General features: G+C 31.3%; 3 protein-coding genes and 1 long non-coding RNA gene across 4 annotated transcripts; 2 read left to right on the forward strand and 2 right to left on the reverse strand.

Annotated features, from left to right (window-relative positions):
* Positions 1-3,201: 3,201 nt before the first annotated feature.
* On the forward strand, positions 3,202-102,550 carry LOC143067291 (inactive tyrosine-protein kinase 7-like). The gene is made up of 17 exons (XM_076240428.1): positions 3,202-3,722; positions 8,362-8,661; positions 38,123-38,258; positions 61,161-61,315; positions 65,608-65,755; positions 66,403-66,539; positions 75,611-75,740; positions 80,786-80,952; positions 84,662-84,804; positions 85,045-85,192; positions 87,256-87,522; positions 89,560-89,711; positions 90,959-91,079; positions 96,215-96,388; positions 96,739-96,990; positions 97,807-98,039; positions 99,152-102,550. Exons 1-17 carry the CDS (start codon positions 3,671-3,673, stop codon positions 99,740-99,742), a joined length of 3,306 nt encoding a protein of 1,101 aa, XP_076096543.1. The 5' UTR covers positions 3,202-3,670; the 3' UTR covers positions 99,743-102,550.
* LOC143067294 (uncharacterized) lies at positions 63,981-90,456 on the reverse strand. Its single transcript, XR_012975912.1, has 3 exons — positions 90,340-90,456; positions 68,365-68,447; positions 63,981-64,067 (listed from the first exon to the last, which is right to left on the reverse strand). It is a non-coding gene; the product is annotated as an uncharacterized LOC143067294 (long non-coding RNA).
* Positions 102,551-111,102: 8,552 nt separating the features above from the next.
* On the forward strand, positions 111,103-120,963 carry LOC143067295 (dynein regulatory complex protein 8-like). The gene is made up of 6 exons (XM_076240431.1): positions 111,103-111,183; positions 116,303-116,387; positions 118,608-118,680; positions 119,242-119,321; positions 120,162-120,271; positions 120,796-120,963. Exons 1-6 carry the CDS (start codon positions 111,153-111,155, stop codon positions 120,909-120,911), a joined length of 495 nt encoding a protein of 164 aa, XP_076096546.1. The 5' UTR covers positions 111,103-111,152; the 3' UTR covers positions 120,912-120,963.
* Positions 120,964-132,050: 11,087 nt separating this feature from the next.
* On the reverse strand, positions 132,051-142,716 carry LOC143067296 (uncharacterized). Its single transcript, XM_076240432.1, has 5 exons — positions 142,627-142,716; positions 136,449-136,614; positions 134,765-134,953; positions 133,637-133,787; positions 132,051-133,070 (listed from the first exon to the last, which is right to left on the reverse strand). The coding sequence occupies exons 2-5, from the start codon at positions 136,605-136,607 to the stop codon at positions 132,751-132,753; spliced, it is 819 nt and encodes a 272-aa protein (XP_076096547.1). The 5' UTR covers positions 136,608-136,614; positions 142,627-142,716; the 3' UTR covers positions 132,051-132,750.
* Between the last annotated feature and the right edge of the window lie 1,463 nt (positions 142,717-144,179).

Genomic DNA, 144,179 nt, shown 5'->3' on the forward strand with positions numbered 1-144,179 from the left:
CCAAATGTTTTCACACTTAGTCAATATCCAACTGTTACTACACATTGTCAAATATCGAAATGTTGATACAAATTGTCAATATCTAACTGTTGCCACACATTGTCAATTATCCATATGTTGCTACACATTGGCAAGTATTTATCTAATGCCACATATTGTCAAATATTACGTGTTGCCACACATTATCAAATATCCACATTATGCTACATGTTGTCAATTAACCAAATGTTTTCACTCTTTGTCAAGTATCCAAATGTTGACATGCATTGACGATTAACCAAATGTTTTCACACTTAGTCAATATCTAACTGTTGCCAAACATTGGCAATTATCCATATGTTGCTACACATTGTCAAGTATCCAAATATTGCCACACATTGTCAAATATCACCATGTTTACTCACATTTTCAAATATCACTATTGTGCCAATCATTGTCAAATATCAAAATGTTGCCACACATTATCAAGTATCTAAATATTGATACACATTGTTAAATATTCAAATGTTGCCACATTTTGTCAACTATCCACATGTTGCTACACATTGTCAAATATCATTATGTTGCCACACATTTTTAAATAGCCACATTTTGCCGCTCCTTGTCAAATATCATAATTTTACTACACATTGCCAAGTATTTAAATGTTGCCACACATTGTCAAATATCCAAATGTTGCCACATATTGTCAAGTATCCACATGTTGTCGCACATTGTCAAATATCCAAATTTTGCTACACATTGTCAAGTATTTAAATGTTGCCACACATTGTCAAATGTCCAAATGTTGCCACATATTGCCAAAAATCCAAAAGTTGCCACACATTGTCAAATGTCCAAATGTTGCCACACAGTGTCAAATATTGCCACACATTTTCAATTATCCAAATATTGATACACATTTTCAAATATATCCACATGTTGCCACTCATTTTCAAATATCAAAATGTTGCGACATTGTCAAATATCTATGGCAAATTTTGTCACATATTGTCAACTTTCAAAGGAGTAGGTCTGGTAAGGGTCGATTTTGGCCTCAGATTTCAGGTTCATCTGACGAAAGATTTTGGACACTTTTTAAACACTTAAGTGTCTATTCTAGTTGATTCAATTGGTGTATGTGAAAGATTTTAACTGATTTTATCATTAAAAACGCTCAGATTAAGGCTAAAATATGAAAAATTTATCAAATATGCCAAAAATTGTCACTTTTCAGATGGTTTTTGTCAAAAATAAAAGTGGCCGCATCCGTGTTCATCCTCAACCTTCATATATGTTATGTATTATCAACAAATACAACTTACAATATTAAGAATGCCACTTTCATTTAAGACGGAAACCGACTGAAATGTAACCAAAATGCTAAAATTGTGAAGATTTCAGTAATTAAGCATGACTTAATGATGCTAGTACCCGATATATGTGCCATGTATGGTCAAAAACAGCCCATATTTAAGTAGCAGGGGCATTCTACTTTCCAATAAATAACTAAAAGTTTACATTTTAACAATTTTGTAAAACTGCTATATATATTTTGGGGCCAAAAAGGGGTCTTACTGAACCTACTCCTTTGCTTCACATGGTAGTTCGTCCAAAAATGACAAATATGTTACTGTCCCCTTAAATGCCACACAGACCATCCCTAAATCAATATCGTTTCAATGTGACCAACATGACATGAATTGTTTAATGAAGTCCACTGTATTACATAGACAAAAAAGAACCAACGTAGGTCTTGTTTTAGGAAGATAAACCATTTTTTTTGCATATAAAAAACACACTAGTTTTAAAAAAGTTTAGCTGCAATTAACTTCATTGAAATGCTTGATCTGTTAATTTTTTATTGACATATTTTCACAAGAAGGTAGGCATTTTATTTGGGGGAAAATTCAAATCAGCTTAGCCCTCTTTCCAAACACTTTTTGTAAATTCGTCAGCGACAAAACTGCTTTTGCAATATCGCTCAACCTTTACTCCGCGTCTCTTCTTTTACTGAATAACTCAAAGCGCAATGACTATGCTGTTCACATCTGTCCCATTGCACATGAAGTTGAAACCACATATATATTATACAGTTTGATTTGCACCATATGTTTTCATACATTTAAAATTTGACAGTTACTGTTGGTTTAAAACTGGTTCCCATGTATGACTTCAATACCACCATTTATCCAATGCAAACGTTCTATTTTACATGTTCCCATTACAATAGTAATGGGTCTGCAGCATCACTGAAGAGGTATTTATTGTCGAAATGTGCATCTGGTGCAGTATATTTCATACCTTGAATGGTGTTAAAATATTTAGTGATTTGTTTAGTGTGTATTTGTTCTAAAAAATTGGCTCAATTGCAGATCGTCATGGTGTCCTGAGTTTGTCTACATTACTTTACTGAATTTCGTCCATATTAAGTTTTATTGAAAACGTGTATCTTTCTCTGTTTGCCACTGTGTTTGTCACTCAGATTTTATTGTGTTGTTGGGTTAATACTGACTGTCACATGATAAGCTCTCATTGATGTATGCTCCACGTCTCAATTATTCGATTTTGAAATAAAAAAACATAAATGTTTCTCATACATTTTTTAAATTTCGATAAATGCAGCCTTTTGTGTCTTTTCAGATACATGTTCAACTACGGTCCTGACGTCAGTCACGGGAAGTATCCTCCTGTAGCCACTGAAACTTTTTTTTACCACTTTTGGTCTCCTACTCTAACAAAAAAAAAAAAAAAAAAAACAACATCAACTAAGCTATTTTTCATTTGTCATGTAGGATCTGGATGGGGTCCTTAATTGCTATACTGGATTCTTTAAGAAGATGTTTCACAAGTTATCTTTAAAAATACCGTGTATCCCGGCTGTTAAATTCTCATCATGAAAAGGATTTTGTCTTGTTATTTTAAGATTTTTTCAGTTCTGAACAAAAATTGCAATAGTAATTTATTGTGCATAAAAATCCTTGTTTTGTACATCACTAATTCTGTAAACTCCATGCGGACCCTTTCTTAGTGTTTGTGTTTGCTAAAATACAACAGTCTTTAATATGAGTGAACAGTATTATTGTACTTTGATTGAATCCAGTAGGCGTGGTTAGAAGAAGACATCTTTCTGATTGGTCGAAGGAATTAAAAAATACTGTAAACAAAAGCACATGGCAAGCGTTACTCTTCAGCTGTTAAAAAAACAACCGGGTATTCAGGCTTTTAATCCTATAAATAATAGATTATTAAGGGAAAAGGCAAAATGCAAACAGATTTCTGATACCTTTGTGGACTTGAAGACAATGATTTAGAAGAATATTGACTACAAACAAAATATATACAGTTATAAATGTCTTTGTGTCGGTTTGATGTAATAATACACATTTAATACGAACGTGTTTAAACCTATTATTAATTCTCTGGTTTATATGTTATCACATAAATACTCATCCACTGGAATGTATATTGAATAACGTATGTCACTCTGAGCGAAAAGCTATATAATCACCGCCCAACTCCTGGATTATATTTCGCGAATGCGCAGCTGCTGAAATTTGTGGAGTGAGTCGGTCGATCAGAGGCTAAGATAACAAATATTTTGACAGTTATTTAAAGTTTGTGCTAATGTTAAAATAGCACATAAAATTGTGCGATGTGTATCTCATAAACGTGACTTTTTTTGTTAACTATGGATTACAAATTCATCTTAAGGATATGTTTTATCACTTTGTGTTTTATTGGTAAGTCTTAAGAAGCTTTTGAATACAACCCTTTATTCATTGAACACTTTAATGGTTATAAATATTCAGGTAAATTTATCAAATCATGTAGTTTTACAATGATACTACCAAAATTAACTATGATACAACTTTATTTTATTTGTGAGTTTTAAAGATCCCATGCACATGTTGTAATAACAAGAGGTGTCAGGCCTTACTCTCGGCAGGGTGTTTTCTGTTAGTCCCCAAAATTAATAGCATTTAGTTTATCGCTTTGAAAGGGGTGTGAAATATCCCTAATTTATAACAAAATAGATAATCACAATAATTACCCTTCACAGCTATGCCACTTGCCTAAGGTCGTATTTTGGAGTTATTAATGTCATGTTATTAAATGTCAAACTAAGATTTTTACACTTCCTAAATCCACATTTAACACACTATAAAATTCGTTTTTCCACTTATTTCACCAAGAAACAAAAAGAAAATAAGCTTCGCTGGCAACACTGTATGGGATTTTTATGTTGTTGAATCTGGGACTCTTATACTAGATATGTATTATGTCCTATGTTATTTATTCATTTCAAGAATAATTGCTTTTTATCAGTTTCACTGATATTCTAATAAAATTAAAGTAGCTAAGCCTGACAATGTATTTATATCTCAAGAAAATTATATTTAAATATACAATTCCTTGATATCATAAAGCATTATCCAACACATGTTATTTGCATATTTACAAATTAAGATAACTTTGATTAAACATGGTATTTGCATAAAACCTGTACTGTGAAAAAGACGTAAATTAATTAACAGTGTCTATTACATTTTTAAGAAATTATTGAATGATTTATGGATAGATATACCATACGTTTTTAGATAATCTTTGATTGAACGCAGATGCGAGCTGTTTTAAAAGATCCTGAAGAACAATATTTTATTGGTTTTCTTAATAGCTTTGCAAAGATTTTTAAAAATAAGAATAACATATGAAGAACATTTGTATGTTTTAAAAATATGTTCTGTGAGCTTATACTATGAGGTATATTATAACCAGTTAACTGTGTGTATTTTTAAACCATGTCAAGAAAAATATGTGCTGCATTTACGAGATAAACATTTAAAAATATTTTCTGGTATTCTGATTATTACAGTTAGGAAATATTGTTAATAGTATTTCTTTCTTTCAATTCAGTAGTTTTTCTAGAAATATTTGTGAAAAAATATTAGTTTATCTGAGATCATAAAAGTTATGATAGTGTTCTATGCAAAAAAATTAAAAAAATGTTCGATTTAATACAGTAAAACGCTTAATTATAGTATTACAAGACATAATACTACATAGCTTAGCCTGGTAACCCAAGTCAATTGTTGACATATGCCTTTATCAAAAATGTGTGGTATTTAGACTTATCCATTGAGACTTAATCTTTATTTAAAGAAATAAAGCTGCAATGTGACTCATTCCAGACTTGCATCTGGAAATATTTTGTCAAGAATGAAAAATGGGACAGAAATAAATTTCTTTGTGAAATACATCACCTGCTTTATTCCTTAAACAAATATTGGTTGGTCCACACACATACAATAATAAAGTATTAAAACTAATTGTATTCCGTCTAGTATTAAATAAATTCATTGAGGGCTGATGTGACAACCAGGTACATGTATAATTGTTTTAATTATGCTTTATGTAAACACTGCCAGTCATTTACTGTCTCTTTGATTTGATTGAATTATTGGTCTGCCTATTGAAATTGGTTTGCCCTGAATTTTTCCTTTTAAGTTTGACCATAATATATTGTAAAATTGATATCTTGTATCATTAATAATACAGTTTTTGGTCTTCTTATATAAACCTGCTACTGAGGGTTACTTGGCATGAAGAGGAACCTCCTTCGATGACCAAAAACTGTGTGTATATATATGTAACTTTTCACTTTATTTCACAACATAAAGTTACAGAAGTTCAGAAAAAATACTTCTGAGTACTGAAATCGTGTCACAAATGGCTGTAGAATTATTTAAGTAGTGCTTTATATTCTTTTCAACTAACACCTCCTCCTCCCCTCTTAAAAATGAAAAAAAAAAAATGAAGTAAGGAGTTTTATGAGATAAAAAAGAATGAAAGAAAGATAGACTTGTTGGTAGCTATAGTGTTGTACATAAGAAAGAAAAAAAGAAAGAGTGGTTGGTGGCTAGTGTTGTACATAAGAATGAAAGAGAGAAAGAATGGTTGGTGGCCATATAGCCTTGTACATAAGAATGAAAGAAAGAAAGAATGATTGGTGGCTATAGTGTTGTACATAAGGAAGAAAGAAAGAAAGAATGGTCAGTAGCTATAGTGTTGTACATAAGAAAGAAAGAAAGAAAGAAAGAAAGAAAGAAAGAAAGAATGGTTGGTGTGTTGTGCATAATAAGAATTGATATAATTATTGTATCTTATAGATCAGAATGTCAGAACATTGTTAGATACACTGAGAAAGTAATAAAACCAACAGTGTAACTGTCAAGTATGACTAGGATAGACAAATAGTACTCTAAAGTGATAATAACAGGGATATCAAGCAGGGCTTGCTGACAGGGCAAGTTATTATAGGGTAGAATTCATACAGGAAGATAAACTTTGTAAACAAGAGTGTCACACACTGTAGGGGTATAAATCCAGCAACTTAGTGACCTCTGATAGCACACACAACAAACTGATATATCTGGAGATAAAATGGATAACCATATTGGTCTTCAGAGTATTAATTTGATTTTACTGATTATAAGTTGTGCCTGCGTTTGTTATGGTTATGTAGGGAGACAATTTAAATCATATTATGCTTACCTAAATTATGAAATTTAAAAGCAACCCAATCCCTTTAAAAAAAAAAAAAAAAAATCCAAAAGTTAAACTTTGATGTATATTACCATTGAAAGAACTAAGTCAGTTTGGTGTGTTTAAAATTTTGGCTTCACAGTACCTCATTTGTTCGAAATAAAAAATCTTCTCTAAAATTACATCATTGAAAACTTAATTGTGCTGTTTCATTACGATTGTAATGATTCATTGATATCTGAAGACAGTTTAGAAAGCATGCTTAGAATAAATAAAGACTTTTTCGAATATTTTCTGGCAAAATAAAATAAAGTCACATTCAACTTTTTGAAACCTTTTTGGTTTAATTTGTAACTCATCTTTCCTTTAATTTTGAATGCATTTGTAAAGTATGTTAAAGGAATGATTGTTAGATTTCATGTGGTGTTCCTATTGTCCAAAATTTGCAAGAGATGAGTATAATTACTTTTCAAAATTTAGAAAAATCTTTGGTCCAGGTATATTTTTATGTATATTTTGTAAGCATGTACCTTTCTCAAAACCAAGATTGCTACTTTGTATACTTTGGTAAGTGTACAAGTACTATCACTTCCTCAGATACCTTCAAGTAGCTTCAACAAAAAGATGTTTTTTTACAAAAAAAAATGGTTGTCAGTCACTTTTTATTGATACTTTTGATTACCCAGTGGCCTTTTATATGCTATTAACATGATGGACAAACTTTCGAATAATACTTAACAATTTATGTTCAATTTTCTTTTGATAGTTATATACTGATATGTTATCTAAGTAATGAGAAATTGATTTGTTGCATATTTTTTTACTCTCATCCTAATGGCCATTAGCTCTTTGATAAAATGTTTTTTTCTTTGCACAAGTTGCTTCAACCTAGGATTATAGGGCCTATGAGAATATAAGATTGTTTATTTTTTTTATCTCTGATATCCAAGGTTGCTATTGAAGGTGATCCTGATTTATTTTACAAATGCCCTAATGATTTTATTTTGTACTTTGTAAGATCCTATTAACATACTAATAGAATGCACCTTTTCACTTGCTTTTTTTCGAGTTGCACTTAAAGCACATTTCCAATTTATAAGTAACAAAATCATTTATTTAGAGGCTTAAATTAATAGATTTTAGGCTTGCAAGCCAAAAAAACTAGCATGTAACAAATATATCTGCTCAACAGCTTTCAAACCATGTCAATTCAAGTGGGAATAGAAGTTGAAAAAAATTGAACAGAATCAAAAGTTCATTCAATTGTTAAGGTGGAAAGAGTTACTAATTAACAACTGTCTCAATGGTCTTGTGGTAGAGTGATCCCATCGAGTACAGGAGGTCAACCTATCAATGGTTTAAACATAGACTTGAAAATTAATATTTACTGAATCTCTGTCCTATCATGCACTCAGCATTAAGGAATAAAAGGAAAATTGGGTATGCTTAGATGAAGTCAAGTGAGTTGTATTTTAAAGTGTCCAGCTACAGATTCTTACTGTCTGGTCTGGTCAACATTAGCACTTTAAAACCTCAGCCTATTGGTCTAAAACCAGGTTTGATATATAACATGTACTAATCTTGATAAGCATGTAGTAATTGTCACTAGATGTTAGACGATTTATCCTACTTATTAACAAATAATAATAAAATGTCAAAAAGTAGATTACAGATTATTAAAAGTATAATGAGAGCACAAAAATAAGCTAACATGTGGACCCATTATTTTTTCTGTGAAATAATTCACAGAATTTGATATTTTATAAATGAACTCTTACTTCTTTCAACGAACTCTTACTTCATTTTAATTTTAAACAAATCTTGTTCTCGTTTCAGGATTAGTTTGTTATGCACAAGACACTTTTTACTTTAGTCAAACTCCAAAGGACAAGTCTGTGGTAGAAGGAACAGAAACCGTTCTTTTATGTGATGTTAATAATCGTAGACACATAATATTTGACTGGATACAAAGTGGGAAACCAGTCACTAATACGAGTAGACGATTTCAGGAAGGCAGTTATCTTCGTATTTTACGTGTTACCAGAGATGAAGATGCTGGACCATTTCAGTGTATCGCTACAAACATTACTTCTGGATTTTCACTACAGAGCCGAGAAGCTACACTTAATATTCAATGTAAGTGATATTTATTCGTTAAGTTGCTGGGAAATAATTCGCCTGCTTTTGGTTTTTTTTGTCATCGAAATAACTTTTTATGGTGTTGAAATTCTATTTTGGGGGAATTGTGGGGTTTTAGTTTGCTCATAATATCAAAATCAGTTAACCTTTAACCTTGACCTCTCAACTGGGGAAGATTGTTGAGGATTATGCCACTGACATGACTGATTGCAAAAAATGATATTTCATTGGACTTAAAAATAATGAATGCTTATTTGGCCTCCCTTTCCAAAATTTAAACAGTGATATTATTTAATTTTCATGAAAGGAGTAGGTTTGAATATAGTTATGACAATGAATAGCATCATTTCATATAATGTATCTGATAATTCTGATTCCTGCTAAAATCTCAGACTAACATGTCTAGAACTAAACTTAATGTGACACTCCTTTTGTACTTTATATATTTCATCAATAATTACCATTGATGAATTCTTTCATAATCTGAGATTAAGCATAAAAGTTGGTAAACAGGAATGAAACTTTAATGGAGGCTTTGAACATGTAAGAACATATGTTATACTGCAGTGGAGATTATACCAATAATTGCACTCGGAAGTATATTGGTTTGATCTTGTGGATTAATAGTTCAATTGTTTCAGAATTCTGTAATATAAATGATTTAGTTTGTATATGAACTCTGATACTTTCTTGGTGATTATGTTATTTTCTTTTATTATCCAGTAATCAAAACTGTGTTGGTTGTCATTATAAAACCTTCTATAAGAATAATGGCTGGATTTGTCTCTTAGCAAAGAAAATTTAGGTCTGACATGTTTTGTGTAGGTTGTGGCTGAGTCAGGATTGTAAACTATGTGAAAGGAAGTTTGAATTGGAAACAATACATAATCCTCCATCTTTAACACAATAGTTTTAACAACATATGATTTGAATTTCAAAACTGCTATCACAAGTAACAATTTTGGTATTGTAAAAGGGAGGTCTTTTGCATACTGGAGGCAGATACAGGGTGTACCCCTCCTTTGATCACAAAACAAAAAAATCATCTCTTGTTTCTGATGAATTTTATGATTTTTGGCATTAATTTGTCTTTAACTTTTCACCTCGCTCCAATCAGCAGTATATATTCTTTTTTCAAGAACTACACCCCCTTTAAAACATTCTTGATCTACCCCTAAATATGGTGCATACATTTTACTTGTTCAGCAACTAGAAATTTCTGGTTCAGATTTTTCAGTTTTTACAGAAGATTGAAATAGAAGGTTTTGTTTTAAATAAGAATAGATAAAAGGCTTGGTATATATATGTCAGTAAAACAAGAACCAAAAAACATGAAGAAAAAAAATCTGAATGCTTGTTTTAGTGAATTAAATGTATATATATATATATATATATATATATATATATATATAGTCGTTTATAAATAAGGGGTCAACATTAATATTAGCATCAAATGATAAGTTACGAGAAATGATTTGGAAAAGAAACTTGTTTGGTTGCTTCAAATTAGCTGATAGCAACATTAATTGGTTTTTACCCCTCCAGTAATGTTTATCTGTATAAATGACTATGCATGTCACACATACATACATAGTTGTAGTAACTTGTAGATCCCATATGTTTTTACATGTTACAGATAAACGTTTCAAAGGTTTCTCTTTGTGTAGGCAAACAAGTAGTACCTCTAGCTATATGAATGTATGTACAAATGAAAATAAACAATTCCATTGTTTACACTTACAGACAAAGTGTAGGATATATATAATGAAATAGATTTGGTGTTTGTTTCTCTCTGATGTAACAGTTCCTTTGTGTAACTATAAACAGTAGATAATCACTTATCTTTGTTAATTTACAGGGGCCATGGGATTACTCAATACTATGTACTATCAAAACAAATACAATTAATACTCAAAGCATTTTTTAGGCTGCTATTTGTTTTTAGAAATACAATTTGACTTTGATTTTATTTTTCTAAAGTTAAACAGTAAATCAGAAATGAAATTGTCTGTTTCATTGATTATTTAGGAGGAGTTTAATAAATGACCTGTATTTTGGACAGCTTTAGTAGGAGGTTAGCTGCATCTCATCATAGATGTAATACCCATTACATCAATGATCACATTAATGAAAATTTCAGATAGTAATTGTACATCAAAATCTCCCAGTTAAATGTTAAAGGAAAGTTATCAGAAATGAAGAAATAGCATTTTCACACATCAATAGTCTTTCAATATACTGATAAGAGATAATAGAACTTGATGGTCATTTTGACCTTAACTGCCTGGAGGTCAGACATTGATGGATGTGCCTAATTTAACCACTGCTTTTCAACAATGGACCCCAAATTCATTACTTAATGTAAAGTAAAGAAATTTGGCAGGTGCCCTCTTTCAAGTTTCAACTTTGATGGTAGTTTCATAAATAAATTTAAATTAGTTACAGTTCACTTCTGTCAGCAGTGTGGAAAAGGTTAATCACCCAAAATTGATTGATGAATTATCCTTGTGGATTTCAAAAACAGATTTTGTTTATGTAAGAAGGTGGTTTAATGAAATGTCTAAAATTACACTTAATTTTGTAATTCCTCAGATTTTTATCTGAGCATCTATTAAATCCATATATTTCCAATCAGTGTATAATCTACAAGGTAAACATGAGTTAGTGAGATGGTGTATATACTAGTATGTAATCAATGGTCCCAGGATACTAACAGTTGAACTAAAATGTGTTAGGATCATTTGTATTTTGAGGAAAATGCAAAAGTAATGTAATTAGTTAAAACAATTAAGTGGCAGTGACAAAATTATTGAAAAGAAATGCTTTTGTATCTTTTCATATATAGATTGATTTTGATACATATTTTTATAATTTTATGTAAAAATTAGAGACCTTTGGTAACTTGTAACCTTACACTTATGACACCCATTACAAAGAATTCCAAACACTTTGTGTCTGTCCTCTAATTGATAAATCTAGTTTACTATTCAGTAATGTAATTGTTTTCATCTCAGATAATTAAATGCTGCAAACTTGATAATATTGTCTAGTTTGAAAATCTAGTGACCCCAGAAGTTATCAGCAGTATTTGGGTGGGCTTTTGTTGTTTTTATCCATTTATCTAGGATGTTTGGATAATTTATGGCTATTTAGAAATAGAGGGATTTATTATCCAATTTTAGCTCAATGGTGACTTATGTATGGCTTAAACTTGAATAGGTGATTTATGTATTAAAGGGATTTTATGTAAATTTCTCTTTACTATTGAAACAATCTGTCCTGCATAGAACCTAGGATAAAAATATATGTTCTATTCCACTTTTAACAGCGAGCAAACCAAGGGGAAAAAGCTTTAGATTTTTTTCTGCTGGGATTTTGAAAATGGTTATTTCAGCCTATTAAAAGCTGAAAGTAAATAATCTTTGACAAGACAGGATAAAATGAATATTCTGCATCCATAAATGCAGGAAACAATTGTGTGCACAAATGATAGAAAAAAATAAAATAATAGTAATAAAGAAATAGCATGTGTTCATGTACATGTATCAACAGTCGTAAATGAATATTTAATCTGTAAAAAATTCTGCTGGCTCTGCCAGAATATCAAATGGTTGTCTCCTAAATATTTGCATTGCTAATTTTCAGCTGAAGTGTAAATGTATTTAAAGAAAATAAAGACTTTAATCTAGATTCAGAACATGTCACTCGGTTTAGAAAGAAAAGCAAGGGAAAGATCGATCTCGCTAAAAAAAATTGCCATCTTGATAACAAAAAATCTAAATCTGCATCAGAAGACAAAGGTGCATAAAAAAGTTTAAAAAAACAAAACAAATTTTTTTAAGTTAAACACAATAGTACCATTGTTATGGGGATAAAACATACAGGTTTACCATGCAACTCTTTCCTAGTCTTTTGATCTTTACATATTGTATAGAACAGATTTTGATACAAAAAATGCACCGACTGACAAGAATGGTGTTATCTTGATCCTATCTTATTACTTATTGGATTATTTTTCTTTTGTCTCCATTGCATAATCTTGTCTGTCCTCATCAAATGCAATAAAAAAATGTGCTGTTTTATATTATCTTAGTGATCTTATCAAATGCACCATTTTGCAAGTTTTTTACGATTTTTAGAATGTTTCATTGTTAAGATGACATTTTTAATATATTACTACCAGTTGGACATAAAATTGACACAATAACATCAAAATGAAACTCTTCAATTTACTATTTTCTTTTCATAAGCTACATCTCTGAGATATTTTGAAGATCTTAATTCAAACTGATGAATTATTGTAAAAGATGAAAAAGATACGGTTCAAATTTCAGTGCTGGTAATCGCCCATGATGGGTGCTTACACATGATTAAGGTTTAAATTTATACCTAACAAATATGATACTAAGACAAATTATCAGACTATTAAAAGTCACACAGTTTATAGTTCATTTGAAGTTTGAAGACTGAGTGGTCAAATTTTCTGCTGATTTACGAGCAATAATTGAGTGAGATATGATTTCCTATAAGTGGAAAATGGCAGCAATATTTCAAAATTTTGTTCAGAATTTCCAAGTGTTGTAAAACTAAAATTAAGATTATTTATTGCAAAGTTGAAAGTTATAGATGATATTTTACTGTAAACATTATAACAATTAAAGAAATTAAACAGACCTTAAGTATTTTCAAGGTGACATTGAAAGGAAAGATCATAAATATTTAATCCTTTCATTAGAATCCAGTGAACAGATCATTATATTTTTACTGGTCCAATCCAGCAAGTAAGTTTTCATTAAAGTGATGCTGTTGACTGATGTGACACATAATTAACATAAACATGTCTCCCTAAATTAGTTCTCCTAACATTGATAAGAATTAAAAATCAAATGTTGGAAATAGAAAAAAAAGTGTAAGTCCTATGTAAAAGAAAACACTTTGCTTTTTATTATAAAGTGGATATTAAGAAGTAAAAAAGGAAGTCCTTAAAACCACATATAAAAGGAAAGGGCTTTCAAAGGGAACCAATTTTGATAAAAGGTTGACAATTGTGATCTTACATGTTGGTAAAAGTGTGAGTAAGTTTAACATGAGAATCAAATATCTCTTCAGCTTATTAGACCTCACGTGGGCAATTTTCACATGAGAATATAATGTCTACTCAGCTTATGAGATTTACTCATGGGCATAATTTTCACATGAAAACATAATGGCTCATCAGTTTATGAGAGCCCATGGGCATTATACTTTCACATGAAAATGTAATGGCTCACCAGCTTTTGACAGCTCATGTGTGTAACTCACATGAGAATGTAATGTCTCCTCAGCTTATGATGTGTGCAAATTTCAAATGAGAATCTAATGTCTTCTCACTTTATGAGAGCTCATGTGTGTAACTTTGACATGGAAATATTTTATCTCATCAGCTTATGACAGCTCATGTGTGTAGCTCACATGAGAATGTAATGTCTCCTCAGCAATTGAAAGCTCATGTGTGCAACTTTCACATGAGAAAGCAATGTGTTCTCAGCTTATGAGAGCTCATGTGTGTAACTTTCACATGAGAATGTAATATGTCTTCGAGAGCCTATGTGTCTGTCTTTTACAAAACCTAATGATTTGGTTCTATGTTAAAATATGGTAATTACATGGTAGACCATGACAAATTTTAAATGATATAAAAATAATGATAATTTTGATTAGCTCTGGGCATGTCTCTGTTGGAATTTACAGAGAAATTAGATACTTTTCTATTCATTGGGTTGTCACAATTGAAACAGTTGATTCATTGAAGTCTATTAATTTCTTTCAAGGTTGAATAGTAAGGTAGCGCAGGTGGTTGAAAATAGAAATTGTAAAGTTTTCATAGGATAGCATATGACAGATATGGTCCAATGACGTCAGTTAGTAGTATCTCAGATACCACCAAAACATGAATGTACAGCTTTATTAGGAATGCACAGAGGAAGTGAACTTTGGCACTTTAAGTACTTAATATTTATTAAGTATACATCTTACTTCTTAAAATGTATATTGGTGTATGATTATCCTTTCATATCAAATAATAATTCTTCAAAAATTATCTCAACTTTATAATTTTACAAAAAATCGACAAAAATAAAAAAAAATTGAATAATAACGGGGTGATTATGTTTTTGATGGCAGCGTTTTATAGACATGTGGACAGGTGCCAGATAGGAAGTTAAACAGTCTCATGTTTTATTTGCTGTTTGAGGGACAATGAAATAAGATTATTACCCAATATTATAAATTATTGATTGCAATTTATGGGAATTTAATGTTTTGATTGCATAAATCTATGCTTGCTTAAATAGCTTCCAACTGCAATGTTTCCATGGTACAATGATAGTGCGGAAAAGAATGCAGCAATTGTCATTATTTTTACTTTGAATAGGTGTTATGACGAATTAAAAGATCTTTCTATAAACATTTTGATGTAATTTAATTGAAATTATTGAAATAAAGTGTATTTCAAGTAGATTTTATTGAAAGTACAGGCTAAATATTGAAAAGTTTAAAATTTGTATTTCAAATAAAACATCAATGTTTATTAAGATGAAATAAACAGTATCAAGGTTAGTAACATTCAAAAAACAGTTTTATAACGGATGCTTTTGACTTTATTATCTAGAAATATAAAATCTTGGAATATAGATTTGATATATATTATGTTTCTTTAAAATGTTTCTTGTGAACCAAAAAAATGTTTCATTAACAAAAATATTTTTATCTTACAAAATACAAATTCTATAAGTTTGTTTTGAAAGAATCAGAATGTTTTGAAAGAATCAGAAGTTGCCAATTTCCAGAATACCGGGGTACTCTGATTTGCTTTGCTCCAGTCTTTTTACTAAGTAGCAGATTTCAATTTTAATTATAAGAATAAGAATAAGAATATTTTATTATTCCAATCAATTATACATGGTACCTACCATTGATATCAATGTTTCAGATAAGAAGTGTGGTGATTATAGGTTTTATGGGAAATGTTTAGTCCTGACTTGTGGATTTGCTGAGAGAACATTAAGATTAACAGACATGGTTGAATTATATTTGCTCAATTGGAGTCTAAAAAAGTTGACAGACCATTTTTAAGTTTCCTACAAGATTAAATTATTTCTCAGTCATAAATCCAATTATCTAGTAAATCAAATTTTTATAGAACTTCCTATGATCTAACCCTCTCAAATAAAAGTGTCAGACTTTTTATGTTTTTAGTGTATTTAATATTGTAAATCTTACTTGAAAGTTTAGAAATAATTTGTCTGAGTATCCCTAAGAAAGTTTCACTTTAACCCTATGTTGACATAACGTCAGATTGTCAGTATTAACTAGAGCTAATATCTGATTATAGAGTACAATTTGTGACCTAAACTTAATTGAAAACATAAATATTTCTAATATGTCACTTCAAAAAAACTTCAACTGATTTAAAAAGCTTTGAAGTAACAGTGTATTCCTATTTTGGCTGAATATGTTTTACTGATTCTTAATTTGGTAAGATTATGTTGTATCATTGTATGTTTTCTCAAGTGTCTTTCTTTGATGACAAGTTCTGTTAACTGCTGTCAAGAAATAGTCTACTTTGAGACTTGTCAAACCAGACTATGACTTTCCTGCAGTAACCTTCAAATCCATGTAGCATAAACCGCCAGATATAACTAGTATTAAAACATCGGTTGTGCCTATTAGTCTAAGAAAAACTCTTTGGATTGCCAGGATTTTGAAAGAGATGTATATGGAATATTTCTGTCTTATTAGCACCTCACAAACTTGGCCCATACCATAATTAAGTCAAAAGTAGGTCAGGTAACGTCAGTTTAGAATAAAAATGATAAAAGTTAGGCTACAATTAATTATGTATGATTTGAAAAAAATAAGCAAATACGAGATGACATTTAAAGGCAAATAGCTCACACTGGTCCAAAGAGCCATTCATAGATAGAGGATAAAACAAACCTGATCCAGTAATTCAACATAAAGATATAAACAACTTGATAAATAGAGAGATAAGGGTGGGGAAACATGCACCAGGGATTTTTATGAGGCTTATGCTGGGCTTTGTAAAGTGCAAACTCTGTATTTACCTATTATGCAGGCTTTGAAGATTTTTTCCAGACCTCTATTTATCTTTGAATTTCAATTGAGTATAAAAATTATCCTTGTGTGTTGATCATTGTCTGTTGGAATCCAAAGGGATCAGTGAAAATCAACGCTAAATCGAATTAAACTTGGTAACCGAGCAACAGCAGATAGGTAAATTATTATTCAGCGACATGTATAATCTTTACTTTGATCTATCTAAAACCCAATGAAACCTACAGATACTTAAGACTTTAAAATTAGTAGGTACAAAGAGAAGGGTGTTTGGTGGCCATCTATATGATATTTAAGGGATTTTAACTCGGTAGGTAAATTGCTCTTGGAAGGATTATAAGAAATTGCCAGTTTGTCCTTTTGACACCAGATGTTTCAAAGTTAATGAACCTACGGGTGGGTGAAAGAAAGTATTACAAAAATGGAAATTCATAAAATTCTTCAGTATTTTTACAAAGTCATACTTTCCAAAAGGAAATGATAACTTTATAACATTGATAAACATGCTGGTATATGACATAGAATGAAAGTGCATGGGGTGTGTCCTGATTGATTATAGTCTATTAGCCAGCTGCATTAGCAGCAGCAAAATGTGAACAAAGTTACAGCTAGATTGTTCATTAATGGAGATTTCAAATCACTGAACAATATGACAAACATTTTATATTTAGGGAAGATTAAACATTTATATTTAGGGAGGATTAGAAGTTGAAATAAATGGCCCTTCAAAACTTTTTTTGTTTGTCCCCTATTTAAAAACATGAAATTTTTTGAAGATTTATTATCACAAAACACACATAAACAAAATGAATGAAATGTTTACATTTGTGTTTAGAATTTTAGAAAAGACTCTTGAACATGAAGCTTGATTTATAGAAGGCACAAGATGGATTGTTTATGCCAGAAAGATGATAAGGAACTGTTTCCAACGTATGAAAAGCTTCAGGTTTGAAAAATGAATGTAGCACTTGACTCTGACAAGCCTGTTAATTCTTACAGGTTTTAATGAGGCTTGGGTTGGTATGATCTTGGTCTGAAGAATGCTTAGGCAATGTTCCTCGGCAGTTATAAGTCATTTCCGCTGACAGGTTAACCAAAGAATACATTTATTTTTCTTTCAACCATGAAACAAGAAAAAAGATTCTGTGTACAGTTGCTATGTTACTTTTGAACATCAGTTTAAACAAGTTCATATGAGAATTTGATTGTAAGTTGTTTCATTACTGGATGGTTCTGTTTTGTCTCTGGCTTTAGTTTGTCATATTGGTTATACATTTTTGTACCTTTAATATCAGCATTTGCTGAAAATAATTTAATGTGATATCCCACATGAATATCATAATGTCACTAATGACTGTCTTATTAACTATTGAAAAAGTTTATTATTACATTTTTAATCAAAGTTGCAATAATGTGCATATATATGTTGTGGCATGTTGTTGGAAAATATGTATATTTGAAAATTTAATAATTGATAGTTTTTTTAATTTATTAAAATTGATGATAGATTATCTATTCCTGCTTTTAGTTTTGATTGATTTTGCATCCTTTTTATCAAAATGAATTGTATAACATAACTTGTAAAATTTTGCCAACAATCAGCATAATTATATGCAGATTGCTACAAATGAGTTTGTCGGTTTACTCTGTCCCTTGTTGCCCTCCCTTCCTGGACTACTCTACAAAAAACAAATGAGTTAAAAACTAATCAGAAAAATGTAATTTCATTCAGTTTTAATGTTGATTTCGATATGCAAACATTGAGTTCGATATGCGAACATTGAGTTTTTATTAGTTTAATTGGCAAAAATTCTGTCATTGTATCATATTATGACAAAAGAATAATGAAGGGATCCATTGGATTGGAATGATTAGGCTATGGATCTGCATTAATTAAATTGTTTTGTACCCAAAAATCTCCAGCTGGTTTCCCCTTAAGTAACAACCTCTGACTGACCAATTATGTTACAATTCCAAAGGGATGATTCGTTTTATTGGCTGCTCAAAGGCTGTGGTAATTGAAAATGAATTTCTGTGTACATTTTGACAACATTAATGTGAACCACAGAAATCATTATTTAAAAAATCTGTTTGATATTTGTACCTGAAAGATAAAATATTTTGATATTTTATTTAATGTTTGCCCCTGGTTTCGAAGGTTTTCTAGATTATGATGCAGTCGTGTGCAGGATTTTTTTATAGTTCAAACATCAAAGAACTTTTTAGAACATTACAGCATTTTGCTGTTTATCACTTCTCTAAGTTCTTTGCCTCAATCAATTATTCAGGTCATGCTTCATTGCCATTCTGTAAATTATCTAGTTAGCAAATTAATAAATTGTTCAACATAATTGTTGACCCTTACATAAGGTCATTGAGGATAACTAAGTTGACAGAGAAAAAGAAAATCTGTAATAACATTGCATCTTCAACTGGAAAGATGCAGTGCCCCCTATAGTCCAGATTCGTTATCATTAAACACTGAATCTCAATTCATGCTAACATATCTTGTAGGACATATTTGTGTGTTATCATTTCTCTTTTGATTGGCATCTAATTTAATAGGCTTTGATCTTGTCAATTGAACAAACACAACTTTTTACTTAAAGGTCTTTTACAAAAGATTTAAAAGTTTAAACAGGGGTTTAAGTCACTAAGAGAGAATGTTGGAGGAAGGGGATAGGAATTTCTATACATGTTGTATCTAAGTTTAAAGACTAAACATTGTACAATCTTGATTTTCAAAATTAAACATACTAGCGGATATATTTCAGAGAGAATTGTTGATATTGGACAAGGTATGCTTAAGTCATTGACAAAAACAAAGATAACCTTGGTTAGTGTCCAATCTTCAAAAGGCTAACTAGACTTGTTTTGACATTTTGATGTCACCGGGTTTGATTCAACATAAATATGTGTACATCCACAAAAATGACCTGAAATAAACCTCAGATGTTTACAGTAAGGTGATGACCATAAATTTTTATGAGATTGTCAAACTGGGCAATAAAATAGTCATAAAATGGACAATTGAATGTTATAATCCATTGTAAAAAATATTTCTGTGGACAGTAAACAACAAAAGATACATATACTCCCTAGTACTGTTCACATTTTTCTATTAGTGTTTACTACCCTTTTTACTGTTTTTATGTGTAACAATTAATAGGCAACAAAAAAAAGATAAAATTCTTTTTCTTGACATGCTTAACCGTATACATTTTAAGGACATATTTTGCTAAGCTTTGTTTTAAATCAGACCAATTTTACAGTAAGAATTTTTATAAAGTCCTGAACATTTTCCATTTTAGTCTAATTTTAGATGAGGGACCTCGTGGTTTAAGTGATCTAAGAAGTTCGTCTACAGTATAACTAGCCAGACAGCAACTGTCAACTGACTTACAGATGCTGTATTCAAACCCCAATTAAAACTAACCACTATAATATAGCCAATAAAGCTTTTCAAAAATTGAATCATTTCATTAATACATACCCACCATATTTTGTTCTGTGAGAATTAAGGCACTGACTCCTGGAATTCACTATATATGTATACTATTTTTTTTACTTCGTATATAGATTCATACTTTGTCACTTTTCTTAAGTATTTCATAATCAATGCCTTTAAAAGACTGGTAAATCAAGTTATGATTTAATTGCTGTAAAAATGAAAGAATTGGTCATTATAGACGAGGACGTTGTCCTGTTCCCTTTGAAACACTAAAAACTTAGGATTTTTTTTCTATTTTTATCCAGTTTATTTTGTCCTTTACAGATTACACTGTAAATCAGATCTACTTACTCTATGTAATTGGCAATACCCAGATGAGAAATATTTTTCCTCTCTTAAAATAAATTTTTATTATATACTTTTCTTAGGTTTTTATTGCGGTGAGGATTGTAAGTCTGGCAGTAAATGTTTACTGCTTGAACATTAGAGTACACGTATATAGACCTTTTAATGGAATGAATTGTTCCATCTTTGTCGATATATATCTGATTTGTTTTCAAGGTTTCTTATTATTTTTGAAATAATAGATTTAGTTTTAAAGTGAAAGTGCTAGCAACAAGGAAGTTATATTGATTCATTTGTATTTTGTGGTTGTATGGAAGATTCATATAAAGACAATTATTTGTAAAAAAAAATATTTTCAGCTTGATATTATCCTTAAGAAATTTGATCTCAGCTTCTAGGAACAGGATGTACTAAACAAAGGCTCCCTTTTTTTTTCAAATATAGAGTTTAAGCTTTTATGGATTGAAAATCTGTCTACTTCTTTTTGATACACTTTTTAGTTTTTCTCCAATTTGGTAGGGATCTGATAGGTTACATGTGCAGTTTTGGTCTGTGGTAACTGATGGGTTACAGGGGCTGGCCATGTTTTATGCAACTCTATTGGTACACCTGTACTGCCTGTTTTTGATCTTTGGTCTTGTAATGTGTTCCGAGTGTCTTTTCACAGCAGTGAACATATAGAAGCATATATACTATGAAAGTGGGATATGAAATTGATTTCATGTTATTCAATCTTGAAAACTTTACTAATATAGTGTACATTTATAAATTAATCTTTGAAAATATATATTACGATGATGCGTATATCCAGTTTTATTTTCTTAGTTGCTATTTTCATTCTTGAAATAGAATAATGTTTCAAACACATGGGAAAGATGACATGCATTTAACTTCATCTCGTAAATAAAAGACATTAGGGAATATCCCATGATACTTGTAAATGAAACTAAAACACAAGCAATTGTTTGTTTTTACCCACAAATTACAGATCCTAAATCTACATAAATTGTAAGAATGTACTTTGTAACTAAGCAGAAGTAGATTAATCTCTTGATCTTTAAAACATCACTTTCTGACCTGTGAAATAAGGAATTTACACCTGTAATTAAATGTGTGACTACCTGGGTTGATGTCACTTTGATGTTACTCCCAGGTGTAATCAGCCTTCTGTCACAGTCAGATTGATTTTATTTGTTGAACATAATTGTATTTTCTTCAAAATCCTGTCAGTTAGGTTAATAGGATTCTGGCAACAGTTAATTTCTGTCTTTGTGAAGGCACTTTTTTTTACAAACAAGATCCATTGTTAATGCCATTCTTTTTTTTAAAGGTTCAGTTATTTGCGTAGTGCAATAATATTCAAATATCAATTATTTATCAATAAAATTATACAACTTTTTAAATAGACACTTTTCATGCTATTTTATATAAAGTGAAATTGATTTATTATGCTAGATTATAACTTTAAAAGAATTCTTCTTGAACAAAGTGATTCAGATATTATAAAGTATAAAAATAAGAAGATGTGGTATGATTGCCAATGAGACAACTATCCACATTAGTCAGAAAGACACAGAAATTTACAACTATAGAACATCCTTCAACAATGAGCAACACCTATAACAGACATAATCAGCCATATATGGATTTTGGTTTTTGTTTGTTTTTTTTGCTGTGTATGTACTGTTTTTTTTTTATATCATAGATGGATACTCCGTATCCTTTGCTTTTATTTTATAATGATTGCAAAAATTAATAAACAGCAATAACTTATAATTTCACCCCTGGTAATTTTAGGTGGGGTTTGGAAGTCACTTTTATTTTAAAATTGAGAAACTGAAAAACTTTTAAATCATCTCAGGCATACATTAAGCTTAAAGGATAATCTCTTAAAACTTTTTCAGCATATAAGAGAAATAATTAAAAAGACATTAATAACCTTCTAAACAGACATTTAACTATCACAGAATTATATCAAAAGGTGTCATAATTCATAAATCATATCATACACAAATTAAAGTTCTTCAAAGAAAAATTAAAAAGTTATAAAAAAATGAATTGAATTACACTAATATGACATCCAGGAGAGTTTATTTGGCTTTCATATTTTCCTATTTATGATATATAGTTATATACAGTTATTGAATGGGGATTCCTGTATTTAATATTTAATTATCAAAATGTATTTAAATTAGGACAAGTAATAAGCAAGTAAATTTAGAGAAATTAAAAGTCAAAGGACTTTAAGAAATAGGTCTGAATGTCAGGAAATGAGGGTTATTATTCACGTAACATTTGTATATAACAATGTGACTACACAAATTTATTTGAATTATTTCTGAATCTTGCACCACTGATGAGTGTTTATATTGCAGTTTTTCAAAAACAACATTGTTTTACAGTAGGAAGTAAATTCTCTTTGTTGAGATGTCATAATTTTAAGGGTAATTCAAACTAGTATCCATGAGGTTAAGAATTTTCAAAAAAAAACATTACAGTACTCACTCAGGTCTAGTATTGAAAAATGATACATGTATTTAGGGAACAAAACTGAAAGAAGATGTTATATGTAATATGTCATTTACTGTTATACATAAATAAATGCATAAAAAACATAAAAAAGTGATGAAGCTCATCTTTCTTGCAAAAATACATCTGTGTATTTGTCAATGAAATGATGTTGTAATAATGGAAAGCTTGTGGAGTTTAGCATTATGCTATCACCTGAATGTGATTTACAGCATTCTGTATGTACAGTAAACAATGATTTAAGATAGACAGTTCAGCACAGGCACCTTCTCCCCATGTCTGCCATTGTCTTTATTAGCTGTAGTCATCTCTCTAACCAGATTGTTCTTGTGATAATCACAAAAATCTTAGTTTCCAGGTGATGCAACTGCCGGAAGTGTTGAAACACAAGACTGAGAGGATGTACTGAAACTTCATTCTGTAGTTGGCAGGCATTGTCCAAGATCATGGTTTATGAGTTATATAAGATGCCATACTCTGATTTAAATTTGAGTAATGAATATTCAGTTGTATGATTAAACTATTTATCTTACTTAAGTTCACTTCCATACCATTTGTCTGTTTTTTAAACCAAATGTCAGATTTATTATCCTATAGTTACCCATATGTATGAGCAAAATCTATTACCAGTACTCAGTTATCAGGACCAACAGTTTTCTCTTTGCTTTATGCCATTGTTAAGTAACTGTGAAGTGTAACTTTTTAGACAAGAGGATATATTTAAAGGGCAGGGAGGGAAATTAAAAGCAACGATATAAAATATGGGTTAATTAATTCTCTGGCAATGATTGGTCGGTTTAAATTTTTATTTGCTGAAATATATCTTTTTTTGAAAAGTTTATTTTGAAAATGAATTTTCTCAGGTAGAATCTTGGTAAATCTGAAGTTGTGGAATTCCCGTAAATCTGAAAGTACAGTTTGTTCAGGTGCAATCCAAGTTAATTTTAAGTAAAAGTTAACCGATGCATCTTCGCTGTTGCACATGTACAAAATTGGTGTTAACTTTAGATCCTATTCCAATTTATCTTCAATCAGGCAGTGGCAAGAAAACAATTGTTAACAAGTGTAGGAGTATTGTTATAAAAGTTTTGAAAGCTAAATTTTGGAAAATGTAAGCAGATAATTCACTTTCTCAGTATAAGAGATTTAAAAGAATGAAACATGGTCTTTCAAGGTAAAAGTCTTCTGTCTCATAGGGTCTCCAAATATGACTTACATTTTTTGCCAACCGCTGTAATGTGAAGTTTAACTACTAAAAAAACTAGTACAGTAGTTAACATGTAATTGATTTTTGATGAAAGTAAATATGGTGTAATGTATTATGGTAAGAAATAACAATGGAATAAATGCTGTGCTAGCACTCTTCCCATGTTAAGTGGGTAATCTGAAAGAGAATAAAAGTGACTACTTGGAAAGTATTAATGAAGAATAATTGATTCATTTATGATAAAAATTTGTTGAGATGACATTGACATTTTGTCAATAATATATTATGGTTATTATAACTTGATAAAATGTTTGTTTGGAATACTATTTTTGGTAGTTTACCCGTATCTTAATGTGGGGTTCAATCAAACCTTTTAAAATGAAACGCTCTTAATTGTTCAGACTTAACAGTTTCGATTAAGTAAATGCATTTTATTGAATAAATGTATAAATCATCAGTAATGATAAATTGAATTTTAACTGTGTTGCTATGTTACTAAGGGAAGACATTTTTTTTTATTTGAACATGTTTTCTGAAAGTGTTGACACACGGAAGTGCATGCTGAACTATTATTGATAATTAAAATTTCAATGTTAAAGTACAGATGAAAATATTAATTGCACCTGTGTTTTTTTATGTAGAAAATGCCAATTCACAATGCATGAACCAGCATATTTAAAAAAAAAAAAAAGTAAAGTTTAATTGCAACCAGAACATTACTTTAAGGAAGAAATTTATGACATCTGGTGTTCTTATGTTAAGATGTTAACCATAATACAGTCATAAATGGCTTCAGAAAAATGTATTCCAGGATTCAACTGCAAGTTTAAAGTATTCTTGGGATACAAGGATATATAAACTATTTCACAATTCACAATGAAATTAGATTTCTTATGTAGAAAATGTTAGTGCTTCAGTGTTCATTTTTTTATATCTGTCTTTTTAAACATAATATAAGACATGATTTCCTCTTTTTATTATTTAAACTCTGATGCAATTAGATGAAATTTAAAGTGCAAGGTTTGGCATGCCACAAAACCAGGTTCAACCCACCATTTTTTTCTTTAAAAATGTCCTGTACCAAGTCAGGAATATGGCCATTGTAATATTATAGTTCGTTTCTGTGTGTGTTACATTTTATCCCACATTTACCATGTTTTATATCTGGGCGTCACTGGTGAGTCTTGTGTGGACGAGGCGCGTTTTTGACGTATTGAATTTTAAACCTGATGCCTTTTGTTAGCTATTATTCATGTGTTTCTTTGTCTAATATGTTCCCCTATTTATTTGTATTGTAGTCCTGTAATATTATGTTGTCATTTTAATGTTATATTTAACATTGCCATTAAAGTGCGAGGTTTGGCATGCCACAAAACCAGGTTCAACCCACCATTTTTTTTCTTTAAAAATGTCCTGTACCAAGTCAGGAATATGGCCATTGTTATATTATAGTTCGTTTCTGTGTGTGTTACATTTTAACGTTGTGTTTCTGTTGTGTCATTTATTTTCTCTTATATTTGAGTGTGAATTCACATTATTATAAGACTTGTCACGATACTTTTCTATCCCAAATTCATGTATTTGGTTTTGATGTTATATTTGTTATTCTCATCGGATTTTGTCTAATGCTAACTCAGTTTCTGTGTGTGTTACATTTTAATGGTTTGTCGTTGTTCTCCTCTTATATTTAATGTGTTTCCCTCAGTTTTAGTTTGTTACCCCGATTTTGTTTTTTGTCCATAGATTTATGAGTTTTGAACAGCAGTATACTACTGTTGCCTTTATTTACCATAAGTTATTGGTAAAAGCAAACAGAAGTTCGATAAAAAGAAAAACAATCTGGCCCCATGTTTGAACTTGATTGAGATCTTGACTTTTGGATGGATACTAAGACTGCATGACCGCTAGTATGTATGAATGGTTTGTTTGGTTTTTTTAAACTCTCAGTACAAAAAGTGTACCAAGGTTGTTTTGTAAGTAGATTTTGGTTAATCAGGAAAATCAGTGGTTACAAGTAACCAAAAATAAAGTGTCAATGGCATATCAAAACTATTATTAGGTTAATCTTTGTCAGACTTAAAGTAATCCAATATGCCTTGCATTTTATTCTAGAGGTGTTCTGTTAAATGTCATATTGCTCTATTGGGAATAGGTTGAATGTACTTAAGAAGAGGTATTAGCAGAAATGTGTAAAAATTGACAAATAGGCATGAAATTGACATATAATGTAGGTTTATCAAACCCACAAGTATCATTTTTTAAGTCATAAATAATTGTAATTTAATACTTTGCACCACAAAGTATGATAATGAATTAAAAGCAAGAAATCAGGACAACAGATTTCCTAGAACTATGAAAGCACTGAATCCTATAGTATTAGTGATCTAGTACGTCCATGATACTACAGATACTTGTGTTTTACTTGACAGGTTGACTGGACCTGGGAACAGTATATCTGTATATATGTTCCTGACTGTTTGGCGAGATCTGAATTTATCTTATGAAAGTTTCTGTTCTTTTTTGTTGAACTTTCAATTTTAGATAATTGGTATAGTAAGTGCGATATGTATGTTTCTAAAGCAAGTTTTTGCATATTTAATTGAAGATCTACCGTACAAATTGCTAATTGCTATTTTACAATTCAATATGGCAGAAGACACCTGATCTACCTGAAAATTTTTCTTTTTGTTTTTTGTATTGTTGAGTTGCTGTCAGTCATTGAAATTTCAATACACCTTATCTCTTTTGATTGGTCAAGGACAACTGAGAGAGCGAAGAAAAATTTCAATAAGAACATTTGTATACTGAAATCTTGGTGCAAAGTTTCTGAGCACTTCTGTATTTTACAGAATATTTAAACATTTAAAATGAGTAATAAGATTAAAAAAGATTATTAGGGCCCCGCCAAAGGCGGGTCCCCTATAGTGATCAGTCTGTCCGTCCGTCCGTAACACTTTGTGTCCGCTCTATATCTAGAGAACCATTATGATTTCATACTTTATACTTTACATGTTTATTAACCACCACCAGAGGGTGTGTCATGATGTATGTACAACTTCCTAGGTCAAAGGTCAAGGTAAAAAAACTTTGGTTTCAGTTGACAACCCTGTGTCCTGTGGTGAAGATTGTGTCCGCTCTATATCTTGAGAACCGTTATGATTTCAAAGTTTATACTTGACATGTATATGAACCAACACCAGAGGGTGTGTCATAATTTATGAACGACTGCCTAGGGCAAAGTTCAAGGTCAAAAACTTTGGTTTCAGTTGACAACCCCATGTCCTATGGTAAAGATTGTGTCCGCTCTATATCTTGAGAACCGTTATCATTTCAAAGTTTATACTTGACATGTATATAAACCAACACCAAAGGGTGTGTCATAATTTATGTGCAACTTCCTAGGTCAAAGGTCAAGGTCAAAAACTTTGGTTTTAGTTGACAACCCCATGTCCTATGGTAAAGATCGTGTCCGCTCTATATCTTGAGAACCGTTATCATTTCAAAGTTTATACTTGACATGTTTATAAACCAACACCAAAGGGTGTGTCATAATTTATTTACAACTTCCTAGGTCAAAGGTCAAGGTCAAAAACTTTGATTTCAGTTGACAAACCCATGTCCTATGGTAAAGATACAATTTTTTAATGCACATTATTCACAGCGGGGCCCACAGAGATGGCTCCCATCTCAATGATATCTAGTTTCATCTGGCATTGCCACCATTTTTTAAAGGTGGATCGTAAATTTAATTGAATATCATGACATTTTTTTTAAAAGACAGGATATTTGCTTTCTTTCTGTCTTCTATTTTGTTTGACTCTGGGGCATGAAGTCTGACAGGCAGTGTTTTGGCGTGGGAGCTTGTTTTCTTTCCATTCTAATACTGGTATTTATAAATTTATAAATTCTACATTTAGTTCAGTTGAGATGAGAAGTACTGTGTTTCTCTTTCACAAACATGACTGAATATTGAACAAAAACTCATGACACTTGAAGAATTGATGAACTTGTTTAGTCGAAGTAGGTGGGGCCTACACCTGGACCGTGTGAGATTTTCATGACAGTATCTCCGTGTTAATCAATTTATTGTTATTAAATCTCACAACACATTTATTAAAGCTATTTAGCTATGAAAATACATTGATTAACGAACTTTAAAGCACTTTAAAATTTATGAAAAAATTATCTGGCTTAGCAGGGGGAATATGCTTTTACACAATGATGACTTCCTTTTAATGGATTTTTTTAATAATAATACTAGCATAAATTTATTATGATAGCAATAAATTAAAAACAGTCAAAAATATATTAACTGAAGGGTTTTGCACTTCATGAGATTCAGCTCTCTATTGACCCGCCATTGAAATGGTTTTCAAATGACTCTGTTGGAAACTTTATAGATATATACAGAATCTTACTCATAATAGTGCCCTTGGTGAGACCGTATTGCTAGAGTTCTTGATATTGTTATGTTTCATCATCTTTCCAGTGGTTTTATGATAAAGACATACATGTAGATACTATATCAAATAGAGTTATTCCGTTAAGAAAAATTGCTGTGCTTTAAACAAGCAAACTAGATTTAACCAATTTAAAAACATAGACATTTTGATGTTGAAATACAAATAGATGGGCTTTTTTTATAAAACTTAATGTGTAACCATCAAATATTAAATCTTCAATTTTGTTTGCCACTTTAGAAATTTGTTAACTATGCAAGGTTTAAGATGTCATACAATTTATTTGAGATTTCACTTTTAGAATGCTGTAGCAAATTCTGACTATCCCAAACAAGCCTTCATCATATCACCTTGTTTCAGATCTGAAAACAATGAGTGAATAACAAAAAGATCTAAACCCCAAGATATTTTATGAAAAGATCCATCATTCTAATGATTGTGTCCAAAATACAGGAACTTCATGACACTTTATATCAAAAGAAGCCATAACACAAGAGCATACTTGTTTTAAAAACAGGTGTGCCTGAGTCCATTACCCAAAAGGTCATTGTGTCCAGAAAGATTTAATAATAAATCTTGTTTGATGAAATCAATCCGACTAAGATTGAAAACAAGCACTTTATACTGTATAAACAAGGTGAAATGAATAACTCTGGACATGCCTTTATCGTTGACCAGCACTGGGTAATTCTATCCCCTTTGTGAAGTGCCAATAGATAAAGCTACTAGCATCTGTCTTATGTTGCCATCCATTCATGTGTTGTTGTCATGATTTTATAAAGTTTAAGGTGGAAAAAGATTACTATAGGATTTTGAAACCTCTGTTTATTTCTGTTGATATCCCCTTGTTTTGTTGATCGGAACAGTTAATCAAGTTTTAAGGGTGTAAAAAGATCAACTACTGACTAAGCTATGTTTTTACTGAGCTGACATTGACCTTGGGAGCCTGCTTTAATTTGTTTTAAAAGACTACTATCAGTTCAAGTAAAAGAGGTGCGAAAGATAGCAGGGGGACTTTCAACCTCATAGATCAAAAATAAGCTATAACACCATGGCTACAAAAGAAAAAGACAAACAGATAAACAATAGTACACATAGCACAGCATAGAAAAATGTGTAGACCTCTTACTGTTTGTGATTGATTTTATTCAGACATACTGGTACTCAACTTAATGTAATTTCATAATACTGAAGAAAAAAAAGTGTTGATTGATTTAAAAGTACAAAAGTGCACAAGTTTTTGGTATTGATATACATAAAATACTGATTGTAATGTTAGAAATCAAAGATTAGATATGTAGGTGAACTAATTTTTTGGAAACATGTGGATTTCATCAGTGTCATCATTAAAAATATATCTTTCTAAATTTCCAATCAGTTCTGATTTTAATTTAAAAATGATGAGCACAATCATTAGCTGAAAAGATAGCATTAATTGTAAGTTAAGGTAAAGTATGCCATACTTTATTTTAAATGGATCATGTTTGGTATTTTACACCGTCATTGTGTCTTGATACAGTAACACCATCTTTTTGATAAGTTGAACAAATTTTGACTGAAAAATTAAAAGAGGGAATTAATGAAAGAGCACTCAACAATCAAGACAATTGGCATAGTATGCAAATGGCTTGGAAACAGAAAGAATTGGAAGAAATTATGAAGGCCCATTGCCTTTAAGTTGTCTAAGATTATTAATGTTAATTGTTTTTGGGGGATTGTTATCTCATAAGTAATCATCAAGGGTATTTGTTTACAACCTTCACTACAGAAGAGGGTTTTGGACTGTCAGCCCTGACTTGTACCTTTTTGAAAATTTAGATAATTCATAGGTAATCATACCACATCTCATCATTTATACCTTTTGCTTTGGCATGGTAAAATTAGTTCCTTCTCTAAGGAATAGGATGAAAACAGTTTCATCTTTTAAAAGTTTGTCACAGTTGAAAAAGTAGACGGGTAATTGTAGGTAATGTTTAGACCAATAGAGTTTTAAAAATATTTTAATAAGACAAATTTGAATTCTGAACAGGTCCGCAGTAAAATTAATTTTGAATTTGGATTAGACTGTTGAGGTCTTTCTGGAATCTTCCAATGATTGTGAATGTATAATAGACATAACTTGCTGTTGATGGACAAAAATAAATGTGATACTGTGTATCATTGAACTTTGATTATGTTATTTTTACAGTAACAGCAAATACAATGTGATAAGCTGTAAGAACATGTACAATCAATTTTATGGTTTATTGTTCATCAAGGACAAATTTAAAATCCTTCATTGACAGAAATAAAAACTACAATCTGAAATGACTCTATTTATAAGTATTTAAAGAAACGATTCCATGTGGACTATATTTTGCTGTCATTTTATTATTTCTAGTGACATGTTTAACTATTCTTGTTTTAGTGTCTCCATTAAATCTCAGCACTATAAATGTTTAATAATCATCGTGATCTCAGATTGTGGTGTTGATAAAAATTGTCCTGTTAATTTACTTCTAAAATGGTTACAAAGTAAAACATTGGTTGACACTGTTCTGGGACAGATGTTGTGTCCTAGCGCTTTGAATGAAATGTAATAGAGATTGATTAGATTATTGAGGATAACTCTAGGGATTTTTTTAACCTTGTCATTTAAGTATTGGTTGTTAGGTACCCAGATTTATTGTTTACTATGTGTTCTTTTGGACATTGGTTTGAATATAAAGCCGGCTATTGTCCGTCAACTATTGCCGATTATGATTGACTGATTATTATGGTGATTTAATGGGTTTTCTGACCATACCAGTGTCAAGTTTCTAATTTTCAGATTAAAAAATTATTGGATACGATTTTTGACAAGCAGATATTGTGTTTGTATTGGAACAAAGCTCTCGGAAAATGTGAACATGTCTGAAGTGACTTCATACTATTACAAATTAAACAATAAATGTCCTTTAAAATATATCACCATTTATACAACATTGATTGAGGAAAATATGAGCATGTCTAAAGTCATTAGATATTAACTCAAAATTAAAGATAAACACAGTTGAATTATTGAAGAGAGGATAATTATATTCAATGAATGACCTTATAAAAGTATAACCAGTACATTTTAGTATAAGGGTTGACCTTAAAACATATACAAAATATACAAATGACAAACCCCCCCCCCCCCATGTAACAAAAATATCTATTATATCTTGTTAATGACCATCTGTCGTTGCATCTATATCGCTGCATAATTGAATACCATACTATTCTTATTTCATGGCAAATTGTACAAATGTTGTGTTTCCTCAGGTCGAAAATTTTTTTGAAGTCCTTCATATTTTTTAAAGATAATATTAAATGACAAAGACACTAGGAAGAATAAATCAGCGCCCAGCATTATCTATAGACCATGTACCTGTACTTGTATTTTATACCTCTCCTGCTCAATCAATACATTTATATCACTGAAATAGCAGATGTAGATTTTATTTATGAAACAGAAAAATATGCCTCTGATTTATCAAGGTTTTGATTTGAGATAAATTCCAATAGTTTTGTCTTTTGGTCAAAGAGAAAATGTGTAAAACTTCAAAACGCTTTTACTTTGACTAACTAATTTACTTTTGAACATTAAATTTGAGATGATAAATGATTATTGTCAAGCAGAATGCAATCTGAAAATGACGCATTGGTATTCTGTAAATCGACAGTAACTTTTCCATGCATCACATCCAAAACACCCATCAAATGTAAAAACTCAACTCTGAATTGTTTTATAAAAGAAAGCAGTTAGTGCTTTTCATGGAACATTGCCTCTGCTTGTTAAAACTAAATTTTACATTAGTTTTTTGTCATCAATTATTGCAAGGCATTTGTTGGTGGGCCAAAACTGATTTTCTTTTTGTTATGCTCTCCTTTAATGTTTATTGAGGGATTAAAAATACATTTGTCATTTAACTTAATGTCCATGTCTGACATTACAAGTCTATTAATTTGATTAACTGAAAAACAATTTAGCAATATTGTCTTTGGCTATGAAAAAGGTTATCATTATTTTTTGAATTTTTCTGCTGAGGTAGTAAAAGTGACATACTACATGTACTAAAAATTTAAGACAGAATTCTCAAATAGCAGAGAGTCAACAGAAAAGATATAACACATCTTAAATAGCAGTGAAATAGGTTAGAGACAAAGTAAAAGTTATTATGCTTCAGGGTTCGTCTTCACTATTCCTCAAGCTGTGTGGTATTTTATAAGAACATATTTTACAGATCAGAACTGAAAATGAGTCTGAAAGGTTGAAATCTGAATAATTATTTCGTAGTCTCCAATCAGTATTTTCTTTCATCTTGTCAAAGAAAATTTACGACTTTGACATTTGATTTGTTTTTGACTGATGATGTTTGTAAGACCATAGTGGTTGATATTTTGACAGATAGTAACCAGAGTTGTGTACAAATTTTGAGCAGCAGGAAGTCTCTGCCCCAGTCAGCGATCTGTTTGAAGATAAAACGGGGACATAAAACAGATGGCAACATTTTAATATGCTTTTTACTGTATTTTTATTGAAATGATGCAGGCTAAACATTCCTGTTTTATTGCTAGATAATTTGAACATATTTCACTACTTCATGAAAAAATGAAAAAGTTAATTGTGCCATTGAAATTGTGTAAGATTAGGTGATAAATCATAAAATAATTGATGCTATGACAGGGAGGAGGGGGACTTTCAAAACCAACAGATAATGCTTGTGTATACTATTGGTGTGACGTTTTGAAATATCTTTGTTGCATTTAGATAATTCATTAACTGGAAAGCCGCAACTATTAAAAAAAAATGTTTTTTAACTTGCATAGACAAAAGAGCTAATCTAATTTATTATACTCGTATTTTGATTCAGTTTTTAATTCTATAAAAAGAGAGCTTTTTTATAAAGGCTGAAATTATAGTAAATGACATATGTTGTCCCAAGGCAATGAATAATCCCACCAGATTATGTAGGCTCACCAGGGTATGATGATTTGGAAATGGAGTTTTAAAAGAATCCCTTTGGGACGTCTACCCTTGCCTATTCAATGAATACTGTGGATAAGCTTGATGGAAGTGCCTTAAATGAGTTGTACAGACACATTCTATAAATTATTTATGCATTTTATAACTTATAATTACTGAATCTGCTAAGTTGCATAATTGTGTTTACAGCAATTTGATAATGTATTGTTAAAATCATGAATGAAGTGAAACTCATTCTTTTAATTGTAAGGATACTTGATTAGGTTGGGTGTAAAATTGAAATGAGGGGAAATGTGAGATAAAATGGCCATTAACTTAGTCTATCTAATCTGCTTTGATTGATTGCTATAGCATGTCATAACATTAACAGTTGGGATGTGCAAGATTTTATACAATGTTGTTAAAAAAAATCTCATAAATTCAACATGCTTTATAGAATTTGACATGCAGAAAATTGTTGTTGACGTGATATTAATTCAAATTAGAGTGGCAATGTTCTATGATCTAATAACTTTTACAGCACCTTTACTTGTAAAATATATTAGCTGTTTGGACTAGTACAATGGTCTCTTTCATTTAAAAATCAGAAGAGTTTACTATTTGTATAATTATGGTTTCCTTCCCTTTTCCTATTTGTTCCCTTTTTAGCCCATAAGTGACAGTTTTAAGCAATACATTACACATTCACCTGAAACTTTTCCGCTATTTATCAGTATTCCTATTAGCTGTCAGAATAGACTGTTGCCACCAAGGGAGATAATTATCACCTAGGTATATTACTTTTTTGTTGTCCATCATGGCTGTTTAGCCCTCAGATTGATTTGAGCTGATTTATGGCCATCAGATATCCCTTCCTCTATTGTGTGTGTTTTCTTTATAGTTCATTTAGATGTCCTTTCCACAATTTTTTATGTTAGTAAGGTGATCATTAGAGAAAAAGGTAGAAAAATCGTCCATGTAGGTAAACAACTTTGTTACAATGTTATACAAGTTTTTTTGCATCTTGAATGTCTTCAATGATCAGTTTTTACAAATCACCATAATTCAGTTTTTATACACCAGCTCCAATTTTTTGGTGGTTCACCTCTGTCTAGGTATTGTTTTTCTGTTCCTAATTTTCTATTTTCAAAATTTATTGATTTGTTTCAGCATGTATAAAAATAGGAAGACACATAATTTTTAAAGAAAAGTTTATTTGATTGAAGAAAAGAAAGTGCAATTATTGTTTTCAGACATAAAAAAATGCACTATCATGTAGTGTACAAAGTTTAGCTCATCTTACTAAAAGTACCAATCTCATTTTCCCTTTCATGGTGATATTGATAGGTTTTGTATGTGTCAGTAAGTAAAAAATGCTTTCAAAATCAGGAAATGTTAGGAAAAAGGTAAGAACACCCCTGAACAAATAGCTATGTAGTAATAACTTAAAACCTCATCTTGGTATGAAAAGCCGTCAATAAATAATGGCAGGCTTGCATGACAAGCAAACTTGTTAGATAGCCATTTTTAGATAAAATTGTACATAATATACATGTCAGCGATACTATAACCTGCTATTATAATAGAACTGTTACAAGATTTCACAGAAGATTAACTCCTTCGGAAGACATTTGACCTCTGATTGTTGGATACGTAAATTATACCTTTTGTGGTCTTTTTTCGATTGAAAAAAAATCTAGATATCATTTGCGACAAAAAAGACTTTTGAAGATCATAAATCTGAAACTGATTACAGAGATACAGATGGACTTTAACATTTATCATGTACATGAAAATTTCTGAAGGAGTTTGTAGCATGATTTATATGTTTTAAGTCTGATGCTGCATTGAAATAGATATTATCCTACAAATTATAGGGTTGTTTTTTTTTTACTTGCCTTCCATTATGATTGTTATATAACTAATAAAGGATTGGCAATGCAGTTAAAAAGAGAGGTAAAGTTACCCAGATTTATTATTAGCTGAAAGAAGTCTGCATATGGTATTTCATTGTTTTCCGTCGATCTGTGCACATTTTATTTATATTTAACAAACTCTACAATTTTTCAATTTTATTTTATCATAAAGTATTCAATCAGGAATTTTCTTGTTGCATGAGTTGATACAGTGTAACAGTTTAATAGGTTGCTACAAAAATTAGGTTTATACTAGACTATATAGAGATAAATGAGAAAATTGAGTTGAATTCTCCTAATTGAAAAGCTATTCATTTTTAAAATGTCCATTTTAGAAACATTTCTAAGGGTTATCTACCCTGATCTGTTGTTAGGTGATCAAAGTAATCATGGTGCCTGACAGTACCATTGGATATTGTCTGTCAACACATTACTGAAATAAGTATAGATAATGGTCTTGCATTAAGATGGCGACATTGGTCACTTTAATTGAAAGGATTAAAGGGGGCCAGCTGTCATGACATCCACTGAACATGTGATTTAAAGAACAGTTTTGATTGATTGATTGTGTTCTCATTTGGGATATTTATTATTATAAGGAAATAATTGAACACTTTTGAAAGGATTTGATATATATCGGTCAATTCAAAAAAAGGATTTAACAAAAAATGCTTTATCTTTACAAGCAAATTAAGTTGATATACCGAAATATATATTGGTTATAGCATTGAAATGTAAGACACCTTTACATTAAACACTTGTTCCCTAATTACTTGTAAAATATCTCGTTATCTTGGATTGTGCTAATTCTTGCTTCAGCTGATAGGCTGAACAACAAGTGTTGTATGGTCAATTAGAAAGTAAAAACTGTAGGGGGCTGTCAATCAGCTGACAGTTTACAAGTTCTAGAATCTCTTCTAGTAACCAAATCAATAATGAAGAATGGCAAACAGTTGTCTTAAGCATTGGTTAAAGTGATAAATTACTGGACAAGCCAAACAACTCACTTACACAGGCAAATTTCACTCACATCAATTTCATGTGAATATAAATGCATGTGAATCTCATGTGAAATCAAATTTCACCTTGAAATTCACATGAATTTCACCTCAAACGAGCTTATACGTGAAACTCATGTGAAATCAGTTTATGTGAAACTCACGTGAATCTCATGTGAAACTCATGTGAATTTCACCTGAAAATCACATAATTTTTTTTTCATGTGAAATTCACATTAATTTTTTAAATAGAATATTTCAAATAACATCTAAATTTTCAATTTTAATTAAAATCATGAAAAATTTCAATTTTTTTGTTGTAAATTTCACATGAAATTCATGTAAAAAATTTCACATCAGATTCATGTGAATCTCAATTTACATGAAATTCCCATGAAAATTTCACGTGAGTTTCATGTATTATCTCGATTGAGGTGAATCTCACGTGTAATTTTTCATGTGAATTTCATGTGAGATTCATGTGAAATTCATGTGAGCAAATTTTGCCTGTGTAATAGAACAGATTTATATAAAAAATTGATACAAAAATTTTTTGTAAAAAAATCAGCAAAGCAGTTTCTAGCAAACATTCTGTATGTATGTGCATGTCCCAAGTCAGAAGCCTGTGATTCAGTGTATGTCGTTTGTTGATGTGTTAAATATTTATTTTTCGTTTTTTTTTAACATAAATTTAAGGACATAAGTTTTCTCATTTGAATTGTTTTACATATGTCATTTCGTGTCCTTTTATAGCTGACTATGCGGAATGGACTTTGCTCATTGTTGAAGGCTGTACAGTGACTTATCAGTTGTTACAATTTCTGTTTCATTTGGTCAACTGTGCAGGGTTGTCTCATTGGCAAACATACCACATCTTCTTTTTTTATATGATTACTATTTCTCTTTTTTAAATCTTTAGTGAAAATGCGTTGCTGCAAGATTTAAAAAAACCTCTCCTATTTTGATTGATGGTAGTTTATATACCCTAGCTGTTAAAGATTACATTAGTTTATACATTCAACTTAATTGTTGATTGAAAATCTGCACATGCTTGGATCGATGTCAGATATCTGTTTAAAATTCAACTCTTTTTCTGTTTTTGTTTAAGAATTTAGATTTTTGTAGATGTAGTATATTTTCTTTTCAAAATTATCACTACCGTTGAGACCAAGTGAAAATGGATTTTTGACAGAATGCTGTTCTATACAGCAGGTGTATTGAACATTTGATTCCATTTTTTATCCAAGACAAATAAATATTGTTATTGTCTGGAAAGTATAAGCAGTCATATAATTGTACTTTAAACTATTTTCCATTCAGATTTATCAGTAGAATAAATAATTGATGGTAGAATTACATACTGCATTAAAAGCACCTGCAAGTTTATACATGATAATATGTGGAAATAAAACTTTTCAGATTATTTTCAAATTTGATTAAAATTTGTTGTAATATTTTCTCTTTACAGGGATTGATCAAAAAGCAACTGTAGAATTAAAGAGACCAAAGGCAGAGAATATAACATTGGGATCAGAAATACTTCTAAAATGTCAGATTACGGGAAACCCTGAGCCTACCTTTCTTTGGTACCATAACAAATTCAGGTAAAAAGGCAATTATTGTAAATTAAAATCAAATATTGCAAGCATTTATCATTACAATTTGGACCTGTCCAACTAGATTGAGAGATTAATTATTGCAATTTCAGGAAATGCTTTGATATACATCTATATAGGTCCCGATACAGAATGTGGGTTCTCAATGATAACTTCTGTCCATTATTGGCTTTGACATAAACCTAGGAATATAATTTCTTAATTTACAGCAGTTCAAAAAGTTTAACTGTACTATAGTACATAAAAATTCTCAAAACCTATGAAAAATCTTAACCCAGAATCTAAGCTTAATGAAAACAGGAAAATGAATGTCAACTTATGTGAATTTGAAGTATTTTCTGTCGGGATTACAGAAGAATGAACTTGATGCATGTGCCCTCAAGATATCAGGATGCTGGAAGATGTAATCAGATTAAATTGCAATTAATTTTATGACATGATTGCATTTTCATTTATTGATCTATTTGAAAGGGCACATGTATTTTACAATTATCAGTTTGAAAATCAAGAATCATGTTACCATTACGAAAAAAAACATAATTTTGTATTTTGAAATTATTTTTGTCATTAGTTCAGTATTAAGTCACGCTAAAGAAAAACTTTTAAATTAACTTGATTTCTACAATTATTCATGTAAATAAAGTGTGTTCAGCCTGCATCTATATCACAACAGGAGGATTGGAAAAGACAGGTTCTGTACAGGAAAAACTACCACAGTACCCAGTGATGTAAGATTATGTCTAAAATTCAATGTTACATCTTCAAAATAAGCCATTGTCCATGAATTAACTATATTAAAAATCTTATCTATTTAATTTTAACAACATTAGTTTAAACTTGTCTGTTAGCAAATTTCTTGTAGGTACAATAATTTTTTGTTGCTCTGTGACCCTATGCTAATAAGTCCCAAAATTTCAGTTTTGTTATTGTTTTTTTCCTTGAATATTTGAGTTTTTTTTTGTTTAAATTTTTTAGATGTGGTGCATTATCTGTTAAATTGTGGTGCTTTATTTGTAATTTATCATAGTTTGGTTGCATAATTCTTTTTTAAAGCATCTGTTTTCAAAAGTTTGATAAAATAACTTTAATACCTTGAATTCTTTTGCAATTAAAATATGAGGTGCAAAAACTGAAGTGATATCAGAGTAACTTAAATTGCACCTAGTTATAGTTATAATTTATGATGGTGTTTCTGTCTGCTGGCTTTATCCCCTGTAGATCATGGATGGCTCAACAAGGTGTCAGTATAACTAATAAAATACTCATAAAATCTACTGAGGCTTTCAAAATTTAAAACATTTTATGCATTTGGGCTAATTTTTTGATATCCTATTTACTTTGGCTTTAACTACAGGTAAAAGCTTAGGTATTTTGTCTGGTGTCAGGTTACTGCCATGTTGATCGATGCTATAAAAACACAGTTATATGGACATTTAATGTGTTTTCTGCAATAAAATTTGTCTTTATGAGCAGAAAAAGATGAATTTATATCAAATTTGCATGAAATTGTGTGATAATTTTATAAATCCCTATTTAAAATCAATGATTGGATCATTGATGTTTTAAAGATTTTAGCAGTGTTTACTGAGAAAACTTATAAAAAAGATGGACTATAAAGATAGAGAGAAAAATTGAAAATCATATACATGATAAGCTTCTAATAGATAAACTATTTGTATCTAATCCCAAACTCATTTTATTTTAATGGAGGAATTATATCAAAGAGTTTCCATATTTCTATCAATTTCTGAGGATAAATTAAAATGATTCGAAAAATATTGTTTACATTGAAGTTGCAGCAGTCAAAAAAAGGTAAAAAAAATGGCATACTGTAAAACATGGTATGGTACGATGGTATGGTATGTGGTATGGTATGATGGTATGGTACGAATACCATCATACCATGGTATACATGAATGGTACCATGGTATGGTATGATGGTATGGTACAAATTACTATACCATGGTACAAATTATTATGCTATGGTATGAAGCATGGTATGGTTTTTCAAAAGAGGAAATTTTGAAAAGTTAATAAACCTATTCTTAAACAGGATTTTATTAAATATCTGTTTTCTTTCTTTCTTTTTTGACCTTTTCCAAAACAAACTTTTTTTTTCAATGAGAAACAGGAACAAGAATTTTGGTTGAAAAACAATGTAAACAAAATATTCATTGGTTCAATTTTAAAATCTATGATCATTTCAAAAAACATTATCAATGCTAATGAGCATATATATGTATATGCTTGGGTGGGTTTGGATGACTTTTAAATAAAACAGGGATTTAGCTGGTTGAGGAGTGGCCACTCCTGTTAACTTTGGGATAAACTATAGATAGGAGACAGTAATGAACTACATTGGTTAGAGGTATAGGGCGAGGGTTGAGATCTCACAAAACATGCTTAACACTGCCACATTTGTTGCACCTGTAACAAGTCTGGAACCTGTTCTCTAGTCTTGTTTTTTAAAAATTTTGGTTCATTTATATGTTTTGGAGTGTATTGTCACGTTTATTTTATATGAACTAGTACACATTTTTGTTCAGAAAACGTCCATATAACTTCTAACCCCACCCCCTTTTTGAAGTTAAATTATTGCTCCCTTAGGAGCCAGCTTCAGCTTGCCTCCTGGTGCAAGATTTTTTCACTGTGTAAGCGACTTTTTTTGTTTACCTTGGACTGTTTTCTACTCTCTGGTCGGGTTGTTGTTTCTTTGACACATTCCTCATTTCCATTCTAAATTTTATGAAGGATTTACTATACTCAAAGGCAGTTACATATATGCTGTTTATGTCACTCCTTTGAGCAAGCACCGTAAAGAAAGAAATGGATAGCAAATTTAATGTGATTAGCGTGAATCTTAAAATTCTTGTAAACTACAGGTACATGTAAGATCAGTTCTCAGGGACAAATTATGTCCAAAAACACTTTAAGTGTCTAGTAACAAATTACAGGAATCCCATTTTCATATAAACAGTAAACAACATTTCAAATTTTAACAGAACAGATGACAGCCAGTGAGTTGAAAACAGTTAACAGTTTAATTTTGTCTCAAATAACAGTTAAAAACACAAAAGCAAAAACCGGTTAACACAAAAAGGTATTGCCCCGCCCCCCCCCCCCCACCCTCCATGCCAAGAAATTGCCACCGTTGAAATTCTGCAAACACCCCATAGAGCAAATTACATGGATGATTAATATTGACCATTTGGTATATGGCTGTGTTCTAAGCGACACGTACATGAAGGTCATAAATTAATTTCTTCAATGAAATCAAATCTTTAGCTACTAATGACTGCCGTAGGGGGTCGACCGGAATTTTTAGCGAGGATTTCTTGGCATGGAGTAACAGATAGAAAACTCAGGGTTAGAATTCATAGAACAGAAAAGGGGCAGTGGCAAATATTTCATGTATATTTTGAACACGGAGAGAATTTACCTGCACCTTTTGCCAAAAAAAAAAATTTCTTTTTCTTATTTGTGCCTTCCGACTTTATGTTTTGAATTGTAGTTTCACTTTCCATATTCGGTATTTATTCAAATGTAAGCTCCACATGGTATAAATCACGTGATGCAGGAATATAATATCTTGGAGTTAGACTATTTCTTTCCTTTCGGGTGGAGACTCCAAGCAAACAACATGCATCTGTATAACGGCACTGTAGATTTTCGTATTAAATAAAGGCTTTTCGTATTAAATAAAGAAAGTTGCCGGTCCGGTACATGAATAGATTGGTTAGAAAGCAAGGTTTTAATTTTAATTAGATTCGAAAGCTTAATTCGAGGGTTGAAAATAGAGAGCACAAATAAAAAGGGGGGGGGGGGGTCCACAGGGAATATTTGTATCTTATGAACTCTATATTTGAAAGGGTTATTTTTTTATGTAATTAAAAAAGAGAAAAACAAATATAGGACAAATTGTGATTGGTCTTTCTTCCTTTCTCCCATGCCAAGAAATTGCCTCCGTTGAAATTCTGCAAACACCCCATAGAGCAAATTACATGGATGATTAATATTGACCATTTGGTATATGGCTGTGTTCTAAGCGACACGTACATGAAGGTCATAAATTAATTTCTTCAATGAAATCAAATCTTTAGCTACTAATGACTGCCGTAGGGGGTCGACCGGAATTTTTAGCCAGGATTTCTTGGCATGTTATAGGTCATTATGTTGATCATTTTCTTATACTTATAGTTCAAAATCAGTCTACATATATAAAGGATACTACATCGTTCATTAATATCATTGAGAAATTAGAACCTATGGCAAAGTTGACCATTGACAGAAGGTTATGCAATAAAACTTTAACTACATTATCTAGATTATCATCAAAAGATATGCAGTACTTCCCAAAATTTCAAAGAATAATTGACAGCCATTTATAATGTGTCAGAACAGGAAATTATATCTATCTTATCTTGTTATCTGAGATGTTTAAATTGAGTTTTCTCTTGTTTTCTGTTCACAGCTTTATACATGTAAGTGATAGTCTATCTGGTTTGTCTACATCTATTTCATAAAATATTATTTTAATAAATAAAACATATATATAATGTCAACAAATTAAAACAAAATCATAGTTCATATTACCTAAATTAATTTTTCAAAATTTCCTACTTCAAAAAACCATACCATGCTTCATTCTATCAAGTTATACCATGGTATAATAATTTGTACCATGGTATAGGAATTCGTACCATGGTATAGGAATTTGTACCATACCATCATACCATACCATGGTATGATGGTATTCGTACCATACCATCATACCATAACACATACCATACCATCATACCATACCATGTTTTACAGTATGCCAAAAAAAATGTCACACAAGGCTTATTTCACAAAAAAAAGTGTGTGCAATTTGACTTTACTCTATTAAATAATATACGTTTGTATCTCTTCATACTCATTTTCAACTTTTCCATGTCATAATATCCTACTCCTACACCTATTTGGAGTAATTAAAGGAATGATGTAATCACCTTTCCTAACTGCCCAATGTTATATTGAGTAATTACAGGAATGATGTAATCACCTTTCCTAACTGCCCAATGTTATATTGAGTAATTAAAGGAATGATGTAATCACCTTTCCTAACTGCCCAGTGTTATATTCAAACAGAATAAATTTAGTAAAAATGGTTTAATTCACTATGTTGGCTAATGTATCTCACCAGCTGTTTATTGTCAGATTTTATGAAGGTCAGTTGTAGAGTGTATGACCACACATACTTAGGCCCATGATACATTATATCTATCAAGAAGATAGAGATTTACATGTTTAAGTAGATTATTTATGTTATAGTTATCATGGCAGAGAAGTGGATATAATCTGTGGCTATAGTCAGCCTATGATGTTTTGGTGATAAATCTCCATCCCTATTAATTTCTTTGCTCAAGAAAGATACATTCTAGATGTTAGGATAAACCTTTCATTGCATATTTTAAAACATTAAATTTTGTTTTTCAGTTATATATCTTGGTCAGAGGCCATGTTCTGCTTTTTTTACCCCCCCCCCCCCCCCCCCCCCAAAAAAAAAAAAAAAAAAAATTAAAAATATAGACAAAACTATTTGCAACAATAAATTTGAACAATAGATTTGAAAATTTTCTTTTCCTGAGGAAACTGTCAGGCATTCTTGATAAGAATACCAGTAACTGGTACAAATAGAGTATTTTGTGCCCCTGTGCCTCATGTGCCAATCATCCATTAGGGCAAATTGATATCTTTTCATTTATTTCTGTGGAAGAGGCAACACGAAGTTGACCCCAAACAGTGTCAAGTGTCTGTATATCTATAAACTGTGATAATGTAGAGCAGTTTTAGAGAGCAGCTCAAACAAAATACTTTTATGAACTGGCAAACTTCACATGAAAAGCCACAAGTACTTTTTACAATATTTATTTTAGTCACATTTCTGACAAACCTTTTTGTCTTTATCAATGAGTTGTGGAAAGAAAATTTTTGGCAAGTACAGAAATAATCTAGACTTTGGAATTTCTGTAGGGAAAATGTGTATCTCAAGGCACTGGCCTAGGTCAGTTACAACCACATCCAATCTTTGGTCAATCTGAAGATTGTTTTTAATTAAAATAGCATTCTCTGGCATTGGTCATTTCAAGTTGTTTTTAACAAGTAACCTCATCATGACCTTGGTCAATTTAATTAAAAACATAACCCAGACATATACCTGATGGTTTTTCAGACCACCTTACCACTCAGGTCATCTCAGATGAAATTATTTATCATGTGCCATGGCCAAGCTTGACAGAATATATATATAACCTGTGAAAATTATATACTTAATGTAAACTTCATCACAAAATGTATGACTTCTGACATCTCAAAGCTGCCATTATCTCTTCTTGTAATTAAATTATACCACAAAACATTAAGGTTTACTGGTCACTGGTGAAAACTTAATATTGATTGATCTTATATATATTGTTGGATAAGGTTGCATTCTCCCTTGTTTTTTATATCAGTTTTCTTATTTTGGGATTTGACTGCCTTTTTTATCACATGTTGTCTGATGGGAAAAGATAGGCTTTTATCACCACTTAGTCCACTTAACCACCCTGGCGGATGTTCAGCTTCTGTTTTTGGTATTTTATTGTGTGAGTTACATTTCAGACAACAAACAGTTAAGTGTAAAACGTTGCTTCTCTGTATTCTTCATGAATTTTTCCAGCACCAGCTTATTACATGTACTTGGAATCATTGACAGAATATTGGTAACTGATTTCTAGGTCCATTAAGTGGCTTATTAATTAGAAAAAAAATCATTTCGTTGCACTTTTAGATCTAATCTGTTTTATGCCAAGACTTTAGATGATTAATACATGCTCCTTTGAGCCTCTAGTTTGTTATCCAGATTTGATAGTTTCTACACTACATGCAGCCTTACCCATTCATTATCTTAGTAATAACCTGCTTTTTGCATTGCTTTCATATTTTGTTTTTGGAAACTCAATAATTTCCCTTGCTCTCTCCTGTCATTTTCTGTACACACAGAGGAGATGAAATTCATTAGTTTATACCAAACTCATCTAGTTGTCTTTTGTTGTAAGTTATAAAATAATTGTTCCACTGTATTATCAGTTTATTACTAGAATACCATCTTAGAGGCATTAATTAATTTTCATTCCCTTGATATTAAGATTATGTTTACACATGTTTGGTGTAAGGTACTAGATGATGTCTGAATATTCAATGAAAATAATTAGAAATCAACCCAGGGCAGTGCTTAGGGTTTTATCCTTAAAAATAAAGGACTATAAATCTTGATTATTACAATCACAAAGTTACTAAAAAAGAAAACATAAAATACCATCAACCCCATCTTATAATTTATAGTTGATGTTGATAAACAAAGCTTGAATCTTTTGGTTTTTTTGTCAGTTATTTTGTCTTCTTACTTAATGACTATTATCAAACTAGCATATCCCTGTATTGTGCTTTGGTCAACCAGTCCTGTGGTCAGTTTTGCTTTCATTCTGTCATTGAATGGTCAGTGATTGATGAAATATATGAAATTTTATCTTTGCAGTAAAAGTGATCTTGTTCTAAATGATGTCTGGTTTCCATTCAAACTAGAATTCTGAAATGTGCATTAAATACAGTTGCATGGAAGCAATTGAAAATGTTTAAATTATGTTTGACATTTTGTTAAGGAGTCCTGTCTTGGATTAAAGTTGTTTATATAATGACAGTACATACACCCAGCTGTAAGGACCAATTACCTTCTTCTGGGGGGAAGATGTTGTATAAATCATAATAATGGAGCTAATTTGTCAAACTGCCACTACTGGTAGAGCAAATGATGTGCAGAGCTTTATCCACTTTTACACTGCATAAATGTTTTGATAGGGAACAAAACTGTGGGAATTTGTAAAAATAATCAAGCAATTAAGGTAATTGTATTTGTTCCTAGGTTTATATCCCATAAGCAAGATATAGTGTTAAGTATTGGTAGTATTATACAAAATCTATAAAAAATCTGTATGTTTCACAGTTTGTGAGATATTGCACTATAAAAAAGCTATTTGAATGTTGTTAAACAGCATGCCATGACAAACAATCTCGCTCTTAAATTGCTAATAACCAGGACTATTCAGTGCAGTACACTATTTATTATTATAAAGTTCAGGCTAATTTTTCAGCTAATTGTTCAGATATTTTCATGCTTCTTGAGAATTGAAGTTTCTTCCTTGGTTTCAGTCAATTTAAATTGAAGTAGTATTTTCTTCTGGTTCATAAATTTCAATGTCTGGTTTTTCAAAGCTGATGAGAATGTTCGAAATATTAAAGATATTTCATTCAGTGTACTGATATTCTAAGTGTACATAGTGTACATAGTATTAGCTGCAACAGGGTTGGTTACAATACTATAATATAACTCATATTGAGGCTGTGACATTTTATCTCAACATACTGTTGCACAATATCCAAATTGTATTATATGCGGTGACATGTTGATTTTTGGCAAACACAACTTTTTTTAACATGCATTGAACTCCTCATTATTGACCGTTGGACTATAAGCTGAATAATCTATCTATTTCAATGTTGACCACTGGGTGATAAACAAGCAACAATCTATCTATCTGTCTATCTCAATGTTGACTACTGGGTGTTAAGCAGACCACAATCTATTTATCTGTCTATCTTGATGTTGACCTGCCTATCTGTGCTCTTGAGCCCAACCAGAAGAATTATATTACCTTATTTAGTGTTTCAATTATTATCTTCCTCCAATGGCTGTTGACCCACCTGGCCTTTATGTTTTATTCTGTACACCCAGAACTACTCTCTGTCTAGACTTTGTACCTGATAGATAGTAAAACAGAAGTTTTCAAACATGAAGTTTGAAAAATGTTTTTATAAATATGGATTAGTGCACATTAATAAAGATTTACTTACAGATATTTTTTGGCTCCAGCTGTTGAATTATGGTATAAAATATGTGTTTCTAGAACAGTGTTCAGTCATTATCACTGTTGCTATATGATTGTATGTCTATATTATAAATGTCTTTTTCCTTGGCCTGACAGAATCTATACATCACATGAAAATTGCTAGAATTCGAGTCTGACAGATTTAAATCATTCTGGTTACTGTTTGTACACACTTGCAGTAACAACATACCGACATGTCCTAACATTTGTTATATTGAACATTGCAGCATGTTTTTAGGAGAAGGATGGTTTCTTCAGGTTATATTGAAGTTTCAGCATGTTTTTAGGAGAAGGATGGTTTCCTCAGGTTATATTGAAGTTTCAGCATGTTTTTAGGAGAAGGATGGTTTCTTCAGGTTATATTGAAGTTGCAGCATGTTTTAGGAGAAGGATGGTTTCTTCAGGTTATATTGAAGTTTCAGCATGTTTTTAGGAGAAGGATGGTTTCTTCAGGTTATATTGAAGTTTCAGCATGTTTTTAGGAGAAGGATGGTTTCTTCAGGTTATATTGAAGTTTCAGCATGTTTTTAGGAGAAGGATGGTTTCTTCAGGTTATATTGAAGTTGCAGCATGTTTTAGGAGAAGGATGGTTTCTTCAGGTTATATTGAACATTGCAGCATGTTTTTAGGAGAAGGATGGTTTCTTCAGGTTATATTGAAGTTTCAGCATGTTTTTAGGAGAAGAATGGTTTCTTCAGGTTATATTGAAGTTTCAGCATGTTTTAGGAGAAGGATGGTTTCCTCAGGTTATATTGAAGTTGCAGCATGTTTTTAGGAGAAGGATGGTTTCTTCAGGTTATTTTAAAGTTTTAGCATGTTTTAAGAAGAAGGATGGTTTCTTCAGGTTATATTGAAGTTTCAGCATGTTTTTAGGAGAAGGATGGTTTTCTTGGGTTATATTGAAGTTGCAGCATGTTTTTAGGAGAAGGATGGTTTCCTCAGGTTATATTGAAGTTGCAGCATGTTTTTAGGAGAAGGATGGTTTCTTCAGGTTATATTGAAGTTGCAGCATGTTTTTAGGAGAAGGATGGTTTCTTCAGGTTATATTGAAGTTGCAGCATGTTTTTAGGAGAAGGATGGTTTCTTCAGGTTATATTGAAGTTTCAGCATGTTTTTAGGAGAAGGATGGTTTCCTCAGGTTATATTGAAGTTGCAGCATGTTTTTAGGAGAAGGATGGTTTCTTCAGGTTATATTGAAGTTTCAGCATGTTTTTAGGAGAAGGATGGTTTCCTCAGGTTATATTGAAGTTGCAGCATGTTTTTAGGAGAAGGATGGTTTCTTCAGGTTATATTGAAGTTTCAGCATGTATTTAGGAGAAGGATGGTTTCTTCAGGTTATATTGAAGTTGCAGCATGTTTTTAGGAGAAGGATGGTTTCTTCAGGTTATATTGAAGTTTCAGCATGTTTTTAGGAGAAGGATGGTTTCCTCAGGTTATATTGAAGTTTCAGCATGTTTTTAGGAGAAGGATGGTTTCTTCAGGTTATATTGAAGTTTCAGCATGTTTTTAGGAGAAGGATGGTTTCTTCAGGTTATAATGAAGTTTCAGCATGTTTTTAGGAGAAGGATGGTTTCCTCAGGTTATATTGAAGTTTCAGCATGTTTTTAGGAGAAGGACGGTTTTCTTGGGTTATATTGAAGTTGCAGCATGTTTTTAGGAGAAGGATGGTTTCTTCAGGTTATATTGAAGTTTCAGCATGTTTTTAGGAGAAGGATGGTTTCCTCAGGTTATATTGAAGTTTCAGCATGTTTTTAGGAGAAGGATGGTTTCTTCAGGTTATATTGAAGTTTCAGCATGTTTTTAGGAGAAGGATGGTTTCTTCAGGTTATATTGAAGTTTCAGCATGTTTTTAGGAGAAGGATGGTTTCCTCAGGTTATATTGAAGTTTCAGCATGTTTTTAGGAGAAGGATGGTTTCTTCAGGTTATATTGAAGTTTCAGCATGTTTTTAGGAGAAGGATGGTTTGCTCAGGTTATATTGAAGTTGCAGCATGTTTTTAGGAGAAGGATGGTTTCTTCAGGTTATATTGAAGTTTCAGCATGTTTTTAGGAGAAGGATGGTTTCCTCAGGTTATATTGAAGTTGCAGCATGTTTTTAGGAGAAGGATGGTTTCCTCAGGTTATATTGAAGTTGCAGCATGTTTTTAGGAGAAGGATGGTTTCTTCAGGTTATATTGAAGTTTCAGCATGTTTTTAGGAGAAGGATGGTTTCTTCAGGTTATATTGAAGTTTCAGCATGTTTTTAGGAGAAGGATGGTTTTCTTGGGTTATATTGAAGTTGCAGCATGTTTTTAGGAGAAGGATGGTTTCCTCAGGTTATATTGAAGTTGCAGCATGTTTTTAGGAGAAGGATGGTTTCTTCAGGTTATATTGAAGTTGCAGCATGTTTTTAGGAGAAGGATGGTTTCTTCAGGTTATATTGAAGTTGCAGCATGTTTTTAGGAGAAGGATGGTTTCTTCAGGTTATATTGAAGTTTCAGCATGTTTTTAGGAGAAGGATGGTTTCCTCAGGTTATATTGAAGTTGCAGCATGTTTTTAGGAGAAGGATGGTTTCTTCAGGTTATATTGAAGTTTCAGCATGTTTTTAGGAGAAGGATGGTTTCCTCAGGTTATATTGAAGTTGCAGCATGTTTTTAGGAGAAGGATGGTTTCTTCAGGTTATATTGAAGTTTCAGCATGTATTTAGGAGAAGGATGGTTTCTTCAGGTTATATTGAAGTTGCAGCATGTTTTTAGGAGAAGGATGGTTTCTTCAGGTTATATTGAAGTTTCAGCATGTTTTTAGGAGAAGGATGGTTTCTTCAGGTTATATTGAAGTTTCAGCATGTATTTAGGAGAAGGATGGTTTCTTCAGGTTATATTGAAGTTTCAGCATGTATTTAGGAGAAGGATGGTTTCTTCAGGTTATATTGAAGTTTCAGCATGTTTTTAGGAGAAGAATTGTTTCTTCAGGTTATATTGAAGTTGCAGCATGTTTTTAGGAGAATTGTTTCTTCAGGTTATATTGAAGTCAGTGCAAATATGAATTGACACAACTTTGCTATTTTCAGTAAGATATCATGTATTTATGTAATCATAATTGTAAAATATGTATACATTTAAAAATTATGCCTGTTGTATTGAATGCACATGTTTACAATTTTTGAAGGGGAATTGTCAGTACAATTTGCTGCAGTGAAATTGTTTCCAAATTTTTCATTAATTCCAAATGTATATAATGCCATGAAAATATTTCCTACTTTGAATATGTAGATGTATGTCAAATGGTATTCTTCTTTGTCGCAACACATTCCATTTATTCATTTCTATAATACTTTGAATATATTGGATACCATATTTAATGCTTTGATATTAAAATATCTACAAATATGTAAAAACATTTTTTAATTGCAAGGGTATTTAAAAGTTATAATATCCATGATTTATGATTTATTTTTGACTTTTTGCAAATAAATGATAAGAAATATACACATTCTTATATCAACATTAATCATGTCAATTCTTCTCATTTATTTGATAGTAAAAAAGTTTGAGAATTGATATATTTTCTTTACTTATTAACATAGCCATTTAACACAACCTCATTAGTATTAAACTAATCTGTAAAATTAATGTAAAAGATCATAAGTAATTGATGACTTGATAAACTTTATATATCTACTTTGATGTAGATAAAATTGATAAACCAAGCTTCACACATCATAGGCCAGGTATGGTAAAAACATTTCATGTTGATTTTGTGCCATCTATCCTACTGTCACCTCACCAAGCATGAAATTACTTTTATTGGCTTCCAAATGCTGTTGATGAGTGTTTAATTACATGTCTTAAAGTATCAAACGCTAGTAATTACAGTGACTTGACTGATAGTGTTGCTATCCAACAATTGCAATTCATTCAAAATTTTGACCAAATTGCAATTTGTTTTATTAAACCAAATTGTTCAACTGGTCAGAAATTTGAACAAATTGTTCAGTCAAAATGTGAAAGTGCAAGGTGATAAAATAAATCATACTTACAATCCTATAAGACTTTAACTCCACTGTGTTGGTGTTGTTTTTAAATTAGTTTATCAATCTGTATAGTTATATATAGCTATTACCATACTAAAGGTGAACTGTTTTATTTGTAATTGCTATAAAAATGTCCAAACTAAGCTTTTATATAGTTTTTCTTTCAAAATGTATTCTATATTCATAAGAATCACACAGTATATGAATAAAAACATCATATTCAGTAAAATAATTTGTAAAATTGCAATATATTTGTAGGAAGGGGAGATAATCTTTTTTGGTTTCAAAAAGTCTTTATTCAAAAGAATAGTATTTTAGGTTATTTCCCAAAGGAAACTTATCAATAGCATATTGTTATTTCACATATAGTTTACTGAATATATGATGTATTATTTTAAATGATATATGATTCTTATAAATATAAAATCCTTTTCGAAAGAAAAACTATATAAAAGCTTAGTTTGGACATTTTTATAGCAATTCAAAATAAAATAGTTGACCTTTAGTATGGTAATGGCTATAATATAACATATATGATATAATATAATTATACCAATTGCAACTCATTCAAAATTTTGACCAAATTGCAATTTGTTTTATTAATCCAAATTGTTCAGCTGGTCAAAAATTTGAACAAATTGTTCAGTCAAAATGTGAAAGTGCAAGGTGATAAAATAAAATATACTTACAATCCTATAAGCCTTTAACTCCACTGTATTGATATATTATATCATATATGTTATATTATAGCCATTACCATACTAAAGGTCAACTATTTTATTTTGAATTGCTATAAAAATGTCCAAACTAAGCTTTTATATAGTTTTTCTTTCGAAAAGGATTTTATATTTATAAGAACCATATATCATTTAGAATAATACATCATATATTCAGTAAACTATATGTGAAATAACAATATGCTATTGATAAGTTTCCTTGGAAAAATAACCTAAAATACTATTCTTTTGAATAAAGACTTTTTGAAACCAAAAAAGATTATCTCCCCTTCCTACAAATATATTGCAATTTTACAAATTATTTTACTGAATATGATGTTTTTATTCATATACTGTGTGATTCTTATGAATATAGAATACATTTTGAAAGAAAAACTATATAAAAGCTTAGTTTGGACATTTTTATAGCAATTACAAATAAAACAGTTCACCTTTAGTATGGTAATAGCTATATATACCTATACAGATTGATAAACTAATTTACTGTGCTTATCCAGTGACCTTTGGGGTATCACAATAGCAATGGCTCAAACAGTTTACCAAATTGCAGTTAGATTTCTTCTCCAACTAACTGATTAACTGGTAAAATATTTTAGCAGATTGCTCAAGTGAAATGTTGTTAGTATGAAGTGAGTGCTGTAAAATCAAAAGTAATACTTACCATCCAGATCCAGTTAGTTGATATCTTTGTCATTTGTTTCAAACACAAAAATGACTTACTATAGTATGAGTCACTGAATAAGAAGGTCTAATTTTGACATGGAAACTTCTATCATAAATAGATTTTATAAATAAATAGTTGAAAACATTGTTTTGTAAGTCTATAATTTATAGCTCCGTTTTCCAACAACAAGTTAGTGCATAATTGTAATTGGGATTTTTTTTTCTAAAGCAATTACTTATCTGCTACCATTAAAGGGAAATAATTTACATTACTAAAAATCAGCAAAATGTTGTCACAATTTTTGTCTGACAAATATCAACTTTCCTCATTTAATTTGTTTGTAACATTACTTTTATGATTATTAAACTTTCATCCTCTGTTTTGAAAAGAAACAATGAAATTTATTTTTAAGATGATTAAAATTTTGAAAAAAATTGTAGGCAAAATCAGAAGCCAGGTATCATTGATTAATTTTTTAGTGTACAATAACTCAATAAAAATTATTTCCCTTTAATGCCAGCAGATCAGTAATTTGTATAGAAAATATTATACGATTCATAATTACACAATAACTTTGTCTTAGAAGACAAAGCTATAAAATATACATCTACAAAACAATGGTTTGAACTATTTATTTATAAAATCTATTTATGATAGAAGTTTCCATGTCAAAATTAGACCTTCTTATTCAGTGACTCATACTATAGTAAGTCATTTTTGTGTTTGAAACAAATGACAAAGATATCAACTAACTGGATCTGGATGGTAAGTATTACTTTTGATTTCACAGCACTCACTTCATACTAACAACATTTCACTTGAGCAATCTGCTATAACATTTTACCAGTTGATCAGTTAGTTGGAGAAGAAATCTAACTGCAATTTGGTAAACTGTTTTGGCCATTGCTATTGTGATACCCCAAAGGTCACTGGATAAGCACTGTAAAAATAACATCAACACAGTGGAGTTAAAGTCTTATAGGATTGTAAGTATGATTTATTTTATCACCTTGCACTTTCACATTTTGACTGAACAATTTGTTCAAATTTCTGACCAGTTGAACAATTTGGTTTAATAAAACAAATTGCAATTTGGTCAAAATTTTGAATGAATTGCAATTGTTGGATAGCAACACTATCAGTCAAGTCACTGTAATTGCTATAAAAATGTCCAAACTAAGCTTTTATATAGTTTTTCTTTCGAAAAGTATTCTATATTCATAAGAATCACACATTAAGTGAATAAAAACATTTCATATTCAGTAAAATATTTGTGAAATTGCAATATGTTTGTAGGAAGGGGAGATAATCTTTTTTGGTTTCAAAAAATCTTTATTCAAAAGAATAGTATTTTAGGTTATCTCCACAAGGAAACTTATCAATAGCATATTGTTATTTCACACATATTTCACTGAATATATGATGTATTATTTTAAATGATATATGATTCTTATAAATATAAAATCCTTTTCAAAAGAAAAACTATATAAAAGCTTAGTTTGGACATTTTCATAGCAATTAAAAATAAAAAGGATTTTATATTTATAAGAATCATATATCATTTAAAATAATACATCATATATTCAGTAAAATATGTGTGAAATAACAATATGCTATTGATAAGTTTCCTTGTGGAGATAACCTAAAATACTATTCTTTTGAATAAAGATTTTTTGAAACCAAAAAAGATTATCTCCCCTTCCTACAAACATATTGCAATTTCACAAATATTTTACTGAATATGAAATGTTTTTATTCACATAATGTGTGATTCTTATGAATATAGAATACTTTTCGAAAGAAAAACTATATAAAAGCTTAGTTTGGACATTTTTATAGCAATTAAAAATAAAACAGTTCACCTTTAGTATGGTAATGGCTATAATATAGCTATACAGATTGATAGACCGATTTAAAAATACCATCAATAAAGTGGAGTTAAAGTCTTATAGGATTGTAAGTATATTTTATTTTATCACCTTGCACTTTCAGTCTTGACTGTGGTTTTCTACAGCAGTTGGTTCAAATTTCTGACCAGTTGAACAATTTGGTTTCATAAAACAAATTGCAATTTGGTCAAAATTTTGAATGAATTGAAATTGGTGGATAGCAACACTTACAGTCAAGTCACTGTAATGAGATTTAATTGTAATGTCTAGATAGATTGGAAAACTAATGTAGTGAATCTGAAAAGGTCAAAAATTTAAATGTAATAAAAGTATTAGATCAATTTTTGGCATTGGTTAGGATAAGTGATTAGCATTACAGACTTTCTGAAATCAGTCTGTATTTTCACTGCTGTTTGATGTGATGACTCCTACTCCAAAGAAGCTGTTTTATAGCTTGTTTAACCTCTGTTCATGTGTCTGGATCTATACTTTCTCTTTGCTGAAAGCTTATATAATCTCACATTTTGGTGACATTTTTCTAAGTTGCTTCCAGTCATACCTTCATGATATATGCTGTAATTGGATTAGCTTGCAGCACATCTTGTTTCCTTGCATGTGTTGTATAATTGTGTCTATAGTTTGCCTTATGTCAAAATTTTCTTTACTTAGGGTGGAGCCTCTAGTTTTCTGTTGTTGTTTTGTCAGATTATCTTATATCTTTGTTGATAAAATTTGTTTTATAAAATTCAAATCTTTGTACTAATCATTTCTAGACATATAAACCTTGATGTGACTGATAATCAAGAAAAGTTGTAGAATGGTAGGTCCAGAATATTAAGGGCTAAAATGCTTTGGTTTTGGTCAAAACACTTAAACATAATATTGCATGCCTACTTTACAACAGTATTAGATATTGCAGGTCTTAAAAAATCTCATCCTTATCAAAGTAAGTCTTGTTTCTGGGTGAAACATTTCTGACTCACATTCGGTACTGTTGACTATAGCAGGGACTTTGAGCTGTTGACCTATCAGGGACTATGAGTTTTTGACTACAGTTCTCGTGATTCTAAATAGGCCTGTTTCTTTTGGTCTCAAAAGTTGAAACTCATGGAACCTTAACAAATAAAGGATGATACATATTGCAGGTTTTGTGCCATAAATCCAGTTTTATTTCAACAATACACTTAAATGATTTTCTTGATCCATGGAGTTGATAAAGTTTTGCTGCTATTAACCTATTGTTTATGTGAGTTTTGGTGTTAAGTATAATTGATATTTCCTGTTCTCGACAGGTCCAACTGTAGCTATCTTGGTACACTTCCAGTAATGTTGAAAAGCAAGACAAGATCAGTCCACAGAGAGGCCATAAACTGTCATTTTTCCATTATAGCATTTGATAGCTATATGAAAAGCCACAAGCTTTATTTATTGAAATGTCTTATACTTTTGTATACTTATTTGTCATTATGTAAACAACACTTCATAAATTATGTTAAAAAATCCACCAGACAAATGAGTTGACATATAAGTGTCTTAACTTGACACAGGAACAAACTGTTATCATTAAAACTAGACCTTGTCACATAATTTATTTTTGTTGTTTTTTTTTAGCTAACTATTCTAAATAAATAATAAACAAAGAAAATGTTGCTACAAAACATTTTTTTATAATTCTTTTTGGTGGGGAAATAATACAGCTGCTACTTCTTTATTTTTTTGCATCCTCCAGTTCTTTCTGACAAAGGTCAGTTTGTTACAAGCATAGTGAGGCACACATCATTCCAGCTGTTTTATGTAAGCACCATTTTTTTTTGGTAAAAATAGAATAGTATCAGAACCAAAAAACATTCTTATTTCTTAAATGTTCTATCTGTCTCTTCTTCTGGTATTTTATTTGGCTACAAGAATTAATAACTTAGTCAGGCCATTCATTACAATTTGGAAATTAGTATGGCGTTCATTATCACTGAACTAGTATATATTTGTTTAGGGGCCAGCTGAAGGACGCCTCTGGGTGCGGGAATTTCTCGCTACATTGAAGACCTGTTGGTGACCTTCTGCTGTTGTTTTTTTTTCAATGGTCGGGTTGTTGTCTATTTGGCACATTCCCCATTTCCATTCTCAATTTTATTAGGAGACGGTACCCGGTACTTTTACCCTCCTATGCTATTGACAAGTACCGCCAAAATGTAGGAATTTTTATATAAGATATTCATGGAATAAATTGAAAAGTACCACCTAGAAAAGTGGAAAGTACCAGTCAACATGAAAGATAATGAAACCCCTGCTTAGTAACCCTATTTAGCCTTCCATCTATGCTTGCAGACCTTATTTGGAACTATCAAGTAAGGAACTTTATATACATATAATATTTGTCAAAGATTTCTTATTTGTCACCTGCTTTTTGTAATAACTCGTCAAACCATTAATGTTATGACAGATTAACTTGGAGAATAAGACATTTTTCACAGAAAATCGAGTGATAACTGTCACCCTAACTCATTGTGAACACTACCACATATATGATATATTTAAAGCATTATGGATTTATGAATCTGTTTTTTTTTTGTATAATATTGTAAACCATTGGTTGCCTTCAGCTGAATTTGTTCATCTTCAGCTAAATAAAAGTTGCCTAATAGAAATTAAACAATAAAATATAGACCTAAGATGAAAAAATTATGTTTGTTTAGCAATTTAGCAATTTATTTCAGCATCCACAGGATATGTCATTGCTAAATCTTATGTAACTATTTCTCATTTGATTTTTCAACAATTTGGGTCCATCTCTCTAATTTATATTGAAACAAGTTTTTTTTTTTAAACCTGTTGTCATCTATTTACCTTCATTGTCAAATAATCCATAATACATTTCTTGTTACACATGAATTAAAGTGCAGCGTTGCTAGAACAAGAATATATTGCAGAAGATGCATCTAGCAGACAATAAACTGTAATCATTAAATCTAAATTGAAATAGTAAATTTCAATAAACAAATGAGTTATATTGTAATTTACTGCACTAGATGAACGGAGGACAGGAAATAACCACGTTTGGAAACTTTGTATGATTCCCTGACAATCGGTTTGATCCTCCCTAGTCATTTATAGACAATTTATAGAGACAATTGACATTGGACATGAAGTTTTCACCATATATATCCACAATTTTATTATATAATTGCCATACTTTCTCACTGAATGATCACTCTATGGAATAGATTTTTCCATTACTTTCTTGATTATTGGGAGTTGATGATAGAAGTATTTTTATCTTCCAGATATAAAATGGCTCCTAACACTAACCAGATATCCACAGTATGTATCATGCACAGTAAACATACTCAAGTTGTCTATAATACATATTTTAGTCAGTCCAATAATGTCTACAGATTTAACAGCTGTTTGAGATACCAATGATTTGCCATTCATAAAGAGAGTCAATGTTCTTGACTTTATAGAAACAACAAATGTGGTATCATTGCCAATGAGACAACTATAATTTACCAGAATCCAAATAACATGGATGTAAGAAACTGTATGTCACTGTATGGCCTTCAACAAAGAACAAAAATGAAACTCTATAATCAGGTTACCATAAAGGGTTTCATGGGATTTGATTGGTTGATTTTACTGACTGTTTTTGTGTCAGGTTAAAATCAAGAGTTGCAGTTTCATTGGTTGTAGTTACTGACAGTCTTGGTAGTAGGTTAACATCAAGAGTGTGCAGTTTGATTGGTTAGTTACTGACAATCTGTGCAGAAGTTTAACATCAAAAGTTTGCACTTTGATTGGTTGTACATGTAGTTACTGACAGTCTTTGTAGCAGGTTAACATCAAGAGTGTGCAGTTTGATTGGTTAGTTACTGACAATCTGTGCAGAAGGTTTAACAACAAAAGTTTGCAGTTTGATTGGTTGTACATGTAGTTACTGACAGTCTTTGCAGAAGGTTAACATCAAGTGTTTGCAGTTTCATTGGTTGCAGTTACTAACAGGTTTTTTACTAGGTTTAAACATCAAAAGTTTGTATTTTGATTGGTTGAAGTTTAACTGACGATCTTTGTAGCAGGTTAACATCAAGAGTTTTTCCCATTTCCATTCTCAATTTTATATATTAATAATTGTCATGTAATTGTGGAATAGAAGCATGGAAGTTGAACTTTTTCCTCAGGAAACCACTACCCCTGGAAGGAATTGTTCCCCAATCATGTATTTATCTATGATTGATAACTTTTAACATTTTTCTTTGATCTATTCTAACAGCACCTAAATACAAATATTAATCTTTTTTGACATTCACTAAGTCTTTTATGGTAGTTAACCTGTTTGCCTTTGAAATTAATACTAATAATTACCTTTAAATAATAAAAAAAAAGTTTAAAAATAAGGTCGCTGTTGCTTTTAACTTTTTGATTTATTTCTCTGTAAGATATCTTACAGAGAAAAAAAATAGTTTTTTGGTCTGGTTATTTCCTGTTATTTATAACCAATTTTTGATTTAGTAGGGATAAGTTTTAATTTTTTTGTATACATTTCTGATGAATTTCCTTTACATTTTTTAAGGAACATCATTAATTTGAAAAAAAAATCCTGTAATTAATCTTTCTATTTTTCATTTGATAATGTGCAAAAAAGTATATATGTTGACGTATAGTTTTGGCTTCAAAAATTGGCATGAAAATGCTGCCGACAAATTTAATTAATGACCGGGGGAATGTTTAGAGTAAAATTTCGTTTCTGTAATGTACAAAAGTAATTAGGAATAATTGCTATCTCGCTTTTAATTTTTCTTCTTGTCATAACAGAATCAGACTGCAATTTGAAGTTTATTTAACCACGGTAGGAAAAAAATTGTAATTGATTAACCTAAGTCACAACATGCTATGGTTTTTGTGTTTTGTTGTTTATGTATCATATACCAGCAATAATTATGTTCAGGTGTATTTGGATTGCTATATTTTGTTGTTTCTTAATGTCAGAAACTCTCATCATTTTAAAGAGAAAAGCAAAATTAATTATCGTTTCTCATTTCTGTTTACTGTAAAAGTACAAACACTCAAAGCTGGCTGACGGAACCTATTTATGGCTTGCCTTTGTTTGTTTTTCAGGGTCCGTTTAAGAATATATCATTGATGTCAGATATATCACGGTATCCTTTATTGAATTTGTTTACAACTGGTCTATCTAAGGCATGAGTTGTTATTTGGTGTAATGTCTTTGATAGTGCTGTCTATTTTTCAGAGGAATCTCAGTTGTTATTGTTTAGTGTGATTGATTGCAGTTACCAATATTTTGACCTAAGATATAGTCTCTTGTCTATTATTAAAAACTTTAATGACACCAAAAGATTTTTTTTCTAGTTTGAGTATGTCGTTGGATTACTGTCTTGATTTAACCTCTACTGGTACATTCTTTTATTCAAATTCGTACAATCAGTCCACAAATGACAACAAATCTTTACACCAAAAAGCAAAGATTTAGCAAGCTTAACTCACAATAAGAGCAATGGCATGATTCAGGTGCTCCAGAAGGGTAAGCTTGCTCAACCAAGGGCATCTTAACTCCACAATAAGAGCAATGGCATGATTCAGGTGCTCCAGAAGGGTAAGCTTGCTCAACCAAGGGCATCTGTGTCTCAATGATAATAAAGTCAAGATTAAGTAGTTTCTGCTTTAAAATAAGTCGCACCTGTCTCCAAAATCAGAAGGTGAAGATAGAAAATTTTCAACAGTTGAAATGATGTTAGACATAAAAATCAAATCCTTACTTTAATCAGTTGTTATTCTAACCAAATGGAAAAGTACATAATAAGAGAATGTTTCCTTGCTACAGAAACAATCATATGTAAATGCACCAAAAATATCTGAAAAAGCAAAAATTGCTGTATATTTATTATACGTGGGAGGTAATGTAGAGAATTTTAAGAATTTCCAAAAAATATGGATTATGGCATATTACAATATATTAATTTTTTACAAGAAAAAGGTATTTGGTATCTTTAAAAAGCTGTCTTTCTCATGTTTAAACAAAGAAAAAGATATTTATTTTCTCGTTTGAATTGTTTTACATTTTCATTTTGGGGCCTTTTATAGATGACTATGCGCTATCCAATTTGCTCATTGTTAAAGGACGTACAGTGACCTATAGTTGTTAAATTCTGTGTCATTTTGATCTCTTGTGGAGAGTTGTCACATTAGCAATCATAACACATCTTCTTTATATTTGGTATCTTTAAAGCGCTGCCTTTATCCTGTTTAAACAAAGAAAAAAGCCCTTCAGTATCCTATATTGGTTGTCTTAACTGCATATGAATTGCTTAGTAGTTATTAATTGATGTTTTGTTGAAGTTGACTTATCTTGTAGTAAAACCTGTGATGACCAGGGATGCTGTTAAGGTTATAAGTAGACTAATTCTCACATTAATCTGAGTGTATCCAGTGCTAAATGACCACCTTCACACCATATCTCATTTAAGTTCTCCCAAAGCATGCATAAAAGACTTTAGATTAAATAGCTATCAAGTATGCTATTATTTTTGCAAATTGGCCAAAACTTAAGAAACCAAAAACACATAAACTCAATATATTTATACCTAACTTATTATTATTTTCTATATTGTAGACTTTTCAACACAGACAGAATAAAGATTGTAGATGGTGGCAATAAAGTTAGGATTAGTAATATCAATGCTGAGGATAATGGTATATACTCTTGTCGATCAGAAAATGTTGCAGGGGCCATTGACAGTACTGGTGACTTCTTGCTTAATAAACCTGGTAAGACATTTAAAAACAGACCATTATAGCTACACAATTTTGTTTACATTATAGGATACTGTGGATTTATCTTTTTTCGTTAGATGCTATTTTTTGTGGATTTCGTGGGTAAAGGTGAACCACGAAATTAAATGTTCAATGAATTACAAATTTTCTATAGGCTTGTATACAGACTTTCGTAAAACCACGGAATCAAATATTAACGAACTGTACGTTTTCCTTAATCCACGAAAATTGGTACCTACAAGAATAAAGGAATCCACAGTATACTTTTGTTAAGCAGAAAAATATAGCAGAGGGTAGAGTATGGCAGGCAAGTTGATCCAGGTTGGTGGACTAGCTGCTGGGTCATAACATCTTACAGGATTAACTGAAAAACCAGTAACACCTTAACGATGACACCAATAAACATAGAAAAAAAACATGGTTTGCCGTTATTTTGCCAGCATCTAGTTCAATTAAAATAAAATTTGTTCAAAACTTTATGAGTTTGTGACAAATAGACAAATACTCCATATCCTTTGTTTTTCTAAAATATGAGAAAATATTCAACTGATACACAAATAAAATAAGTCTACAGTTGTATCGTAATCACTGTCATTAGACAGAAGTTAGGTACCAGTAAATTGTTTTATAATTTGTGTATTTTGTAAGATTAGTGTCACTATAGATTACATAATGAATAAAGTGACAAAATTTCACAGAGTAATTACAAGGTTTATTTTATTTCACTAAACATTTACTGAAATTCTTTTTTTTTTCAAAATCTAATTGATTTGTAGTAAAACATAAGTGCAAAGCACTTATCAAATAATCTGTTTACATCTAGACATCCTAAGGATTTGCATTGCTCACATCATTATATTCTCGTTAAAGTACTAGACACAAATTGCTTGTAATTATATCAATTAGTTGAAAAAGAAATTTAATGGCATTTGAGACACTAATTTCAGATTTTTGCAGTAAAAATTTGTCAAAATTCTGTCAAACATTTCCAAGATTTTTTGCATAACCAGAAACTGCTGCCTGCTGCATACATACACATTGGTCTTGGAGAGTATTTGTTAATGGTTTAACAATTGCAGAATTTAGTAATTATGTAATTAGATACAGGTTTCTATAATGGAAATGTTTTAGTGCGTTTCTTGGAGATCAAACATTTCATATCATTTTTTTGTAGAATTTTTTCTCAAGCATATGTAACATTTAGAACAAATATTGTAATAGTTTGCTTTATACCACACAGAACATCTTATAACTAACAGTATATTCAAGTACTTATGGTAGATATTTTCTTTAAAAATGATTCAGTCTATCTTTGAAACTACAGGTGCTTTGAAAGTTATATAATTTTAATGTCTTAATTGAATGTAAAGTACTCTAGTTTGTTAAGATGTATTTTCACAATTTTTATGCCCTATTTATGAGCAATATGTTTTCTGGTCTGTGGGTCTGTTTTTGTTAGTTTTTCTGTCCATTGGTCTGTCCTTTCATCTGTCCTTTTGTCTGTCCCGCTTCAGGTTAAAGTTTTTGGTCAAGTTAGTTTTGGATGAAGTTGAAGTCCAATCAACTTGAAACTTAGTACACATGTTCCCTATGAAATATTAGCTTTCTAATGTCAATGCCACATTAGATTTTTGACCCCAATTTCACGGTCAACTAAACATAGAAAATGATAGTTTGAGTATCCTGTACCATGGACACATTCTTGTTTCCCCTAATATTTGTCCATTGGCAAATACACCACATCTCCTTTTTATAATGTATTTTTTTTTAGTTTCTCTGTCATACTCATTCTTGCATCTGAACAAACCTTACTGGAAATAATTTTGTTATGACTGTATTAAAAAATTTTATACATCAAAGATGAATGAGCTAACATGTTTTTATGTTAAAACCTACAACTTTGACATGACTTTTATAAAATTCTATATTAAGGTCAAACAGAGTACCTCCTTGGTTTATGTAGTTTATTAACGCAAAAGAACATATATCATATATAAAACTGCTTGTTTTAAATGATTTCAAAGATGAGGTAATTAGAATCAGATTGTAACAAAATTTTAGTGCTGTTACATCTATAAATGTTTAGAGAAGCACAAAGAGTTTTATTTGCTCTTGAAATAATGGTCATAATTGAATATATGCATTTTGTTGTTAGATAGTTTTTTGTGTGTGCAGACTTCTTGCATTTAATTATGTCCATCTCTTTGAAGATTAATTAAATAAGAGCATCTCTTTTCTAGAGAAATTTTGTTAAGATGACCCTTCTTTCTCAGGGCAAAATCAAGGGTATTCTGCCTGATTCATTTTCCAGATCATATGAATTTGCTATTAAACCCATGTTATACAGAGGGACTGCAGCTCTTTTAACTCTACATTGCCAGATAGAACTCAAGTATAACAAAGCCCAGTACAACAATATTAGTTTTTTCCAAGCTACCTGCTAAGTTTATAGAAGCAGTGAATCCACTGTGAAGTATGTCACTGAATATCAAATACTGTAAACCAATTTTCTCTAGCTATTAATGTTTCGCTACTTTCCTAAGTGGAAAAATAACATGATTTGAAATTGTCGTGAATTATAGAACATAGAATCTATACTTCAAAACCAACATGTATTATTTGTGAAGTGAATATGGAATATTTATCAACAAGTTCTTGATATCCTTGGATGATCTTTATTTTTTTTAAAGGATGAGACATTCTTTCACATAAACCTGGTTAATCAACTTTCTGCTCAGACACTGGTCTGAAAGATAAATAAAAATTCATTCTGAATCAAAAATATGAAGAAAAATTTAATCAAAATGAAATGTTGATGAAAAAATTTAGATTGAAAGTAATATATATCCTGTCTTATTTAATAATGTAAAAATGTAAAATTATGAAATAATTGTATCAAAAATAAAACAAGTACTTTCTGGTATTTATAGAATAATTTACAAAACCCAAATGATAAAGATATTTCAAGTATAGATAAGTTCAGAAACCACTATTTTTTGTGTTACTGCCAACCTAAAGAAATGTCAAATGTCAAATGTCAAGCAAAAGTATTGACTGTGACGTTCATAGGGTGTTTTGCAAACTCTCCTATCCTGCAGAATCCTAGATTGTTCTACACATTTTATTATTATCATTTTGAACTTTTTGACACTTGGGACATAATGTTACACACAGCAATTTGTTGGCCTCAAATCTTTTCCCACATATACAACATTATTTCTAATGCATAAGTTTGATCAAAAACTGTAAATTATCATAACCTAATAAAAAATCCAGTAAATTACAGTAAGGCTTACTTAGGCTAGAGTTAGTACCTCCTATGCTTGTATTTTATGATCAAGAAAGTGTATATTGAGTGTGTAATTGCCTGTTTTAAAAGGTTTCAAAGATGCAGTAATCATTCAATTTTACTGCTATTACAACAAATTTTCTGAGGTTTCTGCAGACTCACAAAGGGCTAGAAAAGCTTTATTCACCTTTAAATAATGAATAATGTCAACAGTTTCCAGTGCTCATCTTTGTTTTCTGAAGAAACTATTTTATTTATTATTATTTGTCTTTGGTGGTAATAGTCCCCAGTCCCAATCTTTGATGTCTCTGTCATTGTTTAAGATTCCTTGACTTTGCCATTTATTAGCACTAATTAGTAGTTTATTGATTACAAAGATTCTGTAATCTGTCAATGTTGTGTTTTAGGTTTAATTGTAAGAGATAAGCAATAAATAATTCTTTATTGTTATGTTAACACACCAATCTTTTTAATTGATAGTAGCTTGTGGTATGCTGTGATCATGGTTTTATGTTCAAAAGGCAACTTTAATATGTACTGCATAAAACAGCACATGGTTGGAACAGAATTTGTTTTTGGAAGCATAAACTTTGAGCAGAACCTTCATGTTTTTCTTTATCTTTCATATTCTTAATAAGATAAAGATGTATCAGACTTTGTCAAAGTTGGTAGGGACACCACAATAAAAATGAGAACTTATTCATCAATGAATCTTACAATGAGAACCCTGTCTCATTGGGAAAGAGCCACTATGATGTAGCTTTTATATCAAGTGGATAATTTGTCATTTGATGAGCTGTAATTAGAACCCAGTCAATTGTATGATGGTTGTATGAGACCACAGCAAAGATCACAGTAGAGGCCATGTGTAACAATACACAAAACATGTTCATAAACTTATCTATATATCCTTTAATGCTAAAAACATCTAAAGACTTCATAGACTTAAAATCAGAGTTCTTAGTTTCATTGTTATTTTACATTTATCTTATTGTAGCACCTGGTACCCCACACCTGATAGAGGACAAATTCACAAGGTCGTTACTAGTCATGAAGAATGATCCAGCTTGGTTAGATTGTCCGTTTGTTAATGCACACAGAATTGACTGGTTTTCTACACATGAAAAGATTACAAACAATACAAGGTAATTTACCACAACTTTTCACCAAACAGGCCATTTTTTCTTGGTAATAATTATTTTGAATTTTATGAATTGAGAACTTTCCTTACGAGTTAGTCAGCAAGGATTTGGCATATTGAGGTGTTCTGTGTAAGAAATTCAAATCTGAAGGGCAGTCACCATGCTGCTTGGTTATACTTAAAAGCTTTTAAACACACTGAGCGAAGAACATTTCAAGTTGGTGTATTCTTTGAAGGACTGGGTGCAATATATTTTTTTTTTACAGAAAAACACAATATTCTTCAAGAAAGAAAGCTTAAAAAATGTGAAGAAAGACATAAAAAAAACCATTACATATGGATGAAGGCTAAAAAAAGTAACAAAAAGAATTTGATATCATTATGAAACTTATAAAAAAAATTTACATTTTCTAGATGCAGAATTGTGTAGAAAATATTTGGTTATCACTGTTGTGTGATGAAAATGCTTCTCTGAATTTATTTTAACATAAATTCATTATGTAGAAAATAGAATTCATATTGGCAAAACCCATTAATTTCCTTTCTTAACGAAATTTATTACTGCTGAATAAAAATATGAAAATATAAATTATGATGAGATAATAATGAAAATATTAATGTGTTTTATTTTACCATTTGTATCTTTGATAGGCATACAGTTTACCCGAATGGTACTTTATATTTTCCTCGTGTTCGTCCAGCTGATGAGGGAAGCTACAGATGTGAGGGTTTAGGAAGTAGTCGAGACATTCCAGCACAGACTTTTACATCGGAGTTGATGTTGACGAGTAAGCAATGTTCTTTTCAAAAAATATATTTAGTCTTATTTAGATGATCAGTTGAGATATGTATATTGCTTTAGGTATGCACAGAAGATGGTAATGGTGTGATAAGGTCAACTGAATAGGAGCAAGATATTAGCTCTTTGATGTCCTTAGTAGCACCTGTAAAACTCTGTGTCATGGTTGTTTTGAGGTCACATCACCAGTTAAACCCTGTGTCATGGTTGTTTTAAGGTCAAATCACCAGTAAAACCCTGTGTCATGGTTGTTTTAAGGTCCCACCACCAGTAAAACTATATTTCATGGACATTTTAAGCTCTGCAGTTATCAACATTTTACCCTTTCCTTGCTGAATTGTTTTCCGAAATTTCCAAATTTTATTTGTTTTTTTGCAATGATAGGAAAATAAGCTACAGTAAATAGATATAGAATCATGTAAAAATATACTGGTTTTCATCCAATCAGAAATTTAGATACATGTACAAATGATTGCATGAGAATTTCTGGTATTACAGTCTCACTACAAACAGTTTTATGTACCCTAGGTTAAGCAATAAGGTTATCCCAAAAAATTAAATAATCCATTTTTAAAAGTCTCTACCCCTTCAAAAACTTCTTTTAGTTATTTAGTAGGTTAGTTGTATATAAATTATTTTAATCTGAATTTTAACATGTACATAATCCTTTTATATAATTTTTAACTGTCAAAACAATCTCTGCCCTACTGTTACTATGGCATTTTTTCGTGAAATTTACAAAAAGTAATTTTGGGTGTTGTTCGCTTAAAAGAAAGGATCAAAGAACCATTTGAAACTTCTTAGCAACACTTATATTTGTTCTCTGAATTGGTTAAGGAAAGTTGGACAGAATTAAGTAAATATTTGAAAACAAACTCTTTGAAGCAAATTAATGAAATTTTTTATCCAGCAGTCATATTATCTTATTTGTTTTGAACTGACAAAAACACCAGTTTCACCTCAACCATCAAACAAATAATTAGATGTCAAGTTTATACATTTGGATAGTTGACCCCATTTGGTTCAAAGGAAAAAAATAACAGATTTTGTAGTGATTTGTAATGCTGCATCTGGATTGAGCATAAGAAAGACAAATTGGCTGTTTAAAACTGTGAATTCTCACTCTTTACATTAATCTTTGGACTCAAAAATGACTTTCTTCATCTGATAATAGTAATAAATCAGAAATATAATACTGAAGATTTAGGAAATATTACAGTTTATTGGGGAAGCAGGTTCAGATTTTTCATTCAACCATGGTTTCTAAATAGACAGATCAAATTAAAATGAAAGAGGTCCTTAGGTTTTAAGTTCAGCTAGTTTTACTTTTGTTTATATAGGCTCTCTGTCAGTATTTTTATTCTACTGTGAAAAGATAAGTCAAAATCCTTTTTTACAATTTTTTTTTTTAAAATTTGTCCTAAGGAAGTTGAAGGGAAAACAGTTCATAATAGATATAATACGAACACACTGTAAATCAATGTAATAACAGAATGATATTTTTTATATTCAGTTTTTTCATTTTTTTTTTAATAAAAGTTTTAAAATTCCTCTTGAAATTGCTCTTTTTCACCTTAAACACTGTAAATACCTTATACCATGTGCACAGGAATCTATTTAGGTATTTGATTGTCACTTGTACTTGACAATATTTTTTGGACACAGGTGCGAGGCCACACAAAAATTTCATTAATTGGAAATTCAATCTACACTAGATAAATTTCACAGTAAGGATACTTGTACATGATTAACTATCTCTGTGTGACTAAGTGATGTTCAAACTCAGACATGTTCCTATCCAGAATGATACTTACATCGCTGATGAAATCAACACCCTCACAAGATCAGAGATTAATTTCTCAAACTTGTCATCCATCTGTATTTCTTTTTCAAATTTCTGTAAAAACGAAGGTTATAAAATAATTTATAAATTCTCTAGGTTAAAATATATCAATCAATCTTCAAATGAAACCACTTATAAAAGATGCACTTTTGACTTATTGCAATTGATAAATGACTGAAAATTGCTTTAATATGCTATAAAAATCAGAAGAGAATGAGAACCTATCTTTAAGTAATTGCATCCGAATGCACATGTATGCACTATTGCACCAGGAAATTTAGAGTAATTTATAACAGACAATGTCATCTTTTGTGAAAGAAGTCATTTATGAAAGTAATTTCAGGGGAATTAATTGGTTTCTGGATAAGCATATGTTTTCTTAATGAATACCTCGTTAATCAGTTACTGATAAAGAACATCAAGTTATGCAAATAGGAGAGAAATATAATTATCATTTCCTCTGTGGCAGATAATATTTGTCTTTTGGTTGATGCCAATTTACAAAAGTGCAATGTAAAATATTAAAACCCGTCTTTGAGATGTATGAAAATTACTTTTCAGTATCTGATTTATTAATCAGATTAGTGTTTGTCAGTCTCCCCTTTTTTCGTATCTTATAGCCTCATGCAATTTCTGTCAGTTACTGATACTAGTCTTATTCAACTTATGTCAGTTAATGATAATCTTATTCAACTTCTGTTATTTACCAATAGTCTTATTCAACTTCTGTTATTTACCAATAGTCTTATTCAACTTCTGTCAGTTTTAGCCTCATGCATTTTCTTTTAGTTATAGACTCTTGCACTTTAATACTTAGAAAAGGGTTAAATGCCTTTCGTTTCAATCAGTTTTAAGCTTAAATCAGCTGGCTCTTGAAAATAAATGGACTTGTCATGTAAAAAGATATCATGTTACAATAAAAGTATGCTGCAGTGACGACAGCAAAATGAGGAGGTTTTTTTGAAAATGTCATTTGGTCTTAATAAACTAATTACATCATTGGACAAATATGAAAAAAGAATGAACTAACAGTTGAAAGTGATTTTAGAATTCCCTTGGCACTCATTTTCTCCGGCTGATTAGTGTGACCTCTGTCATGGTTAGAATAGAAGATCCTATATTTTGAGGGAAGAGACAATCTTAGGTATTGTTTTTTTTAAGACAAAAATAAAGACACACAATGTTGTTTTTTTTTTTGTTCTCTAAAGATATTTGATTAACTTTCAAGTAACTCTTAGAATTCTTATATAAATATATATTGAATCACATCTTTTGGCATATTAAATTCAATTTCATTTATTTCCTTATATGAAATGAAGTATTTGTGTCATATTAAACTAAACATAGCTGCTGGAACTACTTTAACTGTGTACAAGTTTAATATTAAGTACACACTTTAACTTGTGGAAAAAATCTTGAGAATTAAATACATTAAAAATTGTCTTTTTTTAAGGAAGAAAACTAATGTTATTTTTGTGCCCCTTACCCCATTTCCAAATTTGATCTGACATAAAAATAATCTTACTTCATTTGATTCTCATTACAAACCATGGAGAGCCCCCAAATTCATTAAATTACAGCAATTAACATCTCATATAACAATCCTCATTTACTTAAATATCATAAAAAGTGGTGATTAAAAAAAAATCAAATTATTATATAACAATGTTACATTTTGGATTTGCTTTCTGTCTAAATAGCAGCTCTTTCATGGTAAAAATGGTTCTATTGATCATATATATACTTGCTTGTCATATCTAATGGCTGATTATAATCAGTTTTGTTATGAAAATAGCTGCAAGATCGGTGTGTTTGTGTCCAGATATCAATATAACTAGAACACACCCACGAGATCGCGGGCATTCAGAGCGTAGTTTAAAATATGTAAAGTGTTGTTGGAAGAATTTTGTAAAATATTGAATGACTGGAGAATTTCAGCAAAAGTATCATAAGTCATAGGTTATTGGGGTCAGGAAAATGCTTTTTTTTATCCCTCCTCCTTTATTTCCAATATTTCCATTTTTTGGTTTTCTATCAATTTCAATATGAACATACATTTAGTATGTTATGAACATTCAAGTAAGGAGCCTGTAATTCAGTGGTTGTTGTTTGTTTGTGTTACATATTTGTTTTTCGTTCATTTTTTTGTACATAAATAAGGCCGCTAGTTTTCTGGTTTGAATTGTTTTACATTGTCAGTTCGGGGCCTTTTAAAGCTGAGTATGCGGTATGGGTTGTTGAAGGTCGTATGGTAACCTATAATTGTTAATATCTGTGTCATATTGGTCTCTTGTGGAGAGTTGTCTCAACATGGCAATCATACCACATCTTTTTATGTAATCAATGAATTTTGTAAAAGATTTAATGACTGGAGAATTTCAGAAAAGGTATCAAAAGTTCACATGAATATTTTTTGCGCTTATCTGTATATTATGAACATTCATTACTATATAAATATAGTGTATTTACTTTCAATTCTAAGTTTACTAATCGATCCATAGTGGTCATTGATATAGTATACAGACCCTCTCTATTTAATAAACTCTGTGACTGCCGTGGATAGTAAACTTGAAAATGATAGCAGATAGAATTCTGAAAATACACTTTATTCTTTGTATATGTATGTTCAAAGTATACAGAAAAATGCAAACCGGAAGTCTAATCAGACTTAAAATTTCGTCCAATGACGGGACAATATCCGGATGCCTTTTTTCTCGTTTTTCTCCAAAAATAACTCAATCTGAATAATCATATAAATGGATGACAATTATAATGGCACTATGCACTGTACCTATAGGACACAGAGGCGTGTTGATCAAATAATTGTGGAAAGAAGAGAAGCGACACCCAAAATGAGGTCTTCTCGTTTAATAGTATAGATATTATATGTACCAGTAATAACTGTAGTTATGTCTCGACACAAACACATTTACACAAAAAAAAATGTCACTGGTATAATGGTATTATATAATTTAAACTTGACTTTTGCCAGCAAGATGTAGATGATCCCCAACTTTGCTGTTATATTCAGTGTTCATTAATAGAGCGACATATATGCAAAATAAACCATCAGTCTTTATATCTAATAATATATTGACTGAACTGAAACCATATTTGAGAGGAAATCTTTGACCTCTACAAAATTTGAAAAAAATGTAATTCAGAAATTTTTGTGATGTTTTTTTTTACTTTTGTGAAATTGCAATGCGATAGGTATTTTTATGTACATTTCCTTCAATTGGAATAATTTAATCTCACAATTTTGTTCATTGTCAATTGTCAAAAAAGGCATTAGTAAATGCATGCACAAATTTGTGAATTAACTGTAATTAGTTATCTTTTAATGCATTAAACATGGTTTTACTGAGTTGTAGATAATTTATGGATGTATTATTCAATAACATTAGTTTATATCAACAAACTATTTTAAACTAATGTTCTCTTGTGTAGTTTGCATGACAAAAAAATCCAATTACATCTACGAGTTCAGTACTTAAACTTAAATGTGTAATGTTTTGGAAATATTATTACTTTAGGGAATTGTAAAAAAGTCATAGTTTTGATGATTTTTTTCCCGTTCATTCACATAAATCGCAGCAAGAAAACAAAGTTTATCATGTAATTTTAGAAAAAAGCTTATGGGAATTTTGAAAACTAATTTCAACAATTTTGCATCAGTTATTGTGTAATTTTCCCTAATTGGTAAACTGTACAAATGATTGATAATAATTGTAATGTTGTTTTCTACATGTATGAGGAATGTGTGAAAATTTTATATACCATTTGGTGAATGACCATCAAATATTAACAAATGACCATTATTTTATTACTATTTAACACAATAATTGCATTTTGACTGTTAGTCTGAGGATTTTTTTGGCAAGAAAATGAAGGTTGATTGCACAATTGACTTTATTGCTTTGTTAACAGGCAACTAAATGACTATAAAGTGCCCTCTATGGACACTTTATCATAAGATTTGATGGCAATTTGATAAATACACTTCCCAGAAGAGAGTATTTAGACATTTTCTGTTAAACAAATACATAGATATATACTTTATGCCAGTTTCAGATGTATAATAAACGTTAGAAAGAATCCTTGGGTTATCATATTTGTTAACAAATTCTGACTTTTTATCATTTAAAATTGAACCAGATACAATCATTCTGACACCTAAGTATACAATCGAGACTTGGAGTTCTTTATCTGTTTATTGCACAATATAAATGAGGTTTTTTTCTGGTTTTCAGATTGCATAAGAAAAACATATTCATTTATTTACATGATCCTTGATCTCTATCATAAATGGTTTCATGTTGATTTTTATAAAGAAATAGCCTCATTAATGAATTTCCTGCTAATTTTGTAGTGTTTTTACACCATGTTTTAAGATAAAATTGTGTTTTTTTTGCTAGCAAATTAGTTATTTAATACTGTTGCTGAGTCTAAGAAAACATCAGAATTTGGTATCTCCTGTTGTGAATTCTAAAAGTGCTAGCAAATAAACACAGTCACCAAATACAGTGTATAATTCTCAAACTAGACGATTCCTATTCATCCAACATAAAATACCTAACTAGAGAATTGAGAATGGAAATGGGGAAAAGACAACAACCCCAACCAAAGAGCGGAAAACAGCCAAAGGCCACTAATGGGTTTTCAATAAAGCGAAAAAATCTTCAGCTAGCCCCTAAATAAAAATGTGTACGTTCAGTGAAAATGGACGTCATACTAAACTCCAAAACATATAAATAAACTGGTCAAATTCCTACATGACTTATCAAATTGTGTAACACGGTTACTGTAGTACAGATATAGAATATTGTACTTTAAATGATAAAGATGAAATTGAAAAAAAAAATTTAGTTTCATAAACCTAAGAAACCAGAGTTCTAAGACGATCTAGGTTAATCAATGTTCTAATAGCATTTTGATGGATAGATTGTAGTGGAAAATAATTAAAAAACTGTTAAAATTATATATACCCTCCCAACGCAAAATATGGATAATGAAGAATGATAATATGGCACCACTGAGAAATAAACATCCGATAGGTTTTAAATTGATAAATCTGTAGAGAAGAGAGAAATCTATTTCATTGTGGAATTCCAATTTTATTATTAGGATTGTGTTTCCTATAGGGAAATTTGTAATTTAAAAAGTGAGCATTTTGCAACAGACGTGGAAGAAATTTGACGACTATTGATGAAGAGACCTGTAAAGCCAAACAAGCTCAGTCTATTATTCTGTAATAAGTATCTGATGCTATAAATTGGATGCAAATTGAACATAAAAAAGGTTTTAATATTGCATTGAATTAGATGTAATCTTACTAGAGGCTTGTAATTGGTTACATAGCTTCCCTTAATACAATACATTCCATTAGATAAAGAATTCGAACGAGTTGGTCAGATTCATCAACTATTGTCGGAAAAACTGTTGAATCACGAAGACCTTAATCAGTTTCAAATTATTATTTCTCTAATAATCAATTTAATTGGGTCCGTTAGTTCACTTAATAACAATTCTACACAGTATTGACGATTTTTAAGCCTTTAACGGATGTTGAAGCGTGAGTGGCAGTTCTTGATTGGGATAAAACAACCTCATTTACTTGTTTTAGTGACAAATAAGCTGAAGTAATAACTATTCGTTATCATTTGTCTTATAGTGACATTAATACAGTGGGGATAAAAGTAACGTTTAATCTATGATGACTGATTCACCCTCTAAAACTGAGGTTGTTAATGGGGTTTACTTGATCCCCTGTTTTTAATCTATGATGACTGATTCACCCTCTTAAACCGAGGATGTAAATCGGGTTTATTGGACCCCCTGTTGAAAAATCTATCCAGTCACAAGTTTTGTATTGAAACAAATTTACTATTAGATATATTGTACAAGACAAAAAAAAAACAGTGAAATTTTTTTTTTTAATAAATAGTGCAGGCTTACTTTTATGGAAATCTATAAAAATAGACTTATATGGAAAAAAAATGGCAACAGTATATATCAGGTTTTTCATGTATCTGTTTAAATGTTGGTTGTCAGTGCAACCAAATAATATTTTCTTATTTATGTGACCTCTAAAGATCTTTTTTGTTTTGTTTAATGTTGTTGGTTTGCTGTTCATTGATTTATGCCCCAAATCTTTTGTATAGACATCAATCTCTTTGTAGTTCTATCTGTTGTTTTGGTCAGTAAATCAGGGATGAAATTTCATAATCCTTCACACTGACCCTCATGTTTAGGTCATTACTGGTCAATAGTACTGGTCATAGATCATGATTAGCCAGGAAACTGGACATTGTTATACAAGTAATGATGGGATAATGATGTGTCAAAAGGAAATAATTATCTGCTTGTTTCTCATGCAACATGGTGTTAGTCATACTGACCAGTGGTCATTTGGACAGAATCAGACAATAATTCATACAAATCACTTGTCTCTTGAATGTCAAATGTCCAAAAGAAGTTAACTTTGTATGTGATTATTAAAGTAAGGCCCACATGACACTAATGACTAATTTAACAGAAAAATGTTGTGCAAGGACACAGAAAATGAAGTATTTAAAGGTAGTTGTTTTCCAACAGTATTGGAATTATAGTAAATATAAAAACAAAATATTAATTTTAGAACAACTGATTTCACAATGTACAAGTTTACCTTCGGCTGTTTGCTCTATGGTCAGGTTTGTTGTCTCTTTGACACAATCCCCATTTTCATTCTCAATTTATCAATCTCAATTTATCAATATTCAAGTTTATTTTACTACAGACCTTAAAATGCCTCAATCTAGCCTCTTTTTACCTGCAACCAATTAGTTGAGGTCTGAATTCTTAGTTCTATCACTGGGAGTTATATAAAAACCTCTACATATGGTGACTGTTGAATAAAAAAATTAGCAGATGTAGTGTAATTACCAATGTGACAAATCTCAACTAGAGACCAAATGACATAGAAATTAACAGCAGGAGGTCACTGTACTGTCCCAACAATGAGCAAAAACAACCTCTTTAACAGGAGAATTTTTTATTTCAGTAAGTGTAGTGATCAGTTGTAACAAAATACATCTTTGATCAGGCATGTTCACCATAAATATATTCACACAAGATTTTGTTTAAATTTTTTGAGTGAATTCTTCAATATTGTTTCAGTATTACATATAGTATATCACTTCAGTTCATTAAAGATTTTGTTTTTATTTTTTCAGTGTTAGAAGACTTTAGAATGGATTCATTTGAGCCCAGATTGATACCAAACTTTCCAATAGTTGTACCAATACATAAGCCTTTTACACTCAAAGTATTCCAGCCAGATGGTCAACCAAAGCCGTCTATCAGGTAAGGCTAAGCTCAAGACAAATTAGCCAGTATTGTATACATCTAAAGCATTGTTTGGTAGAATAAACCTTGCTGTATGTTGAGTTAAAGAACATCTGTTATAAAGTGTCAGCTTAAACCTGATTAAAATTAAACCTAATGTATTGGGCACTTACTGGTAAATTAAGGAATAGTGTAAAGAATATGTCTCAGGTTATCAATGGCAATAGTAGTTGGCCCATAGTTGCAGACTTATACTTAGAACGATGTACATTGTAGCAAATATTTAGTTGATAGAAGATATTTAACACTATATTGCAATATATTATGGTTTCAAATTTAATATGGCAGTGTGAAAGTTTTAAATTTGGTAATAAATATACTAATTTCTACAATTTCCATGTAAATGTGAATAAAATATTCTTCATAAATGTTAATTATCATATTCAGTATATACATCTTAAAACATGCAACTTTGGGCTCTTACAATACCTTGCTGTTCGATGTCAGCCAAGGCTCTTTGTTGAAGAACGTACTTTGACCTATAATGGTTTACTTTTACAAATTGTGACTTTGATTGTGAGTTGGCTCTTTGACTCTCATACCACATTTTCTTATATCTATTAATATACCACAAAGAAAAAGCATGCAAAACATATTCTGGGTAACATTCTTAAAACATAGCTGTGTTAGATGCTGAGAAAAATATTCGTATACAGTGTAGGTTTAAGTGAACAGGCTCTTAATCTTTAGTTTTAAATCATTTAAAAAAAACATACTCTGAATTAAGGTATGCTCTGAGTTCAGTTCTAAATCAGATATGCTCTAAATTCAGTTGTAACTTATGTATGCTGTGACTTAGGTATGCTGTGACTTAGGTATGCTGTGACTTAGGTATGCTGTGACTTTAACTGTGACTTAGGTATGCTGTGACTTAGGTATGCTGTGACTTTAACTGTAAATTAGGTATGCTCTGGCTTAATTAAGTTGTAAATAAGGTATGCTCTGAGTTTAGATGTGAGAATTTTACAGAAAGAAAGAAGCATCATTCTGTGATGGAAAGAAATAAAGATTTGTATCAGGAATAAATGGTTAATTGTTGGATTAAACTTCTAGCTAGATAATTTCCTTTATTATACCTTGTAACGATATGGTAAAGAAATCCAAAGATTATCCAATATCTGTTTTACCTGTCATTAAAGCATTTGTCTGGCTTTGAACCTTTACTGATTTTAATGTACTTTAAGTAATTGTCTTGTAGAATAACAAATAAATTGTTAAGAGATCCGATAGACAAACTTATAAATAAGAATTTTAGTATCTTTGACAAATGGTACAAACAAGAAGCCAAATTAAAACGTTTATTGTTATCAAATCGAAATTTCAAAAGGGGATGTATATCAAACATTTGAAATACAGGTGTTTGGGATGATAAGACTAATTTCTCAGACTTATAATCTTTACTATTGTTAAAGACAGCGATACTTATAATTTTTTATATCCAGGTCATTTGAACTCGAATAGATAAATGTCTCTTTGAAAATCGTATGAAATACCCTTTCTTTTTTTGTATTTAAAAATCTTGAAAAAACAAAGTAAGAAACTAACTTACATTACTCTGTATGAAGTCTAAGAATATCAGTACATTGTAAGACTAACGTTAATTGTCTGGAGTACCCATTTTATACATACAATTTAACATTAGTAAAATCCATCAGTATTTATCATACATTTGATGTATGTGTGATTTTGTTTGTGTTATGTCTTAAATTACTTCTATAGGTATGAAGTGTAATATGCAATAAAGATTTCTATTAATTTATGTTAGACATTTTCTTGTTAATTTTACTTACAAAAACATATAATTAAAGTGATTTTCTTAAAAAAAATGTTGAAAAATACAGTTAGAGATCTTTTTTTATTAAAATATGTACATGTGATTTGATGCCAAATGATTTTATTTCTCATTAATTTTATTGCTGAGTGTAAAGGAAGACTTGATCAGTTCAACACAGTCTTAATCAGCCATTTCAAACGTCATAAGAAACCATTCTAAAGTTTTACATGGAAAATAGACTTACGAACATGATTTGAATGGCATCTTTCTTTTGAAGGCTTTAATATCAAAGGATGGTTTTAATAATGTAGCAATCATAGTTATACAAATTAATTTTGTCGAAATTATTAGGGTCTTTATATTAATTAATGTTATAATGTTTTGTGCATAATTTGATCAAAATATACTCCCATGTAGACTATTTATGCACAAAACAAACATTAAACAAATCTTTTTTAAACAAAACAAACACATTGTAAATAGACCTTCAAGACTTCAGCATTCATTATGTAATTGTTATTACATCATATCAATGATAAAATCTCTAACTGCACAGTTTTTTATTTTGATTACTTTAGATATGAACATATGGTCACAAAATCATGGTTTTTACAGGTGCATCTTGATGGCATAAAAAATTATATGAAATGAAACTACGATCTACAGTGAAAAAAAGATTTTAATGGTCAAGGTCGTTAGTAAAATTCCATGAAATTTCAGTTTAAGTTCATCAAAATAGGTTTATAGAAGCAATAGGAAAACATGATTCATACTTTTTCCATGTCACAATGCACCACAGAAAGAAAATATTGACATTTTTCAACGACCACATTTAGGTCAACTGACCAGTGTAACTTAAAATACATAAAGAACAACTCCAGATTAGAATATAAGTTATGATATATGTCATAGTGACATCATAATTCTAATACAATAATTTTGTATCAATGGTTCTGATTAGATGACAATATGTGTAAACTTCTCTATCTCTCTGTTTTTAACTAAGGTCCGCTGACTTTATGATTTCAGGAATGTATTAACATGTAATTTCTCCAATAAAAGGCAAAACAACCTTCATTTTTCACCTAGAAATCTTCTTTGTTTTTGATTATTTACATTCCAATAAACTCTGACAGTAAAAGGAAGCTTGGATACCCTGCATTTTAGAGGTTGATGATTCAAGGTTTTTGTTGGAGATCATTGTTTAACCTCTAGATGTCTTTATTATTTTGTTGTATCTTCCAATTTTTTAAATGAAAGTCTGAAACCGAACATAGACATGGAACCACACACTTAGTTTGCACTGATGTCTTAATAAACTTTTGTGAGCTGGTAAAGTCTGAGGTAGACTATATAAATATATTGTGTACTTAAATAACAGTTATTTCAATTTAAATTGTAATATTATATTTATTACTTCAGCATTTAAGTTTTGTGACTCCTCATGTAAAATCATCTCTTTATTATCTGGATCAATTTATGGAAAATTCTGAATATAATGAAGTAGTAGATAGCTAATAATGTAGAATTAATATTTTATAGTCCAAACTAAATGAATTAGGCCAGAAACTCGTAAAATGGCAAAAAGGAATTTTAGTACCAGTATACACCAGAAACTCTTACATAATGGTAGATATTTTTTCGTGATTTTATCAGTAAATTTGATAAGATTTCTCTGAAGTGGTATGGTAACCTATGGTGTACTGATGGTATCAGAAACTATATTTATAAATCTTGCACAATGTCATTTTCAGTTTTCCTAATAGATTTATAATTGTTTCGATTTCTGTTCCCGTGGCATTATATCATTTTAGAATTAGAAAAAAAATCAGCCCTTTGTAATTCTCTCTAATAAATTTGGTTGATGCCATGGTTAATTTTCTTTGAAATGAGTAGGGAAATAAGAAAACATTATCATGAACTACTGCCTTAGATAACAAAATTTGGATTAGGTTATTCAAAGTAATAATCAAAGAATAACATCAAGATGTTAGAATTCCATTTCAATACATATTTTACAATTCACAATAAAATCTTTCCTGTGTATTTTGTGTGTAGATTTCAATCTTGTTTGACAATCAGGGATGAGAATTAATTGACAGGATTATCTGTAAATGTGCTATTACTTTTACGTTGGTTAACTATTATGCTATTTTCTCAAGCCATTGAATCAACATTTATCATAAACTAATGAGAAAATAAAGGCAATGTCCTGTTAAAAACATTAATAGCTATGGTAATCTAACATGAGTTAATATCCAAAGCTATAAAACAGTAATGGTCTTAATACAGATAGAAAATGGGAATTTTTCAGATCAATTGTTTTATAAATGTTTTTTCTCCTGTTTCGGTAGCATGAAAAAAATCATGCTCTGTTAAAAACTGCTTAAATGCAGCTTCTTGCAGTTGAGGTATTTGTGCAATTTCTTAGGAAAAAAATATTTGCACTGGTATTTGAATAACTAAGTCAAAGCTACTTCAGACATGTAAATTAATATGAAATAAGCAAGTTAGACAAAACATTAATTATCAATTGTGCAACCCATCCCTTTGATACATTATCTTTCCTTGTTTATGTAACACATAAGAAAAAATAATGTCCTGAATGAGAAAGCGACTTGATTTATCTTTTTGTAATAAAGTCAGCATATTTATACAGGTCTAAACAAAGACCAGATGTTAAACAAAGAATTATCATTGTGGTGTGTCTGTAACAACAACATCGTTGTCATACTTATTGTAATACGAACTTTTCCACTTATATACCACTTATATATCCTCTAATTATGACGATTGTCATTTAGTGTACTACAGTTAATAAATTTCTTGCTTGCCAAGTTAACTTTTCTTTGTATTTATAAGATTATTCCAAATAAAGATCCTTTGTAAAAAGATTCCTTTTGTCTGGTGTTTAGTTATGGCAATATGAACTGACATATATATATGCATTTATAGCATTGTAACCTGAAGCAGTGACAGATCCAGGGGGTTGGAACCCTCTTTTTTTTTTGACGATCAATGCATTTGAATGGGGACATATATATTGACCCCCCCCCCCTTTTTTTTGTCCTGGGTTGGGAACACACACCACCACCCCTTTTTTAAATGGCTGGATCTGCCCTTGGCTGAAGTGTATTTTACTTATTCCAAAACAGGTGTACAAAACAAAATGTTATTTGAAGCGTTTTCTGTACAGATAAAACATGTATTATATTATTTTTTTTTACAGTTGGTTTGACAGAAATGGAGACAAGATAGGAACAACAGGAAATATATTTGTAGATGGAAACAACCTTGTATTTAAACACCCTGCACAGATAGATACTGGAAACTATACATGTCGAGCTTCAAATCTAGCTGGAATCAAAAATCAAACTGTTTGGACCATAGTATCTGGTAGGTACTTTCTACCTGTGCCACTATTTTTACAGGTTGTCATACAGATATTACTACATACTGTGAGAGAAGACATGTATCATAGAAATTTTGTAAAATTGCAAACCTTTCAGAACTAAAATATTACTACAATATAACACAAAGATAGCTATCACTTTGTTCTCTAGTCATCAGGTGAAGAAATTAAATCACATTCTATAGGGCATGTATGTCAAAATGTAGATCATTATTCAGTTTATAGATGGCAGATAGGAGGATTAGTGGGCAGGGAAAAGGAAGTACCTAAATTGTGTACTCAACTCCTCCTACAATTTTCAACCCAGATCCTTCAAACTTCACAAATGTATTACTGTATACATATGTTTTTATTACGTAATGCAATAGATAGGAGCATTATGTTTTCTGATCTATATGTATTTTCTTCTATCCATTGATCTAATTTATGTCCGATGATCCAATATATGGTAAAAGATTTTGGGTTACTTTTGTGGTAACAACAAATTGAAACACTATACTCCAGCTCTATACTTTTAAAAAAATATGCCAAATAGGGTTTTGACCAATATTTTGTAGTTCACTTACCAAAGAAATGATATTGGGAATCATGTCCTATATTTCACTTGCATGAAATTCAAATTTAAAATGTCAGAAAAAATGCAAATTTATCACCAGTGTTTGCATCAAATATTTGGTGCAGAGCAGTTAAATATTATAATTCAATTTTATTTATCAGGTTCATATATAACTTTATGATGTTCATATAATAAAAGTAGAAATTATGATAGATAAACTAAAATTGAATTGCAGAATTTCAACTTGTGAGATATTTTCTAACTTGTTCACCAAAACTATATAATCCAGATTTGGAGGGCCTTTGCTTCAAAATTTCTTTTTAACCCTGAAAAATCTAAATTAAAGAATAGTTTTTAAAAAAGGAACAAAATTAGAGACAAGCTGTAATATTTTGAACCATTAAATGAAATCTGAATCCAAATTGTTGCTGATCTAGTACATCATTTACCTACATGATTACCAACTGTTTTTGCAGGTTGTACAACCAACCTCAGCTTTTAAGATATTTGAAATCTAAATCAAAACTTATCAGTTTCTATACTTTTCTTTTGGTGGAAAATTTCATTAAATTGATGTTTGACTATTCTTATTCTGCAAAGGTTATACTAAAAATCCTGATATTTGTCAAGCAATAGGATTATAAAATAATTAACTGTCTTCTTTCTCCCAAATGTCTCATGAGTTCTACAAATTATCTTAGTTTTCCAATATGATATGCATAAAGTTGAATATCAAAATGTTTATTAGCGTTAATTCCTGGATGCTCACAATGCAGAAAAAGAGTGATTGTTTACTGAAACATTTGTTTAATAAGTCGTAGTTTGATGTTTGGAGGCTGATAGGAATCGTTATTACATAATGGCATTTGTTTATAGCTGCAATCAAGGGAACTGAAATTATTGGCAAAATTTGACAGCAATCAAATTTTATATGATTGATCATATACTGCTTGGATAAAGAAAGAAATGTTATTGTCATATTTGTTTTATTGTAAGATGAAATCAACTTTTTATATTGTATTAGCTATATTTGTTTTCCATTGAAATGAACTGTTGTCATACAGTATGAACATTTTATTGTTAAATCGTGGAGCATCTTTTATGACTTTTGGATTGGAAATTTTACTTTGATACCAATAAAGTACTGGTTAGTTTTATGTTTATGATTGCAGTTGTGACATTTTGTCTTGGCATATAATGAGATAGTGCTAAATATTTTACCAAGGGGAAACCAACATTTTAGGACTTGTTGATTTTTCGATTATCAGCTCATTGCAGCCATGTTGGATAAGGGGAAGATTTTCATGATGGAGATAAAAATGGTTTCGAAAAATATGGGAAAAAATCATTGAAACATTTGCTTGGAAACGTGCATACGATTTTCCTTACTTTCATATTGATTGTCTGATATCTTTGTATGCATACTAGTAGTATTTGGAAGTAATTCAAAGGTAATACATCATATATAAGATATAATCAGTATTCCCACTCTAGGTAAAAATACAACTTTTTCAGTGTTGTCTACTTTGTAAATGACAATGGACATTAAGCAGCTGTTTATTAATCTCATTTCTCTTATTCAGTTATTAAGACCTCATTTACAAGTTTTTATTTTATCTTTTAGCTTCATAAAATTACGTTTGCCAAACACTCAATTCATTTCATAATTCTGATATGAACCCTTTCTTAAGGCATTTGTAATAATAGAAACAGGATTTGAGAACTTCTCATCAGTTTTAAGTGCTTGCTGAATTACAAATTAATGGAATAAAAGTATTATATTAACCAGATGTTAAGGAGTCAAACTTATGATTTGATTCCAAACAAATTATGACTTTTATAGGAAAATAACAATGTATGTGTCTGATCTCCTGGTAGAACAGTTATTTTAGACTCCTATCAACAGTTTTTGATTCTTGTATGGTTTATGAATTAAAAGGTTTTTTATCTTATCTAAACGGCACAGATAATTGATTCCTAAGTCATTTGCATCTTTTTGACCTGCGGAAATTAAAGTAAAATGCTTCCTGCTTAGTGTTGGCTCCCCTTGCTTAAGATCACAAGCAAATGGATAAAGCATAAGGAATGCTTCAAATCAGTTAGTAAAGCAATTAATTCAAGACGTTCAGTATCCAATTTGTGGTCTGTACACTAATAGAAAGAAATCATCCCTTAGTGTAAAGTGAGGACAAAATAACTAAAGAAAAATAATTAATATATGATATATTAGATTTGCAGATGTTTGAATTAATTAGATAGCTTTAATTAGATTTTTTATTTGAAGTAAATATGTTCTGTTTACATGTCTTCTCTTGCACTTGTGGTGTGAGGGTACTCAAGTCTAGAAGGAAAATTGTATCTTAGATTGTATGTTGTTGGTTTGTTGGTGTTTAACAACACCTGCAGAGGCCATGGTTTTATCATGACAGTCGGTTATTGTTTTGGTGGAAAGAGCCATGATACCTTGTAAAGAAAGTTCAGAGTTGAACACACATTGCAACAAGTGGAAAATTTGGTTGATTATATAGGGAATCAATGAAGTGTGACTGGAGCGGGCCCAGCCACCCCCCTCCCCCTTTCCCTTAGGTCAGTCAGCGTGCCCCTGCTTACAAAAAGTTCTGGATCCGCCACTGTTTAACACCACTTTCAACACTATTCTACTAAATTAATGGCTGTCAGTTTTTATTGTTGGAAGAAGCTTTAGGGAACCCCTGACCTTCAGTAGGAAAACTAAAAATGCTAGTCAATTAAGATTGGAGTCTAGAGCACCTGACTCGTGTTAGATGCCAGCTCACCTCATTGTTGACAGGCTAGTGATACAATAGTTTGAAAAATGGGGTTCCAACTCAAAACCATATGATTGAATTCTATGAGCAATATACAGTTTGAAAGCTTACTATCTCCTTCTTCTCTTAAATTGTAATACACTCTTGTTTTTCTCCAAATACAGTGGGAAGAAAAATCATAAAAATAAAACTTAATGTAGGCAAAGTGACACATTTCAAGATATTTGTTTAAACACTATCATGCATGTTCAAACACTATCATGCATGTTATTTCCTTTTATTATTTTCTATTTTGAGTAATATCCTTAGTTTAACAAGATGGTAAAACACCTGTATCCTTGTCTGTTGTAGTACCTCCAGTAATTACGAGACCACCACAGGACAAGGAAGTGGAAGAAGACGGCAATGTGGATTTACAATGTCAGGTGGAAGCAGATACCGCTTATCCTATTACCAGAGTCATATGGATGAAAAATGGTCTTCTCATTAGTTCTGTAAGGTTTTATCTCTCAGTATATGAAATTGGAAAATATTTTTTAAAGAAATAAGGAGATAGATATTTAAATGTAATAAAAGTGAGAAAAGTAGGATATTATAAGCCAACACTGTTTGTTAGTCTGAATTGATGAAATAAATTAAAAACAAAAATTCTAAATGATTTGTATTATTTTTTTTCATATACATGTATGTTCTTTTCCAGAGTTTGTTCATAAGAATTTTTTTATCTTATGCAGGGGTCATCAAGACATCACATGGATCTTGAACGTGGCATTTTAAGGATACCTATTGTATCAATAGATGATGCCGGCACATATGCTTGTGTGGCAAATACAACTGGTCAAGATCTGGTCATATCTAGTGAAGCATATCTCAGAGTTACAAGTAAGTGTTGAACCTATGTTTGTGTAGCCATTACAACCGTTCAAGATCTTGTCATATCTAGTGAAGCCTTTGTCAGAGTTACAAGTAAGTGTTGAACCTATGCTTGTGTAGTCAATACAACCGGTCAAGACCTTGTTATATCTAGTGAAGCTTTTTTTCCAGAGTTACAAGTAAGTATTCCGACAACACATACAGTTGACCTGTACTTGTGTAGCTAAGACAACTGGACAGCACAGACTGGTATTATTGTATTATGAACCACTGTTTCTATATCAAGATTTAGTTCATATAAGACATTGACCTTAGTAATTGTTAAGTTTATAAGAAGTGATATAAATATGAAAGGGTTAGCTATTAATGATAAGAGTTCATTTATGTAGCAATCAGCTGGCAATGAATTTGCAATAAAATTTGAGAGATGCTTGACATACAAAAATATATATATATAGTGACAGGTAAAAGATGAAAGAGAAATATACTCTGTTTTAAGAACATAGAATCGTGACTTTTCGTGACTTTTCGTGTACTGTTAATTACTTGAAGGCAAAAAACTTAAAACACATTTAAGTACCAAAATGGATTACAGCAAGTTGGTTAACATCATGGCATCTTTGTAATTAACTCCAATGACAAACTTGACAAGGTGAAATTAATTTCATCAATGGCAATAGATATATTTCATATGATGGTGACATTTTATATGCTGTACTGTATAGGTTAATTGCTGCAGAAATTGTGCATTAATATCCAAGGTAAACTTCAAATCACTTTTATGTGAATCTCCTGGAGCGAAAATTCAGATTTAATTCTCCAACATTATATGACTGATTACAAACTAATTGTAACCACGTGGCTAAATCAGGATGTTTAATTTCAACGCCAGTATAGATTGAAATTGAAGAAATAACTTTGCAAAAAAGTGGGAGTTTGTTTTCACTTGGCACCATGTTAATTTCAGAGTAATTTAAAAACAGATAATTGAATTGCATGCTAACTTACATTCTGTTTTGATCTCTGATATAGCACAAATTATTGTGTTACAACTGCTTGGTATTTCTTATGTAATAATTTGTCTAACTGAGCTTTGAGCATCATGTTGGATCATCATTAAGCATTAAGAGGAAATAAAGTCAGTAGGGATAAAACATGTTTGTGGTGGATATTTGCACTCAAGTTACGATATTTATTAGTGAGAATTAGTAAAATTGTAAATATTACATAAAAAAGGTTAGGATTTAAGTCAAGCACAGATAATAAAATTCTTAAACAATGTCACATACAGATATTTTGTTGCTAGTTTTTTTCATTTATGAATTTGTCAGCAAACTTGTGTTTTAACTCTGGTGAACCAAATTCTACAAATCTTTAGTAGGGTTTTCCAAAAGAGTGATACTTTTCAAATTTGTTCATTTATACATGTAAAAAGAAGTCAAGATTGAAACTTACAAAAATGGAACATAAATATTGAGTGAGGTTTAAAGTGAATTTAAACTATCATTTTAGCTTTTTTCTTAAATACTTTCTGTGACAGGAGAAGTTATTACTGATAGGTAAACAGTACCAGGCATCAATCTATACTAATGTCAACTAAGTGATACTTTTATAATCCCTGCATTATGTCTAAAAAACATAGACGTGAGTCATCAATAAACTGAATATAAAACTGAGAATACTTCCAAAACCTCAATCAAACTTTGCCTGATAAAAATGTTTAAAAACTGCAAAGAGCATCATTCTGACCTTTGTTATAAACGTGACAAAGAAAAATAGGTTCAAATGTACTATAAAATACATCATAGATATAGGAAGATGTGGTTTGAGTGCCAATGAGAAAACTCTCCATCCAAGTAACAATAGGTAAATCAGTCTAGATAAATTAAAAATTAAGAAATTTTAATTCTGACTTTAATACTATTTGGGTTTTTAAAAAAAAAAAAGGGGGGGGGGGGGGTTGGAGAAACCATAAAATTTAACAATAAATTAAACTAGTGAAGTCATCAAATTAAATTCATGACTAGAAGTTGTAACATTCTGATAGTATTTTATTCATTTTATTTTTTCAGAAAAATTAAAATTCCATCCTGTTCCACAAGACTCCAACATTGAATTACACAAAAATGCTTCTTTACCATGTAAAGCTGAAGGTGATGGTCAGGTCAAGATTCGCTGGTTTAAAGACAGAAGTATCAACATTGCTGAACACATTACAAACATTGATGGCACTTTGACCTTCCTAGATGTCCAGAGGTCCGATTCAGGCAGATATACATGTATGGCTTACACAGACAAACAGGGATCAATAAATTCTACCATTAATATAGATGTTGTTGGTAAGTGTATAATTTGTTTCTCTAGCTCTGCAAGATTCATTTGCATTCAGTAGTACTGGAATAAGGCAAAATAGTATATCTATACTACTAAATGAAGAAGACTCCTCTGAAACCATACAGAGTCAGAAACATTTGTGATTTGACGTATAAAAGGTAGTGTTTTGTACTTCTTAAATTGGTCTTTGAACCAATCCTTTTTCCACAGAAAGCGCCAGTTCTTGAGAAAATATCAAAATTCAGAGACAGTTATCAATTCATGTCTACTCATATACCCTTTTGCGCATGTTCAGTCTATGTACTTGTACTGCCTGCGAAATCGTACTGCGATTTTGCGAGCATCTTCTAGTTACCTTTTAAGTCTGAACATTTCTTTATAGCAAAACTTAATGGCCAAATGTATGTAATGAGAATACTTTTTGTAAAAAAAAAAACCAAGCAGAAGAGTCTAATTATGCCATACAGACATTCAATATTCATGTTGGAAAAAATAAAAAAAGATGGGATTGCCTAAACCATAAAATATAACAACAAATTAAACTAGTGCTCAGTTTTAATTTCAAAAATTCATAACATGCATGAAACATTAACATTCTGTTTAATTGGAAAGAACAGAACCTTCTGGAAGCAATCTAATGCATCAATATAGTTTTATCTAGTTTTGAATTTAAGCCTACTACCATTACTAAACACTGTATGGAGCTAACCTCCCCAATTGATATGCTTAATATAACATATCATCTCAGTTTTACATATTACTTTGACATCTTGAAATACTTGGAAAAAGAATGATTGAGTGGAATTGTCTACTCACCAAATTGGATATACATGGACTTGATGAAGAAAGTCAGATTACTTTTCTTAACAGATAATATAGATACTTGTTTATCTGAGAAGTGCATTGTAATTCAAGAGAATCTTGTCTTAGTAGCATTCAATGGCAGCTGTTATTAGATGTAGATATTTTTATTATAAGAAAATAAAACTTCGATTATTTAATAGTTCGTCATTTCACATTTATGTGATTTTGATTTGTCTACACTTGCCCTTGAACCACACTCCCACAACACTATTTAAAATCAGACTAATCTCTATGTCTGCTCTGACTCCTGGCCCACATTCATTATGGCCACATTCAAATATAAGACTAATCATGTTGTCACTGACCCTTGAACTAGAAGTGAATATAAGACAAATCTTTAAGATGGGAAGTATCATTAGTACTTAAACTCATCATCATCCAGCATTAAGACTCTTTTGTGTTTCCCATCTATGAACCAGGAAGTCTAATAACCCTTATCATGCAAACTTTCTCAAGTACAAATGTATTACCAAGTACACTTAAAAAGCTCATTTTCTGCTTATGTCATTTTGATATGTTTACTTCTCTCAGTGGTATTGTCACTTTCTTCAAAAGATATACAAAATTAAGGGTATACCGGTAATTATATGACCATGCAAGAAGGTTATAATGTCTTTGTTAGTCATGCTTATAGAACAATTGTTGCAATTAGTTTTTTTTCATTTCATGGAATGTTCAATAAGTTATTACATGGAATGTTCAATAAGTTATTTCATGGAATGTTCAATAAGTTATTACATGGAATGTTAAGCTATCAGTTATCGTAATATTCCTACATAGGACATAAGATTTGTATCTCTATTCTGGTTAATGTGGCTGCGTATTTATAAACCCCTAAAGTTAAAAATAACCCCTTTTTTGTATTGGTCTTTCTGTCAGATGGGAGAAGTGGTAACTGCATTGAGGAGCCAAAGGACATTGGAATTAGCCTTTATTTTTGCAAAATTTTTTTTGGGGGGATCCAAAATTGAATGCTATATTTTTTTTTCTGAAATTGGGAATTTAACGGGGGTTTTTTTCTGTGCATCGGCGATGACCCCATCTGCATTGTATATTCTTTTTACAGTAGTTATCATGGGTATAAATTCATAATAATATCACCGACTTTAATACACTATCATATGTTTTGATTAATTAATTTCAAGATATTATTATTCATGTGTTTACTTTATTTACAGTGAGACCAAAATTCCGAGTTGTTCCGATGAATACAACAGTTTTAGAAGGACAATCAGCCATGATACATTGTGTAGCTATTGGAGAACCCAAACCAATGATTTTCTGGGACAAAAACTTTTATCAGAATAGTTTTGATCCAAGTAGAATACAGGTATGTATTCAAAATTCCAGTCATACAAACTATTTTCTCTTCTACATTAAAGATAAGCATACAGAATATGCCTCTTTTTTTTAAATCATGAAATATTTCTAATTGGCTGTTTTGGGATGACAAATGCTCATACAGTCATCATCTGTTTATGATTATTAGAGCTGTAGACTTGTAAAAGGAGTCGATATGTTAAGGACCCTACTTTTCTCCTTAAAATTAGCCTGTTTTTATTGGATATGGTTGACGTTAGGTTTATGCTAAGTTTGAAATGATGAAACAAGCGCTAATAGGTAAGCTTTTTAAAAAGATACCTGGTTCTTTTCATGTCCTTGTTTCAGCTTAGATGCATTGAGATGATAGCCATAAAATCTGAATTTTAACTAGATAAAAGGGCTATATTTATCAAATCTACTCCTTTGGACTTAAAGTTTTATTTCACTTTACAACCCTCAATTTTCATTTGCATCAACAGATAAGTGAAAAATTCTACCTCAACTATTTTCATTATAAACCATTTGGAACTTCTCATGCTAGAGTATCGTAAATCATAACAAGAGAATTAGACAATACAAGTTTTGTAATAAAGGATGTTTGATAAAATTCTCAATTAGAAGTATATTTAACTTACTAATCATTATACAACATCCAGATTAAAAGAGCAAATGCAGAAATAGGTTTTCTCCCATAAAACACTGGTTGGTCTATTTTTATTATCACTTCAGTAATTTGATGATATACAAAATCATCATAATACCAAGTGAAAGTAATAAAAGAAAGATTCCAAAGTGTAAAGTTTACACTAATAAATAGATTATATGTCAAACAAAATGATGTATGCACAATCCACTCTGTGATTTACGTTAAAAAGTTATCTATTTTCAATACAGATTTGAAGTAGGTACTTTGCATTTTAAACAGTAATTAGTCATAGTGCCTCACTTTTTGAACAGGTTTACATGCCATGATTCTGTAGGGTTGAAAGAATCAAAACAGCCAAATTTGAGAGGTTTGATTATTTTTATCTCGGTAAAATCCATTCCCCATTGCACTGAATCTGTTGAAACTAAGCAGGAGGGCTGAAACACACACAGGATAGGAATCGCCATTTATATTATGGACATTCTCAGTCTTAACAAAGAATAAACTAAACAAATTCTACCATTTATATATTTGAAACTAACAAGACTACAAATATTTATATATATGTTTATATCTATAAGACTATAACAGATTTATTTATTTTTCAGAAATTGAGTAATGGGACATTACATTTTACCAAAGTTTATATGGAAGATAAAGGGAGATATGGTTGTACTGCTAATAATACTGCAGGGAATGTACGCATGGAAGCCAATTTAAATGTAGCAAGTAAGTTATCATATTTTACAGAGTTAACTCCCTTGTGTAGATTTAAGAATTTTCACTATTGCTTGGCTACCTGTTATCTCAGTAAGTGGGTTACTACAAAAATCAATTCTCTAAAGTAGAGGATTTGACAATTTGCCGAATAAAAGAAACTAGGTGAAAGCAAAGAGTATAACATTATTGTGAAAATAAGTTTTCTAAGTAATTTTTATATTACAATATAATATGTAGTTGAGCATAGATATTAGAGAATTACTTCTGTTTACATTTGTCATTGGTTGAAGTATTCTTGGTGGTTTAATATTGACTCAATGCAAACCTAGCATGTGGTGGCATTATTACTGCAATGTATTTGACTCAATCAACCATAGAGCGACAATACAAATCTTAGGCTTTGTAGAGGCTCTCCCAGCCATCACTCAAGATTCAGACTTTGTTTCAAACACATAAATTCATTTTCAATGTAAAGATCTTCTAGGGCAAGTGTTTTTATCCAATGTTATTCCATTTTATATGTAAGTAAACTGGGATTCAAAACAGAAAACTAGTGTAAGCTGAGTTCAAAATGTATTACCTATCACATGAAAGAATTCTCTCCAAAACAAAAGAATTAAGAAAAAATGTCACACCAGTTTATATTAAAAATATTTTCTGTTTAATCACATTATATAAGGAAGTCTTGTATAAAGAGTGGAAAATTAGAATTGTCAGCAGAGACAAACTGTCCAAAGAAGTTTATTCAGACCTCCAAAGAATGTTAACATTTCAGAAATAATTAATAATGCTAGTCATGGCAATTAATAATGAGTTTCTTAGTGGTTGTAATAGTACTTTTCATCTGAACATAAATGTGAAATTCGTAAAGTATCTTTCATAATAAAGGACTTAAATACATTTTTATGGAACCTTGTGATGTTTAAAAGCAGCTTTTAGGTCAGTTGTTATTTAAACTTTTTTAAAGTCGAAAATATGAACTTGTGTTTTATTTTTTTTTATCAAAATAATAAATTCAAAACAAAATTTCTGAATTTTTAATTCTCAAAAGATGTAAAAGTAATATACATTTAAAAAATCAGGGTGAAACATGGATAGGTCAGCTGACTGAAACATGTTACTTGAATTATATTGAAATCTGACAATTTATATTTGCCTTTTAAGTCTAGTAACAAATCTGTAGAATAATAAATACCTTCAGTAATACAGCTCATAAAGATAATCATGGATAAATTATAGTCTAACACCACATTTTGACAAGCTTGGATTTTTCTCTCTGCAGGATAAAAAATAAAAGTGACAAAGTTACAAATTATATCATCAAGAGAAATTTATGTCACTTTGTTTACACTCAATGTTTCATAAGAAAGGATCACTGAAAAGAAACGGCTGTGTTAGCGAATTTATGGTGACAAGTTTGATGTTGAAATGCTGATTGTGCACAGCAACTATCTAACTGTTTGACACAGGTTGAAAACAACTAGCTTTTGAAAAAATTCTTAATTGACAAGAGTTGAATAGAGTTTTGTACCCTGAAATCAATTTATATGGCATAAATCAAATTAATGTTTTCTCCTGACCAGAATATGTAATCTAGGGTATAAATACGGTATTAAAACTTTAAAGCTGCTCAATTTATTGTCTAAATCTATCAGGATTTCATCATACAGAAATCATTACTAAATTAGGTTTTTCTACTTCTATAACATTGTTTATTGCACATCCATGCAATTTTGTAGCTTCGTATGACGTTTGGTACGGAAATAAAAATGGAGGATCCAGTGTTATATCAGGATATTGTTGGACGATTTTTGTTGTGTTATGTGACATATTATGGACCAGTTTGTTTATACGAGAACCAACATGACACATTCTTTATCATTCCAAGGCTAAGTTGATGCATATTGTGATGCATGGCCATATCTGACTATATTATTTATTGGACGCTATTTTGGAAATAAAGATTTTATATTTGATAGAAAATATATGTCTTTGTATTTTGCTTCTACTAATGCAAACCCATCATATATGCATTGTTAGGCAAATAAGCAAGTATTGTATCCTATCAATCTTTGCCAAAATAAAAACGTATATTCATGATTAAGTAGTTTACTGTTTACAATGATTGGAAATTTCTTAAAGGATTTTTCATAATGTCAGTGAAAATCATTTTTATGTGTTTATAATAATGTTTTTAATTTTTCATGTTGAAAAGTTATTGTTAAACATTTTGCTTCCTTTGTTTTCTGTAAAAGTCTACGTTTTATGAGTTTCTGCTTGCAAGAATTTATGCTTTGCATATTTGATGGTTTTGCATGATATTGACAGAGAACATAAATGGGATGGCTACTAATTAATGAATGTTAAAAATTTATATCACTGTCTTGGGAAAAAAAAACAATTTTAGCAAAAAAAATGTTCATTTCAAATCTTAGAAACTTTCACAGATGATCTTAATTGGATTGGAAGAAGGACTTTATTTTTTTATTTCATTTAAAAGATCGAGAACAAATACATCAAGGAGGCTAGCTGATATGGTTATAGCCAATTGCACATGTAGACAAATTCTACAATCATAATCACAACATAAATGAAATGGATAATATAGTCTAGTCAATTTAGTTCAGAAATATCAGTTCTTTTGTCGTCAGATGGAAGACATGACATAATAGAGGGAATTGTGGTATGATTGCCAGTGAGTCAACTATCCTCCAAAGGTATATGTGTACATGAGATAAGAAATCAATCAAAAACAGTTTTACCTACATCTTAACATTTCTGTATAACTTTTTGATAAAGCTGTATTTAACTCATATCTAGATATTGATTGGAAGATTTCAAAAGAAGGCAATTTTGGTCTTGTCTTGAGACTGAATTGTGATGTTTTTAGGTTAACAACAGAAAATGTAAAACATTTGAAACCTGAACCAATCATGCTAGACAAAATTGTAGTATATATTACAGTAACTGATACCTGATGATGTATCTCTGAAATTTTCGAGGAAATTTTAAGGATGAAAAGTTTGAAATCACTAGACTGATACTGTAAATTAAGAAATTATTCCCAGTTGTTATGAATGTCAATAATGTGACTGGGTGACTTTCACAATAGTGATACATGTACCTTGCATTCTGATATCTGTTACATGTATCTGTATTCATATTTTTCTAAAATCGCAATAATTAATATCACATTCTTCGAAAGTTCACAATAATGAATGAACGCAAGAATTTTGGAATTTACAGAATTAGTACTTTTGCTAACGGTATTCTCAATTTTTTTCCTAGATACATGATTATTGTCGAGCCTGCAACTTTTGTTGCAGAAAGCTCGACATAGGGGTAGTGATCCGGCGGCGGCGGTGTTAGCTAACTTCTTAAAAGGTTTATATTTTAGAAGGTGAAAGACCTGGATGCTTCATACTTTGTATATAGATGCCTCATGTTACGAAGTTTCCGTCAGTCACATGTCCAATGTCCTTGACTTCATTTTCATGGTTCAGTGACCACTTGAAAAAAAAGTTCAGAATTTTTGTAATGTTGAATTCTCTCTTATTATAAGTAATAGGATAACTATATTTGGTATGTGCGTACCTTGCAAGGTCCTCATGCCCGTCAGACAGTTTTCACTTGACCTCAACCTCATTTCATGGATCAGTGAACAAGGTTAAGTTTTGGTGGTCAAGTCCATATCTCAGATACTATAAGCAATAGGGCTAGTATATTTGGTGTATGGAAGGACTGGAAGGTGTACATGTCCAACTGGTAGGTGTCATCTGACCTTGACCTCATTATGATTACATATAACTGGTTATAGTTAAGTTTTTGTGTTTTGGTCTGTTTTTCTCATACTTTATGCAATAGGTCTACTATATTTGTTGTATGGAATGATTGTAAGGTGTACATGTCTAGCGGGCAGATGTCATCTGACCTTGACCTCATTTTCATGGTTCAGTGGTCAAAGTTAAGTTTTTAAGTTTTGGTCTTTTTATCTAATATTATATGCCAAAGGTCAACTATATTTGGTGTATGGAAATATATTATGATCTATATGTCAGTCCCGCAGGTTTTATTTGACCATGACCTCAATTGCATGGTTCATTGCACAGTGTTAAGTTTTTGTGTTTTGGTCTATTTTTCTTAAACTATAAGTAGTAGGTCAACTATATTTGTTGTATGGAAGCTTTGTTAGCTGTACATATCTGCCTGGCATGGTTCATCTGACCTTGACCTCATTTTTATGGTCTTTGTTTAGCTATCTTGGTTAATGTTAAGTTTATGTGACAGTTTTAATAAAGCTTTATACTTAAGGACTATCAACATAATATCAATGATTAGTAAAGAAGGCGAGACATTTCAGTGTGTGCACTCTTGTATTATTTATAAGATGAAATTGTTATTTTTTTGTAACAAAATATACATGCAACTGTCTGAAAGATGAGAATGATGTTTTTATAAGGAAATACAATTTATCAGTTATCTCTGTCAACAGCCTAATTATTAACCTATTACACCCATCATTAATGACATAATGAGAAGAGGTTGAGTGGTAAAATCATTTTCATTTAGGTGTAGAGTAAGTCAAAAGCTTGTAAGTTTTGTAGCAATTACTTAATAATTATGATGAATCAACTCTTCAAAAGACAGAGACATTGTGTTTGTGAATTCTTGTTGCATTTTTGGGCAAGGTTAAGGAAATATTTGTCTGGATGATTTCTTCATGTGGTATATATTTCGCCATATCTGACTTGTAACTCGTTTATGAAATGGTAGAATAATGCGTGTAATTGTGATTCCATTCGCTTCCTTGTTCTGATTCATATTAAAGAGTTCCTCAGTCATACACAATGTAAATGCATTATAATCCTTCTATTCTTTGATTTGGACAAATGGTGTGTATGTTAGCCAACTATGCTTGACTTTCCCACATTTGTAGAAGATAAGCTATTTATGGAATTTCTTCATTTGGAAAATATACCACCTAGTATATCATGAAATCATGTTTTAATATGTTGGAAACAAGTCTTAATTTCCTTTTTATGAGCCAGCTCTAATCTTTGTTTTAAGGATAAATTTAGTGTATGTGAGAATGCTTTCAATATCTTTGTACTTAATGCCTTCATTTTCTATGTTTGTTATTGCAGGTGCGTCTGAGTTTGGAAAGGAGGGAGTTGAAGAGGAGGAAGGAATAGATATGGTGAAGACCATTATAATTGCAGTGTGTAGTGCAGGGGCTTACTTCGCACTTGTCATAGCACTAACAGCTTACTTTAGCTACAGACTGTTTATGAGGAGGAAAAGATTTGCTAAATCTATGGGTATACACAATCGTCTTTGCATTATCTCTTTATTTTTTTTCTCTTTAATATGCATGAAATATTTGCCACTGGATATTAAGCAAGCAACACAAATCAATCTATGTAGCTGCAAGCAAAATATATACTTGTCATTAAAGAACACTATCTGAAGTAAATGGACATAAAGTTAAAAATATTCAATCAAACAGTTTAATCTGTTATTAAACTGTTTTTGAGTGAATAACACATTATATAATGTTTAATTTAATGAAATTGCATCAAATAACATCATTGTAAATAACAATTAATGTAAATTTTACTATTGTTTAAAGTGTAGTAACTAAATTATACTGATCTTTTCATGTTTATAGTTAAATCAGAGAATGGTGACGCCAACAGGGAACAGCATGAACTGTTGGTAAAAGATCGTGACAGTGAATCTCGTGGACAGTTACGTAGTGATAGTGACAACAGATCACATGTGTCAGGGATGAGTTCACATCCGTCTCATTCATCACAATCTCAATCAACCACATCACAGTCACAATCACAGAGAAGTCGAAGAGGAAGCTATGATAGACTTGTATTTCCTAGACATGATCTGGCAACTATTGGCATGCTTGGTATGAAACATTATAACCAGTTGTTCCCATCCCCACCCCTCCCTGCCCACAAAAAAGAGGTTCTGGAACTTATTGTTTATTTCATGATTTGAATACTTACTCTTTCAACAGAATTACACAAAAAGATACAAATTGAAATTTTAAGTCAATATCGTGGTTTCCTTCAGATCTAGTAGATAGATATAGGAAGATGTGGTATGAGTGCCAATGAGACAACTCTCCATCCAAGTCACAATTTATAAAAGTAAACCATTATAGGTCAAGGTAAATTCTTCAACATTGAGCCTTGGCTCACACCAAACAGCAAGCTTTAAAGGGCCCCACAAATTACTAGTGTAAAACCATTCAAACAGGAAAACCAATGGTCTAATCTATATATAAAACGAGAACGGAGAAACACTTATGAACCACATAAACAGATGACAACCACTGAACATCAGAGTTAACTTTCTTTGATTATATCTGTTGTTTTCTGTCACAACTTTAATTGCAGACCAAATGTTGAACTACAGATTTCTTTTGGTTTTCATATTTTATGAAATGCTGTTCCATGGACATTTAACATCTCCTTCAATAAAACTGTTGTCAAACATTTTTGCTTTCTGACAAGTATATTTTAGGTGAAGATTCTTAGCTAAGTACATTTATTCACTATCAAGTTACTCTAAAAAAATTCCTACATATACTGGAATTTAAATATAGCAGAAGTTAGATATCTCAAATCATAAATCTTAAATCTTAATTAATTTTGTGCAGATATAACAACTCCAATAGTAGAATAATGTGTTAAACAAACTCAATGTTTTTCTTTTGCAGGTAAAGGACTATTTGGTGATGTGTTCTTAGCAAAAGCTCGAGGCATTAAAGATTATGAACCAGAAACACTTGTTGTTGTTAAATCACTGCTTGTTAAAGATGAACATTTATACTATGAATTCAAACAAGAGTTAGACATGTACTCCAAGCTAGATCATCCATGTATAGCTAAGATATTAGGAGTGTGTAAAGAGATAGAACCACAGTTTGTTATCACAGAATATTGTGATTGGGTTAGTAACATCATAGAAAAATTATAATGTATGGGAAAGGTCTTATAAATCAGATCAAAATAATATGAATATTTTTTTTCATTTGGTTCAATCAGTTTTTGGTACACATCATTCCAAAATTTTACTTAACATTGGAAAACTTTACAATATAAGATATGAAAAAGTACAATCAAGAAAAGTTATATGGTCACTAAAATTGAGAATAGAAAGGTGAATATGTCACCAATGGGTCTTCAATGCAGCAAGAAAATCAAGCACCTGGAGGTCAGCCTCAGCTGGCCCCTCAATAAAAATGTGTACTCATTTGTTCTGTTAATTGTTTGACAGACAATAGATGAGCTCACTGCAGCGTCCCAATTTATTGACAAACATGCCCAAATTCTGAGTTTAAATGTACTCAAACCATTTAAGGTTGAAATAGGTTTCCATTTAAGGAAAATTATCTAAAGGCATTGTTGAATCCCATGTGTAATGACATGTCCTAAATATTTTCATGTACATATTTAATGGATTTTTCTTAATTTTTCTTATATTTTATAAATTCCAGATTAAGTAGAGTTAATTAATGTCACTCAGGGATATGGAATGTCTTTTCTTGTAAAAATCATTGACATAATGAATGTATTATGACCATCATGGGAATATGGATAAACAAATCCTTGAAAAGAGGATTCATGCTTTATAATATTACATTTGAAAAAAACATTCAACAGTGACATACATAACTGTTATTGTTGATATAAACAAAAATGTGAACACTGATTAACTTAAGCCATGAACATACAACCTTATACTAAATAATGATTTTTTTAAAATTTGAAGAATGATTGACTTTTATAAGTTTATTATTGATCAAATTTCTGAGTCCTCCATCAAAGTTTCCCTTACAAATATGGGGCACTTATCATACACCTAAATTTCAAACAATACTTCTTTATTGATCTCGTATTATCCTTTAAAAATATCATAAATGTTCAAATTTGAAAGAGTAAAATCTGATGTAAGCAAATACACATAACTTGATTACAGGATTGAAAAGCTAAGAGACAAATTTTGTTTTCATTTCATAACTGTATTTATTTTATATGAAATATTTACTTCCTATTTTACAGGGTGATTTGAAACAGTTCTTGTATGCAACAAGAGGTGGCCTTAGTGGACAGTTTCCTCGTGTGCCTCCCTTAACTGCTGTACAAAAGACAAACATGTGCCACCAGGTGGCATCTGGACTGGAACATTTATCAAATCATCGTTATATTCATAGAGACATAGCATCTAGAAATGTGCTGCTGACATCTCGCCTGGAACTAAAAATAACCAGTTTATCATTGTGTCGTGATGCATATGCAGGAGAATATTACCCCTATGCTCAGAATCTTATTCCTTTACGATGGATGCCTCCTGAAGCAGTTTTTGATGGAGAATTTTCAGTTAAAAGTGACATTTGGGCTTTTGGTATTTTTGTTTGGGAAGTGTTTCATCTTGGAGATCTGCCTTATACTTCACTAACAGACGATGAAGTGTTGAAACATCTAAAAATAGAAGATTTAAAATTGACAATGGTGGACATGTGTCCACAGGAGATTATTGACCTAATTACAAAATGTACTGCCGTATGTCCAAAGGAAAGACCTTTATTTAGTGAAATCTGTTCATTCTTTGGAGAATACATTTTAAAACTACAATCAACTGCTCCAGTCTAACTGAAATCCATGTCTGTTTTAGAGAGAGTATTTATTTTGTGTATATATTTTTACATTATACATTTTCATATATATATATAACTGTTCTGCAGTGCAGTGCAAAATTCTACAAGTAATTGAAAATCTACAAATTTTTATTTATCATTGTTCAATGAATTAACCATTATGTCTGAAGGATATATGTTGGAAATATAAGGGAACTGAATGTAAAATACTTGAGAAAATTGTGATTTTTACATATAATCTGTATGTTGATATATTTTTTTTTATTTTCCCTGTATTTATATTTGGCTATATCACACCGTCTAATGAGATGGTTTTTGTTTTATGATAGGAACTGCAAAGTATGTCATTGTATTTTTATGATACACCTGATAGTTATTGATTTATTCTTTTAACTTTCGTAATTCTTACACATTTACAGCTATTGAAAATTAAAAATAAAAAGGGTTATTTCCTGAAGACTCAGAAATATTATTCCTGGTAGAATTTAATATTGGACAATTGATTGATTGATGTTTGCATTACGCAGACTCAGCACAAAAAGGCTATATCACAGCAAGAGATATTTGAGTGCAGACTCAGCACAAAAAGGCGTTATCACAGCAAGAGATATTTGAGCAAGATATATTATAAGAAAAATGGGAAATATTATTCCAAGTAGAGTGCAATATAATAATGGGTTATATTGCCCCAAGTTTCTAATCATCCTATTAATATACAAGGAGATTAAGGTATCATTTCATGTGCTTTACTCACATTATGTCTTGTTTATTATTTTGGTTGTTTATATAAACCAAAAATATTAGAAATTCCTGCAAAAAAAAAAAAAGAATTCCCAATGCAATTCTTTGAATTGCCTGACATTTTGTCTACATTTGTTAGATGTATTGTAAACACACAAAACTTCACCAAATTTGTTGTTCAGAAATAAAAAGAAAGAATGAAATTTGATGCTATAAAATACTGTATATATGTTTAGGAACATTTTTGTTATTGTTAAAGTAATACAGACTTTAACAGATTCTGAAAAAAAACTGTTTATTTTTTAACGAGAATCAATATTTGTTTCTGTTTTGTTTTCCTTAGATATCATTTTATATTTTTTTTTATAGATAACAGTTCTAGCAGTTTGACTGCAAATAAAAACTGAATGTCATAGCAGTTTAACTGCACATAAAAATGATTTGTATAGCAGTGTGTCTGCTAAAATGTTATTCATTTGTGAAGACAAAGTAATAAACAGTCATTTATAATCCTAGCTACAAGTTAGTTTATACCTCACGAAAAAAATAACAAGATTACAGAAAAAATATACCTTTAATTTGTAAACTACAATGTACATAGGCGGATCCAGGGCCCGGGCGCCCCTTTTGTTGGAAAAATTTGGTTGATTATATAGGGAATCACTGAAGCATGACAGGAGCCAATCAATTTTTATCAATGATAATTGTAAAAGAAGTAAACATTCTACACAAGATTGAAACAAAAATGATATATATGAATACGTCTTTAGAATTTAGATATAAAACATAAAATGAAAGAAAATCTGATATTTTAAAGGAAAATTAAACATGAAGCAAATGGCTATATATTAGAAAGGACAACCAAGTTGTCTAGAGTGATTGTACTGTGTTTTAGTGTTATAGTTTTGTCATTGTGTAGTTGATATAGATGTGTGAATGAAATCAAGATTTGTTAGTATGCATGTCGTGTTGTGCAAGTAAAACAGGGGAGGTAATTCAGATTTGTTAGAATCATTTTATGTGACTTCATTTTTTTTATTCTACTCGTATAAGGATGATACAATCATATACTTGTATGTTCATACAGAAATCTATCATTTCTTGTAAACAAAACTTTGCATTCCATTTAGATGTTCATATTTTCTTTCAATTTCAATCAATCATATTACAGATTTTGTTAAACCTAAATATATTAGTTGTCTTTATGACACAAGAGAAAGTTAAAGATGGAGATAAGAATTCACTCTGTTATCATGTAGGATCTGAAGAAATTCACATGTTACAGAACATTGAATATCATTATAAACATGGCTTCCAAGAGACTTGAAAGAGAAAAAACTTTTCATACAGTTAGATTTATGGACTACCAAAGTATTTTTTATGACAATCACACATATCAAAGTATTAAACATAAGATTATATAAGCACTATCATTTATTCTACCATTATGTAACAGAACTATTGAGGTTTACATCAAATCACAGGTATATTTCTTGCATTTCTGACTTACAAAATTTATATAGGTCATATTTTGGCAACAGAAATTATCTGACGAAAACAAAAGATTTTGTTGTTCAATTCAAATTTAATATTTAAAGATTATAAAATATAATTTACAGTTAACCTTTATAAATCAGTAATACATATAATGAAATTTAATTCACCAGTTTACTGCAAGGATGCAAAAAGAGTTTGTTTGACTCAAATAGTTTCTATATTTAATATAGGTAGTCCTGTATTTATGGTTGTCGAACAACTATAAATTCTTTTACAAACTTCCACTTAAATAGTTAATCCTTTAAAACAAAAGATGAAATAGTGTTGCAATATTGTGAAAAAGTACTTCCAAAGACACATATAATTAATCTATGTATTTTTTGTAACCTATTATTAAGATATTCATATTTTATTTCCTACAAAAACAAGTCCCTGAATTGATTGGTTGACAAATCGTTAGTGAGATAGAGAGTGTGAAATATGGTGCTGAAGTTTTATCAGAACTTTATGTATGTATGTGTCTTAATCTATGCAATTAGATTAATAAAGCTTATTTAAATTATAAGATCTGAGTTTAATTTTTATACATGAATAAAGAAGATGAGGTGTATAGGTCAATGAGACAGCAACCCAAAGACAAAAAATAACAAAATACATCTAGAGAGTAACATGCAGCCTTCAACCAAAGACCTGTTTCTAAATAATAAGTCTTCAAACTCTGAATTGTTTGGAATCTATTGACGATGTGGATAAATTGATAACACTCAATTCCTGAATTAATGAAAACAATATAATACATTAAACCACAATAAATATAACCGAAAGACATCTAGCAGGTAGCTTGCTGTATTCCACAAAAGACAGGTGAATAGGTCAAGTCTTTGAAAGCGGCAAAAAACTATAGGAACCATTAAAATCAATTTTCCCAATTTTATGATACATAAAGAAATAATATATTACTGGAGGTGTTCCTGTCTAGGTCCTCATTAGTGGTGTTACACTATTTTTGACTCACCTAGGATGAAGTATTAGGCAGCGAAACATAGCTAGCTGATGCATCTAAAGTTGTTAAGTTTAATAGTTTGATAGGAACTACTTGTGATACATCATTGATATCTTCAATAAAGTTGCATTACTATCAGCATATATCAGTTTGACATCTACTTTGAGGCACCGCCCCCTAGATCATGGTTCAGTGACTTTGAAACAATTATCAATTTTCAATGTTAAGTTTTCTGCCTAAGTGAGTTGATTTTATATAAAGTTGCATTTACACTATCAGTACATATCAGTAGGAAGACAATTTTGAGGCCCTGTCCCATAGATCATGGTCTAGTGATTTTAGATTAATTAGCAATGTTGCTGTCCGTTGGATTGTGGTTTTAATGCCCCCGCCTTAGTGGAAGGAGCATTAAGTTTTACCCTTGTCTGTACTTCCAACTTAAACTTGCCATATCCAAATGTTATGAAACTTATACACAACGTTTATTACCATAAAACATAGATCAAGTTTGAAATTTGGTGGTGTCACTTTAACCTTTCTAGAGTAATGCCCTTTATAAATGGAAAAATTGCTAAATTTTTAGTTTCCGTTTTCTTACTTAAGTCTACCTCAACCAAATGTTATAAAACTTGTACACAATGCTTTTTACCACAAAATCACAGATCAAGTTTGAATTTTGGTGGCATCTCTCTAACAGTTCTAGAGTTATGCCCCTTTATAAATGAAAAAATTCTGAATTTTAGTTTCCATTCTCTAACTTTATTTTGTGTCAACCAAGTGTTATGAAACTTATACACAATGCTTATTACCACAAAACACAGATCAAGTTTGAATTTTGGTGGTGTCACTTAAACCTTTCTAGAGTTATGCCCCTTTATAAATTGAAAAAGTCTGAATATTTAGTTTCCATTCTCGAACTTTAGTTTGCCACAACCAAATGTTATGAAACTTCTACACAATGCTTATTACCTCACAACACAGATCAAGTTTGAATTTTGTGTTGTCACTATCATAACATGAATTCCACAATGATCAATGTTATTTCCATATTTTCATCCTCAACATTATTCTACAAATAAGACATATTTAATTACCTTTTATCACATCTCAGAATGTGACCAATTTCCAACTTTTTGTACTTTCAAAAAGCTAAATTTTTGCTGCCACTTATAGATCAGAAATTTCTGACAATACCAGAGCATCACTGTTAACTTTTTTTTCTGTTTTGATCTGTTCATGGTGTGATTGTTGTCTGTCTGTTCTTTTTGCTTTGTTCATTTGTTCTTTGTCTGTTTTTCATTTTGCATTGTTCGTGGTGTTGTCGTTATGTTCTTTATTTTGCATTGTTCATGGTGTTGTTATGTTCTTCATTTTGCATTGTCCATGGTGTTCTTATGTTCTTCATTTTGCATTGTTCATGGTGTTGTCTTTATGTTCTTCATTTTGCATTGTTCATGGTGTTGTCGTTATGTTCTTCATTTTGTATTGTTCATGGTGTTGTCGTTATGTTCTCCATTTTGCATCGTTCATGGTGTTGTCGTTATGTTCTTCATTTTGAATTTTTGACAATACCAGAGCATCACTGTTAACTTTTTTTTCCTGTTTTGATCTGTTCATGGTGTGATTGTTGTCTGTCTGTTCTTTTTGCTTTGTTCATTTGTTCTTTGTCTGTTTTTCATTTTGCATTGTTCGTGGTGTTGTCGTTATGTTCTTTATTTTGCATTGTTCATGGTGTTGTTATGTTCTTCATTTTGCATTGTCCATGGTGTTCTTTTGTTCTTCATTTTGCATTGTTCATGGTGTTGTCTTTATGTTCTTCATTTTGCATTGTTCATGGTGTTGTCGTTATGTTCTTCATTTTGTATTGTTCATGGTGTTGTCGTTATGTTCTCCATTTTGCATCGTTCATGGTGTTGTCGTTATGTTCTTCATTTTGAATTTTTGACAATACCAGAGCATCACTGTTAACTTTTTTTTCCTGTTTTGATCTGTTCATGGTGTGATTGTTGTCTGTCTGTTCTTTTTGCTTTGTTCATTTGTTCTTTGTCTGTTTTTCATTTTGCATTGTTCGTGGTGTTGTCGTTATGTTCTTTATTTTGCCTTGTTCATGGTGTTGTCGTTATGTTCTTCATTTTGCATTGTTCATGTTGGGTGTTGTTATGTTCTTCATTTTGCATTGTTCATGGTGTTGTTATGTTCTTCATTTTGCATTGTTCATGGTGTTGTTATGTTCTTCATTTTTCATTGTTCATGGTGTTGTCGTTATGTTCTTCATTTTGTATTGTTCATGGTGTTGTCGTTATGTTCTCCATTTTGCATCGTTCATGGTGTTGTCGTTATGTTCTTCATTTTGCATTGTTTGGGGTGTTATCATTATGTTCTTTTTTTGCAGTCTTCATGGTGTTGTCGTTATATTCTTTGTTTTGCATTGTTTGTGATGTTATCATTATGTTCTTCATTTTACATTGTTTGGCGTGTTATTGTAATGTTTTGGCATTGTTCATAGTGTTACCGTTATGTTCTTCATTTTCCATTGTTTGGAAATGTTATCGTTGTGTTCCTCATTTTGCATTGTTTATGGTGTTATCGGTGTGTTCTTTATGTTGCATTGTTGAACAATGTTCGCGGTGGTATCGTTATATTCTTCATTTTGCATTGTTCGTGGTGCTACTGTTGTGTTCTTCATTTTGCATTGTTCGTAGTGACAAATTGTCATTATATTCTACATTTTGCATTGTTCGTGTTCATGGTGTTGTCATTATGTTCTTCATTTGCCATTGTTCGTGGTGTTTTCATTATAATCCTTTTTTTTTGCTTTGTTTGGGGGGTGTTATCGTTGTGTTCTCCTTTTTGCTTTGTTCTCGGTGTTGTCATTATGTTCCTTTTTTGTAGTCTGCGTTGTGTTGCCGTTTTATTCTTCATTTTGCATTATTTTGGATGTTATCATAATGTTCTTCATTACGCATTGTTTGAAATTGTTTGAAATAATAGCAATTTTTTTTTTAAGTTGGTATATTCTGAATACACTATGACCTAAGAAAGCACATAGTAATATACAAAAAGTAAATACAGTATGATTTCCCATGAGACAACTATCTACCGTAGAACAAATGATGTAAATGTTAGGTCACCGTACGGTCTACAACAATTAACAAAACTCATACCTTTTAGTAAGTAATTAAAGGCTCCGACAAAATTAAAGATAATCCAATTCAAATAAGAAAACTTACAGCCTGACTTATGTCCAAAACAAAACGAAAAAATAAATATAATATACAGGGAAAAAAACAGCCTGTGCATCACAGACTGTAGACTTTATACAATGTCATTCAGAATACGACGTGGTTTTATCAGAATGGAATACATTATCAATATTCATCTTATTGTCTGTGAATTCTCGTCTTGTCGGGTCAGAAATGAGATTGTACACAGTTTAAATGTACTTGTATTAAGCACAACAGTACGTGTATCATTGAATTATATTCTCAATCCAATGTAATAATGTACTTTTTGATATATACTTAATACTTAACCGACAATGCTTTTTCTGATATCGGAACTTTATTGTATGTACCATCTTCGCTAGCCAAGGGTTACGATCCACTCCCGCTCCGTATGTACAAGACAAAAAAGTTTTATGAGTAAAAAAACATAATCACTTTTATTCGTTCGTTAAAAAAAGACATTATGGACCCTTTTCTAATTCGAACATGTCATCTTCCACACTTTGATATCAATTTTCATATTAATTTCACTTACAGTTTACTACATGAATAAGTTTAAACTGGACATTATGATGTCCTCTCGATGTGGTTTGTTTAATTTAATCGTTGAGTTATTGTATCATGGACGGTATCATTTCTAAGTAGGTGGGCTCTGACGGGGATAGTAAGACAGTAAGAATTGATAGTAACGTCTACTTTGAGTTGCAAAACGTAACAGTTAAGCGTCGGTAACACCTTAACGGATAGCTCGAACGGATCGATGCCAAACGAATAATTTTTTTTCAATCCGTTCATGTCCGTTAGACGTCAGTCCATATCTGTTTTTATCCGTCGACGTCCGTTCTGTCCGATGGAAAATTTTAAGCATGTTCAAAACTTTGAACGGACATCCAACGGATGAAATGTCCGTTGAACGTCCGGTAGACGTCCGGTTTGTATTTGCACTCGTCCTTTTTGTTTCCGTTTTGTATACGTTACTTGACCGTTATAGATTCGTTGGAGGTCCGGTAGACAAATTCACCAACGCATTTCTACCGGACGTATAACGGATAAAGCGAACGGGAAAACGGACATGAACGGAAGGATAACGGATACCTACCAAATGCAAAACGGATAAATGCCAATTGAAAATTTTGCTTAACTCAAAAATGACAATTATGGAAAGATCAGATTTCTTGAATGTCATGAGTGTCTATTACTCATGCTTGGCTTGAAGTAAGAGCATGTCTTCACTATCGAGCATCTCTTATTCAGGTCCAACTGAACTTAAATGTTTCAAATATAAACCTACTAGTTGTCGAAAGGATAAGAAGGATAAGACAAAGGAGGTGGGCAACATCATTGCTTAGTCATGAAAGATATGTATTATAATTATCGCTCACTTTAATTTTCCGCTTACTAGTATCTTGTTCATCCTTTTTATCCAGAACGCTTTCGTTAGGTGTCCGTTTTATCCGTTTGGATGTACATTTGACGTCCGTTCTGTCCGGTACGTTTCCGTTTCTCGTACGTTGCATATCCTGTAAGTGTCCGTTCTAAGCATTCGTTACCCGTCCCTTTTATTTGGTCAGTATACCAACGGACACCGAACGGATACAACTTTTGTCAACGGAAAACTTTTTTTCATCAGTTCGGCATCCGTTAGAGCTATCCGGTAAGTGTGATCACAGCTTTAGATAGTAAACTAATAATCTTTCGATATTAATATTCAAATCATTCCAAAAAATCGCTGTTATCAACCTCTGATTCAACTTTCATAAAATTTTGGTATCAATTGTACATATGAGAGCGCCTAAAATGCATTTCTCAATATAATTATATTTGTAAGAGACACCACTCTATGAAAATTAATTGATCGGCACTAATTTTTGAATTCGTCCAAGATATTATTAATCATGATAAACCTATGATGCAAGTTCCATAAAATTTTGGCAAGAATTGTACATTTAAAAGCGCTAACAATGCAATTTTGAACAAAACTATTATAAAAAAAAGGCAGTGGCTATTCGTCCGGCTAGCCGGACAAATAAAGCATTTGTACGGGTTTTCGCTATTTGTCCGGCCAAAAATAAAATGATGAAGATATAACATCGTGTTTTGAAGGTTTTAAATAAAGCACGAGTTGTTTCAAAATATATTAGCTAACATCATTTTATGAAAAAGATCTCATTCTAATAATAAAAAAAACTATACATTTGATTCAGATTTTTTTGTTCTAATATTCTAAAGGAACTTGTGTTAGGGAGGGCAGAAATGATTCTCTCTTTTGTTCTTCTGCCTATGAATTTCCTGTAAAGCAAATAGTCGAGCCAATCATTATTGGCTTCATCTATTCTTTGAATCCAAAAAATCCTGAATTTATTGTTTCTGTGAAGTTTGGTTAAAGTAAGGTCCTCATATGATTATGCACGATCCTTCATTTAAATTGTTCGGCGATTTTTATTTCATAGGAAATTAGAGAAAAGGTCAGGCACGTGTAACCTGTCCCCAAAAGTAGGATTGTGTTTTCGATAAGATTTTTTTTAGAAAAAAATGTGTATTAGATACAACAGAAAAAAGGGGGGATTCCCCAACCCTGGTGTCTTATTCCAAGTCCAGGCATATCAGTATGTTCATATATCTCCGTTGTAGTATAACTGAAAATAATGCATCCAAGCAAGTTTGATATAGTACTTTTTTCCGAATGCGTCCATAAGGTAAATGGGGGTAAATCATCACTTTCACTTTGTTTTCAGGCTTATTCCTCACAGTTAACATGTACACGCTATTGTTCTGGAATCACTCCTATATACATTTGTTTAAAGCAATCACATTCTCTCTGGTTTTCTCTATGACATCTCTAAATATAAATCACGATCTCCAATTCTCAAAACGTCCATTGCATACGCGCGTGTGTTATCCGACACCGCGTGTGTTATCCGACACCTCATCCGGGACACTTTCCGCGTCACATGACACTTTTATTGATATCGAAGGTTTGCGCATCTGCAGACGGATGGCCGGACGAATAGAGATTTTTAACTATTCGTCCGGCTAGCCGGACAAATAGACACTCCGTAAAAAAAACTATAGGACATAAGTTTCATAAAATATCCGGCAAAAAATGTAAACGTGAGACAGGACGGATGAACACACAGACGGACGGACGAAACTACAAACGCCAAATATTTCCATTGAACCTGCATTGCGTTACGCGGGGTAAAAAAAATTTATAAATGTACGATTTGCCCAGCCTTTTTGCCGCTTACGCCCACCGAATTTGGTCAAAAGACTGTTTTCCCTCTTTAGTCAATTAGTAAATTGTGTAAATTTAATTTTTCACAATCGTATTCAAACACACTATCAATATTAAGGTGCCACAAAGATGTATTAATTTTGATCTAAACCATGACAAATGTAACCAAAGCCATGACGAATTTCTAGACTCTTAACTTAACCATGTCAATCCCATATAACCAAACCATACCAATTTGGATATCTTGGTTATCCTGGGTTAATTCCTTAAAAACAACAATTTCAATTTAGATACATTGTAGTTTGACTTACAATATAGATTCAAACATTTAATTTGTTTTTCATTTGCTCATTTGAGAAGAACTAAGGCAATTGTTTTGGGAAGTTACATAACTTATCCATGACCAACTTAACCAAATTATGACAAAATCACTGTATAAACGCTCCTCGATATGGCGACCTTACTACCCGTGATTATGCTTTGTTTGGGGTGTCGTCGATATGTTCTTCGCTTGGCATTGTTCATGATGTTGTCGTTATGTTGTTCATTATGCTTTGTCTGTTGTGAAGTCGTTATGGTTTATATTTTGCATTTTTCGTGATGTTGTCGTAACGTTCTTCATTTTGCATTATTTGAGATGTTATCATATTGTTCTTTCTTTTGCATTGCTTTGGGTGTTGTCTGTATAATATTCTTTTTTTTTTCCTTTGTTCGTGGTGATCAGAACAATTTGTACAAACTTGTAAATGCAGAAAAACAAAAGAACCAATAACGTTCCTTCAAACTATAAGTAAGTGAAGTGATGTTAGTCATCACATATACAAGTCTTACAGTCTGTGTTACGTGTTCCATCTTAGACCAGAGTTGAGGGCTCAAACAATCATGTTTTAACCCGCAATATTCCTCGTGTGCCTGTCTGAAGGTCAGAAAGTATAAGTCATATTTGTTGTTGGTTGATGGCCCCAAAATTATTTTAGCACATAGCATAGCTGTAGTTGAAATCAGGTAGTTGATTTTCTCTTTAGAATGTTTGCACATTTAGAAATTATGTGTCTTTCCGATGATGGCTTACATTATACACGGTTAGATGTGTGTTTCTGGTGTTTCTGGCAATTTGTTTCATTGGCAATCATAACAGATCATAACACATCTTCTTATTTCTATCATAAATGGTTTTCATGGAAAGATTGCGTTTGAAGTTATATTAGAAATATTTGATTTGATTATCACCAAGATTCTATGCATTTTTTTTCAAAAAGAAAGAACCAAATAATTTTTCTCAGCAACACAATTTGAATTTAGAGGAAATACAACCTGTAATTCAGATGTCGTTGTCGTTTTTTTCTTTTTTCTTTTTTTTTCTTTTCTTTTATTGTTTTGAATTGTATCACATTTTGTCATGTTGGGGCCTTTTATGAGGCCGGCCGTAGAAATGCCCTTTACCGTCAGTCGTCAAACGGTTATTTTCGGCTACCGTTAGCGTCAAATTGCTTAAAATTTTACATTGATTTATATTATATGTCTCTGTTTTTATTAAATACAATTTGGTGCCGAATTGACCATGAATGAAATGGCGTATGACAAACTTAATTAAAAATGATATATTTTTAGATTGACTCCTAAATTCGTTTTTCCTGAAGATCGCACTTGTTTCAGGGGGAGATAATTCAAAGTCAAGGTCACCGATTAGCAACCAATAAACAAGATGGCTGATGCTGAACAGAAGGAAAACGCTGGTAGGAATTCACAATGAAAACAAAACTAATACGATCCCATCATTATTAAACAAATTTTCCTTAAATATATACCTGGCAGATGAAGGTCGAGGAAATAAATTTGCAGTTTTGAATCCTAACATTTGTGAATGAAACTTTCACGAGAACCAAACTTTTTTTTATAGGCAGTGTCTGCGCGTACCCGCATGCGGGTACGAATAGTAAAATTGCCGTTCGTTGGCTACGCGTACCCACATCCGGCTTTATAATAAAATGCAATCGGATCGGGAATAAAACGTGAAATATATACAGAATTTGTCGCAATTAGTGAATAAATTGATTAAAACTACTCAGAAATTTTATAATTATTTATATATCATAGGTAATTGAACAGTTTACTAAATTTATACTTTGGCTTCATCATTGACATGTAAATTTATATATGATATTTATTAAAGTATCTGAACATCTGTATTTGGTCTCATTTGCCAGAGTTCAGTCACAGCGGAACGAACCATTATTCGACAAGAGGGAACGGTGACATATATTATCGATAATTTCCGTTTATATTTCACGTTACATTCCCGATGGCATTTATTTATAAAACCGGATGTGGGTACGCGTAGCCTACGAATGTCAATTTGACACTGCCTTTTTTATATTGTTAAATATTATTTTCAAATGCACAGCTTTGCTGGAACTTTTATAAATTAAGACAACAGCAGGATAACGATAATCAATTGTACTAAATTGATCCAGCAAAAACAAACGGGGTTACAAACTAAAACCCAGGGAAACACATCAACGATATATATGTAGCCTATAATACACCTTATCGCTAATCCCGTCTGACCCAGCCGCTTGAACTTTTGACGCATACAACAATCACTTTTCCATTGTGGCGTCAGATATTTTGTTTTATGACGTCAAAATTTTACGGGAACCTGTGTGATTTTCAGTAATGGCGGACAAATAGCGATAAGGTGTATATGAGGCAGGCATTACGATGCAGTCTGGTAACTCCGCCCACCGAAGGCTTTGATCGTGTATATTTCTTCTTTATTATAAAAAAATTTCATCAAATTTTATTTGAATCTTTTCACTGAAAACTCAATGTTACGTTTTTATCTTATTTCACCTAAGATATATCTGAAATGGTTAGAAAATCAATCAGACAAATGGGTCACCTTAGTCCGAGATTACTCTGACGTCCACGGCCACAGCTTGTCTGGCAAAACAACCGTTGGATGTAATCTCGGACTAGGGTCACCTGTGTTTTTCACAGAAGTGAGGTTGTCCAGTAAGTCCTCCCATGAGTAGAAAACATGTATGGCGGACAGATTTATCACATATTAACGAACTAATACATTTAACATTAGGAAATGATGTTTAAGTGATGGACCAATAATAGAGGAGAACGAAATATAAAAAAATAAAGTCAATATGATAAAGAAATTGGTGAAAAAAGAAGAATACATCAAAATGTAAAAACATTTTTTTTATTATGATCAGAAAATAAAGAAAACTAAAAATATGATTAATAAAAAGATAAGAATGTCAATAGAATGGTTATTAGTATTCTCATATCAAAATTGTCATTCAGTAAATTCTGAAATGCAGCTAAGACACCATAATTCTTGTCAAATGGTTTAATCTTTCTTTTACACAACAGCCCGGGTGAATTTTGCTTTTTCCACCGGCCCACTGTGGACAGCCCACTCTTATGGGTGGGCAGAGTGGACTGTGGACCGGTGGTCAAAGCAAAATCCACCTGAGCTGTAGTGTAATACAAACATGTTGAAAAAAGAAACTGAAATACCGTAACGTTTCTGATTTTGGTTCTGTTGTTAGGGATTTTAGTTGTGACGTTGATTTATTAAAAATGAATTGGTATTGAGTTCCTTCCTTATATTTTACTAGAGTGATAAATATATATTTTATTCAAAGTCTCATGCAAACAAGATAAATAAGTATAAATCAACTGCTAGTGTCACAGATATGATAAACCAAGGAAGAAAGGAAACAAGACTAGTGATGTTCTATAAAAAAAAAAGAACAATATGGTAGCAATAGAGAAAGAAGGAAAATTCACACCACCAGTACAAAAAGGGAGAAATATACACCCTAAGGCATAACAAGTACCGCACTCACATATTGATGCACACAAGACATCATACTTACCACAGACTATAAGGGACTGGAACGCCTTACCACCAGACGACCTCCCACAGACAGAGACACTAGGTGCCTTTAAGGCCCTAGTGTCAAACCTCTTCTAGAGCCTTAGAGGCTCCTACTGTTTTTAGCCAATTTTTAAAGTTTAATTAAAAATTCACTGTATATAGGTACTTCCACTGTTTTACAGCAACGATTAATTACTTGGATGTCTTCTCCTGCAAACAGAACTTGTCAGAAACATTTACATCAGAATCTTCAGTTTGGTAAAGGAGGCTATTATCAGACAGAATCAGAAACAGAAAACAAACGCATACGTACAGAAAATGACTACTTGATAACAACTGCCATATTCCTGATTTGATACATAACATTTTAAGAAAAAAAAATTTGGCTGAACTTGGTTTTATGGTTAGCATAACCTCACGCTAAATAAATATATGGCAATGTGAAAAATACAACTACAAAGACAACATTTCGTATAGGTTGGGTCCCAACTTGGGTCTAAGCGTGACGCAGGTTGGCCAATTTTTTTTAAGCGTGACATGTGAAAGTCTCATATTCAAGGAAACAACGTCCAGCAGGACACTGGAACTTACATGTGCTATTTAATATTACTGCAATAAAAACGGGATGCAGGATTCTCAATAAACAATAAGTGGGATAAAATGAGATCCCCTATAGGGAATACATTACAAATTAACGCAAGAACAATTAGGACAGAGATATAATCGAGTCATGTGGTAATTTCAAGATACTATTTTGAAAGATCAGATCATTAGGTGGTGTCACCATGTGCACAATATGTTTTTTAACAGTATGTAACTATAGTAATATAAGTTATGAGTCTAAAGGAGATCAAAGGAGCTGAAATTAAAATGACATTTTCTTTTACAAAGGGGGTGTTGGTAAGTAATTGTTTGGTCATGTTGGTAAATGTATGTTTGTTTTGTTTTTGCAAAGAATTTTTTATACATTTGTGAACATGTATTATTACATAAATACTATTCAAGACAAATAAAATTAAACTTCTCAATTATGTAGTTGCAAAATAACTAAGATCAATCTAAACTCTTGCCAGCGAAACAATGATTTAATTTCACCAAAAATTTTCAGAATCGCTAAATCTTCATGGCCAACTACTTCATAGCGAAGTATTAATATAACATTCAAAACAATTCAAACAGTAACTGAGCCTCTGTTTGAATTAATTTTACAATGATTTTCGCTTCCCATAATCTGTGGATTTTTTATATTCATTGAATAGAAATTAAAAAATGAAAGTGTAGAAGGACAGCTGATGGATAGTGCGATTGCAAATGTGCGACACATGGCCAGCTTGTGATCAGCATTATATTCTGCAAAATCTCTTATGAGCTTATGTTTGTATTGTAATATCATTATTTGAACTGAATCAAAATAAAACAATTATATTCAGCAGTGGATTTTTTTCAGGACCATTTTTTAATAAAGAAGATATCTACATATATACGTATTATATAAAAAAAGATAGAAATTTGCTCCACATATCTTCATTTATAAGCTTATATCTTTCACGAGAATCCCAATTTACAACTGACAAGATGTTTTTGATGTTCAAAAATGTTTTACAAAATAATAAAAAATGTGATATAAATTAAATTGCACAGTCATGTGGAATTCATCATATAAACTGGACTTTAAAAAATAAATTGAGACAGATTCACATGAATTAAAGGCAATCATGATATACCTAGGCTACTCCTTGATGTCAAAGGAAAACGTTTTATTTAAGTTTAAATTAAAGTATGAATGTATAAATAACAACTATATATATTGTCTAAACCTTTATTAAGAATTTTCAATAATTACATTTTGTACAATATCATATGAAACAACTGCAAGTATATTTTTTATTGCATATACAAAACAATTTCCTTAGTGATAAGCAGGAAAACACTATGCATCCAAAACAGTTACTGAATTTCACTTCTCGAAGAAATTGGCCACTTCTTACTACTCTCTCATGGAAGGAGAGAACTTTTTGGTCTTGAGCTAACTATTAAAGGTTATTCCAGAAACATTTGTACTTAAATAAGAATGTTTTGGTTCAGTCATTTTCCATTGGAAAGTGATAAGTTCAGTAATGAGTTTTTACAGCATTAACAGGGGGTGGTCCAGGATTTGAGTTATAGGGTGTAAACCTAATACTTTTGCCAACCTCTGAGCAAGTCGAAATTTTTTTCTGTTTTTAGTATGCCCAAGTTTAATTTTACCCATTAAAGGGTGCCACAAAGGCCTACTTATGCCCCACCTGACTTAGCCCCTGATTAAACCAGTTACAAAATGTGCCGTCTTTAAAGTTTCATTGTTTTGAAAATATTTGCTGTGAATGCTTGTTAATGTTGCTGATTCATGAATTATACTGTTATATACATAAATGTTTCTGTTTTGATGCTGAAGTCAATTTGTGTGTTGTTTTTGTCATGTATTGCTTAACAGTGTTTGGGATGGTTTATGTATCATCTTATCTTTTTTTGGTAGCACAAGTCTGCCTACATGTACAATGTATATCAACATTTAGGGGTTAATTTTAATTTTCAATATATAGTCACATAACTACATTGTACACGTAGGTGGCTATACAGTATATTGTGTGTTTTTGACGATTTTATGAGTTTTTGTAATTATAACTTCAGATAGTTGTTAGTTATTAAAAAAAATTCCTCTCCAAATTTGGCTCTTTAATGGATTTTTACATTCTCAGTATTATACATGTATACAATGTATATGTCCAAGACTCGTCCCATTTTGAACCTATATGTACTTTGGAAAAGCAGGTTTGAAGTACATACCCAATTTATAATATAATATAGTAACATGTTTATTGATATAATTTTCTCTTGATAGAATTGTAATTAAAACCTTATTTGAAAATAGAATAAAACATGTACATGTCCTTTAAATGTTAATTTATACTTTTCAGATTCTTTAATAGCTGATATACAAAAAAGAATAACAGATGCATTTGAAATTTTTGACAATGAAAGCAATCAGACAGTTGATGTCAGGTGATTTATTGTACTGAATTTATAGCAAACTGAATTTTATTTTTCAAGTATAAAAACTAATTACAAAATGCTGAAAGCCTGAAAACAAACAAGATGTAATGATTTTTTTATGACCGCAAAATTTTTGCGGTCGTATACTGGTATCACGTCGTTGTCAGCATGGTCCGAAGACGGATGGTTTCTGGATAATAACTTAAGTACAAGTAGATATAAATCAATAAAATTTTAACACAATGTTAACAACCACAAAAGGAAGCTTGGGATTGATTTTGGGGGTTCTGGTCCCTAAGGTTTAGGAACTAGGGGCCCAAAGGTCCCAAAACAAGCATTTATCTAGTGTCAGGACAATAAGTTGTGTATACATGTAAGTATGTCAATTGTTCTGAAATTGTACCACAATGTTTAATACCATAAGTAGAAGGTTGGGATATATTTCAAGGGTTATGGGACAAACACTCTAGGAAAAAAGGGCCAAAAACAAGCATTTTTGTAGTTTCAAGACAATAAGTTGGAGTTATCTTTCTTTGTCCAGAATGGTTGTTGAATCACCTGAAACCAATACTTTATGAAATTTTCTTTGAAAATTGGAGTTATCTTTCTTTGTCCAGAATAGTAGTTGAATCAACTTAAATCAATGCTATATACAATATACAATGCAATATTCACTTTTACTACCAACTAATAAATTTAAAAAATCTTTACCATTCAGTGATTACAAGCACTTTGATTACCATTCTAGGGTAATGCCCCTTTACAAGTGGAAAAATTGAAGAATTTTTTCGTTTCTTTTCTCTTAACTTAAGTTCGTCTCCACTAAAGGAGTAGGTCTGGTAAGGACCGATTTTGGCCTCAAATTTCAGGTTCATCTTACGAAAGATTTTGACAACTTTTTAAACACTTAAGTGTCTATTTCATTTGAATCAATTAGTTTATGTGAACGATTTTAACTGATTTAGTCATTAAAAACCTCCCGGTTTAAGCTCAAATATGAAAAATCTACCAAATATGTGTCACTTTTCAGATGGTTTTTGTAAAAATTGAAAGTGGCCGCATCCGTGTTCATCCTTAACCTTTATATATGTTATGTATTATCATAAAATACAACTTACATTTCAATATTAAGGATGAACACGAATGCGGCCACTTTCGTTTCACACGAAAACCGTCTAAAATTTAACTAAAATGCTAGAATTGTGAAGATTTCAGTAATTTAGCATGACTTAATGGTGCTAGTACCCGATTTATGTGCATTGTATTGTCAAAAACAGGCCATATTTATGTAGCAGAAGCATTCTACTGTCCATTTAATAACTAAAAGTTTACATTTTAACAATTTTGTAAAACTGCTATATTTTGGGGCCAAAAAGGGGTCTTACTGGACCTACTTCTTTAATGAAATGTGTATATAATGCTTATTACCTCTTAACTCAGTTCAAGTTCAATTTTTGGCAGCTTCACTTTTACAGTTCTTGAGTTATGTCCCTTTATAACGTTATATACTAACGGGGGCATCATCTGTGTCCCTTTAGACACATTCCTCATTTATTATTTTAAAAGTTACTATTAATTAATATTAATTTTAACCATGACTGTATGACATTTTATATTTTAATATTTTATGATGTATTTAAATGAGTAGTTATTGTTGCAAACTCCATTAGAAATTTGAATTGAGATCAGTTTTGGAATAGGGGAAAGGGGGAGGTGAAAAAAAAATTGGGGAGGGGGTGTCAATTTTTCTCATTTCAGATTTCAGAAATTTTTAAAAAGAAAATTTCTTCAAATGTTTTTTTTTTGGAGAGGATTAATATTCAGCATCATAGTGAATTGCTCAAAAGCAAAAAAAAATGTTTAAGTTCATTAGACCACATTCATTCTGTGTCAGAAACCTATGCTGTGTCAACTATTTAATCACAATCCAAATTCAGAGCTGAATCCAGCTTGAATGTTGTGTCCATACTTGCTCCAACCATTCAGGGTTCGACCTCTGCGGTCATATAAAACTGCGCCCTGCAGAGCATCTCGTTAAAAGCTATTGACAAATTGTATGGCATGCAGTGACACCTTTAATTTTTTGATCATTGAAGTTACATGTAGTAGTCTTAATCATCCTCAGTTATGATCAGTTTAAATGATTTTTTTTTATTATGAATGTAGACCAACTACTTCATTATCAAGTCACCTTTTTGTTACTTGAACCTATATAATTTTATTTTATAGAGAAATAAGTACCATCATTAGATCATTAGGTTGTGTTCCAAGTGAAGCAGAATTACAAGACATTTTGGCAGAGGTAAGAACAATCATACAAAGATAGAAATATTGGTAAACAATGTACATGTAGCATATTTAAAACAATTTTACACCTATATATATAAATCTGGAACTGAGCTAAGAAGGACAACTCTTTTTTAGATTAATCTGACTTTCTACAATTACATGGAGTTGCAATGGAAGTTAACCAGTATAATTGAAAATCTTAGTCATTTGTTGTAAATGAAAATACAGCACACACATACATTTGTATCAAAGAGAAAGAACTATGAAGAAAACATGATTTCTACATCCAAAGATTAAAGAACTTTCAGCTTGGTTTCAGTAACTGCAAGCAATCTGTTAGTTTGTGCAACGGAATACTTTTACAAATATATGAATAAATAAGGGTATCCAATGCATATTACTTTTGATGACTATATAAAGCATGTTTGTATTATGCATATGTTTATTCCTTGTATAACTACTTGTACTAAAATCAATGATTGTTAATGTATATAATTATAATTGATAGATAGAAGAAGAGGGTACCTCATTGTACAAAAATCAATTTGTTAATTTATATATTTATCATTGATAGATAGAAGAGGAGGAACCTACAGGATATATACGATTTGAAAAGTTTTTACCAATGATGACAAAAACATTAATGGAAAGAAAGTAAGACACTTTTATTGCATCTACAGTATTTGAGTATTTGGTCAGTACATTGGATTGGTTGTTAGGTGAACAGTTTATTCTTAGCAATATGTAGTGAATAAAGAAAGAATAATTTGTTGCATTCATTCTTTATGATTTATGTATCTTTTTTCTTACCTGTTCCATAGTTAGCTTAACTGGAAATAACAAATGTATATCCTTAATCAGATTTCATGGTCCATCTACCAATCAAGCAAATATGATTTCATTGTTTTGTACACACTCAAATAGTTGAGACAATGAATGTGTATGGTGATATGTTAATGTGTATGGTGATATGTTAATGTAAATGGTGCGGCTGGAAAGTATCAGAATTGCTTTCCAGTACTGGAACAATTTACACAAATCATAGTAAATGTCATCTTTTTGACAATTTTTAAAGCAAAACTATGAATATCTTTATTTCTTAACTCAGAAGTGTGTCTGTGGATACAAAAAAAAGAAGTTGTTTTCAAATTATTTGGATTTGGTTTTGTCCATAAGATCTGATATTAACTACAATGACTGTGGTCAGTTATTCGAGTTAAGGAAATCACCAGAGAAAGTTTTATTCTCTTATTTTAACCACTGGGATCCTGTATGTTAGTGGTGTGAACATTGTTTGGCAATCAGGAGATGAAAAGTATATTTTTTATATGGAGTGGTATAGAAAATTAAAGTTTAAAGATGAAGTTTACATATCATTCCAGATGTCAGCCTTTTGACCAAATTGTGATCCTTGGGATTGAGAGTGTACTCGTTCACATGTTATTGATGTTTACCTATAATGAGAGAAAATAAGATATATTTAAAACTTTTCAGATATAAACCACAACCTGAAGATATGATATTAAAAGCATTCCATGTATTAGATCAGGAGGGGAAAGGCTTTCTGTTGGCAGAGGAACTTACAAAATATATGATGGAAGAAGGTATGTAATATCAATAACAAGTACCGGTACATACAAAATTATACATTATTATAAAAGTACTAATGTACAGCAAACCTGAAGCTGTCTCTTTTGTTCCATGTGTTTGGGAAACTGCAAAAAATATTAGGTATAAAATGAATTGTTAAATAATAAAATAAATTCTAACTTCAAACTTATATACAAAGTTATCCATCAATGGGAGATCAAGAGGAGAGGGGGGTATAGTTGGAACCCCCTTTTTAAAATGGCTGGATCTTCCCTGGTGCATACTATATGGCTGATATTAAATCTGGCCTGCCTGTTTTCTGTAATGATTATTTGAATTTGTTTTATTGATACAAAACTTTATATACAAGAATTAACTTTGTATAATACATGAATCAACTGTTGTACAATACACAAATCAACATATACCCAACAATTATATTACCTTTTAAAAAGTGGATGAAGACTGTATAAAATTTGAAGTATCTGTAATTAGAATGTCATTTTAGTCAATTATAACAGTATTATTTTTCTGACAGGTGAACCCTTCACACAAGAAGAAATGGACGAGATGTTATCAGCGGCTGTTGATCCAGACAAAGGAACAGTACTCTACAAAGACTATGCTTCTCAAATGACCATTGATGAACTGTGATATTTATTTTCTTAGTTATATTTTTGTAATAAAATTATGTGTCTTATTATAATTTTGTTTTCTTCTATCATGTGTCTGTTATAGTAACTGAATGTTAGTCTTTCAGTGTCATCTGAGGTATATAAGACTCTCTCAAAAACATATGACAGGATGTGAAAAGGGCCTCATTTTAACAACTTTTTTAAAAGAATTTGAAATTTCAATTAAAGATTTAATTTTATGGTTATTTTAAAATTGACACAATTACAGATGTAAAAAAAGTTAATTTAGAATCTATGTAGATATCACAATAAATGTATCAACATAGAAAAGCCACATCTTCATGAAAAGAGTTATATATTGATGTATACCAATCATCTTCATTTATTCATTAAATTTTTACATCTCATAGTAGATTTTTGACTACAAATTAAAGATTAAAAGAGAACCTTACTAAATTATCAATTATTTTTTTTGCTGTAATGAACAGTACCTATCATTTTAATATCTAATTGGTATTTACAAATTCACTTTATATTTTCCACTCGAAAATATATGCCTTATTTGTAAAAAAAAAAATTGAAGAAAAATCAAAATTAATGTAATCTTTTTTTATGTGTAAAATCTCTGAAAAGAAAGAACACAAGAACCCTACCTTATTCTGAGCCTTTTATTACACATAAAGTGCTATAGTAGTCTCAGCTTTGTTTATCATCTATTGTTGATATTAGTCAATAACCTTAGAGTTCATAGTTTATTGGTAGATATCTAGCGACCATTCAAAGAATTAATTTAATATTTTTAAAAAAAACATACAATACTGAAAACACACATTTTACATTAAGTATAAATTGTTATTTACAATAGCAGTTTCTGAACAGAATTCAAAATGAATGAGAGCAGATGTGGGGTATACATCAATGTGATCATAACTGCCCAAATGACAAAAATAGCTAAAAAAACCTTTGGGTTGCAATATATACAGTGTACAATATGTCAAGCTCTATCTCCTCATCAGAATAAAAGTAGTATAAATTAAACAGAAACAATCAAAGTTATATTTGGATGCAATAGAATGTGTCCCTGTGCTTGTGATGCATGCAATTATATTTTCTGGTAATTGGGTTTTAGCCTATGAGAGCACTGTCTGCTCTTATTGTTCTTATGTTGTGCTTTTAAACCACTGTCCCAGATTAGGGGAGGGTTGAGTGCTCAAAAAATCATTTTGAACTTGCCACATCTATATTTCCTGTCAAGTGATGAGTCTGTAGTTCAGTGGTTGTGGTTGGTTTCATATTTGGTTTTTTTTTTTGTGAGAAAACTCACAAAAAAAATGTTAGAAATTAGGGGTCGTTATTTTTCTCATTAAAAAACCTATACACAATGCCTATTAGCACCAAACACATATTAAGTTGGAATTTGGGTGGCATTGCTTTCACCATTGTTGAGCTATGTCTCTTTATAAATTGAAAAAATGCTAAAATTGCTGTTTCTGCTCCTACTTTACTTTGCCATGACCAAATGTTATTAAGGGACGACCATTTGATTGACCATTGGGGGGCCAGGAGGATTTTCAGCCTTAATAATCACAAAAATAAATGGTTTGTTCTGTGGTAGTTTGAAAATAAATTACCCGACTTACAATGTATTGAAAATAAATAACTCAGCAGGTCTAATTGAAAGTATGAGACGGCACTAGATTCTTCATAAATTCATCTTTTTTCCCCAAAAAAATCGGAAAATAGAATGTGTCCATAGTACACAGATGCCCCACTCGCACTATCATTTTCTGTGTTTAGTGGACCGTGAAATTGGGATAAAAACTCTAATTTGGCATTTTAATTCAAAAGATCATATCACAGGGAACATGTATACTAAGTTTCAAGTTGATTGGACTTCAACTTCATCAAAAACTACCTTGACCAAAATCTTTAACCTGAAATTTGCACTATCATTTTCTATGTTCAATGAACCGTGAAATTGGGGTCAAAACACTAATTTGCATTAAAATTAGAAAGATAATTTCATAGGGCACATGTGTACTGCATGAGTTTCAAGTTGATTGGAATTCAACTTCATCAAAAACTACCTTGACCAAAAACTGTAACCTGAAGCGGGACGAACAAACGGACGCACAGACAAGAAAACATAATGCCCCTCTTCTATCGTAAGTGGGGCATACAATCTTCCCAAATGTTTTAATAATAAAAGTATAAATATTATTTAAATATACTTGAAATGTCTGAAAATTGGTGTCATTTAACTTAAGGTATATTTCCTCAGGAACACTTACCTTACTTTTATTACAGGGCCATGAATACATTGAGGCAAATGCCTCATGTAGGAAATTTCAAAACCAAACGCTCGTCTCCATATCAAATTGTGTTTACGGCGAGTGCCCTGCAAGAAGCAAGTTCTGTTCTCCCTCAGACGTAGCCCCTGATTTTTCGGGATCAATGTTTCTTATTTATTTGTCTATTGTTCATTGATTGCCCTTCCGTATTCTGTCAGTGTTGCATTCCTTTTGTAATTTAGTAATTTTGTTATTAACTTGATCATGATGAGTTTAAAAAAAAACCAACCAGAAGCCACAGACTTAACTATGTGAATTACATTTTTGCTTTATCATGTCTTTTGATGTTGTCCCTAGAAACTTAAGTCTTACACTGAATCTATACATTTTGCTTTGAGACCAAAATATTGTCAACAGATATGATTATTAAAACAGAACTTTAAGCGCATTTTCAGATTAAGATAGGGTCTGGAAAACACCCAGAAAGCATGATTTTGCATCATTTGTTCTATAGCTTCTTGGGCGTTCAATAGGTCCAAAACCCTTCAAAAAAAATTTTGCCTCGCTCCGCTCGGCCAATCACGATTCCCGATACTTTTAAAAAAGGCTAGATACAACCAAACTTTAATACTTTGTATGTATGCAGTTGGGAATATAAAAGATTCATCCCTGCAAAGGATGATGATTAATTCTGATTAAATGGTATTATATATAATGACTTGACTATACATGTATATTTAGAAAAAAACAAAGAATTTAAAAATTGTATGTTTTCGAATATTATAATTATAGTTGTGAAAATAAATAATCAGTCCCTTGCTTTAATGAAAATGAAAAATCTTGCTTCAATAGTGCAGAAAATAGATAACCTGTCCTCTTAATTTACAAAAATAAATAACCGATCCAAAACAAATCCTTCTTTCACTGTAGAACGTTGTCCCTTCAGCGTGTGCATTCTTGTTTAAAGCTTACTATATCCCGAAAAACAGCCCTTATCCTACAAAAGGGAGCAATATTAGAAGGGCAGGCCAAGTAAAGAAAAAACTGAGATGAAGCCATGGATTAAAAGGTACCGCATATAAAAACGCCTAGATTGAACAGGAATCACTACGTATGAAGTTCAAAATTAAGCAGGATGCAACGCACATGAAAGTTGAAATTTTGCAAGAGGCCATACAACGAAAGGTTTAAATGGAACAAGAGGCTCTACTTACAGAGGGATATCCGAATTAAAAGCAGCATCGATGTTTCTCGATACACAAAGGGAGCTGCTACTACAGAGGCTGAATACTGTAACTTAGAGTATGATGATAATCAATGAGTGAGCCATATCACGAAGGCAACTTAAGACCCGATCCCCAACGTGTACAAGACTTTTGTTGACGAGCACATGAACGCTAACTAACTTCAGAAAAACTCTTCTATATGAACTCACGGTCCAATATTCTCTCAGAACTAGTATCACAAATAAAATACAAAGATGGGAATTTTGCTAGCTCAAGTTTTGTAATTTCTACATTTATCAGAAAAATATAGAAGATTTAGGATTCGATTTGGGACCGAAGATACAAAAGATGCTACACCAAGGTTAACACCTCTACTCTAAAACCAACCCCCATTTGACGACAGTTCAACTGTAACATAGAGACGACAGATTGGCTGTATCATAGAGACAACAGTCAAAAACAAGAGCATTTCAAGACAAATCATCCCGTTGGCCGAATTCCGAGCGATCCGCACAAGATCAATTAAATGTCGCAGATAACAGTTAAAATAATATTATATTTGGTTCACGCGTTGTAACTGGTAAGGCAACCACACACAGTCGGGATTGCAATGCACACATCACCTGTTATGAGTGTTGCGGTAAATAACAAACCACTGACTGCTCTATAATTTACTAAGGTACATCCACACACATCTTATCAAGTTCGAGTTCGATTCAAACTACCTACGGCAGTTAGCACGGTGGGTATGGTTGTCCTGCGAGAGAACGTTCTGTGCTGGTGATTCGGTCCTGACGGGTGCTGGTGATCAATGAAAAAATGTAAACAAAGACGAAAATGATGATTTTTGACGTTTTCACTCATAAAAAATGGAAGAAAACAGTTGAGATTTTTCAATTTTGTTTCTTATGGGTTCATATGTAAACCATTAAAAAGTTGACTCTCTAAACTGTTTCAGTAAGCGTAACACAAAAATGCTCATTTTCAGAAAATCTAGCACTGAAAAAATAAAACAAAAATGCTCATAGAGTCCGCTTTCTACACCGCAATCCACACGACAAAACTATTTTGTGAAAAAAACATTGCAATTTATTAAAATTTAGCATTTTCTCAATTTATTCATGTCCTGATACTGTGCTGGTGGGTCCTGTCATTGTGCTGGTGGGTCCTGATACGGTGCTGGTGATTTCGGATAAGAAGTTGGTCATATTTGAAACAAATGTTACAAAATCAATAAAATTGGGCAGATACATTTGTAATTGTTGTCAATAGGATCTATGACTCCTATTTTAGCTCTTGTGCATCCATTTGGCTGTTTAATGTGTGTTTTCAAATGATCGTAACTTGTATTACATAATTACATAAAAGGGCAACATCTGTCGTCCAATATCAGATAACAATATATAGTATCTAAAATAAGAATAGTTTTATTAAGATATTAAATGCCCCTTACATTGATGCTTCAACAATGATCAAAGCCCATGCCGCATAGACATGTTTGTTAGCGCTCCGCATACCCCTCCCCACTTCTACCAAACCAACCCTCCTCATTTCCTCCTTCATTGTTACAGTGGTGTACCAACACAACAATTTATCACATAAAATAAAAACACAAAGACACACATTACTGAACAACGAATGCTCGCAGATACTGAAAGCTAGTTCAAAGACGCATTTTCAACTTATAGATGAACCATGTTCTCATATACAAAAATCCTAATCGTGTCGATTAAAAAAGTCTTAAAACTTAAGTTCACATTTTAATGTTTGATGAAGCAGAACTTTAAAAGTGTGCAGTGAATCTTGTGCTCACAACAGTTATTGTCATTATTATGTTTACATAAGACTTATAAAGGAATTAAGAAGGTACCAAGAAATATTTTACAGTTCAATTTAATGATCATGAATGGAAGGAAATGGTACGGAAGTTTACATAGGACAAAAAGAAATTGATAGTATTTTTTGTCGAAAGACTTAAACGCTTCTTTGCATTATATAGTACAGCTCTTCTATAAAAGCATGCAAAAAAACAACTTTGATTGACTTGCTTGCTATGTTTGCTTGGATGTTTTCAAACAATAGGTAGGCGGAGTTTCAATACATACTGGGATTTGATTGGACAAATACAAACTGACAGGAATTGAAGTTACTGTTTATTGTCCAAACAAATTCTAGTATATAGTAAACAGACTACTTGTACGACTTTGCCCCCCCCCCCCCCCGCAGAGCTATAGAAAAACAGTACATTAACGGGCGTTACACGGACTCTTTTTAAACGATACACGGACTCTTTTTAGTTGTTACACGGACACTTTTTATGAATAGAATCACTCGTGCATGAACAATGAGTTCATGGGCACCTTAACTTTCAATTAGATTTGAACTTTTTGGTTCACCGACATATTTCCTGTCTTTTTTTTAATGAAATATTTACGTTATCATCAATATAATTTTTTTTAAACATTTTGAGTAGAATACTATTCATATCAGTATACTAAGAGATTCGTACATTTAACTTAAAAAATGTGTGTGTGGGGGGGGGGGGGGGGGTATGTTTTTTTCCTTATAAAAAAAGATATTTTGATCCCAAATTTTATGAGAAAAAAGTTACTATGGTCAAGCAGATAACAAATTAATGATCTGCATGATTCCTGATTATTCAAATACCGTATATATAATAGTGCTAATTAAATAAATATATATACATATATATTTGGGTGATGGTGCTGTAAAGGTAAATAGTTAATATATTCAGAAAAGTGCATACCCCTCCCCCCTTTTTATGGAGCATGGACATGAATAGAACAGAACATATTTTATTTCCAATTAAGGGCCCACAAGGGGCATACAGAGTATACATGAATAAGGCAAAAGAATATTGATTTGCATAGATACATAGATACAAACATTTTTTTTTACATACAGTTACAATACAATTACTAACTCATATTCACTTTAATAATTTTACCAACAGCATTAAGGACCTGATTGTCTTCACAGTTTAATAAATAAATAAATTTATGCTGATTATCAAGTATAGAAAAATTTGGAATTCTTTGGCAAACAAAGTCAAAGAGAGCATCTCTATCTGATTTAAAATTTTCACAGTTAGTTAAAAAATGGATTTCATCTTCAACACAGCCAGAGGAGCATTTTTTGCAAATTCTTTCATTTCGTGGAATATTTGAAAAACGACCAACTTCAATTTGAAGCATATGAGCAGAAATACGTAATTTGCATATAGATCTTCTAAAATCAAAGTTCTTAATTAAAGAAAGATAATTTTCATAACCAAAATTCTGCTTAAATTTCACATAATTAAACAGTTTTCCATCAGAAGCTTTATTTTGGCTAGCATACCAATTGCTAATATATTTAGTGTGAATTAATTTACTAGATATGTTCAAAAATTTATATTGTCCGAAATGTTTTACTTCTTGTTTAATTTCAAAAACTTCTAATACTTTTTTTAACAAATGAGAACCAAGAAGTTATGTTAGATTTGTGAAGCTCTTGGCTGCATTTATAAGCATCTTTCAATAGACTGAATTCAGTTGTAAGATTTTCAAATCTATACCAGTATTTTACAATTGACTTTACAATATCATAATGTAAGGGGAAACGTCCCAGTTCTGATAATACAGCAAAATTGACACTCCTTTTGTGTACACCAAGTATAAATTTAGAAAATTTAAGATGGAGATTCTCACACTTAAGATTTTTAAAAATATTTTCAAGATTAAATAAGGAAGACTGTAATTTATTACAAGAGACATTATAACCTCCCCATACCTCTGAATTATATAACAGAATGGGTTTAAGGGTATGATCAAAAATATGAACACAAGATTTTATTCCAGGAGACAAATTGATAAAATCCTTTTAAAGTTTATAGTAGGCCTTAAGAGCCTTATTATAAAGTTCAGTTTTAGCTAGATGAAAACTTCCAGATGCAGTAAAGTGAACACCTAAATATTTGTAATGAGCGACACAGTCAATCAAGTTATTCTGCAGTCGAAAATTCTCCTGAATTTTCCTTCCAGCCTTATTAAAAATTATGACTTTAGTCTTTTTAATATTAACTTTCAGGCACCAGTCAGCACAATATTTGAATAGTAATTTTGGATAATGCTGAAAGTGAAGAAATGATGATACCGACGTTTATATTTCAATTAAAAAAGACAGGAAATATGTAAATAAAAATCAAATCTCATCAAAAGATAAAATCCCTATCAACTCACCAATGCACGATTGATCCTATAAATAAAAAGTGTTCGTGTAATACATGTCCAAATAAGCAGCAACTCTTGAAGAAAATCATTCAACTTGTCTTATGTCCTCAATTTTAGACGGTTGGTTGCGATTGGTCATATTGTAACACGTGCTTAATTAATCGCGATCAACAGTTGCAGAGACCGAGCATGATTTTATTTTTTTTTTAGTATTTGTTTTAATATATACAATAACAGAACAAAATCCTTTTTTTCATAACATTTCACTCACTAATGAAGTAGAAATTTCATTCTTTTGATACATTTATATTGTTTATATTGAATTTAATTATAAGTTGAATTCAAATCTATCAGAGGCGGATCCAGTCATTTTAAGAAAGGGGTTCCCAACCCAGGAAAAAAGGGGGTTCCAACTATTTGTCCACATTCAAATGCATTGATCGTCCAAAAGAAGGGGTTTCAACCCCCGGCACCCCCTCCCCCCCCCAACTGAATATTAAATTCATGTATTTGGCAGCAAACATGCGATTGTCACGAAATGTTTAAAGGGGGATAGGGAAATGAAATGGCACATCCTGCATTTTTCATCAAAGTGAAGATCACAGCCTGTTTATTTCAAATCAATTTTGGCCCCTCCCGCTTTCCGTTTCACCCATAAAAATTAAATCTTATCTTACTTACCACTAAAATATTTCTTTAATATATTACTTTTTAACGAAGTTGCATTTTAAAAAAGTCTCAAACGTGTTAACACACATCTTACACTTGAAATGGTTCTTTTGTTTTTATCAAATCATTAGATTCCTGATTTTTTTTCTGGAAAAAAAAACTCCGTTGAAGGGAAATGAAAAAAAAAATGTGTTTATACTATAACTTACATTTACTAATTTGAGGCCTTTTAACGGTTTCTCAAATGTTCAGTCTTGCAAAATGTAATACTTCTTCCTTGAAACGTCGTACAAGTCAGATACAAAACAAAAGTAACAAAAAAACAGGCCGGAAACAACCTGCCGTATAGTTTTTCTGCACGAGTAGTCAGGTCAAGGTCAGCGCCGAGGACCTTGACCTGACTACAAGTGCAGAAAAACTATCCGGCAACGGTTGTTACCGGCCTGTTTCTTTGTTACCTTTGTATTGTATCTAATACTTACCTGTCGTTTACAAACATCCAAACAATCATAGCAAGCAATTTTATCAATGGTTTGCTTTGCATATATTAATACCATATTAATAGAAGAGCTGTAAATTCTAAAAAAAAAATTCTTGTTGTCGTAGATGGTTAAATCCTCAACAAAATCTCAATAACTTTGTTGGAACGAATAAAGGTTTTAAATCAAATTTTCGTGGACGTTTTAGCTTCCACCCTGACGAGGCATGTTAGCTGTTCGTATGCCTTTGCACCTGACGCACGGAAACTTTCACATTTCCATCTTCTTTTCTGAAATATTTTACCCAGCTCATACTTGACAGGATTGTTATCCTAGTAAAAGGTGTAACCAATGAATTGAACACAAGTTAAAAATTCCACAATACTATATAATCCATTTTATGTGTCAATTTGTTCGAAAAAAGTCCAAAAGAAGAGAGTTTTTTTAATGTCATGATTATCTGTCGCTTTCTAGATCTATGCTTAGCATTTGTTTCAGATGACATGGACTCTTCACCCTGGTGATCCTGCTGCCTTTCATAACTTTATCCGTATACGTATATTAATAGATAAACAAAAGGCTGCAACTGGTATTTTTGTATTTAAAATGATTCGTTGTAACGAGAATATTTGTGGTGAATGGAAACTGTGAGGGTAAATATCTTAAATTGCTTATAAATGTTGCTGGACCCAGTTTCGTTATCTGATCTGAATTTTCTGAAATGTGTAAGGTAGATAGACATTGGCCTTTTGATTTTTTTTACTCGGTAAGTTTTGCCCTAATTGCTTGAACTTTTGCAATATTAAAGCCGATTTCAATGAGTGTGTAGACAAAGGGAATATCTTTGATTATCTTGCTTGCTGAACAGAAAAGTCATTGTTAGATTATGTAAACTACCCTACTTTAAGAGTAGACTAGTCCGATAAATGACACATCTTTCTGTCTGTAGGACCAGGCTACTTCGAAAGGAGGGTAGTATACCTTACCTAACAATGACTTCACGGTTTAGCTAACAAGCAAGCTAACCAAAAATATTACCTTTGCCTACATACTCAATGGAATCGGCTGTAACTAAAAACTCTAATATATTTTAACAGACAGTGGTCATGTTTGTTGATGAATATTGTTTTTCCTAGATTCACTCTTGAAAAATAGGGTCGTCTTCCCATTCTGATGATTCATCAGACATTTCAAAATTATGTGAATGTGATTTGTTTGTATCCAGTGATGGACACGACTTCTGCGAGATATTGTCTTATTGGAACTTTTCTCCTGTGCACTGAACGAAACATTCGTCTCGCGTTCACAATTATTATATCTATAATGAGTTTATTTACACTCTATAGAGTTTTCAGGATGACGACAATTTCATTCTAAAACTTCTACGACCTGAAGTTTTCGGAGAAGAAATGAATTGTATCCACATAAAGCAAACGATTCCGAAGAGAAGCCGTATTCGTAACCTTCATTCTACTTTTGAATAAGCAAGGGCGGAGTTACTTGATCTTCAGAATTTTGAATCGTTAGAACGAAATCCTTGATTTCGTCTGTTTCTAATAAATGTGTGACATTCCGCTAAAACCTCAGAGGAGGACCTAGTACAACATTTCGTCTGATTAACCAGAGGACCATAAATCGCCTCTATGCTACATAACAAGAATCTTTGCTGTACCCAGTACGATCAGTGGCAAGTTTATGCAAGATTTATTTTTCAAAACCAAAATACCAATACTAAAGTAATAAAAGACATATATCAGACGGGAGTGGGCTTTTTTTTAATTACATCTATCAATATATCTATATTCTTTGTTCGATCATATTCCCGATCAATTCATATTTTCCCAAATTAAAACTGGACATCATCGTACGACCTTTCATTGTATTTACTGTTGCCTTTTAACCGTCTATCAAATTCAGCCCTTCTGTGTTGAAATGAAATATCATTGATATGATGGTCATATTAAAAAAAAAAGTTTACAAAACTTTTTGATGGGTAAGGTAGATAACTCAAATTCTAAATTTTACTTTCACAGGTGACAGTGTAATATCCTTGTCATTTTTATAATTGATCGATTATTCCAACATTCAAATTTACGTTTAAACATACACATCATTGATCAGTAATAATAAGGGAAGGTAAATATAAGAGTCGAATTAGTCCTTAAAGTATTTTGAATGCATGAATGCAATCTCTACCGAAAAACGACGATTAATGATTATATACTTTTCTTGATGACTGACAGATGCATTTAATACGCCAGCATATTATAAACTTTATTTTGACTTAAAAACGTGCGTGCATTTACATTAAATATTGAAGAATAACAACAGTTCAGGCGATACTCCATGTCATGAACAATACACTTGACAATTTTTTGTAATCTACCCATTGTTCTTTCCTAATGTGTTAAAGTTGTATCACAGTTCTTTACCTCCAATTACCATAAAGTTAAATAAATAATTCACTCTCAAATGTTTCACAGTAAGTTATATTAATTTTGGCTGTTCACATGTTATACTTATTAACTTACTAACACTTTGAAATTATTACATGTAATTTTATGATAAGATAGCATTTCAACAACTTGTAGACTGGGGGTGTTATACTAATATAGTATAAAGGTCCCAGTATTGCCAATTAAAAAAGTTTACCCTGTATCACTTCGTAACAAACTTTTACAATCAAAGATATCTAAAGAAATCATTTACCAAGAATAAAATCATTTTTCCAACAATAATGCGTATTCACTTCCTCAAAGTATCATATTTATATACAAAAGCGTTTATCAGATATATCGTTCGTTTTTTAACTATACTGTCACCTTTCTATTGTTGGTCGATTTTAGTGAATATCCTTTCTCCATATTATATAAATCAAAGTAGAAAAAAGTCCAGTGCATTTAAAAATGTTCCATCATCATTTGTCAGTTTGCTTGTATTTCCATAACCAACTTATAACAATCAAACAAAATGTATACTCCCGTCCACTTTCTTCCTATTTTTAGGACTAGATTTTACATCCTTTGATTTCGTTTTAAGTTTAAGAGCATTCAGATTGACGTCCGTTACTGTTAATATGTCCGAGCCGCCGTCTTGACTGTTATTTTCTGTTTTGTAATCTTCCATGTCCCTGATAATGGCTTTTAGGTGGTGTCTTTCTTCGTGTAACACTTCTATTTCTGAGCGCAATTCTGCATTTTCTCTCCTTACTGCAGAATCACTTCGTAACCTCCTCAAAGACTGAATTTCTGTGACCAGATCATCTTTATCTTCGTTAAGTTCTAATAAATATAAATTGATACAAATATACTTTATTGGAGAGAAAAAGATAACTTATACTTGAATAAAAAATTACAAGGAAATATCTGATAGTTGCTTTCATGCGAAAGGAATAATAGAAATAGACACATTTTCATATCAATTAATGGTTTTGGTATATATATTTTTTAATCATTTTTCATCAACGAGTAAAAAGCACACAGGAAAATCAATACTCGGGTTGATCTAGATACGGTAAAGGGTTTGCGCATTGTCGAAGGACGTATGAACATCTTTTATAGTTGTTTAAATCCTAGTCCTTTTGACTATGGTGGATATTGTCTCTTTGACAATCGTACAACATCCATGTCTATTCTAGTTCTTGTCGATATTCTTTTGAGACAAGCAAACAATCGGTGTATGGATTTGTGTATCATTTGTGTTGTTTATTTACTGTGTTTAAATTTGAACTATGTGTTATATACTATTTGTGTATGGTTTTTGAAAATAAAATATATACGATTAGAAGCACTGATTTCATTCTTAAATAAATCATTATTTATTGAAGTTCATTGTTGGTTCTATTTACTTTTTATTCGTTTGTTTGCATCCACCAACTCGTCTTCAACTTCTGCTTTGGCTATTTCCAATTCCTCTAGAGCTTCTTGTGCATCACAGTTGTCATTCTCTGATTGGATCAAACGTAGTGCTAAATCATCCACTGTCGTGTTCAAAGATGTCTAAAAGTCAAAGAAGTATGTCATTAAAAATGAAAAGAGTATAAATTTCATGCATTCGAAGCGCTTTTCTGGATTTACCTTCATCATAAATTATGTCATTTCTGTTTAAAATATCGCCTTTCCATATATAAAACAACATAAAAGGCATGTTTATATATAAAAGAAGATTGCCAATGAAACAACTCTACACAATAAAAAGATACCAAATGACACAGAAACTATCAGCTATATGTCTCCGTAAAGCCTCCAACAATGAGCAAAGCCCAAACAGTATAGTCAGCAATAAAAGGTCCTGGAATCACAAAAGTATTCCAATGCAAACGAGAAAACTAACAGCCAAATTAATGTACAAAATAATGAACGAAAAACAAATATGTAACACAGCAACAAACGACAAGCACTGAATTACAGGCTCCTGACTTGGGACAGGTACATACACGATGTGGCGGGGTTGTGTTGGATCACTGGTATGTACATATCATTTAAAGGACATAGTTTTTCTTAAGAATCGTCTTCAAACTATTTGCAGCATATTAAGTATGTTTAGGGTAGTTAGGGTCTTAATTAAAATCGATAGAATTTTCTAATAATTTGCTAAAATGTAGTTTAAATAATAAAAGGTATGGATCAGGTTGTGCAAAATCGTCAGAAAATGACTGTTAAACTCATTTTTGTGTGATAAAAAAAACTAACCGATATATTTTTGCTGTTTCATTGCAGATTTTAACAACGCAATAAATTTCCAATGAAATCAAGTATTCTTATTTCATGTAGTACACTTTTGTGATATAAACAGTACACTTGTCGACCGATTGAAAACTCGTTCAATCACCAATATTAGAGTGATATAAAGGAAAGAACTTATGGATATTATTGGTGTGACAGTTTTCACACCCAGGACGTTACCGAGACATCAATTATACAATTTAACCTAAATTAGCATGTGCAGTAGTCATATTCCTATCAGGATTCCTCACCATGTCCTGTTTGAGGTGCATTTTATAGTCATCTAACTCTCCCATTCTCATGTCGACACTCATCTTTCGGCGATTGACTCTCCATTTTTCACGTTTAAGGCAAGCAATTAGTGATCTTGCCGAATCTAAACCATCTTTCAGACGTCTGAAAATATTTGGCCTTTTTGAATCATTATCATCTTCGTCATCCTGAAATCAATTTTTTTTTTATAGATTACAACATGAAACTACAGACTTCTTTTCTACACATGCACATTTCATTTTCCCTATTGGAGACTTTGGATTTCTTTTATGCTTATGCAATTGAATTTGTATCTTCGTGTTGTATTTTCCAAACACGTGCGTTTTACTTTTTGTGTCTCTAAATGTGTCTGTATAATATTTGCCTTATATGTTTATTGCTTTTTTTTGATTATTAACCTGCATTAACATAATTGTACACAAGTTTGAGATTTCGAAAAAGCTATGGACTACTTCGCTCTATCCTAATGTAAGGTAATACCGGTATGTGTGCATGTGGTTGTTGAATAGTATTGGAAATGTGGTATTTTTTTTAGATATAACTTGATTGATAGAAAATGGATGTACTTTAATAATGTGCGTTATACACCCGTGCTTTCAAAAATTTTAAATTAGTTGTTGAAAATTAAAAAAAATAAATAATTAGACACAACTCTTGAGGTGAACCTCTCTGGATGTGTACCGTACCTATAGATTTTAGTTATAAAATACGAATGCATTTTTTGTAATCATGGTATAGGAACATTGTTTAGTAAAGCAAATCGTGCAAATTGCAAAGTAACAAAGCAAAAAAAACCACTTATTAATAATTGATATTTCAATATTGAATGTATCTTTGAAATATATGCATAATAAAACGAACATGAATTAATGACAGTTGAACGGAACTGAAATACACATAGTTAATTTTCCGGCATTTGCTGTCTTATCCTGGACGAGAAAAGTCTGTAATTCTTTATCTCATTTAAGCCAATAGCTGTTGCTATAGGGAAAACGGTAGTATTAAATTTTCCCAGCATTAGGTTGGCCTTTTGTGTACCCAAGGCAGGTGAAGGAAGTCAAATTATGAGCGCTGTGATTGGATGTAAGGGTACAATATATTTTTTATTTATCTATGAATAACTGCAGTGTGTATATTTACAATACAAATTTTGAAACCTATTGAAATATTTTCTAGAGAATTATTCGAAAAGACTTGCAAAATTTCATAAATTTGGTGCAAAATGACGGTGGGCATGGATAACATAAACAAGCTCCGTTGGAAGTTGGTCATGATACTATTTGGCTTTAATTTTTAAAACAGAATAATAAAGTACTAACACAACATATAACTGTTTTATCCAGGTTTTTATCTTAAAAAGTGGTAAATTTAGAAAATGTTAATATTGTCGCCTATGGCAGAATAAATAGTACCGTTTTCCCTATATCTCAGCTGCATCATAATGCAACCAATCAGAATCTTTCATGTGATAAGTAATTAATTCAGGATGTCGTGTATGTCGACTGAAACTATAGCTCCGCATCGTGATGCAAAGCAAATACTGGCCGGCATGGGATAATATAACTGACAAAAGTTTAAATAGATTGACCAATATAATAGGAGATGATTCTGTGGAAAAGTTTCATTTGGTTCGCAATAAAACTATAATTTACATTGACCTACCTTTTGGAAAGTATCTTCAATTTCTGCTAAGATGTCAGCTAGTCCATCTAGTCTATCGACAAGGTCATCTGCTGTGTCCAGTAGGTTGTCACTACCCTTCCTACGGGGTTCCCCACCGTCACAAATACTGTCACTGCTTTGTACACGAGGAAGTGCCATTTAAACGCTGTAGCAGAGAGATGAAAAAACATTGCAGTCATGAGTTAAAAACTTTAAAACAATAAGGTAATAGTGTATGATAGTATTTGATTGTTATATTTAATGATAATAATTTCATATAAGACATATGAAGTGGAGAAATGCAATAACAATTAAAACTAACACAGTTGGGATCAATTTTATTATAACCTCCCTTAAAATCTGACAGGAACTGCTAGGAGAACTGCTCTAGAAAAGTCTGTATATCGATGCTGCTGACACCTTGATAACACTTCTGACAGAAGCTGTCCTACCTGAGAATATTTTTGGACAGTACTGACCTTGAACAGTTTTATACAGCCCAACCCTGAACTAAAGTATTCCATCTAATTTCATTTCATCATTTATTTCTTTATTTTATATATTTTTTATTATTTCTTTTTGTGATTAATTATTAATTATGGTGATTTTTTCAATTGTTATTGTTATAGATAAGTACAAAAAGCTTCAAATTATACACTTGCTCTTATTTGAGTAGAAAAAATACAGTTTATACTGCTTTAGAAATCTGAGATAATTTTACAACACGAACATATTCCCTGTCTGTTAACTAGTTTTCTTTGAAATATTATATTAATGGTGTTGAACTGTCAAGGTTCAAAGTAGTAAATTAGTTTTTAGGTTTCTAAACTTGTTAATATCAGTGCTGACAAAATTTACATAGTCACACTAACCACGAACGTACATGTATGACATTAGACGTTATTTTTATTTTACTAATCACGGCCCCTTGTCGGGCAAGATACAATAACATCATAATATGTAATGATTATTATAAAATATGCAAGTTTTAGTGAAAATACACAATACACAAAGAAATAAAGTAAAAATATAATCAATGTAGATAGTATTACAGTATGAAGCATTATATATCTAGGCTATGACACACATTTTACATAAAAATGTAGAATGTTAAATAAATTCGGGAATGAAACACTCAACTCCGAGAAAATGATTTGGTCAATGTGTATTCAAAATATTTCACATGTTAAACTATCCTTAATATTCTACTTGTAATGCGTTCTCGTCGACCTGTATTATTGTATTTTAAAAAGAGAATACTACTAGTCTTAATTTTTGTTTTATCCTAGACTGTAATTTTTTTTACAATGTAATCCTCTTTATCTAAAATATGACTTAACAGATCGTACAAGGGAACCTATCTATAAACTGTCTAAATCACGATCAGAGAACTGCTCTTATTTACATCCCAGCAATTTAATTAGAACTGTCCTACCCTAGATCAGACTCTAACAGTTAGAAGAACTACTCTAGAAATGGTCCTGACAGTACTACATTAAGATAGTTTTAGTAGTTCTACTATAGACCTAATAACAGTAAGAACAGTACAGAACTAGAACAGTTTAGAACAGTTCTAAAGATAATTAAGGTTTGATCACAACTATAGAGCAGATGAGAATAAAAAATAACTGTAAGAGCGACAAAACTTGCCAGCCACAGTATTCGTGAATTTATGATACCGGCGTACTTCAATGTTCAAGCTCCGTGATTTTGAAATGGTGACTAGGCAAAGTTGGGAGTTTGACATGCTAAAAGTCTATGCATTCACCATATATGAGGTCCATAATGGGAACTGTCATTTCTGAGTCCGATTGTTTCCCAGATGACGACGGATATATTCCAAGTGTGGTAGCAACAATCTCGTCCCCTTATCCCGAAAGTGACCTATCGAATTGGACATATCACCGGGTATGTACTTACATGAGAATCACGACGGGTGCCACATGTGGAGCAGGATCAGCTTACCCTTCCAGTGCACCTGAGATCACTCAAGTTTTAATTTTTTGGTGGGGTTTGAGTTGCTCAATCTTTGGCTTACTATGTTGTATTGTGTTACTGTACTGCTAATTGTCTTTTTCTTTTTGAGCCATGGCGTTTTCACTTTATTTTCAACTTATGAGTTTGAATTTACCTTTGGTATCATTCGCCTCTCTTTTGTTACTATGTGGCAACGACCGGTTTGAAAATGCTATATTCGCAAGCAAAAAGTTAACAAAGGTTAATATCCCCTTATGTCAGTTTGCTTGATTTAACAGTTTGTTATGGTTTAAATGTCAAATTGTTTACGTAAGCACTGTCCTTGTTTTATATGGTATAAATGTCAACCAAGACGAGAAACATATCAAATATTGACATATAGGTAACAGGTATGGTTTATTAATGAAGTTAATTAATAAAAACAAAGTACAATTACTTTAATTAGCATAATTGTATTTTAATATTTACGTAAAATCTGCTTTAGATATGATAACAAGATTTAATGTTATTTCAGTCACGATGAGCCGAAGGCATGTGTTCGTTCTAAAAGTTTATGCTGCTTGAAGACATGATACGAGCTTCACGAGTCTACTTGCCATCTGCCGTTTTACGTTACTACTTTATATCTTGAGTACTGGTATGATTTCAAAATGTATACTTGACATGTATATTAACCAACACCACATGGTGTGTCATGATGTATACATGTACAACTTTGTAGGTCAAAGGTCAAGGTTAAAAACTTAAGTTTAAGTTGAGAACCTATGGTTGTGTCCGCTCTATACCTTAAAAACCGTTATAATTTCAAAGTTCAAACTTGACATGTATATTAACTTACACCAAAGGGTGTGTCAGTCATAATGTATGTAAAAATTTGTAGGTCAAAGGTCAAGGTAAAAAAAACTTAGGTGTTAGTATAAAACCCCATACCCAATGGAAACGATGGTGACAGCTCTATCTTGAGAACCATTATGATTTTAAAGTTTATATTTGAAACATCAGAGGGTGTGTCATTTTGTATGTACAACTTTGTAAGTCAAAAATCAAGGTCAAAACTTTCAAAATTGGTTGAAATCCAAATGTCTTATGGTAAATGATGTGTCTGTTATTTACAGCGGGGCCAACAGATTGTCAGTTTATACGTTATTTTTGTCAGTAAACACGTTACTTGTGTTAATCTAAACATATTCAGTGTATACGTTAAATTGTGCCAGTTTATGTTATTTTTGTCTTTTAGTATGTAGTAATTCGTACGTTTTTTATGTCAGATTATGCATAAACATTTTGTCACTTTAAAAATTAGCACTTGTGTCAGTTTATACTGTACTTGTGTCAGTTTATAAGTTACTTATGTCAGTTTATACGTTACTTATGTCAGTTTATACGTGACTTATGTCAGTTTATACGTTTCTTGTGTCAGTTTATACGTGACTTATGTCAGTTTATTCGTTACTTGTGTCAGTTTATACGTTACTTATGTCAGTTTATACGTTACTTGTGTCAGTAAATACCATGAGCAGAGGCGGATTTAGGGGGGGGCCTTTTGAGAAAAAAAATTGGTTGATTATATATGGAATCACTGAAGCGTGACGGGAGCGGGCCCCCTCTTAGGCAGCCAGTGGGTCCCCACTTATGAAAATTTCTAGATCCGCCACTGATGAGGCAGGCTTCGGTTGGCTTTTAAACAAAATGTGTACTAGTTCCGTGAAATTTGACGTCACACTTAACTCATAACATATAAATGAACTAAAATTTAAAAGAAAAAAACCCATACAAGACTAGCAAAGGCCAGAGGCTTCTGACTTGGGACAGTCTTCTGATCGATAAAGTTATTCTCAGGTAAAATGCTACTATAATAATGTGAATAAATGACACTTAAAAATCCCACACAACAACAATGATTTGCATGTTAGGGAAATTTCTGATGAAATAAAAGTTTTTTTTTATTAAGAGATTGACTTAAATATGACTTGTCCTCGCAGGTTCGCTTACATTTGCTGTGACGAAATCATTGGGATTATTAGTCTCTTATTGTGTGCGTGTGTTTCATGGGAACAAGATTTTGAAGAATGCCACACTAACTTTTTATCAATTGCAATCTTGACCCTAGTCCTGCTAACTTACTATCAATTATTTGTGTAAAATTCATTTAATAACCATACTTTAGCATTGTTTAGAAATCAGTAAGAAACCACAAATTTATAAACACAATACTTCAATAGGGTTAGTCTATTTGCAGTTGTAGTCATGATCATTGACATGTTAACCTTAAAGTCGATATGGGGTTAACCCCCGCCCCCCCCCCCATAACTTAATCTGTCGTATATCTGCCATCTGTGTATATATTAAACCAGTTAAATCATTGGGATACGAATCAAGTTTAAAAAATAATATACTTTATATAGTTACAGAGATTCATATTTATAACAACTCGCGTGCTCGGATCAGAGGATATTTGTATCAGAGCCTATGTACAGATGGACAGACAAAATCACGATAATATGGTTCCGATTTTTTTCCAAGCATAAAAAAGGAAAACATGAGTATATTCTGTCTAAGGATCATACACAATAACATTGATTTATTAGGGTCCCGCCAAAGGCAGTCCCCTATAGTGATCAGTCTGTCCGTCCGTCCGTCCGTCCGTCCGTCCGTCTGTCTGTCCGTCCGTCCGTCCGTCCGTCTGTCCGTCCGTCCGTAACACTTTGTGTCCGCTCCATATCTAGAGAACCATTATGATTTCATACTTTATACTTTACATGTTTATTAACCACCACCAGAGGGCGTGTCATGATGTATGTACAACTTCCTAGGTCAAAGGTCAAGGTAAAAAAACTTTGGTTTCAGTTGACAACCCTGTGTCCTGTGGTGAAGATCGTGTCCGCTCTATATCTTGAGAACCGTTATGATTTCAAAGTTTATACTTGACATGTATATGAACCAACACCAGAGGGTGTGTCATAATTTATGAACGACTGCCTAGGGCATAGTTCAAGGTCAAAAACTTTGGTTTCAGTTGACAACCCCATGTCCTATGGTAAAGATTGTGTCCGCTCTATATCTTGAGAACCGTTATCATTTCAAAGTTTATACTTGACATGTATATAAACCAACACCAAAGGGTGTGTCATAATTTATGTGCAACTTCCTAGGTCAAAGGTCAAGGTCAAAAACTTTGGTTTCAGTTGACAACCCCATGTCCTATGGTAAAGATCGTGTCCGCTCTATATCTTGAGAACCTTTATCATTTCAAAGTTTATACTTGACATGTTTATAAACCAACACCAAAGGGTGTGTCATAATTTATTTACAACTTCATAGGTCAAAGGTCAAGGTCAAAAACTTTGATTTCAGTTGACAAACCCATGTCCTATGGTAAAGATACAATTTTTTAATGCTCATTATTCACAGCGGGGCCCACAGAGATGGCTCCCATCTCAATGATATCTAGTTAATTATGTATAGCTCTGAATCTCTATATTAGGTTTCGGTTATATGCACTCAATTCCGTGAATGATCATTAAACAAAATTTCATTTTTACTTCACATACTTTCTTTGTTTCACTTTTATTCATCATTTAAAAAATCGGAAATTTTACTTTTTTTATGAACATGAAAGTTTAATGATCTTATCCATCACTGAAGAAACGATCAAAGCCCTTGGTAATTTATGGTGTTTTTAATACTTACATTTAATGTTAAACATTCTTTTAATTTTAAAAATAACCTATCTGAATGTTTCTATCACATATCTGATGATTCAACAAGGACACACGAGATAAAATACTCAATATTCGTTTCTCAAGGAACAAAATTGTACAACATGGATCGAACTATGCGTTAAAATCCAGGCCTCATATTCAAGTTCTTATTTTTACAGTCAATCTTTATGTTATTATTTATTTTTTTATTTTTTTTTTTGGGGGGGGGGGGGGGGGGGGTAGGAAGATTTTGAAAATTGAGAAATTGAAGAACTCATGTCTATGGACCTACCTGAATCGAATATACTTTGGCTACAAATCAATCTCTTTTTGTATAATTTGATATAAGTGGTTTACCTAGCATTTATATATGAATGTTGAGATGCCGATGAAAAATAGCATTTTCTACATTTAAATTACTACTAATCCAAATATTGTTAAATAAGGCGTTAATGGTAAAGTTTTACTTTATGAGAATCAAGAAAAACAAACAAACTTACCTGAAAATTTGTTGAGAAAGGAAGTAGTACATACTAATTTATCTTAAGTTACATGTCACAGACTTGACACAGCCGACAGTGAAGACTTACCTATATAACTTAGCATGTATGTTACAAATGATTACTAGTCTATCAATCATACATCAAGTTGTATCAATAGCGGTCATAGAGTATATATCAACACTTTTAATAATTACTAAATGAAAAACAACTACACATTGACGCGAAAAAAATATCACCTGCCATTGGGCGTGTTCATTTGTAAAAAGGACATAAACGCGCAAAAAATATCAAAAAGGCAATATATTTTAAAATACTTTCAAAATATTTGCATAACTTGTCCATCGGCTTGTATGGTGAAATTGGTCATTTATCCCTTTTACCGCATGTATTTTTGGGGTTCTATTTTTTATTATCTGATAATATCATTTATTATACTTCACGTTAAATGCCATATTTTGATTGGCTAATACGAGGGTGTTAATTTACTTTATTATATACTTAGAAGTAAATGCAGATAAATTGTATGTGTAATACAATCAATCAGGGGCGGATGCAGGAATTTTCGAAAGGGGGGTGCTAACCCAGGGCACCCAGGGCAAAGGGGGGGTGCAAAACATATGTCCCGATACAAATGCATTGATCGGCAAAAATAAAGGGGGGTGCGCACCCCCGGAACCCCCCCCCCCCCCCTGGATCCGCCACTGTCAATGGCAAGCGTGATGTATCAGCCACCCGTGATGATATCGATATCAGCACGGTTGCAAAAGCTTTATCACACCTTTAATCTGTATGAGGTCACGTCATCGATTGCAGTCACTGCAAAGGCCTTATGTTATCAAATCCCTAAGCTGTATGACGTCATGTCAACCCTATAATCTGTATGACGTCATTTCAAATCTCCTTATCTGTATGACGTCATGTTGCATAAAAAAACATCTACTTGAGGTATATGTATACATAATAAAGTGTATATGATATGGCTTTTTCAATATTACACACCGTATCAACCCTCAACCAATATAATCCCTCGAGAAGAGCTCTTGGGATTATATTGGTGTCTCGTGTTGATACGGATGCGATATTGAAAAAAGCCATATGATATTCTCTATCTATCACATGGCTGAGAGGGTGACATTTTTTTTAATGTTACCCTCTCGTCTAGACCAATCAAAAATCGACAGTTTAAAGGACAATGAATTGAATTTACATCAAGTTATTGAATACGTGATTAATGCTTAAGTTTTACGTTTTGGCTCAGATTTCATTATTTAACTGTAAAAATTAAAAAAAATAAAACATTTGGCTTAATTTTTTCCCTAATACCCGTAACGTTGTCATGTACGTGACGTCATAGAAAAAACTTTTGAAATAAAATTAATCTGTAAAAAAACAATAATGATAGGACGTTCAGTATAATAAATTAAATAACATGCAGCTGAGAGGGTGATAGAGCAGATTGGTACCCCTTAAAAAAGCATTGTCAACCTTGGCTTCGCCGCAGTTTACAATGTTTTCTCGGAGTACCAATCTGCTCTATCACCCTCTCAGCT

Source organism: Mytilus galloprovincialis, chromosome 3, assembly GCF_965363235.1.
Source record: "Mytilus galloprovincialis chromosome 3, xbMytGall1.hap1.1, whole genome shotgun sequence".
Classification (NCBI taxonomy): Eukaryota; Metazoa; Mollusca; class Bivalvia; order Mytilida; family Mytilidae; genus Mytilus; species Mytilus galloprovincialis.

Excerpts from the sequence above, each read along its gene's own strand:
- LOC143067291 (XM_076240428.1), top strand. The coding sequence starts at position 3,671 with ATGGATTACAAATTCATCTTAAGGATATGTTTTATCACTTTGTGTTTT. Across the intron at positions 65,756-66,402 it reads AAGATTACAAACAATACAAG|GCATACAGTTTACCCGAATG; the intron begins GTAATTTACCAC and ends TATCTTTGATAG. Across the intron at positions 91,080-96,214 it reads AGCCAATTTAAATGTAGCAA|GTGCGTCTGAGTTTGGAAAG; the intron begins GTAAGTTATCAT and ends TTGTTATTGCAG.
- LOC143067295 (XM_076240431.1), top strand. The coding sequence starts at position 111,153 with ATGGCTGATGCTGAACAGAAGGAAAACGCTG. Across the intron at positions 119,322-120,161 it reads AAAACATTAATGGAAAGAAA|ATATAAACCACAACCTGAAG; the intron begins GTAAGACACTTT and ends AAAACTTTTCAG. Across the intron at positions 120,272-120,795 it reads AAAATATATGATGGAAGAAG|GTGAACCCTTCACACAAGAA; the intron begins GTATGTAATATC and ends TTTTTCTGACAG.
- LOC143067296 (XM_076240432.1), bottom strand. The coding sequence starts at position 136,607 with ATGGCACTTCCTCGTGTACAAAGCAGTGACAGTATTTGTGACGGTGGG. Across the intron at positions 134,954-136,448 it reads TTGAAGATACTTTCCAAAAG|GATGACGAAGATGATAATGA; the intron begins GTAGGTCAATGT and ends AATTGATTTCAG. Across the intron at positions 133,071-133,636 it reads TGCAAACAAACGAATAAAAA|AACTTAACGAAGATAAAGAT; the intron begins GTAAATAGAACC and ends TATATTTATTAG.